The sequence below is a fragment of the Chelonoidis abingdonii genome, chromosome 1 (genome assembly GCF_003597395.2).
Source record: "Chelonoidis abingdonii isolate Lonesome George chromosome 1, CheloAbing_2.0, whole genome shotgun sequence".
In the NCBI taxonomy this organism is placed as follows: Eukaryota; Metazoa; Chordata; order Testudines; family Testudinidae; genus Chelonoidis; species Chelonoidis abingdonii.
Window position 1 is genome coordinate 229,367,810 of NC_133769.1, and position 130,506 is coordinate 229,498,315.

Here is a 130,506-nt window from a genome sequence, read left to right on the forward strand (position 1 = left end):
AATATGAGTGGTTTCCGTTATATACAGCAGGCCTGCCATCATATCCCTCGACCCGTGCCGCTGGCCACAGCCCCCATTGACCTTAAACAGCAAACCGCAGCAGTGGGAGCTGCGACTAGCCAAACCTGCAGACGCGGCAGGTAAACAAACCAGCACAGCCCCTGCCAAAGGTTGCTGATCCCTAATATACAGGGTTTACAGTTTGGTTCAATGGCTATCAGCACCCCCCCAATACAAATTGTTCCAGCACTCCTGTCAGAGCTCCTCTCACCCAGAGCTCCTCTCACCCAGTATGAAGGGAAGGGACAGGACTGGAGTTTTTTTTCCCCTCTCATCAGCAGCACCTTTGCTTATCCAGGGAAGGGGCTCAGGGCAATATTGCCTGTGACTGAGCATGAGGTGATTGATTAGCTCTCCATTCTCCTCCTACCTCAAAGTCCTCCTGTTGAGTGGCAGGAAGCTCCCTTGCATAGCAAGCTTCTCTGGGAAACTGCTAGGAACCCTAAAGGGGCTGAAGGGTAACATGTACCACCTCCAGCCGGCTGACCGAGAACACTTTTTCTAGAGTGTGCTTCCCCAGTATTGTACCTGCTTATTTTCTTCCACAATGGGCAGTATGCTTTGTCTCCACCCCCTAGCCCTGACCCTTATCACTCCATGGGAAGATGCTCCTCTGACTTTTGAGCACAAGCTATTTTTAAGCCAACCCCAGCTTCCACGGGCAGAATTTTTAACCACCATAGTGGCAATGTTTAGGGCTAGCACTGATCAGAAAAACCTTGAGGGAACCATTTTCCCATCAAAAAATGCAGTTCTTTTGAAAAGCATTGTGAAATCGTGGCAATTCCACCAACGTGGCATTTAGGAGAAAATATGAAAAAGTTCCAACAATGACAAAACGTGGCGGGAATGAAACATTTGATGTTTTTGTTTTTGAAATTACTTTGGACAATTTGTATTACAATACAAATTGTCCAAAGTCAACATTGAAATAAAAAAAGCAATATTCAGAAATTCTCCTAAGGAGAATGTCTACGTTTTCAGGTTTTGTTCCAATCTGAAATGAAGCCAAATTTCAAAATCCTTCAGGCAATGGAATTGCCTTTACCTAGCTGTCTCTGGGGACTATTTGGGGGGATGGGCACATGTAAGAACTTCTCCTGCTCCCAACTTGACACTTTTATCCATATTTGGCATCAAACTAACCCAGTTCGAGCATCTGAAATGTACAGAACCCCACCCCCACCCCCACACTCCTTTTATTCTTTATCTGCCTTTGAACCCTCATATTCCAGTGATGGGTGCAGCATAACAACAGACTGACATGCCCAAATGCTATGAGTGAAGTGTGAATGCTCATTCCTTTTGTTGCAAAACATCCAGTCACTTCAGGGAACCAACTGTCAAGCAGGAATACTGGTTAAAGTTGCTTACATTTCTGTGTGCTACATACCTGCCATTTAATTATTTTAAATGGAAGCCTGTTGTGACTCCTGAGTGACAGCCCATTTTTTTCCATAGACAGGGTCATTTATTAGTGTACTGCAACCTTTTGGACAAATTCCTATTAATTACAGTGTGACAGTTTGATACCACAGAGTTGGGACTTTAGTTCCACACCCACTTATACAGAAGAGGTATGTACAGCATCACAGACATATGCCACTGTCTTAAAAATCTTTTGCATGCTATATAGGCATGATATAAAGAAACTACAGAACATAGAATTCGAACTTTGGAAAGCAAAGTCATTGACATCTGCACATAAGGCAGCACCCTACACAGTTGGGATTATTTAGAAATCTGCCTGAATTTCATAAGTTGTCACACAACAAAGTGTTCCTTGTAGTTAGGTACTGCATTTCTGCACCCAAAAGAGAAGAACGTATGGAACAAAAAAATGCAGCTCCCACGATTGACATTCACGATATTTGCTCTTAACAGCCTAAAACAATGCAGCTGAAAGGGCCAAGGAATAGACTGTCACTGGAGCATACTTTAAGTTTATTTCCAAATTCTTGTCAAGCAACTAGGGACTTTGGCCTGATTATGAGGTATGTACCTTTCTAGAAGTGTGAGTATTCGTTTAGTTATTACAAAAGTAAATGTGCAGAGAACTTTTAAATAAATGCAGTTTAAATGAACATTATCTAAATAAGCTTCCCTAAATCCTGAAGTGCCATGAGGCACAACAGTATCCTAAGAAAATAAAGGTAATGAAAAATTGGAGGTATGTTACGAGAGCTCAAGTCTCGGTTCTCCCCTCTTGTCTGCTCACATAGGGCTTGAACCAAAGCCTATGGAAGTAAAGCAGGCCCATATGCTGCACTATTTCACATACAGCCACATATATTATATCTACTACATTCCCTTCAGCCACTAATTTTAATTCCCCCATCCCCCTCCCCCAAGTTAATTGGGTAGGATTTGTTCTTTATCTACCTGTTGCTCATAGTTACCATGTAGACTCATGCTGTGCTTAATTTTTGCCAGGGCTGAGCCCCAGCACCTCAAGGCTTGGCAATTCATAGCCACGGCTCCTCTTTCATTACAAAATAAGCAGTGAACTCATGGAACAGGTTACCGTATCTCCCTGATGTCAGGTCATGTCAGTTGCCCCATCTTTGACTGGAGGACTGCAATATTGCCCGGTAAATTGTTGCTTTGGTGCAGGTCTCCTCCCTGGAGTCCTTTCACATCTAGCTGTGTCAGGTTGTGAACAGATTACTTCCTTTTGGGGTTTCTGCCCCATCACAGGCTTTCACTACAGCTCCTCTCTGGACTGCTTCCCCAGCTTTCTTCACAGACCTGAATGCCGGGTCAGCTTTTTCCCCACTCCTTATAAAGCAGCTCATGCCATATATGTATAGTCCTGCAGTCATCTGAGCTTGGTCACATGTTCCTTTAGTCACATGATCCTGCAACCCCTCACTCCATTTTAGGGCTAGAGCTCCCAGAATGCCATTGTTAAGGCTGAACCAGGACTGGCGTATGCTTGCTTATAATTTCCCTTAAAAGGCCAGTGCACATCCCATTATGGGCCTCATCCTGCAGCTGAGCTCCATGGTTGGATGTCTGAATCCACGAAGGACCCCAAATGTTATTCTGTGCAGACAGTGCCAGAGCCATAGATGCTTAGGAACTCTTTTCTCTTAAAAATTCAATTATTTTAACAGGGCATGAAGATTAATTCACGTGTCAGTCAGTACCAAGCTCAAGGCACAGGAAAGCAACCTAACTAGGAGTGCCAGCCTTTCAAACAAATCTCAGAGGTTAAAACATGACAAATTGTCAGTCATTAAAGCTGCAAAGCACAAAACAGGTGCCCTTCCTTCTCTTTAGCATCTTTTGTGTGCATGTTTTCAGCAGAAAATACCTAACAGCAAGGATAGTATGAATGTGTGTGGTATTTTTCAGTGATTTCTAATGCTACTAACTTTATGCCCCCCATGCTCTGGAAGTGTCTCAAACAACAGGATGTATATAATCCCAGGCCAGGTTCACACTACAAAGTTAAGTTGAATTCATGTAAGTCAACATCAAGCCTCCAATTTAAGGAAGCTGATCTTGCGTGTCCACACTACGCTCATTGTGTCGACAGCGTGCATTCTCGCTAGCAGGGATTGCATCGACGCACAGAGCGCTGCACTGGGGGTAGCTAGCCCACAGTGCATATAGCCGTGTGGAATTTTGGGACCAAAACATTGGTGCGGGTGGCTATGGGAACATAGTATTAGCCTCCCATGATGCGCTTACCTCCCTCACTCCCTGAAATCAACAGGAAACAAACCAAGCCTTTTTCACAGCTCTTTTTGTAAGTCTAGGTTACCCACGCAGATGCAATATAGCACAATAAGCATGGACCCCGCTCAGCTGTACACTTGTGAATGTAGCGCCCCTCTTCACTTGATTACCTCCTTTAATGGCAATCTGCTTACAGGTTTTGATGGACAGGTCTGAGTTCTTTTGGATCCCGCCACCCACTCAGCAGGGTGAATCTTTTTTCTTTTTTTGCTATGAAATTATTTGACGGTGCCTCCATCCCCCCTTGCTCCTTCCTGGTAGGGTCACCAGAGCAGCTTGGGTGGAAAATTCTAACTACAGAGTAATCCCACTTACTTGCCAGATAGTTGGAGACTTCCCAGAAATAACATAACACATAAAAATATATTCAACACAATAATTATATTAAACAGGGAACAAATACAACATAACAGGGTGAAACACTATTTTTAGGGTCACCGGTGCGCACACTGAAAATACCCATGACTTGATGTAACAAGTGTAAAATTAGTGTCCTGTTGGTACACGTACTTAGCTGGGACCCTTGATGACCTATAAAATTCTCTGCAGTGGTTTAGCAGTGTGGCTGACTGGGTTCAGTACAGCCCAAAGGACCCACAAGTGGGAGGAGGTGGTGAATCCCTCCACAGGTGTAATAAGCAGCAGGTTATAAAATCCTCAAACCTTTACTCCCTGGCTTGATGACACAGTTCAGAGAGTAGGGGGTCCCCAAAACAAATTCCCTGACTAACTAAAAGCTGGTGCATTCACAAACTCCATGAATGACCTTCAGGTTTGAAGATGATGCTGGACTCCTCAGTCACTGCAGATGGGCTGCTGTCTGCTGTCAGGGATCCTCTCCAAGCAGGATTCAGGCTGCGTTGGTCCCAGGATTTCCCCTCACCACAAAGGGGTGCAGGGCTCAAGGTGTAGGTTATACAACTACCCTAACATCCAAACTGTAGCCTCCAAGCCCAGCCTCCAGTCACACACTCAGCAGGCAGCTTCCCTGGACTAGCAGCGCAGACCATGTGGGGACTGGTCTCGCCAGGGGAGCTGGAGGGCGAACCCAGCCTGGCTGGGGAAATTTCTCAGCAAACATAACAATTGGGAATCATCCATGGGGAAGGAAAACCCAGCTGAGGAATCTGCGGTCAGGTCCCTAGAGGCCAGTTCGCAGAGGGAACCCTGCTTGCAGGCCTGGGACTCACAGCTTCCCACACAGCCAGTCTGGCCCTTGCCCTAGCTGGCTCCAGCCTCTACTGAAAATGGCTTCTTCCCTTTCCTGAACTCCCTGGGAGGGACACCTCACTCCCTATTGGTTGCTGGGCAGACTCTGAGTTTGCCTTGGCTCCTCCTCACTGAGCTGCCAGCAGACAGAGCTCCAGGAATCTATGTAATCTCCTTGGGGGTTACATGAGCATTACAAACACCTTACACCTTATCCTGCAGTATTTCCACAGCTGATACAGGAGCCGCCGCACAGAACAATGTGACGGCACGCAAGCAGCCCTGCTTGGAGCCATAAAGTGGAGCAATTCGCAGTTGCTGGCGACACACGGTTGAGTGCCATTTCTGGGCCCAGTAAACAAGCATTGACTGGAGGGACCGCAAAGTTATCCAGCTATGGGATGATGAGCAGTGGCTGCAGAACGTTTGAATGCCACTTTCCAGGAACTGTGTGAAGAGCTTTCCTCAGCCCTGAAGTGGAGCAATACTTAAATGAGAGCTTCTCTGACAATGGAGAAGCAAGTGGCGATAGCTCTGTAGAAGCTTGCAATGCCAGACTGCTACTGGTCAGTGGGGCATCATATTTGGAATAAGTAAATCTACTGTGGGATCTGTTGTGATCCAAGTATGCAGGGCCATCAATAGACATCTGCTAAAAAGAGAAGTGACTCTGGGCAACAGGCGGGACATAGTGGATGGTTTTGCCATGATGGAGTTCCCTAACTGCGGTGGGGCAATAGACAGGATGCATATCCCTATCTTGGCACCAGACTACCTTGCCAAAGAATACATAAACCAAAAGGTATACTTCTCGATGGTGTTGCAAGTGCTGATGGATCATAGTTTCACTGACATCAATGCGGGATGGTCGGGAAAGATGCATGACTTTTCAGAAAGCTCCAAGCAGGGATGTTCTTTCCAGACTGCAAAATAACCATTCCTGATGTTGAAATGCCAAACATGATTCTGGGAGACCCAGCCTACTCCTTCCTCCCATGGCTCCCGTGGAATGTGCCTTTGGACATTTAAAAGGTCACGGTTTGTTCACTTACTAGGTTAGACCTCAGTGAAAGCAATATCCCCATTGGTATCACTGCCTTCTGTGTGCTCCATTATATCTGTGAAACAAAGGGAGAAAAGTTTCTGGCAGGGTGGCGGGTAGAGGCAGACCTCTTGGCAGCCAATTTTGAGCAGCCAGACACCAAGGCAATAAGATGAGCACATTAAAGGCTTTGAAAACCCATTTCAGCAATGACCCGCAGTAATGTGACTCTTACATGTGTTGTTTGTTACCAAGCTGTCCCCTTCATTGCATGTACTCCCCTGGAAACTCTACCCCTATCAACAACTATGTATTCAATGAATAAGGAGCCTTTTCTCCTCAATCCGTTAAGTTTTATTATGCACACAGCCACTGGGAGACAGCAAAGAAAAGTAAGATAACCTTTTGCCCCAGGTTATCTGTTATACTGTGAGGGGAGAAACAAAGAAAGCTTGCTTACAGATGCACTGCAATAACAGTCAAAGGTGTGGGAATGGGAGCCTTCTGGTCCTTGTACCCTCCCCTGCTGTTGAGTGCAAGGGATGCTGAACTTTCCTGCCCAACCTCATAGGACATTTGGTGAAGGAGGATGTAGAAGTGTACGATGATGTAAGCAGGTTCAGCCTAGGCCGCAGAGGGACTCTAGCATTCAGCTGCCTTTCTTGAAGCTCAACCAGACGCCTCAACATGTCTGTCTGCTCCCTCATAATCCGTACCATCTCTTTCTGCATGGCACGCTCATGTTCTTTGCATGCTCTCCTGTCCTCCCTGTCCATGTCCAGGTTCTCAGACAGTGTCATCCTCCATGCTCACAGCTCCGTGGAGGCACGCATTGACTCACATTGAACATGTCCTCCTGAGTCGTCTTTTTCTGCCCTCTAATCTGGGAAAGTCTCTGTCCCGATGTGGAGAATCCGCCAAAGGACAAGGTCTCACCTCCAAAGAATGCAAAGCACAAAGGTCGCATTGACAGGGTATACATTGTTTCTGGTGCAAGAATAATTTTTTTTATTAAAAAAACAGCCCACAATACACTACACTTCAAGCCACAATGTAATCACAACCACTGGCTATTGCAAGAATCGGTTTGCTGCTCCAGCCATGGTGTGTAAGGCCACGAGGTATGGGCAAGAGGTCTTGTGAGGCTGCTTTTGTGAAGACATCCTTGGGATCACAGGTTGGAACTTAAGAAAAGCCCCTTTTCCCCCAGCAACCTGGATAGTGCTTGAGGGCAGGCACCAGCGTAAAGCCCCCAAATAATTTGTTTGTTTTTTTTACAAAAGTGGCACCGGGTTGCGGGGGGGAGGCGGGGGAGAGACAAACAAGAAGTTGCCACCCACCCCTTTTTTTCCCCAGTACTGCTTGCAATACATGGTGATGCCTTCCAGCCACAGCCATTGCATGCTCAGGAAAGCGTGGTTCCATGACCCAGATTTCACCAAACAGGATGGATTATGTGTTGAATTGTTTGCGGTTTAAGGGTTAGCATTCAAAACGTCCCCCCGTTTCCCCTAGGTGACCCTATGAAATATCACTCTCCTGAGGGTAACAGAGGCAGCAAGGGAGCAGATGCTGTAAGTGTCTGGATACAGACCTGGTCCTTATGCTGCAATGCTGTTTGCTGCAATGATGCCAGAAGAGTTAATACTGGAGCGGCATGGGAAAGTGTCCTACTGTGATGGACAAAATAAGGCAGTTCTTCCCAGAAACCTTCTGCAAAGGATTGCAAAGTACCTCCATGAAAGCTTCCTAGAGATCTCCATGGATGATTTGCAGGCCACCCCTGGGCACATTAACAGTCTTTTTCAGAGAGCACCCTCTATGTAGCTGGAGTGGCCACCGATACCCACTACACCTACTTTTTTGTTCCGATGAAACACAAAAAATAATAGCATGTAACCCCTACAGTTTGATTGGAAATGTGTACTCACCAGACGTGCCTTCCCCGATATTACGCTCCACCGCCAACTGGTCCTGTGAGGGGATGGACTCCAGGGTTAAAAACAGTTCTTGGTTGTGGAGGAGAATGTATCCTCCACTTGCCTGCCTCACATTCTCCTCCTCCTCAACAATGTTCTCTTAGTTGGTGCTCGAGTTCTCCCAGGGCTCCGGGGAAGTATCCACAGAACATTTTGGGATAGTGGTGGGATCACCACTGAGAATCGCATGCAGCTTCTCATAAAAGCAGCATGTCTGTGGGGCAGAACCAGAAAAACAGTACGCCTTCCTTGTCTTCTAGTACACTTGCCAAAGCTCCTTTATTTTCATGTGGTACTTCTGTGTGTCCCTGGTGTGGCCCTTCTCCCCCATGCCCTGCACAATCTTGGCATAGATGTTAGCGTTTCTTCTGACTGGACCTCTGCCTGCACAGACCCTTCTCCCCACCCAGTAATAAGATCCACCACCTCCTATGTGCTCCATGCTTGAGCACGTTTGCAGCTTTGAGCATCCATGATCAGCTGTGCTGACGAGCTCGCCACACCAATCAAACAAGAAATGAACATTCAAAAGTTCCTTGGGCTTTAGCAGGGGAGTGGCTGTTTCCTGTGTACTTGGCTGACGTGCAGTGGAATTGAAAGTGTTCTCCACAGCAGTCACAGCGGACCACTGTGAGACACCTTCAAATTACACAACACAGTGTCTATGCTATCCCCATGTTGACCTATGGATGTCGAATCAAACACTGCACCTCTCATGGAGGTGGAGAACAGAAGTCGACTTTACAGGCCAGTTAGGTCGGCAGAAGTAGCTCGGTAGTGTAGACACATACACATTATTAGATCGACTTAATGCGGCTTATGTCGGCCTAAGTTTGTAGTGTAGACCAGGCCCCAGTTTAAAAGCAAGAACTGATGCTAAATTCCAGATTTTGCTTTCTTCTGGAAGGAGACTGGAGAGTATCATTTTCTTTACAGTACTTGTAAGTCACCTGTAGTACACGCACCAGGACTTCCCAGCTTGGAGATCATGTTAACATTAAGGTGGCCTGTTGTATATTTCTAACTTTCCAAGTTAGAATGGTATATACACGGAAGAAAAGAAAAATAATGCATTATCAAAAGCATCTTCATTCTCTATAAAGCAGAATCTTCTAAAGACACACTGCAACAATAGTCAAAGTAATTCTGCTATTCTCCAAAAGCCACACACATTTCTATCTGGGATTGTCACTTTTTTTTTTTTTTTTTAATTTTGAAAGCCATTTTTTTTTTCAATAAAATGCACCTTCTTATATTTCTTACAAGTGAGTTTGTAAGGAGTCGTCAATTTTTAACAGTTTCAAAAAAGAAAAGAGCTCAATTTATCTACTATATTTATATCAGCACTGTAGCAAAGTGCTGACTCACCAGCACGGTGGCTCCTGCTGGTTGTCCGGGAATTATCTCAATTCCAACCTTGGAGCGCCTCCTGCTGTCCAGTGTCTTCCTACCCATACATGCTCTCTGTAAATCTCCACCCACTTATAGCACTTCAGGTCCTGCATCCATCCCAGACGCCGGTGCCCCTTATCTTGGGGTGCTGCCCCACAGCAGTGTCCCCACACTCTGGGTCTCCCCTCCCAGGGGAACCCCAACCCTGTATACCCACTTTGCCTCAGTGTCTACTGCCAATCATCATCTAGCCCCTTCTCTCAGGGGCATACTGCAGTCCGTAATAGCCACTCATCACTGGCAAGGCGATTTGGCCCTGCTGCCTTTCTACCCCCAGCTGCCTCCTTGCAGCCCTAATACCTCCCCTGGCCTTTAGCAAGGCCCCAGCCTGGGGACTCACCAGGCCAGAGCTCCTCAGCTCTGCCTGCCTTTCCCCAGCCCTGTTCTGCCTCAGGTACCCTGCTTGCTCACCCAGGCAGCCTGGTCCTCTCTGCTCCCCCACTGGAGCAGGAGTCTCTCTCCCACTCTCTCAGCTTGGCTTTTTATCAGGGCCAGCTGTGCCCTATTTGGATCAGCTACACCTGTGGCTGACTACCCATGCTGCTTTTAACCCCCTTCTGACTGGAGCGGGGTGACCGCCCGCCTACAAGCACTAAGCACCAAAGTATCTAAACACTATAGGCATGACACAAAGTTTGCTGAAGTCAATTAAAAACAAAACACCTAGATCCTGTACTTCTGTCTCAAGCAAAATTCCCATGACAAATAATAAATAATGGGAGTTTTGCTTGGATAAAGAGTACTGTTTTAGGCCTAGAATAGCACTAGTCTATTCATGTGAGTAGACAATTCAAAGTGTGAATTGTCAAATCACCTAAAACAGTCAAAATATATAAATGCAAATCTACAGCACAAGCATATTTTACCCCAATTACAACTGAAAAGTAAGGAAGATATCTGGAAGATCATTTCCCTCCCATTCTGTTTTCGAGTGCTGTACCACCCTTATTTTTTCCAGTCCTGTGGTACCTTCCTTGTTCTCCATGCCTGAAAAATAATTGGAATGATTCAAGTAAACTCATGAGTTCACTGCCTTCAAACCTCAGACAAGTGTCATCCAAACGTGCTTCTTACCAACACCTCTTCATGCAATACTCACAAGGTCTTCAGTGCTTCTAACTGGCGCTGATCCTTCCAATGAAGTCAATGGAAAAATGTTCTTAGACTTCAGTGAGAGTGGGATTAGGCCAATGGCCAGAACATTTTGTTGTTAAAGTAAGACTTGACAAGCTCACTTATAGGCCTTTATTACTCCACTTATCCCCTTTGTATCACACTAGTTGATTCTGCTTTTCTGCAAGCTAATTCTCTGCACATACAAATACTATTTCTTCTGTTAACCTTAATATCACTAAGCAGTCCCTTCTAGAGTCACACTGGCCACCTATTATTCTTTCTTTCTTTTATTCTCTTTCAGAGGAAGTATCATTTGTTGCAGTTTATGATGGCACAGAATGTTCCAGTATTGTTCCAAACATACATTGAAATACTTCCTCCCACTGCACCAAGCTCAGTCATTTTCTTAATATCTCACACGTTGCTTTCTTGGAATCTAAACCTCTTGTATTGCTGTGTTCCATGACCCCATTCCATATGATGTTCAAATCCAAGAATTTTTTCTTTGCTATGTTGAAGCATCTCATGCTCAGTGCCACCAAGCTTCCTTATTACCATCATTTTCTTAATCAATTCCTCTTTAATAAAATACTCAAGTTATTTATGAAGGAAATCAACATTCTACTGTGTGAACCATATAATACCAAGAGCAGTGAAGCAGGATAATATATCGCATTTCTAATTGCTTTGAAAGCTAAGATTTTTATTCTGTTATTGACCACATATTTATGCCCATTCAAGACAGTAACGTTCTTTGAGTTTAAACTTAATGGATCTCCATTCTTATCATATGAGACCTATTCAGAAAAAACACATAAGGGCAGGCTTTTCAAAAGAATGTTTATTAACTACCCTAGTGTACATGGGAATCAGTAACAAGAGCAAGCACTTTCTGTATTTAAATAATAGGCTATGTATGTAAACAATAGTAAAAGAGGTAGTAGTGAGCTGAAATTATTAATTTATTATCTTCATGCAAAATACTAGTTTAAATGTAGAATAATTTCTGTAAATGGGTGTTTCTCCTCTCAGTTTTCAATCATAGGATAGCTGGTCCGAAGGATCTCTCTACTTTTCCCTATCAGAAAGGACTTCCTTTAGAGTACATCAATTCTTCTAATCTGTGAGGACTGTTGTTGAGCCACACAAAGAAGTTCATCTTAACTTCCCACAGGGTTAAAGGAGCTACACTGGCAGTGATCAAGTTCCCAATGGTCAGGTGATAAAGAAACAAGGACTGGAATCAAACAAGTTGCTAATATGGCAGTGTTCTGCTCTACCATCAGGCGACTACTTCATAAGAAGCATGTTAAAGTTTTTCGTCTCTTCTCTCTCATCATTAATATTCTCCAGTCTAGCAGCTGTCCACAGTTTACAACTGGCTAAGAAATGACTTCCCCAAACAGCACCATGCTTCTGGTTCTCCACCTCATATGTTTACCATGCAGTCCCTTCTTTCTCAGACAGGCATTACATTTCTCAGTGCAGCATATCATCATTGGCAGATAGTGAAGCTCTGAACAAGAACTTCTGAAATTAATTCTGGTTCTACTTGTTTTCAAATTTATTAACTACATGAAAGGCCTCTAAAAATTCATTGAAGTCAATGTTGCCATCTTTGTTGAAGTCAATGCTGCGGGCTAGGTTGTCAATGGATTCATCATCTATGTCGATTTTGAGATGAGAATTGAAGAGTTTCCACGTCTGGCGAAATTCCTCAATGGAAATCAGACCTAAAGGAGACAGAAGAGAGAAGCAGTGCACTGTTCAACTCACCTGCCTCCTTTCAAAAAGGCTATCTGCCACCTACCACCATTTGAATTTATTTGCTATGTAAGGGCTGCCTCAGACACACATCACTTACACACAATAACAACAAATATATGCTTCATAGATGTGTAGTTGTAAGCAGAAATTACCCTCATGTACCTGAATGATCTTTGTCAATGATGTTAAAGATTATCTCCAGGTCAGTTCTGTATCTGTACAGGGTTTCCACCAAAGCTGGTTGAACCTAAAAAGATTTTCAAATTACATACCATGGGCAGATCGTACCTCAATCTGATTTAGACTAACAAACATGACAGACATTGTGCCAATCTAAAAAACAAAACAAATACACAAAGCATACATTTTCAAATATTAAAAAGATTCCTTCAGTACAGCTTCCAAGCAGGGATTTCTCCTCGGCCCTGAAAAGACAGCAGTAGATAGTACCTGTCTGTCTTTCAATTGCCAGATACATTGCCACGAAATGGATAAGAGAATTGTTACTGGGATAAGGAGCCTTTCACATCTATGATCAGTGCTTATTAATGAAAGTGAAAATAACCTGTTGGGGGTGCTGCATATTATGCACTCAAAGACACACAACTTAGAGGTGCATATGGAAAGTGACCTGACTTTTCTTACTTTGAAAAAAATGGAAACTTCAACTACAGACCAGACTTGCAAAAGGGCTCAGCACCCAAGTGCTCCTATTTAGGTGTCCATGGAACTGAAGTGGGTTTTTACCCACAAAAGCTTATGCCCAAATAAATCTTAGTCTTTAAAATGCCACCAGACTTCTCTTTGTTTCTGTTTAGGTAAATTCACACTGCAAGTGAAATCATGACTGAAGCACAGTAGCATACCCATAGCAGTTTTAATCTAGCTAGCACAACTAACATCAGAAATGGAAGCACAGGCTTCAGCACAGCCTTGCAACCTGCGCATGTACCCAGAGTCCCCAGCAGACTTGCACTTAGGTGGCTAGCCCAAGTACAAGCTCATGCCACCATGTGTTCACTGCCACTGTTACTCATGCTAGATAAATTAAAGGTATGCCTATCCAGACAACAATCAGGCTTTCACTTAACAGTGTAGAAAAACCCTTAAGTCACTTTAATAAATGGAGAGATGTTAAAAGAGCTCACATCCTATTTAGCACTTTTTGAAAATATGACCATTTTATTTAGCTTCCTCTATGGAAATTGAGCGTTTTGAAAATCTGGCCTCAATTGTGAGTGCTGAACGTTTCTGAAAATCTGGCCCTTAGCAGCCAGCCTCCAAGAAAATGTTCCTCTAAGATTTGGATATGACTCTTTTTCCTCTTACCTCTTTTATGGGTGGCTCTATTTCTAAATCATTAAAACATGAAAGATACTCGACACTTCCATCTGGAGCAAGCTGCACCAACCGAGAACGCAGAGTCCTCCACGGGAGATCCAGATGTAAAACAGATTCCATTGCTGAGGCCCATTCAGTGGCAGAAATTTTTCCTGTCAAAATGGATCATTTCATGGTTATAAATTATGCATGCCAAATAACACACTCTTACTAACTGCTAGCCATTTTTGTTGCTGTTTTTTTTAACAAGTTGCAGAATAGTCTAATGCAGATATTCTTTAACACAGAAAAACTAGACAATATTTGAAGTGTTTCCGTACTTTTGAAATAACTGTATACTGAGCAATTACTTTATTCAAAAGGAATGTTACAGATTTGAGGTCCTGCAAACATATACTGTAGCTATATTACCATGTACAGCTGACAGGCCAACATAAGACCTAGAAAATGTGACTTGACTGTTTAGCTCTGAAATGGTGTTTATGACCTTAACATTTGGGTTATCATCTTTAAAGGACATTGGGTGAGGTACTGTCATGAGGAAAAGATTTTCAGTGCCCCAAGATTTCAATCCCTATTCCTATGCAAATAGTCCATCCAATGTCAAAACCACAGATTTACCTTCACTTGATACCTCAGTGTTTATGTTCTCTAGTGCACTGCCTGACAGCTTCACCCATTCTACGGACTTGTCAGACTATCTGGCGGAGGTGCTCACTCTCTCTTTTTACCCTTGACCTCAGTTTCACACCGACATAGCTTTCTGAAGATGACTAGCAACAGAGGAGTTTGGAAATGCTCCCGAAGCAGAGACTGCCTTAGCACTGCTGGACTTGTGCCCGCTCAAACCCTCACTCTCATAGTTGGGGCATTTTCTATCTGTGAATTTCTTCAGCTGCCCACTTCTTTCTTAGTTGGATTCCTCTTCCAGTATGATGCGTAAGGACCTGAGGCCTGGATTTCAATACCAACCCCTTCACTTATTTCACCTGGAAAGAAGCATGCGTCTGACGAAGTGGGAATTCACCCACGAAAGCTTATGCTCCAATATGTCTTTTAGTCTATAAGGTGCCACAGGACTCTATCACTTTTTACAGATCCAGACTAACACAGCTACCCCTCTGATCATTGACTAGCTGTCACAACTAAACCCCACCTCCCGGTTTCCCATGGTTTCCCATACAAAGAGTAATTGGAGAATCCCCGACCACTGAGGCAGCAAATCAGGCTGGATAATCAAACAATTCCATACTTCAAAGCTCTCCTATAACAGAACTACACAAGATCCAACAGAATCTATCAGACTCCTATATGAATAAGTGAACTGGTCAAGTTTCTCCCCACCTCCATCCCCCGTTTTCAGAAACCTTGTGCTGCAATACAGCGAGAGGCAGCTCTGGACACTGCTGACTTGGAAGAAGCTTTTGTGCAGTTCCTAATTCTCAGGAACAAGAAACTCGCTGGGCCTAAATGGGGTAGTACAAAGTGTTACGTGTTATGTGGTGGAAGATGGCAGATTGACACTCAAAGGTATGGAATCTAACTGCGCAGCATATTCTTTGGACAGAGAATGGAGAGGCTGATGCTTGAGCCAGGGACATTCTTCAGACTGTCACCTCACTTATGGGGAGCTCTAGGAGCTCGTGAAACTTACACCCACCCGGCATGACTTGGGTCCGTTCGCCAAGCCTCACAAATGCAAAACCCTGAAATTCTTCACAAGACCTCCAACCAGCAGTGCACTATGATGCGTCCTTGATTCCCTGGCATATTCTTCTACTCTGCCTTGTACTTACATAAGCACTGGCAAAGATCCAGTGATGAAGGGCAAAGCAAGAGACCGCTTTCTAGACCTACTCCAATGGCATCCAACAGCAACCTTTTCACAAACATATTTAAGGCCTGATCCCTTTGAAGTGTTGAGCACCTCGTGTAAGGTGCTGAGGGCCCTTAACTCCTACTGACTTCATTGGGAATTGGGGACACTCAGTCTCACAGAAATAGATTCTTCTTTTGTTTAATCATGTATTTTACAGATTACAGTTGCCTCAGTGGGTGTCATTCATGTGAAAAATATGTTGTGTTCCTGATACATATCAAATATTAACACCAACGGTACTCTTGATGCACTCCAGTTTGGGGGAAGTTTGTTCTATGCAGTGTTTGTATGCCTTTACACAAGAAACTATCCTACTACACAGAAGAAATAATGTTATATTAATAATATAATAAAATAATAATACAAATCCAGATATTTAATAGCTGTTGACTACATTGTAGAGAGCGTGGATTTTTAGTCCTATTCAATGACAATGCAGGCAACTTAATTTTAAGAGCTCAATACTTTCATTTGCAAATGAAAGGAGAAGTGTGGTTGGTTTCATTACCTGTGTAATTTGGGTCATACTGTCTGAAAGCTGCAATGAGTTCTGATCTCCGGGAGTAAAGTTTCTCTCGTAATGACTTTAATGCAGACCATTCAACTACGCTCACCCTATGAAGAAAATAATTAGAGTGGACAATTAAAGGGTTGAAATTCTCTAGCTCTTCAAATTTTTCCATATGCAGTATTTATTGTGTACCAATCCTCTGTAACAAACAATCTCAGTTTAGGAGCCCTGCAATAAGCCCTCCTAAAACAGTGACATTAAAAAACCAAAAAGAATTGTCTGAGCTTATCTGGTGGCTCAGTTATTTATGGCAGACATTACACAGTCAAGTTATAAGTCCTTTACATTAGCAAAGCTGACTCTAGTGCCAGGCATGGCGGAATTGTGCTGACAAAATTCTTGGGCCTGATTCACACCAGTATTCCTCCAGTTTCATGCCATGGCATTACACCAGTGTGAAAATGCTGTCATACAATGGCGAATCAGGCCCTACACATATCCTATACATTTGCCCTTGAATCTCTTTATATCACTGCAAATAACTCAGAACAATCAAATTAGAGCTGCTGGAACCCCTGTTATCTGTTATCACATTTGTTTTAAACCCATTAAAAAAAAAGAAAACCAAGTAACAAAGAGCTGTGCAAATACAATTAAACCTCTCATGTAACTTCTACTGTGAAAAATTCATACATTCTGGGTTCGTATTGATACACTGTACATGTATCCACAGGTGCAGGCTTCTAATTTTCCCTGGGGGTGCTCAATCCCCACTTAGCCCCATGCCTTACCCCCACTCCACCCCTTCCCTCAAGGCCCCATCACCACCCCACCTCTTCCCATCCCTGCTCCACCCCTACCCCACCTTTTTCATCCGCTCCTCCGAGCACTCCTCATCACTCCATCCCAGTGCCTCTGGCCCGCTGCAGAACAGCTGTTCAGGAGGCGCTGGGAAGAACAGGAGGAGCTGATTGGCAGGGGCCACTGGCGGATGGGCGGGGTGCGTGGGGTGAGCTTGGCTGGAGCACCCACAGGGTCAGCACCTATGCATGTATTCATTAGATGTGTTGTCCTTACTGTACCTCTGGTGAAGAGTCTGTTTGTGTGTCCATTTGCTGACTTGATACTGCACAAAGCGAGGTATCAAATCAGGACTCAGTTTTAGATAAGCACCACGATTGCTGCCATCTTCATAGTAGTTAGAGGCAGAAAAAATAGTGATAACCTGATAAAAGAAAAAAAGAAATCAATGAGATTGATTAAAGCTGCCCCTTTTTTGGACTGAAGTTTAAAACTGGCTTTAGAAAACTGAGAGGTTACAAAATGAATTAAATCCAGTGTAAAACCCTAATAAATCTATAAGTCTGCCAATGGCTGCTCTGCTAAACAAAATATCAACTCTAGTCCTGCTTCAGGACTATATTTTTTATTTGTTCCATGAGGACTTCACTTTATAAGACAAACAACACATAACTAAACTTGCCACAAAGGCAACAGTTCCCTGGAGTCTAAACGGTTTTGAATCTCCTTCCCTTCCTTCTAGCCATGCGTGTGAGAGAGACAGGCCAAAAAGATGAAGGAAATTACTTGGAGGAATTAAAGTAACATGTACACTGACATACATAAAATAAAGTGGGCCTTGACCTTTCCCTCACTGGAACTCACCTCTCATCTAGCAACACGAGAAGGACAGGGGGGTCATGACCTAAGTTCCCTCTAAGCTGCAAGGCTGCGCACCATGCTATCAAGGGCCACGCAGATGGGGAGAGGTGCCCCGCCCCTCCCGTAGCCTTGGAGCTGCTGCTGCGAGGTGCCTCTCCCCTGGCCCCAGCCTCAGAGCTTCTGCAGCCAGGAAGAGACGCCCCGACCCTGGCCCTGGCCTCAGAGCTGCCACGGCTGCAAAGAGGCATCCTGGCCATGGCCCTGGGCTTGGAGCTGCAGCAGTTGGGGAGATGTGCCTCTCCCGTGGCTCCGGGCTGCTGCAGTGAGAGAGGGCTTGGGGGGAGTCCTCTTTCCCTGCTGCAGCCCCAGGGTACTCCAAACCCCTCCTCTCTGGCCCAACCCCAGAGCCCACACCCCCAGCCAGAGCCCTCACCCCTCTGCACCCTAATTCTCTGCCTCAGCCCTGAGCCCACTGTCACATCCTGAACCCCCCATCCCTGGTCCCACCCCAGAGCCCGCACCTTCAGCCAGAGACCTCACCTCCCTGCACTCCAACCCTCTGGCCCTGAGTCTCCTCCCGTATCCCAAACCCCTCATCCATGGCCCCACCCCAGAGCCTGCAAACCAGGGCAGAGACCTCACCCCCCTGCACTCCAACCCTGTGCCCCAGCCCTGAGCCCCCTCCCACACTCCAAACCCCTTGGCCCCACCCCCACCACACATCACCTCCATATTGGTGCACATAACAAAATTCATTCTGCACATGGCTGTAAAAAATCAGAGGGAAAATTCGTTATGACCCTCAGTTCGCAAACCCATGTAATAATGAATGAAATTCATAATAATGGACTAGCATAGATACAAAAAGATTATTGGAATTTTAGGCTTAAGCAACAGGAAATGACCAAGAAACATCTTCCCTAACAATTTCCCAGTCCTAGAATTTACCCAAGGTAAGATTTCAGGCATAAAAATGTAGCTCAGATTCTTTCCCTACCTTCAGTGGTGCAGCTCTAACTAGCTTTTGTGCTGACAAATTTCCAGTGTGCAAAAAAAAAAGTTGCAGAAGCATTTGCAGTAAGCTCTATAGTGTTTCTATTACAAAGTGCTGGTCCTCACATTCAGTGAGCCTTTAAGTGAGCCTTTTGCAGAGACACAAAGACAAGCTTTTTTTAAAAAAATGCACTTTCCTAAGGAGGAGATGGTGCAACTTGAGCAGAGGTTTGTAGCAACTTCAAAGCACAGATTGCTATGGTGCCATCTTGCAGTCATTAACAAATCTCCCCTTAAAGGCAAGGAGAGTTTTGCCTAAAAAAGAACTTCATGATTCAACCTCACATGAGTACTGTGAATATTCCCAATATCTATTTTATAGAACTCACTCTTTTTCGCCAATCATTTTAGTTGATAAGTTTGAAGTTACTCCTACAGGGTTTTCTGGGAAGTTCACAGCAGCATTTTATTTGATAAGTGACGATCTTACCTGCCCATCATGGCTGATCTCATAACCTTCTTGTTTACATTCATGAGACCTGATCAGCATCTTCAGATTATACCGTTTAAGCAGCCTGGCGGTAACATCAGGCCCAAAGTAGCAACCACCTCCTCGAACTTTGTTTGGTGTGCAGCCATTTTGGTTTTTTGGGTCACTCCAAAGAATATCAACCACCTTTGAACAGGAAACCAACGCACATGATTACTGACAATTAGTAAACATCAGCAACAACCTGGGAGATTATTTAGAATTGATGGCCATTACAGGGTCCCCAAGCACAATAAGATACAGCTAAGTGTCAGTATAGTCTTCTCAGGTTTTCTTTATTTCCTTAAATTAGTACATTCCTTTTGCTTGGAAAACCTCTCTTTTTATTTGCCTTTATTAAAATAAAGCTATCTGAGTTGAGCTTTTAAATGTCAATCACTAGGTAGATTTTATCCTGTATTTCCAAACTATTTCAGGAACTAATACTCTCAAGAAAGAACAAAACACTTGCTTTTTGTTTTCTGTTGTCTTTGGAAGACACACATTTCAAAAGAATGGTCTAAGTTCTACGCTAAAGTTTTATCAGTCTCCACTGTATTGGTATAAGGACCTGCCTTCCTAAGTCACATGGGTCAGTGGCAGGAGACAGGTTTCCTATTTTAGAAGAGAGTTGCTTACAGAGAAGCCAATATAACTATCCACTTCTGCCTAAAGGAGCTGACCAAAGAGAAATTTAGAAAATATACTCCTGCCTAACAATTATATTTTCAGATTATAAGCAGCTCTGTGAATTAAAATCACAGAGTTGTCACAATTTATTAAATTACTATAAACTGAGGTCTTAATCTTGTTCTTTGGTAAACAAGGTAAACGTGGAGGGAAGATGACAAAGGTAAATCCCTTCTCCCCAGACAAACAGCAGGCCCTGCATACCAGAAATCCGAAGAGTTGGGATTTGTTGGGCAGGTCAGCGTCCAGCTCCCCAAGCCTGCTGGTGTGTGAATTGCAACCACAAAATAGGTGCAGTTTTTGACTGATGACTGGGAAATTATAGCCCATATAAACTAAAAGTACCTTTTGTACTATCAGATCCTACCACACGAGGACACTCAACTTCATCAGATCCTACTGAAATGGATTGAAATGTTTGCTATTGAGACATTTTGAACACTGAGGAAATATAATACATAAAACATATTTATTTGAAGAACAGAATGACATGTCTTTAAATGCATCTGAATGACCAGAGGCAGAAGGTAGATTCAGCTATAATGAAATCGCCTTGACTGCCCAGAATGATGTCTGAAGTTAAAAGTTTTCTCTATACATCTGAGAATCAAAACATGCTGTTTACACAAATTAAATTCCATGTGTCTACACAGATAGGGTTTTTTTTTAAGAAGCCTATATTTGGTTTCACATACTTGTTTCCATTCCTTTGCTGTTAATTCTGAAGGCATGCTTGGCATACAAACACTGGACTCTAGATACGGTGCCTCTAGGAGTGGGCCAGAGTTCACACCATCATGAAGTAGACACATGTGCTTCCCAACATCCAACAGATCACTGGTGTATTGTCTTCTATGGCTAGATGATGATGAAGGCCTGGTCATTCCTTTGACAGCAATATCCTGCCTTGGTGGTCTCAGCACAGACTTCATCTAAAAGACAGACTCATCAGTGCATATTTACTGATGCTTATATAAATAAAAAAAGTCAAAGATGCACCATATTTCATCATATGCTTCATATATCAAAACAACTGCTTTAAGGAAATATTAACACAGCACAACTCTGGATTCAAACTCTGGGTTTTAACTTTTCACCAAATACACTTCTTGAACTCAGGGTAGAAACTTTGGTACCTAATTCCATTGGAAGTTAGATACCTATGTTGAAAATCTGACCCTTTATCAATAATATTGGGGATGAAATGGTATTCTCTGAGAAACATGGACCTGATTCCCCACTTTTTACTGTAGCATTACTCTGGTTTAACTCAATTGAAATCAATGGACTAACACCAGGATAAAACTGGAGTAATCCAGTAGTCAATCAGACGTTATATCCTTAAATAAACCTAAGCTCCTTGATTGTTCACCAGAGCTAGTGCTCTTCTGGAGCTGCATAGGTTGGCTATGGCAATTTATTTTAAAACAAACCTTTTCTTGAAAGAGTTAGGCTGCTTCTTCCACTCTCTTTTGAGAGTCACTTGCACTAGCTCATTTTTTTAGCCAAAAAAGTATGTGTATTAAACAATTTATTAAAAAAAAAGAAAATTGATTCTACTACTACCATAATTTTCTTCCCCAGAGTCTGAGCAGAAGCTGTCTTTTCCCATTATCTTGACCAACACCCAAACAGTTATTATCTACCTAAGGCACTGACTCAAAAATATGAGCTGGCCCCAGTGGGGATTGTGTAGAATGCAAAAAAAAAAAAAAAAATAATAGCTAGATATCAGAAACTGCTTCTGGCAGTAGATTGTGCCAGGGATCAATTTGGAATAGCACGAATGCCAGCACATAGCCTGGAATCCAGCCCATAAATGTCTGACTCTCACTGAAGTATTTCAATACTCTCCTGTGGAGGTGATTTCACATGTTAATTATGAGTTGTGTAGAAGCTGCATTAATTTCTGCAAATAACAGACCAAGCATAGACTTGAGGTTAGTAACTTCCACTGTTTTCAGCAGGAGTTGCACCTGCTTAATCTCAGGGCTGAATTTGACCTCTTGTCTTCTGAGTTTGTTCCAATTATGAAAAGTGGAATTTTGGCTGCCTCTGGGCCTGATCCTGAAACAGGATCCAAATAGGCAGAGACCCTTGACTTCTGTGGGATTTCACCCAGGTGTGAAGTAGCTCCATGCAGGCTGAGGGGCTCTGCTTGCACAGATCAGATTGTAGGGCTGGGGCACCAGTGCACAACTATCACTAAAGGAAAGTTGAACTGTACTGAAAAGGAAGAAATTCACACACTGATGGATTTCCTAGTTCTCTGAAACTTCCTTGAGTTGTTAAAATAAGGTAATTTTCATATTTTCTAGGCAAACATATGGTCTTACTATATAGTGGGTCAGATGCTCAGGTGGTGTAAATTGGTGTAGTTCCACTGATCTCAATGGACCTACACTCATTTACACCAGCTCAAAATATCCATTGGCACCATTCACCACAAATGTTTCCTTCTGAAGAAGTCATTGTCTCTATTTTGCTGTATTTTCTTTAGGTTATATCTACTGTCTTCTCTAAATCTATAAAATGCTTAGATAACTTTACTTAATATTTTTACTAATAAACACTTTCAGAGATAACAAACAGAATAAAAAGCAACAAAGAGTCCTGTGGCACCTTATAGACTAACAGACTTATTGGAGCATAAGCTTTTGTGGGTGAATACCCACTTCGTCAGATGCATGTAATGGAAATTTCCAGGGGCAGGTATAAATATGCAGGCAAGAATCAGTCTAGAGATTACGAGGTTAGTTCGTCAGTGAGGATGAGGCCCTCTTCTAGCAGTTGAGGTAGAACACAAGGGAGGAGAAACTGCTTTTGTATGTGCAGCCATTCACAGTCTTTGTTTAATCCTGAACTGATGGTGTCAATTTGCAAATAAACTGAAGCTCAGCGTTTCTTTCTGAAGTCCTGGTCCTGAAGTTTTTGCTGTAGATGGCTACCTTTAAATCTGCTATGTGTGTCCGGAGGTGAAGTGTCTACCGGTTTTTGTTATATGCCATTCCTATATCTGACTTGTGTCATTTTTATCCTTTACATAGGCACTCTCCAGTTTGGCCGATGTACTAGCAGAGGGGCACTGCTGGTACATTGATGCATATATAACATGTGGACCTGCAGGTGAATGAACCAGTGATGTTGTAGCTGATCTGGTTAGGTCCGTGATGGTGTACTGTAGATATGTGGCAGAGTGGCTCGAGTTGTTGCATGGATTGGTTCCTGAGTTAGTGTTACTATGGTGCGGTGGTGGTTGCGGTGTGGATATGCTTAAGGTTGGCAGTTGTCTGCGGGCGAGGACTGGCCTGCCACTCAAGGCCTGTGAAAGTGCGGGATCATTGTCAGGATGGTCATAGATCCCTGATGTGTGTTGGAGAGTTTAAGCTGAGGACTGTAGGTGATGGCCAGTGGTTCTGTTGGTTCTTTCTTGGACCTCTCTTGCAGCAGGGCTTCTGGGTACACATCTGGCTCTGTTGATTTGTTTCCTTATTTCTTGTGTATTGTGTTTTGAGATGCTTGGTGAGATCTTGTAGGTGTTGGTCCTGTCTGAGGGTTGGAGCAAATGCGGTTGTACCTCAGCGCTTGGCTGTAGACGATGGATGTGTGGTGTGTCTGGATGGAAGCTGGAGGGATAGCGGTGGATGGGTTTTCGGTATAGGGTGTTAATGGTGACTGTCATATTTGTACTGTGTTGTCTAGGAAGTGGACCTCCATGTAGATTGGTCCATGCTGAGGTTGATGGTGGGGTGGAAGCTGTTGAAATCGTGGGATTATGAATTACAGGATTAAACAAAGCCTATGAATGGCTAGCCAACTACAAAAGCAGTTTCTCCTCCTTTGGTTTTCACACCTCGACTGCTAGAAGAGCGCCTCATCCTCCCTGATTGAACTAAACTTGTTATCTCTAGACTGATTCTTGTCTACATATTTATACCTGCCTCTGGAAATTTCCTTTACATGCATCTGATGAAGTGGGTATTCACTCACGAAAGTTCATGCTCCAATACATCTGTTAGTCTTTAAGGTGCCATAGGACTCGCTGTTGCTTTTTACAGATCCAGACTAACATGGTTACCCCTCTGATACTAAACAGAATAAAGGTAACAGTATAGAAGCATGGTCTCTTACCTTATTTCTCTTAAATGAATTCAGGAAATCCAAGTCAGTGGTGTCTGATATTCCTCCATGTACGATTAGTACTTTGCTGTCAATTACAGTGGCAAGGGGAAGCCAGCTGTAAACATCTTGCAGAAGATTTAAAAATTTTTTGCCATGGGACTGTAAAATGTATTATTTTATTAGATATCATTCTAGAAAGCCTTTGGTGCTAATCACAACAAGTAAATATTGTAGAAGTTTATTTTGACCTCACTGTTTTGCTCGGACTTCAATAATCTGTATGAACAACTCTGTCCATTGGTTTAACCCAGAAATATAGCATGAATATATACATTCCACAATTTCCTTCAGGAATACTTGATTATGCCTTGATCATTTCGTTGCTCTTTTAGCTTCCTTTTTTTTCTGATGTTTACAGTTTGGCTTCATAAACTTTTCCTATTTCATCTCATACATCTCTGGACATAAATAAAACTAACAGTTCAAATTCTAATCTCACAATTACACTTGTGTAAATGCAAAATAATTCCATTGATCTTGAAGGAATTATTCTGTATTTACACTACATTCCTGAGAGCAAACCTTCTTGTTGACACACACTTCAGTTAGCACATGTTGGAAACAAATAAGGGGGGGAGAAAGGATATCTTACCCGGTACTTCTTCATAACTTCTTTTGTGAAACCATATCTGAAAAAACAGAGGCAGCATCACAAACTGGCTTTTTGCATGATCACTTTTCACTATAACCCTGCAATAGTTTCTATGATTCAACACATCTGCCATTATAGCCAGTGCACACACTGTAAATCTTTAACAATAATCATTACAAAAAGTGAGGACTACAGTAACTTCTAGGAATTCTCCATTCCCTCTTTTCCTTTTCCATCCCTCATAACTTTTCCAGACATTTTCCTGATCTAACCATGTGCACAAATGCCTTTCCTCTACTCTCCGATTCATTTAGTTGAGGATGAGTTTTGACCAGTTAATAGATGTCTGAATGTTAATGGAGCAAGAACTTTCTGGGCAGAAACAGAACCCAGAGCAAAAGGAATTGGTGGGCTCTTGCCCATTAGCAAAAGAGAAGCTTCATGCAATTCAAAGGCACCTAAGTGACTTCAGAGCACAAGTCCCTGTGAAAGTCAATGGGAACTGTCCTCTTACGTCATTTACATTCTTTCCAAAACCTCACCCACCATGTCTATGTTTCACAAAAGGCAGGATTCTGATCTTCCATTGGTTTTATATGATTGTCACTCCACTGATTTCAGTGGAATGAAGTCCCCACACCTCTCAGCCTTCAAATTAACCAATGTGATACAACCACTCAAAATATGTGAGAAATGACCTTAATATGGAACACTTTAGCTTTCTTGCATGTCACACCATAATTGACAGATTTATGTTTTTTCACTATAAACCCCATTTTTAAGGATATTGTCTCACTGTGTGAATTAAACAAACCAGTTTTTAAAAAAACAATACTGGGAAAATAAATGTCATTATCTGCAACCATAAGGATCCTCTCCCATGGAACATCAACATGGTTTGAATTCCGAACCTGAGCTCCCCTGCATAGCTCTCTAGCACTTGAGCTAATAGAGCAATTTATCCTATGTGTAATGATCACAAGAGGGGGACACAACTATTTGGTCAGGCAACTATTTGCTAGACAGTGGTAGAATGTTGAGGATCAGGATTTCTGGATTCTCTTCCTGTGCCTGGGAGAAGTGCTGTCCAGTGGTAAGACCCGTGGGTACAATCAGGATAGCTAATAACGTTGCTTTAGCACATCTTTTTCTGAGATGCAGTGTGGCTGAATGGATGAGACTTGGGTCTGCCCACATCCGTAGCTTTTCCCGAGATCACTTTGTGCAGCCTCTCAATTATCTTATTTGTACAATGAAGGAAGTCTGATGCTAACCTGTCTCCTAAGGCTGGAGTAGGACTCCTTGGTCAATAATAAACACTGAGAAACAGCACTCAGTAGAGGTGGGATTTTAGCTCATGGTCTCCTGGCTACTATCTTAGTGCATTTCTTCTGGTTTTACAACGTATTTGGACAGGGAGTGTCCCTTCTTTGCTGATGGAACACCACCTGCCTTATCAGTGCTGTGGAACAGGCAACCCGATTCAAACAAAATATGGATTGTGCCTCAAAATCTCGTACACTTGAAAGCTCTGCAAAGTCAATTGACTTCAGTGGGCTTTGAATTGGGCCCTGAGTGAGAAATGAATCAGATCCATGTTTAAGGTGGTTAGTAGAAATATCCCTTCCCCCTGCTAGATTAAGATGCATCATTAACATCTGAGTGCCCAATAAAACATTGGTTTCTGTATGAGACAAGCCTGTGGCAACTAGATTCATCATAACCTTAGCAAAAGGATCAAAAAGGCATTCACCTCTGTGACATTTGCATGGAAAAAGAACAGAAGAAAATGTTACCTCAGATTCACAATATGGTCTTCATGGTTCCCTCTGTTCAAGTGTAAATGGTTGGGGTAGACAAGAAGAAAGGCAAACAAGATAATAAGTATTTCTATGGAATTTTCTCCCCTATCCACAAAATCTCCATTAAAAAGGTAAGGGTTTTCTTCTGAAGGCAGGCCATTCTGCCGGAGAAAACAAAAACAAAGTTGGTGAGGCAATGTACTTAATAGGCATAGCTTGACATCAATTTCCAAAAACAAAGGCTAGAGGTTTTCAGATTGTATGTCATGTTATGGATGTTTTTATAACATGATAAAAGTGGAGCTGCAAGCAACACAGGTTATATTGCTAGATCATCTACATAATACGTGGATTCAGAGAGACAGCACTGTCACATTGTTCTCTCCTTTTTAGGACGGAGGTGCCCACACTGTGATCTTTGGACTACTGGAGGTTTGCAAAGCACTTGCTGGTAATGACTCATGGAAATCTGACTCCTCACGTGGTGCTAACTCTAAACCTTGCTTCCGCCTGCTAAATTATATTAAAAAGGAGCAATCAAATCATTACTCTGCTAATGTAATATTATTTTCCCATAAATGCCATTGCTGCGAGGAAGTGATACAATTGCAAATGGTAGGGAGGAGGTCTGTTCATCGTGAATGGGAGGCGAGGTGCCCATGAGACACTTTACAGTTAAGAGTGAAAGTCTGAGAAGCCCGGAGTTAGCATACTCAAGCAGAAAGCTATGATCTGAAAAGTTCTCAGACTCAGGGGACAAGAGATCTGGGATTTGTAGGCATAGTAATAATCCACACTTTGTAGTTCAGAAAATATAAGGTAATTCATTTTTATGAATGACAATTTAGAGATATACCTTAGCGAATCTATTGTACTATGTTTTACCTGCATTGGTTGTCAACATACCAGTGGGTACTGTCAGCTTACAGGAAGCATGACAGCAATGTTTGTATCTCCATCATTTCTAAGGGATAGGAATGTTAGAACTGTTTATTCCACTTCTGACTTGCTATAGAGATTACCCTGCCAGAAAGAAACTCACTAGACATTGGCATACAGATGTATTACTGGCAGATTATCACCATACACCTTAACACAGTACAACTCCAATACTGTGAAGTCAGCCAAAGCATTACATCCCCAGGGCACAGCACAGGTTATTCAGCATTCCTTGACAAAGTGCCTCCCAATTGACTTCATTCTGGGGAGTGAAATGGGACACTGATGGGGCCCACCATTGTATGCAAATTGGTGGCCTAAGGCCTGATACAAAGCCTGATGAAGTGACATCTTTCCATTGATTTCAGTGGGTTTGGATCAGGCGCCTGACGATTGGTGTTCGCCCTGCTATTCAGAGAGAGCAGTATTTGATTTCTGATCCTGGTCTCTCAATTCTCTGGAGAGCACAGACTGGGAATGTTGCAAAAGCAGCATGCTCATCCCCTGCAGCAACTTCCCTCTGATCAGGCAGTTTCTGAATTAAAGGTCACAAAAAGGACTATAACTATGAGAGTCTGAAGATGAAGTGAGTTAAATTAAAAAAAGAAGAGAGGAAGGAAGGAATCCTTGAGGCTTCAGAAAGGGCAGGGACATCCACAGAGGAGGAAAAGGCAAGGAACTGGTATTAGTATGTGGAAAGTTGGATTGATTGGAGTAACATCAACTGGTAGTTTTAAGCTCTAACAATTCTCTCTTGGAAAAGCTTGTGACAGCCCTACTTTTTAAAAACAAGTTTAGATTCTGCATTCAAACCATAATTATACCTGGATTCCAAATTCAAAGTGGTATTTTATCTCTTCAGTGTTCTCTTGCCAAGTTTTAAAGTGATTTCCATTTCTCCAATGTTCACTGACAGCCATAGTTCCAGAGCAAAACAAAATTAAAATCTATAGAAGCTTGAGATACTTCAGAGATGAGAACAAAAAATAGCTCTCTAATGATTTGCAGACTAGTTCTGTGAGGCTGTTTGTTTCTCGGCATCATTATTGTCTCTTTTGTGTTAGTGGTTAATTAGCTTCTCTTTCTTATCTGCATTCTATTCAGCTTCAGGGTATCTCTACACACCAATTTAACAGAGTCTAATTTAGCAATAAACAATTTAAAATTTCAAGGCTCTGGGTGAATGACTGGAAACACTGTAATTTAACAAAGACTCATGCCCGGAATGAAGCATCTAAAAATTGGACACTTCGGTTAAAAAAAAAGGTGAGATAATCTTTTTTAAAAAATGAAAGCAAAAAGTATCAGGCATAATATTATGTAAAATACTTCAACTGATCATCAAATTTTTCCTTTAAACCTATGTAACTCCTATCCTTTTTTAATTCATGAATGGTTCAGAGATGTGTATACATTGTGGCAAAAACTATACGGATAGTAAACCAATGAGTGTATAGTAAGCCACATCTGTAACTGAAAAGGGGGTTAGCAGCCACGTCCAATCCACCAAGCTCAGTAGACAGCTGAGTTAATGGAATTCTTCAGCTGGGTGTTTAGACAATTGTATCACTTTGTCCCTCTAATGGGAAGCTAATAGCACTTGTTATCTCAAAGGAAGAAATTCCTTTTAAGTTTAAAAATGTGGTGCTGATAGAGTTGCAAATGGATCCCAGATGTAGTACTGGCCAGATCCCCAGCTGATGTAAACTGCAGCTCCATCTCCCTCAACTGAACTATGCTTTACACAAGTTGACGAAGAGCTGGAGCTTGTAGGATTGGGCAGGGGGAGGAAGGAAAATTCATTCCTGATCTGCGGCCCTTTTCTGCAGACTATGCCCATGAAAAGTGGCCACAAAAGAGCCCTGGCCTATAAGCCACCTTCCCCCCCAAGAACATGCCTGACATATGATGCATCCCTGGGATGTGCAGAGCCAGTATAGACCATTGCATATACATAAGGCCCTACCAAATTTACTGCCATGAAAAACACATCACGGATCACGAAATCTGTTCTTCCCCTCTGAAATCTGGTCTTTTGTGTGTTTTAACCCTATACTATATAGATTTTTCAGCGGAGACCAGCATTTCTCAAATAGGGGGTCCTGACCCAAAAGGGAGTTACAGGGGGGTTGCAAGATTATTTTAGGCAGCAGTACTGAAGTAAGGGTGGCAATAACATACCACGTCATCCTTACTTCAGCGCTGCTGCTGGCAGTAGCTCTGCTTTCAGAGCTGCACTTCTGGCCAGCAGCTGCTGCTCTCCAGCTGCCCAGCTCCAAAGGCAGCGCCGCTGCCAGCTGGAGCACAGAAGTAAGGTTAGCAGTACCGCAACCCTCCCTATAACTTCCCTATAACAATAATCTTGCGACTGCTCCCCCATCCCCCTACTGTTTTTTGGGTCAGGCCCGTTACAATTACAACACTGTGAAATTTCAGATTTAAATAGCTGAAATCATGAAACTGCTTATTTTAAAAATCCTGTGACCATGAAATTGACCAAAATGGACTGTGAATTTGGTAGGGCCCTGTACATACACCTCCCCATGCAGGAGTCCCTGGGGCTTGGTGGCACATCACACACATGTCAGGAGAGTGTCACTGGGAAATTCCTAAGCCTAAAGGCTATGTAAATCTATGTTGAGGACTGAGCTTTCCCTATCTGCATCAATTAATTACTCTGCACATAAATAAGGTTCTCAACCCTGAATTCCCTGATCACTCAGAAGTCATGACAAAATGTTTGCTTTTTTTAATGTAGTTTGATTGAAGGATCCTGTCAATAATATCCTAACCATGAATGGCTTTGGGTAAAGTCCTGGCCCCATTGACGTCAAAGTTTGGTCACTGATTCCAGCAGAGTCATGATTTCATCTCACACTGAGGGCTGTTTTCATTATTTCATCCTGATTAAGAGAGAAACCCTGCTCTCCAATGTCATATTTTAAAAGGGTACGTCATATCCAGGGCTGTTTGCAGCTATAAACATTCCAGTATTCACTCCCAAAATAGAGTGTTTTACCATGCCATGTGTTTTGAGTATTGAAAGTATGCTGAATCCAGCCGTTCTATTATGCTGGTCTAATATGCAATTTGGAAATGGAAAAGTTGTCTCATTGAACTATCAGCTAAAAGGCAGGGAAGCAAAGAAGTAGCTAAAATTGGTAACTTAATAACATGGGAAGTTGACCCCTGCATAGGTAAGTATTGTACTAAATTTTTTTAATTAGGTTTCTGCTTGGACAAAATATTCAAGTTTTCAGCTGACAGATGAGTGGAAAGTGTAACTGAGCCAATTAAACAAAGAGGGATTACATCATTCAAGGACCTGGATTAACTCATGCCAGCCTTGGTTCAATGCAGATGAATAAAGAATAATCAGTCACAAAAAGAAATCAGAGGGAGTATCTGTTAAACTGGAAGGTGGTGAATCATACTAAAAAGAAAAGAAATTTGGAACTTATTGTAGGAAATTCTTATGCTTTCAGCTAAATATACAACTGCAGAGAAGACAGCCTGGAGCTTTATTTCTTCCATGTTAGCAAATCATAATTATGTTTTATTTAACATGAAACACATGAACAGCTGCTGCAGGCTAAATGGAGGATGCTCAAGATATTTTCATTTTGTGCAAAATTGCATGACTGCTTGCAAAAAAAGGAAAGCCTTTAAGCAGATAGAAGCGCTCTGAACTTCACTTCCTCTAAATAATTTTTTTAAAAAGCACTTTTGTAGATATTGATGGGAAGTGTAAATGAGTTTGGAGAGGTTGGAGAAAACTGCCGCATTCTTCATGATGGCTAAAACCAACCAGGATGTAGGGTTACACCAGAGATGAATTTGGCTCCTTCTCTTGAAGAACTGAGCCTTTACAAAATATTAGAGTAGCACCAGGACTTACCAGAAGCTCTCTCTCATTTTGGTTTATCACACTAGTCCAGGGGTGGGCAAACTTTTTGGCCTGAGGGCCGCATGGGGTTTCGCAAATTGTACGGAGGGCTGGTTAGGGGAGGGGGTCATGGGCCAGCCCCCCCCAGGACTCCTGCCCCATCCAAGCCCCCCGTTCCTTGACGGCCCTCTGAGACCCCTGCCCCATCCATACACACCCCCACTCCCTGTCCCTTGACTGGCCCTGGACCCCCCACCGCCCCATCCAACCCCTTCTCTCATTCCTCATGCCCTGCCCCCCATCGGGACCAAGGCCCCATCAAACCGCCCCTTCTCCCTGTACCCTGACTGTCCCCAGAACTCCTGCCCCTGACTGCCCAGTGCCACCCCATCCAACCCTCGCCCTTCCTGACTGCCCCCCCCCAGGACCTCTGTCCCCATTCAACCCCCTTTTTCCCTGCTGACCACCATCTACACCCCTGACCACCACCCCTAACTCCCCTGCCCTCTATCCAACCTGCTCCCTGCCCCCTTACCATGCTGCCTGGCGCACTAGTGGCTGGCGGCACTACAGCTGGCCCATGCTCCGGCTGCTGTCATCACCACTGCACAGCACAGAGACCAGGTCAGGCCAGGCTCTGCAGCTGCGCTGCTTCAGGAGCTCACAACCCCGCCACCCAGAGCACTATGCCGGTGGCACAGCGAGCTGAGGCTGTGGGCGAGGGGAAACAGTGGGGGAGGGTCCAAGGGTTCGGGGGCCAGGCGGGACAGTCCCGCAGGCTGGATGTGACCCATGGGCCGTAGTTTGCCCGCCCCTGCACTAATCTGTGCCCTCTGCTTGGCATTCAGTCAAAGACAGCCAGATTTCTCTCTTCAAAATGGCCATTTGGTTCCTGAGGTGGAAAGACAGCAGTAGCTAAAGAACTAGCACAACCTACTGTTCAGTGAATATATATCACATACACAATACCTAACAATACCTGTGTGGCATGCAGTTGCTTTCCTAGCGCCACCCTAAAGAGTGAAAATGCTCAGGAATAAAGCATCTAATTACCTTGTAGAATATCAGCAAAAGATCATCCAGTTTTCCATGCAAATCACCTACAGAGAACAAGATATTCAAAGTTTTGTGACAGTCTGTTATACCACTCTGATTAAATGAGGTGTCAAGATGATTTTAATCACATTTTCCCTTGTAGAACTGTCCTTGCACTTGGATTATACAGACGAAATTTTCAAAACGGTGTGCCTGAGCTGCACATCTAAATCTGGCAATCGCGCACTACAGTGAGCCTACAATAGCCTTGCACAAAGCTTTAATCTTTTTATGTGGGCGTGTTGGAGGGTAGAAGATCATTTGCACCCTTGAAAAGAGTTAGGTACTTGAAGAGCTGGGTACACTATGGACAAACCTATTATGAATCTTAATTCTTATATCTGTGCTTTGTTATCAGTGAAGGGTGCCCTAGAAATACTTATGAGAGAAAGACAGGAACTTAGAAATAAATAAGTGTTTAGCATACCTATCATAGAATATCAGGGTTGGAAGGGACCTCAGGAGGTCATCTAGTCCAATCCCCTGCTCAAAGCAGGACAAATTCCTGACTAAATCACCCCAGCCAGGGCTTTGTCAAGCCTGACCTTAAAAACCTCTAAGGAAGGAGATTCTACCACCTCCCTAGGTAACCCATTCCAGTGCTTCACCACTCTCCTAGTGAGAAAGTTTTTCCTAATACCCAACCTTAAGTACATGCTGGCACTTAAGCAAATGGCCATGCTTAATTGGGCAACTAAATTAATGGTATGTTCACATGTAAATTATTGGGATTTTAAAATACTATTTTTTAAAAAAAAATCATCTTGTTATCTGACATATATTACATAGCATCTGTTCTATTTGTCTAATTCGGGACCGGAGTTTGGCTGTAATGGGTGGGGATGGGCAGAGAGAGTATAAATAATCTTTCCAAGAACAAGATGCACCAATAATCCCAGTTTTAGCTCTGCCAGAGGGGGTTCTCGTGGAATAGTATACAGTACTATTCAGCAGAAGGAATTCATCCCTCCGTAAAGGGATCCTGTACTACTTTAAGTCTTCAAAGTAGACTAAGTTGAATTTAACTGGTGCATAGGTCCCCTCTGCATAAGAGTGAATTTCACGTGGATGAGAAGGGGAGCCAGAACTGGGCTCTTAACTTGTATCTTGTCATCCAAATAAACATAAAAAAAAGTCTTCCAAATTTACATAAATATACTCAATGATTTCATCCTTTCACCATTAGTATTAAAAATGGGGTGAGCGGAGGCATTTTTATTCTGTTCATAGGACATATATGCAACTATGTCAGAGCCTGAATTAAGGCCAATTTTAGTCAATTCAAACACTTCCCGTAGACTTTGATGGGCTATGGGGTTCAGATAGGAACATATTTCAGAATAATACTTAATCCTCAGTTTCTGTATGGAGTTCAAAGGGGATCTGGAGGCAGGAAATCTTATTTTAAGTTAATATTTTGGTCTCATCATCAGTAAAAATTAGGCTTTCATCTGCTACAAAACATCTTTTTGGTCTCAAAGGCCATTATTTATTTGAATGGCAGGAAGGGACATCTTTTATGCTGCTTAAATAGTGCAAATGAGGCTACAGATAGGAGGATACATGTATACTGATTAGCAAGAGAGAACTAACTGATCAGTCACCAATGTGAACATACATGTATTTGGTTCAGATTTTTGTGTTTTGTTTTTTTTAAGTCTAGTGAACAATAGTTTACCCAAAAGACCTCATCTAGGTGCACAGTTGTGCATATAAAATCCCGTGTTTGCAATTGCATTACATGCTCAACCAACTCTTATGAAAATTGTACACTTCATAGCAACTTATTATTGTAAGTAACTTTGGACAAGTTATAGTTGTCATTTACTATAGCCATTACTATTCTGGTTTGCAGCTAAAACTCCCTACCCAGGCTCGATTGTCCTTTTATCTATAATCTATGACAGCATAATCAAAATGGATGGCTGGTAGGCACTTTTCATTCTGAAACTTCTTCCCTGTGTCACACTACATCACTGTGTGAAGATTAACTAACTTCTTGTGTAGAGAAAGATTAAGTCCTATAATGACATTAATCGCTTTAGAAGGCAGAAGGTTTAATAGGCTATTACACATGTTGTTACATACAATATAATCTATTCCAGAGGCAGGCACGTTGTCAATCAAGGGCCTCATTCTACCATCCCCATCAATGGCAGCAGTCACAGAGTGAGGTACGACTAAACATAAAGATGGATGAACTTGGCTTGAAACATGGTGAATTTCCGTGTACTGACTACACTCATGGCAGGATGTTTCTATCATATACTCCATAACTCTAATCTTCTTAATTGGGAAATATAGGGGCACCATTTGCTACCTCAAAGTAGCACCCTGGAACCTCCATATTCACCATGGTGATATAATTATGATAGTTTTGTACAAAGTATGCCTTGTGAGGTATCATTTTAAAAGTCTTGATCTGTTGAACATTAATATCCTGTTGGATTGTATGTGCTGTCATTGTATGTGGAGTTATGAAGTATTGCTATATGTGTGTATTACTGAAATATGTTGTGAGGTTGGAAACACCCATAATCAACCTTTCAGTTACAACAAAAGAGTAGCCCTCAATAGCCAGACAGTATTAATGGCTCATCAACACCCAAAAAGAAAGAACCCACTATCCCAGAGATTCCTTAGACAAGGCACATATGTAAGGGAAACTGCCTGGTCCCCACATCACAGCAAAGATCTTTCCAGCAAGCTGGAAGAAAGTAGAGAGACAGTAACATCATCACTTGGCCTCTGTCTCCTCTCCCCCAATCTCAGCACCTGGAAGTATGTCTGGGAGACAAAGTTTTTGAACAGGGGATGTTTGATCTCAGGCTGGAAAGGGAGTCCAGTCTGTGTTTTGGGGAACTGTAACCTGCTTGTACCATCTGTCGGGGGGAAAAAAGATGTTAATCTACTCTTGCTTAGAGTAAAAGTTTTGGATTTAGAATGTGTGTTTCTATTTTTATTTTCTTAAGTTAACTATCTCTGACCTTTATGCCAACCACTTATAATCACTTAAATTCTAGTTTCTGTACATTTTATATTTACCAGTGAGTTTGTCTAAAGTGCTTGGGAAATCTGTTCAGATTACAAAGGCTGTGCATGTCCACTTTCCGCATCTAGCCAGTGTAAAACGGTACAGTTCTGGGGTGCAAGGTTGGGAAGCTGTTGGAATGTATATGTGCAGTGCTTATTAGAGATTGGTAGCTTGACATCAGCATCACAGTGTGAGAGACATCCCAGGCCGGTGGATTTTGGAGAGCTCAGCAGTCCCATGGTCCAGTTTGCACCCTGGGAACCCCATCACAACGAGTTTCATAACATTTCTACCCTTCAGCCCTATTAGGAAATTTTACATCAGCTATCAGAGGGGCAGCCATGTTAGTCTGGATCTGTAAAAGCAGCAAAGAATCTTGTGGCACCTTATAGACTAACAGACATTTTGGAGCATGAACTTTCGTGGGTGAGTACCCACTTCGTCGGATGCATCAACTATGAAATTCTAGGAAGTTCCTCATGATTTACTGAACATAGAGTTTTAGTCTCTTCGTTTATTTGATACAAAGCATAGACCAAGAAGGAGCACAACTTAAGCATCACCCCTTAACTCAGGGAAATTCTTACTGAAATTATTGTTGAGCAAGACGTGATGGAAAGTTGCCTTTCTCAAGGACATGAAAGTCAAGCAGTGATGCAGAAAGTAAATGTTGACAACACTAGGTGGCATTTTATATATTGTTGTGCAATTTTCAAAAAAAACAACAACCAAAAACCCACCACAATCCCTACTATACTGCAGGTTCTGTGTTTTAACACTGACTCACCAAGCAACATCTGACACGGGAAAAAAAAAGAGAGGAGGTTTATGGCTTTCTTAAAATATACCAGTGGTGACTCAACAGCACGAGTTGTAGTAGTTTGGGGAGATTTTCCCTTTTCTAAAACCATCTACAAAATTACAGTTATGGCTGCAGTCAGGAATATCCATATCATACTGTGGCCAAAACCAGCTATATGTGCGATCATCTTACCACAGATGGTTATCTCCTTGGAGTAGGAGGTTGACAGATGAATGATGTTAGGCATCTGTTTAAGCAGTTTTTTGGTTTCGTGTAGCAGCTGTAGGACATAGCGGGCATGAAGATGCTGTGAAAGGAATGCGGTGAGACAAAGGAGGCATATTATAAATATACATAGACCATACTACTCCATAAAAGTTCTGCCAACACAGAGACCCACCCACTACCAACAAGTTTGCAATAGGTACCTGCCATTTAAAGATTGTTTATAGTAGACATTTACTTTCTAAACACAATTACAGGCAGCATGGTCTAGGATGAAGAATTAGGAACTCAGAAGGATGGCCATACTGGGACAGACCAACGGTTTATCTAGCCCAGTATCCTGTCTTTCAACAGTGGCTGGTGCCAGATGCTTCAAAGGGAATTAACAGAACAGGGCAATTTTTTGAGTGCTTTGTTCCCTGCTGTCCAGTCCCAGCTTCTGGCAGTCAGAGATTTAAGGATACCCAGAGCATGGAGTCTTAGAACTCCCAAATTCTAAACCTAGCTTTCCCAGTAAATTGCTTTGGAGAAATCACTTCACCTGTGTGCCTCAGTTTTCCCACTTGTACAATGAGGTTAATAGGTACTTATTATAGCTCTTTGAATAGGTAAAGCTTATACAAATGCTAAGTATTGTTAAACAACAAAACAGGCTTCCTTTTAGCTGTGAAAGTTTAATATAATGAGTAGTAAAGTACAAAAGAAAGGAAAAAAAACATGAGAGAGAAAACTAAAGTCAGGGCTGTAAAGTTACTAGTTAATCTGCCTTTTTCTATATAAGCTACTCCTGACAGGATTCTGAGCACCTGCATGCATGCAGAATTCTTATGGTCTGCAGATTTCCGCACAGAAAAAATTTGAGTGAGACACATGCTTCTTCCTCATTAACCCAGGTGGTACGTCTGTTCCAGCACCTGGAGCAGCCCTCAGAGATACAAATCATGGGGGGGAGGGGCGAAAAGGAGAGGAGGGGTTGGGCATACATGCCAGCCTGGGAGACATTAATCACCATCATGGGCTGGGCATGCCTGCCTGTAAACAAGCAAGAGAGACTCTGTCCTTCACCCTTGCTACTGTGGAGCACCCGGTGTGGAGGTGTAGGACTTTGGGTTGTTAGGCACGAGGCAGGCTCTGTCCGCTGAGGCAGAAATATAGCAGCCTGCCTGCCTACATTCCTTCATTGCAACAAAGCAAGCAGCTGTTTTGCCAGTGTTGGAATCAGCCAGTGCTATCCCTTAAATTGCCTGGCAGCTCATTTTATAGCAGATAACAAGCATTGGATTGATAGAAAATTCAGTCAGTTTTTGCTTGAGAGGGGATAAGGTGTGGAAGAATAAGAGTCTGCTCTCTGCAGTCCTACACAACTGTTTCAATGTTTGAAATAAAACACAGTTCTTGATGTGAAAAAAAAACATTGTTAATGTTGCTATTGATAGTTAATTGATTTCCTTCTCTGAGGCAGAAATGTAGCAGCCTGCCTGCTAGTGACATTATTAATGTTCCTATTGTTAGTTAACTGTTCCCATTCTCAGTAAATTTCGCCAGGAGCATAAAATCTGTAAAAGTTTTAAGGCTCCTTTACATTGCCAGGGTGATATAAAGGAGCCTTTATTACAAAAGACAGTAAGGGAATCCTCAGTTAGGAAGACTATGTGCTTTCTCACTTTTTTTCCTGTGCCAAAGTGGCACAATGGTGTTAGATTACAGGTCAGGATTTATTTTACTTACCCATTAAAAAAAGACTGAGGGCAAATAAAACATTTACCAAGCAGTCAATAAAATGTCAGGACAATCAGAACTAAGCACTTCCCAAAGTACCCAGCCAGGTCCAGATGAAGTTACCAAAGGGCAAAGGGATATTTGTTCTTTTGCACGATGTGAACAGTCTTCACATCATGCATCAAAAATGACTCCACCAGCTTCTCATGCTGGAGAATTCTCTACAAAACTGCATGCAGATGGTATCATAAGCCTCTTTCCCAAATCTGGACCTTAGCGTCCAAAATCTGGGTGCCTAGCATGAACCTCCAAGCTTAATTACCAGCTTGGATTTTATCTCGCTGCCACCAGACAGGAATTACAGCGCCTGCCTCGCTTTGGTCCCTCAAACTTTCCCTGGAGGGACCCCAAGACCCAGAAGCTCTGAGTCTTACCGGCAAGGGAAATAACCCACTTCCCTTCCCCCTCTTTCTCCCACCCAGACTTTCCTCTCTGGGCTAACCTGAGAGTACTGATGCAATCTTTTTACATACACAAAGAAGACATCACTCTATTCCACAAAGAGACAAACCCCAAATACAAGGAAACAGAAATGATCGCTTCTTCCCCCACCAATCCCTGGTGCTTCAGACGAGCTTACCTCCTAGATCTAACACAAAGAGATTCCCCTCCCTTCGTTCCTTAGCCTACTCAGAGAGAAAAACTCAAACAGTCTTAAAATGAGCTTATATAAAAAAAAGAAAGAAAAAAGACATCAAAATTCTCTGTATCAAGATGACATAAAATACAGGGCTATTGCTTACAGAAAAAATATGAATAAACAGTCTGATTCAAAAGATCCAATTTGAAACATTCCAGCAAGCTGCACACATGTAAATACAACAAACAACATAAGCCTATATTGTTTTCTACCTGACTTACAATTTGGAAACAGAAGATAGAGATAGAAAGAACCTTCTCATAGCTGAGAGACAGACAAAAGACTCAGATCCCAAAAATTCCCTCCCTGACTTTGAAAAATCCAGTTTTTTGATTGGTCCTCTGGTCAGGTGTTTGGTTCCCTTTGTTACCCTTTACAGGTGAAAGAAACATTAACCCTTAGCTATCTATTTATGACAGATGGGGACAAATTATTCTGCACATTCTGGAATGTTGTTCTCAATCATGATTGATGGTCTGTAATTGTGGATCATTTTGCATAAAAAACCCACATTATTTTGACAAAATATGCAGAATTTTAAAATATTGTGCAAAGAATTTTTAATTTTTTGGTACAGAATTCCCCCAGAAGTAAGCAAGCATGAGAACGAACGTCTCAATCTTTAAAACTCGTCCATTCTATCTCTTTGTTCCTCTCAGCTACAAAAATACTTTCCCACTGAGATTCCTTTTCTTGTACTTCCTGCTCTGTTAATAGTGTCTAGGATGATCCCATCATCCAATGATTGTAGGTCTTTTCATTTAAAAATAGCCATCTCAATGTACCATCCACCTGAAATTCTACTGAGACTTTCAACCACTTCCGCTATGGAAGGTGGTACGGGGAGAGGCAAATTCACAGAGGCTAATTACCCCATCTCCAAAAAGTTTTGATCAAAGAATGAGCCTTAACTCCCACTTGGGAACAAGAACACCGGTGTTCAAGGGTGAAGCCTGTGTTTGCTCATTTACTCTTCTATTTACCACAGCTCCTCTTTCTAGAGCCATCACTCGAGATATATATTGGAAGCCCCATTTACTCAATAAATTTAAAACTAAACTGGACTATTAATAGATAGCACTGAAACTGCAGTTCAAAGTTTCAAATTAATCGCTCTCCATAACACCCAACAATGTAAATATTAGCATCATTTTACAGATGGGGAAACAGAGGCAAACAGGCAAAGAATTTGCCCAAGAGCACATACAAGGGAGTCAGTAGCAGAGCCAACTTCAGCTTTCCTAGCTCCTTGACTCATGCTCAATACTTTAGATCATAACAAATAATCAGTAAATGAACAGCAGAGAATAATCCTGCATTGGCAGAAAGAGTAGAAAGATGTATTAGGTCACCTAGTTCACTTAATTTCTATGACCTTATAATTTAGTCTCCGTAACAATTTTTGACATTACTTAAGTTTATTCATGATAGTCACAGGGCCGGTGCAACCACTAGGAGAACTAGGTGGCCCGCTCAGGTGAAGAGGTGGAGTGGAGGTGAGTTGGAGCAGAGGGGCATGGGGAAGGCCGCCCACAGTAACGGGAGAGGGGGGGACACAGGGGAACCGCTCCCTGCCCCAGATCACTTCCACTCTGCCTGCTCCGCTGAGCACACAGCCTTCGCAAGCCTGGGAGGGGAGGAGAATTAGAGCGGCGCCAGCATGCTCAGCGGAGGAGGCGGAGTGGAAGTGTGCTGGGGTGGGCTCCTTGGGCAGGGTTAGCTGCCGTGGAGGGGGCTCCCCGGGCCAGGTTAGCTGCCGCAGAGTATTGGGGAGCTCCCTGAATGGTGTTAGCTGCCATGGAGGGGGCTCCCCAGGTGGGGTTAGCTGCAGGGGGGGCTCCCCAGGTGGAGGGGTAGGGGGGCATGGTTAGCTGCTGCGGGGGGTGGGGGGACTCCTCTGGTGGGAGGGGCAGATGGGCGTGGTTAGCTGCTGCGGGGGAGGGCGACGGGCAGAGTTAGCTGGGTGCGGGGGTGGTGCAAGGTGGAAGTTTCACACCCTAGGCGCCAATACAGTCCCAACCCCTAACTTGCCTGTTGATCCTTGAAAGCATGAAGAAGTGAATTAGTGTCCGCAACAGTCAGGGGAAATGACAGCTGAGGTCCATGGTAGGAGTCTGGGATCTCTATCATCCGCTCATATTCTAGTAATTGTACATCCGAACCTGTGGTATTAAAATCACTGGGACTATTGAAAAATGATAAATCAAATCTAGAAAGGGAGGGAGGAAGACAATGTAGAAAGTCTCATCTTGGAAGGCAACACAAATTCTGAACGTACCAATAATCACTGGTATTTACACTGCTATAATAAAATGGTTAATTAGTTTCTGCCATTAGTTTGTGGATCAACTACAACTTTCCAATAATTATCTCTGATTTATAAAATAAAAAAAATACAGTGTCTAAAGTCAGATTGAACATTACTGCAAAATATTTTTCAACCACAGCCTGTAATTCTAGATTAGGAGAAATTTAGCTATCCAATCCGCCCTCCCTTCCCCCAAAATAGGTTTGAGTTATTGCTAATGATCGATAGCTCCTTCTTTATTGTTAATCATCAATAGCTCTTTCACCTGTTTACAACAATGTACTGTTAAACTTTTAATGGGGTTTAAAGCCAATTAGTTTTGTTGTAGTTACTTTGCTATATATGAGAAATGCCAAAAGCTCACTGAAGATTTAGGGCTTGTCTCCACTCAAAATACTACAGCAGCACAATTTGCGACCCTGCAGCGCTTCAGCACAGACGCCACCTACACCGATGGGAGGGGTTCTCCCACAGACACAGGTAATCCATCTCCCTGGAAGGCAGTAGTTAGGTCGACGGACGAATGCTTACATCAACCTAGTGCTGTCTACCAGGGTCGGCTTCAGAGATTTTGCCACCCCAAGCAGCCAAAAAAAAAAAAAAAAGCCACAATCGCGATCTGCCTCAATTCAGCAGGAGGTCGTTCGCTCCTAGCAGGAGTGAGGGACCCTCCGCCAAATTGCCACCGAATAGCTGAAAGTGTCGTCCCTCTCCAGAGTTGCCGCCCCAAGCACCTGCTTGATAAGCTGGTGCCTGGAGCCGGCCCTGCTGTCTACATGGGCAGTTAGGCTGGCTTAACTATGCAGCTCAGAGGTACGGATTTTTCCAGACCGATGTAGTTAAATTGACCTGTTTTTCTAGTGTAGCCCAAGCCTCAACCAAACAAACACTATTCTCTCACAGCTGTGTGCCAACAATGGTGTTTCAATATCACCATTTTCACTAGAGCTGAGACACAATGTCCCCATGTGGCCAGCTGTCATAAAACTATGCCTGAACTGCAGCAAGTATAAGTATGGCAGGAGAAAGAAACAGTCCGTTCTTCTGTTCTTCATGGAGTGTGGAGAAGGTGGAAATATTTCTAATTGCTTCAATTCAGGGTTCTTTTTATATACACTCGTCTATACATGAGCATGTAGGGCACTGAAGTGTTTGCTTTTGCACATCATTGGTCTGCCTCATTCCTTGGGCAGATCGAGAACCAACTAGCAGCAGGATCCTTATTAAAAACATTCTAGTGGTTGCTCAGGTCAACCTGCGGTGTTGCTCTTGTGAGGTTCCAGTTCATAAACAGCTTTTGTTTTCTTGTAGTTGAGCTTAATGTTTTTCATAACCCTCATTAGACTTGATCTGAAATTCATAAAAAAGGGTTTATTTATTATTTATCATCATGGCTGAAGAACTGGATGCAAAATAAAACTCGCAGCAGCTGAATCCTTGCATTCACATACATATTTTATATGATTCATAATGTATACAATGCCATCATACAGATAGAAGTTCAACTCGGCCAGCAACTGAAGAAAGTTCAAAATAAGAAGTGTTATCTGAAGAAACAGAAAGGAACAGTTTCCTTCTTAAATGTTTACCCCATTCAAATCCTGCATCTGCATCAATCTAACTGGAGCAAAGCATCAAGCAGCAACGCTAAGGGCTTTAGCCTACAAGGTGCTGAGCACTCCCAATTTCCACTGACTGTCCCTGATAGCTGAGTGCACGTCACCATCTTGCAGAAAGATCCATAACTGACTGACTAGTCAATACCTTATGAGTGCCTTCCTCTTTACAGGGTAATAATCAGATCTAGGTTAAACGGACTCTAGGCGCCTACCTACATGGAATCAATTTTGCCATGAAAAGCACAGTGACCTGAACATCCCAAACAGTGTGCACACCAGTTCTCACGGACAAGCCCAAGGAGAATAGCTCAGGCTATAGTTACTATCAAGTTACCAGGGAGTATCTTGAAGATATGACACTGAAATAGGTTCTCCAGTCTCTTGCTTCTATGCTCTGATTGGTTCCTGTCCTCACAGCTCCTCATCCAGGGCTCTGATAAACCTAGTCATTCCATCTTCTTACCACTATGCCCACTCTGACTCCATGCTTAATCTCAGGCTTTGCAATGTCTCCTTCTAAAGGGCTGGCTTACCCCAGCCCCTACCCTCACTTTAGAGCAATTCCATTTTAAAATTAATTTTTATTGATTTGCTGGAGATTGCATGGGGTGACAGGCAAGGAATTATGTCAGAAATTGAGGTATCTATGTTTGCTGTGGGCATATGGAAGAGGAATTCTAAGAACAGCAACCAATCAGAGCAGGGATTTATAGGAGCTAGAGTAGGGAGATTTGCATAATTACTGAGCTTATACTGAGAAATAAGCATTCTTAATTACATAAATCAGAGCCCTACCCCAAGCCAGCATGCAGGGATTTGCCACATTGAAAGATACACGTATAGCCGTGGATTAATAATTGCATAGTATCCTGTGTTCTCAACTAGTAGGGAGGACTCTCTTTCAAGGTGACATGAAATAAAGAATAGTTCTTCATATACTGTACCAAATAAATCAGTTCCCCACTGCATGTAACCAAAAGATTAAGACAAAACACAAAGGCGATCTATGTTTTGTGTGTTCCCATACAGTACAATCTGTTACTTTTTTATTTAAATGATGGAAATTACCAAGAATATGTGCTATGTCAATTGCTTAAAATTAATTTTCTTTTCTCCTGGTAGAGATCCTGGGGGTGGATTGAAAGGCTGGGCAGGTACATTCACAAACCCCCTCCCCCCCCGCCCCTTTTTTTTTAATACTGCTGAAAGGGCTTTTACAGCTCCCTCCCACAGACCTCTTTGAAAATCACCTCCAAACACCACCAGAATATCAAGACTGCTAAGTGAACGATTTATACAGTTATGAAGCATCTTGCTCATGACGCTGAAACTACACTGACATCAGGAAGAGGCAGAGGAGATGAGAAATAGCTGTGGGCAAAACAAATCGAAAGGACAATTGCATTAAGTGGAAAGTGATCACAATTTTTTTAAAACATTAAAAAAAAAACAGGAAAGTAAACTTACATTGTGATGAGCCAGGAAGATTTCTTAGGGGCTTAATTATAGTACATCTCTACCCCGATAGAACGCTGTCCTCGGGAGCCAAAAAATCTTACTGCATTATAGGTGAAAACACGTCATATTGAACTTGCTTTGATCCGCCGGAGTGCGCAGCCCCACCCCCTCAGAGTGCTGCTTTAGGGCATTATATCCGAATTCGTGTTATATCGGGGTCTATAAGACCTTCAGAGATCCCCATCCCTCTCTTCTTTCCTGCACACAGAACTACTGAACAGGACAGGCAATCTCTGCTTTTACTGAGGCTCGCACAAGGGTCCAAGACAGAAGTTCTTGGGGAGGAACTTGGCTAGAGTGGAGTGAATAAGCCATGTTTCAGTTCAAGGTTCGACCAGAAAAACCCAGAAGAAACATTAGTTAGATTCAAATAAAAAGATTTTAAAGAAAAATTGTCAAATTGAAAAACTTGACAAAACTGTGTGAGTTGACAGAAATGTTTCAGATTGGACCCAAACTAATTTTTTTTTCCAGTTTTTCATTTCAAATTGATATGGTTTGATCAACTTGAATAGATTTTTTTTATATTTTTTCATTTTGATTCAGTCTTTTTCAGGTGTTTTTCATTCTGTTTTTTTTTTTCCTGGTCAAATTTCAGAACAGAGCGCTGTTTCAATATAAAAAGTTGAAACAAAGTGTTTCAACGTGGCAGAAACAAAAACATTTTATGTAATATATATATATTTTTTTTTACGGAAATTATTTGTCAAATTGACTTAAACTGCAAATAGTGTTGAAGCCCTGAAAAATGCAAAGGTCATCTAAAATGTTTTTGCTTAGCTCTATTCAGGACTTTTTAGCCCTGTTTCTATTACTCTAAGTTAAAGGAACATGTGTTGCGGAAAGCAGCAGCAGAATTCTGTTTATCGGATCCTGGGCTTCCTAAAACATTTGGACAATTGGCCAGGCTGATTTGCAGCTTCTTTTGTTGACTATGCTCACATTCACAGTCGGTCAGTTCCGAAATGCCTTGAATCAGCAAGAACTTAAGCACCTGCTTAAGAATAGCCCTGTCCAGAAAAGCATTTTAAATACCTGCTTAAGTCCCAGTAAAGTCAGGTTCTTAAATGCTTTGCTAAATAGAGATGGACTTAGGTTTATGTTTCAAGCTAAGCACATGCCTAAATGCTTTGCTGAATCAGAGCCTAAGGGCTTGTCTACGCTTAAAATGCTAAAGCAGCACAGCTGCAGCATTACAGCTGCACTGCTGTAGTGCTTCAGTGCAGACACCATCTACACTGATGGGAGAATCCTTGGTGGTAGCTATGTCAATAGAAGAATTCTTCTGTCAGCCTAGCACTGTCTACACCGGTGCATAGGTTGCCCTAATTACGCTGTTCGGGGTATGGATTTTTCACACCCCTGAGCGATGGAGCTGGGTCGACCTAACTTTTTAGTACAGCCCAGGCCTAAACATTGATTTGACAAGCTTAGTGTTTAAAAAAAACCAAACCAACCCTCTACTGCACATTTTCACTATGTAAGCACTTATAACATGCAAATAGTTAAACCAATTCCCTTTGGTCAAGGCCTTGTGCTGCCTCTCAGTGAGAACTATTTCCATGCCATTCTTGAAACTTTCAGTCCTTATTTTTTTCAGCTGTAGGTCTGAAAAGATTTTTTTGACGGGAAGCTTGTATTTTTTAGCCTCTTCTATTGTAAGAGTGGTAGACCTTTTTACACTCAAAAAAACAACAAGAAAGAGAGTTATCTTTGGGCAGACACCAAGTCTCAAACATTTAACCCCAAAGATACAACTTTCTGAAAACTATATGACAGTGAAAATTGAGCTTTATCACGAAAGCTTTTTGTTTTTTGACCAAGAATCACAGAACCGTAGGGTTAGAAGAGATTGCAAGGGTCATCTAGTCTAACCCCCTGGCAATATGCAGGATTTGTTGCATCTAAACCATTCAAGACACATGGCTATCCAGACTCCTTTTGAAAACCTCCAGCGAAGGAGCTTCCACAACCTCCCAAGGCAGTCTTTAACTATAACTAATATTTGTTCTTAATGCAGGCAGACCACACAGGGGAAAAAGGGGCAATTTACACCCCTTACTCTTCAGTGTGGGCACAAGAAGTGAGCCATGACTTCACCCTATATAGTTAAAGTGTTTATCAGACCTTTACCTAAGAAAGGTCAATATATATAGATTTATCTAGGCTGGTTAGGGGAGACATCTCGGACATGATTTACAAGCAACTGAATAGCCAAGCTAACCCATCATCCTAAAAACTTTGGATTCAGCTGGGTTCAGAAGGTGAAGTGAAATATACCATTAGAGCAGACAACTAGGTAGATGATATGAATTTCATTAGATCTTCTTTGAGTTAGCCACTTTATTCTTATAAAACCCCGCAAGAAAAGCAATCATTTGCAGACCGCACTTATCTGTCTTAGTGCACTGTGTAGAAAAATCAATTGCAGGACTACCTTATTCTCCGTCTTGGCCCTGGAGCACAGATGTACTTTCTTCTTCAAGAAGAGTGCACTGTACATTAGGCATTCCAGACAGTTTAAGAGAGAAGAACTGTGGTTTCTAATTGTTGCCATTAGAACACTGAACCACTTATAGTTTTTGATGGTTTTATTCTGCTATCAAAGTGCCTTGTATGCATTTTAAATGAAGTAATCAATGGCTGGCCCAGATGAAAGAGAAGTGATATTTCATATTCTTTTATGACTCAATAAGGTAAGGACTGCCTCCTTCTTAACACAGCTAGGTTCAGATTTGCTTATCTCTCTTCAGACCTCCTAAACAAATTGCTGTTTGTTTAACAGAAGTCAGTTTCAAGCTGTAGCTCTGTGTGGAATTTGCACTTCAAAGGCTACTTTTATCCAAGGATCTCAAAACACTTTAAAGATCAAAGGCTAGTCTTTCGTTGCCTTATTAGAGCTGGTTGCAAAACATTGTAACATAGCCTAATATAAAACTTAATTTGATCATTGAAATTGTTCACATTCTGAATGGTTTTGGTATTCCTTGAATCCTGTGCACTATTCACTTCAGTCATATAGGATGAAATTCAATAAGGACAAATGCAAATACTCCACTTAGGAAGGAACAATCAGTTGCACACATACAAAATGGGAAATGACCGCCTAGGAAGGAGTACTGCAGAAAGGGATCTGGGGGTCACAGTGGATCACAAGCTAAATATGAGTCAACAGTGTAACACTATTGCAAAAAAAGCAAACATCATTCAGGAGGGATGTATTAGCAGGAGTGTTGTAAGCAAGACACAAGAACTAATTCTCCTGCTCTACTCTGCGCTGATTAGGTCTCAACTGGAGTATTATGTTCAGTTCTGGATGCCACATTTCAGGAAAGATGTGTACAAACTGGAGAAAGTCCAGAGAAGAGCATCAAAAATGATTAAAAGTCTAGAAAACATGACCAATGAGGGAAGATGGGAAAAAATGGGTTTGTTTAGTCTGGAGAAGAGAAGACAGAGTGGGCATGATAATAGTTTTCAAGTACATAAAAGGTTGTTACAAAGAGGAGGGTTAACAATCATTTTCCTTAACCTCTGATGATGGGACCAAGAAGCAATGGACTGGAATTGCAGAAAGAACAGTTTAGGCTGGACATTAGGAAAAACTTCCTGTCAGGGTGATTAAGCACTGGAATAAATTGCCTAGGGAGGTTATGGGATCTCAATCACTGGAGATTTTTAAGAGCAGGTTAACCCAACCATCTGTCAGGGATGATCTAGATAATACTTAGTCCTGCCATGAGGGCAGGGGACTGGACTAGATGACCTCTTGAGGTCCCTTCCAATTCCATAATTCTACTAAAATGAAATTACAGTATGTTCCTGTTGTGGTCTTTCCTCATGAATCTTCTCTGGCTTCCAACCCTCTGCTTCTACAACTTCTTCCTTCGTTGGCTGCTCCCCTTAATTTTCAGAATATCTCATTCCTACAGGGATCAGAGAAGTAGAATGGCAAAGGGATCCAAGGTATCCCTGGCAAGTCTGTTCCAGCTGAGTTCAGCGATTACAACTATTTTTAAGAAGATTATTTTATTTATAAGCATCTGTCCCAAATTTTTAAAATTTATGACTAAACATAATCCAGTCATTGTTTTATTAAACCAAAGCATTCCCCCTGGAGTGTCAAAAATCCATGTCATATCCACAAGGACTGGATTTTGCATCTGCAGCTCTGGTTAGCTAAAAAATGTGGGAAAACTCATGTAAGCAGACAACTTCCTACTGGCCCAACATAAAATGCTCTGCAGTAAAAGTGCAGAATAAATTACACTAAAAAATGCTCCATATTTGCCTTTTTCAGATGATGTCATAGAGAACACCTCTGTGCTTTGTCACATCTGCTCAGTATTGGTCAATGCATATTCCTTTTTGAGACTTTTCCATTACAAATTAAAAAAATACATAGTTCCACCCCCAATCTCTGGGAGGGTTGCAAGCAGTAAGAACACAAGAACAATTTACTAGCTCTTCAAAGAGACAATACAGCATAAAACACTGTATACATTTTGGGGTCTACTTATATGTTTGACTGGAATCTCACACAGTTCAATGTACTGTATGTATATATTCAACAGAATCAGCATCTATAGGATCAAGTTTTCACTACAGTGCATGGGAAGCTCCAAGCTAAGCTTCAGTCATGTGCATGTAGCTAGGCATCACACAGACAACTCACCGGCTAATGTCTGCTTTTAAACTGGAATTTCCATATTAAACTTTTTTTATCCTTACCTGTATCAGTCTCGTTGAGATGAGTAAAGTGATCCAGCATGAATGTAAAAAAACTGGACAGCTGAATAAGAAAAGAAAAGTATCAGAGGGGTAGCCGTGTTAGTCTGGATCTGTAAAAGCAGCAGAGAATCCTGTGGCACCTTATAGACACAGACGCAGGTGGTGGAAATTTCCAGGGGTAGGTATATATATGCTACCCTGCATCTGACGAAGTGGGTATTCACCCACGAAAGCTCACGCTCCAAAACATCTGTTAGTCTATAAGGTGCCACAGGATTCTCTGCTGCTTTTAAGAAAAAAAAATACACTGATCAATTCAATTCAATTCAATTCAGGAGATCATACAAACATTAATGGTCTCTCATTTTTCTTTACTCTTTTCCCTCTAATTAGGACATTCAGCTAGAAAGATACAGAGGCACCTTGGATCTGTATCACTCATTTATGATAACAATGCAACCTTGTCCTCTTGTAGGAGTTGCAACTTTCTCCCTCCTCCTTACTGCAGGCTAGTGGGCTCACGCTGATTCATAAGCATCACTAATTGAATTCAACAAACTCCTTTAAAGCTAGCTGATACTGTTCATTTTCAGAATAGAATGAACATTAACTGAGCTTCATTAAACCATGTAAAACAATAACAAAAAACAGCAGTGCAAGTAGCGCGGTACAGTCCGTTATGCCGTACTAGCAAAATATCTATAGCTGGTACGGCATACCGGAAAGGAGCAGCAGAACGTGTGGCCACTGGGCAGCCCCACACTAGCAATTCCTCCAATGCAGCTGTACTGCCCCCAGCCCTTCCATGCACGGTCTTCTCCAGATGTACAGCAACCCCGACAGAGGGCAATGCTGCGGGCAGGGATGGGAGCGGTAGAGCCGCGCTGGAGGAGCTGCAGGCGTAAGGCCATCCGGTGGCCCCATGTTCTGCTCTTTTCCTCACTGCGGTTCCCAGGTCCCGGGTGAGCTGCGAGCATAAGGCAGTGGCCCCACATTCTGCGGTTCCAAAGGTGCAGCGGGAGGAGGACAGAACCCCCACCTCCCCAGGTAAGGGGGGTGAATCATGGGGAGGGGACAGGGAAAACATGGGGGCCCTGGACTGGGGGCAGGGAGGAGTCACATGGAGGGTCATGTGAGCAGGTCACATGCCCCCCATCCAGTAAGAGATGGATTCCACTTGCACCACTGACAAAAAGGGACCAAATTTTGAAGTCCAGCACTGTCTGTTGAAATATAATATTGACTGAAGTCATTTATAATGTTTTGTAAGAATTCATTTAAAAACACACACTGTTAGAAAATGTAAAATGCTTTCCAAAAAATTAAACTGTATTTTTAAAGAAAAGTGTAAGAAACGTAGAAAAATGTGTGGCAAAGAATTTTCCACCTTGCTCTTGCCGTTAGGCCAGTGAACACCCCAGAGGTGGCTTAAGGTCTCCTGGGGCCCTGAGCCAAAGCAAGTGAGGAGGCCACCATGATGGAACGGTGGCCTCACCCCACCCTTTCTGCCTGCAGCCTCACCCCCATTCCACACACTCCCGTGACCCCTCCTCCTGTTCGTTCCTTTCTGCCACCACCACACTACTGTGGCCCCAAGACTGGAGAAGCTCTGTCCCCCCCACCTCAGCCCTGCAGCGGGGACTGAAAGTTACTCCAGCCCTGAGGCCATGGCAGGGAGAGAGAGCTACTCCAGTCCCAGGGCTTCAGCTGAGGCTTCCCCTGACCGCCCCACGGTTTCTGCTAGGGCTCTGGGCTTCTGCTGCCCCATGGCGGATTTCTACTGGGATGCCCATTTTTCTGGGGGACCCCAGGTACAGGCCTCTGTGTTCAGGCCCCATGGGCCCATTGGATAATCCACCACTACCACCACTCTCTTTAAAATGTTGATGAGGATGATTGTTTGTATTACAGTAGCCCTATTGGGCTAGATGCTGTACAAATAGTGAGAGAGAGTATCTGCCCTGAAGCACTGACAAATTAAAGTGTGAGAAAGGAAATATTTTACATTAGTTTACTGCTATTTTAATTTTTGATTTGCCCAAGATCACACAGGAAATCTGTGGCAGAGCCAGGAACAAAATCCAGATCTCCTTAGTCACAGTTCAGAGCCTTAATTACAAAACCATCCTCCTTCCTTAGTTTAACAAACAAACCGATTACAGGCAAAAAGCTAAATAAACTGAACTTTTTGGTAAGCATCCAAAACATCCACAGGATTAGATGTTTTGTAAACATACAAGTAATATAATCCCTCCTGCTTCAGGGGATAAAGTAACCTCTAACTCGTGGAGGGTTAGGAAGAAACTTCCTCTATAAGCATGTTATTCCATAATTTTAATTACAGGGGTCATGCACCTTCTTTTGAAGCTTCTGATACTGGCCTCTGTCAGAGACAGGTTACTGCACTGGATGGAACAGTGATCCAGTCTGGTATGGCCATTTCCACGTTCCTATTTTTAAGTAAATCAGGGAATTGGATACCCAAAAAATTCAGGTGGGCATGCAGCTCAGAAGTTGCAACCCATACCTGCAGTTATCCATTTGGTTTGTGCAGCTTAGGGATACATTTCTGGACAGTGTGGCCTTCATATTTCACCATAACAACCCAGGAGAACAGACCTGTAACTGAGCTTGTTCTTCAGCATATTCAATTGACTGAAAGATACTAAGAGCATACTGCCGCCTCATCTTCAGCCGGGCCATGTAACACCGATACCACCTCTGAATGAGGATAGCTGCTTTTATTGCTGCCAAAATACAAAGCCACAAAAATACAACAAAACAAAGTTACTGTGCAGTTTCTCTGAAAACAGAAAGGCGTTCAGTTTCCACACTCCCTCCTCTCCAGAATCCCGTCCAGATATCCACACCCCTCTCCCCGCAGAGCACAGCTGTGAGGTCCCCTGTAGCCCAGATACCCGCACCCCTCTCCCCCAGAATCCAGTCATGCCCCCACCACCAGCCTAGACACCAAGCCCTCTATCCCCCAGGGCCCAGGGATCCAGAGGGAGAACAGCCTGATGCTCAGTCCCAGCCAGGCTTGCATGGTGGAGTTTCCTGCGCACTGCACAGTTGCCAACCTTCACACGGTAAATAAGCACTCGACTTTCACAATAAGTCAAAAATCAAGCCAACCCTATTTCAAAACAAGGCCAAAACAAGCCAGTCCCTGAGAACCCCAACACGCAATGTGCCTAGATCCCCCCCAGCGTGCAGTCTGGGACTGTGGTGGGCCCGCTGTGCACCCCTGACACTCTCTCTCCCTCTTGCCCCTGCTTGTCTGGAGCCAATCAAAAAAAGAAGCAACAAGCTATAAGTAAAAAACTAGCCAAGAAGCAACTCGCAAGCCAATTAAGCCAAAAACAAGCCCAGATTCTGCATTTTTTCCATGGGGTTGCCATGTCTGGCACACCGCACTCTCCTTCCCTCAAGGCATGCGAGAAACTGCAGCTGCTGGAAACCCTCCAGCTCCTCCTCCTCCTTTCCCGCCTCCCTGGCAGTGTCTTCCATGTGCGAGTTGGGTTCAGCAGGGTCCAGCAGCCCCTAGTGGCAGCCCACTGCAGCCCATTTTTGTGGGAGAAAGGAAATTTTGCACAAAAAACATTAATGTCTGAAAAAATCTGCACTGCGCAATAGCACAGAATTCCCTCAGGAGTACTAGTGGAGACACATAAGAGTCCTTGCCAGTATAGTTTATACCAGTTCCCTGAACAAAATAAGATAGACCAGCAAAATGACTTCTTTGCTGGAATAACTGCATCTACACTAAGACTATGTACATACTGCAGCTTAGGTTGGCATAAATTGTGTCGCTCAGGGGTGTGACTAAGCCACCGCCCTGAGTGACATAAGTTACACTGACCTAAGCACCAGTGTGGATAGTGCTCTGTTGGCAGGAGACTTTCTCCTGCTGATGTAGCTAGCGCCACTTGTGGGGAGCTGGAGAAATGAAGTCGAAGGGAGAGCTGTCTCCCATCAGCTTAGACCATCTGCACTAGCAGCGGTACAGCTGCTCTGATGCCACTGCGCTGATGTAAGCTCTGTAGCATAGCCATAGCCTAGAACTTCTGCCGGCATACCTATGTTGGCTGGGCAGTGACTTTTTTCACATACTTAACTGAGGGATGTCTTCACAATCAATAGCTTTTCCCCTTCTCCTCTCCCCATCCCCACCCCTGATCATTAAAGGGACTGCATCAAGTAGTTAGAATTATTTGTATTACCATAACACCTAAAAGCCCCAGTCATGGACCATGATCCCTTTACGCACTGCACAAATACAAAAGGCAGTCCTGTCCCAGAGAGCTTACTGCCTAGGTAATGGTTAAAGATACTGTTACTCTAAGTTCTGGTTAAAATGTAACCCTATTACTAATGGGCTAATCCCATTCAGCACCAGACACTGAGTGTTACAAGTATTCAGTGCAGAGTATTAAACTGGTGAGCAAAAGAGGGAGAGCATGTCATTTAAAATCTGCGACCCTGTTCCTCATCTGTAATGAGCAGAAAAATCCACCCCCCTGCATCATGCTTATTCTGTTTTGCAGACTGCAAGCTCTTCAGGGTAGGGATTGTTTCTTACTACGTGTATGTACAGCACCAAGCACCATGAAGCTTTGCTTCCTGATTGAGTCTTTAAGCACTATTATAATGCAAATAATAATAAAGCTTGTGCAAGGCATGTGAGGGGAAATGGAGCCATCCCCAGGAGCCCTGTGCAAAGGCTAGGTACATTCTAGCTCTATGCCAAACACCACTGGCACATAACACTGCGTGACATATTTTTTGAACAAGGAAATTGCCGGCATTAACTTTTAACAGAATTTTTACCCAAGTACAGAAGCGATTTGTCAACCAACAGACTAACTGACATTAAGCAAGAAATAAAACAAAACACTGTTTTGCAGACTAATCATTCTGTAGTGCAATTATTGAATTTGACCATCACTGAGGTAGCTCTGTTTGATTTCAGTTTCTTTGTAACTAACAGAGTCATTCTGCCTTAACCAACATTTAAAAGTCAGACATCCTCTAAAAGAGAACATTTAAAACAGAATTTAGTCTAAACTATTACTTGACAACAGGATTGGGGACGGGGAGCAAGTGCAACCCTTGAATTGTTAACAGAGGATAACAAGGCTAACAAATGACACAGGTGCAGCACCTACCTCTCTCTGACTTTTTTGCCCGACTCCCAGTCACAGAAGTGCCACATCCCATGGCTCTAGTACAGACTGTCCATCAATGTATTTTCTCTTCCTAGGCAATGGGTTTTTCCTCATCCAACTGTGTTACAAGCATTTCCTTTATGTTCCACTTATGATGCAATGAACCACCCCAAGCTGATTCACTCCTGTTATTAGCTCTTATGAGGAAGAGGAGCAGGGGAGGTAATAAAAAAGAATGTGATTAATAGCATAGAATCTACTGTGCAACTCAGCAGAGATCATTAAAGCTCATTATGAAATACTGTATGTCATGTGATGTGGAAACTGAACCTAACAAACAGCGTAGGGTTATTTTCCAGAACTCAGCAGTGCTAGCCTCCTATTGCTGTTGCCTGCATTAGGGTCAGATGAACATCTATGAATAAAGTTTCCTCTTCTGAATAAAATGCAACATACTGGCTGAAAAGTAATATGTACCAGTGAGCTATTGAAAGTTTTATTACTAGTGACAGGAAACTACAGAGAAATTACTTTTGTTAATGTGATTTGAAAAGTAGTGCATCAGAACTTAAAGAATTTAAAATTAAATGGAAATGATACTACAACTATTCAACCAACAAAATACATTTTAAGATGACTCACCCTACCATTTACCAGTACACTGCACTTAATGTCTCATCACACCATAATGCTGTTCACCAGTTCTTCTGAGTACAGAAGAAGCTCTTTAATGTACACTTAGTTAATATCAAATCTCAAATACACTTGAACACAATATAAGGTGACCCCTTGCAAAGTTTTAGTAGCAGATACGATGCTGTAGTGAGGTGTCTCATAATAAGAATTCACTTATTTTTACTAAATGTACTACAGCACATTTAGTATGAATCATGATAACAAAACTAAGCTAATTTTGTCAAATAAATGAACAAAGTAAATTTTATAATGCAGCCTTCCGGGTTTTTCTTCGTGTTTGTTCATACATTCACTAATTCACATCATTCACAAATTTGCAACGTGTCTCCTAGTCAATGAGTTCAAATTAGTGAATTTCACTGTAAAATAAATTTGGTGAAATTTTTGAGCACTACACAATTCTATAGAGTTTTAAGATTGTTGGGGGTTATTTTAGCCTGAATACCTTATCTGATCATACTTTTACTTCTCTTTCCTGTGGTTATGTATGAGTCTGTAGCACAGACTGCATGGCTAAATTATTGTGCCCATTATATTTAATATCCTTTCAAAAGGTTTCAAAACAAAAAGCAAAGCACTCTCTCCAGCCAATCTAAATGTGACTACATAAATAATACAACAAATGCTTGACTAGTGCTCTTTTGCTTCTATTTTACTGTTATGATAAACAAGATGAAAGGCATGAAGAGGCAGATAAAGGCAAAAATGTTATAACAACTAGTGCAGTCTATAAAGTTACTGTATTTGCAAGACCATAAACTAGGACACTGCTGTTGCAACATTTTTTGTAGTCACAAAATACTCCTACAAAAGACAAAAGTACGCTTTAAAAATCTACGCCGGTCTTGCGACTGCCCAGCTTCTGAAGTCAGTGACATAGAGCATACTTCACAGAGAGGAGGGTTTTTTCTAGTAACTCCAGTGTTCTGAATGAGTTTATCGTGAAACACAGAACAAGCGATGTTAACATTCACTTTGAAGAAAACAGCAGCTTTAATGTCTGCACTCATTCAGTTTCTCTCTTTGCTCCATGCAGCGTTCACTGCACTGCACACCATCTCCTAACTTGTCTCCCTAGGATGTTCACAGGCCATTATGGGTCCAGCTGGCACAGCCAATCACCTACCCTGCGCCTGGGGTGGTAGACTCCCCCTCTCCCTGGCCTGACAAGGCCAGAGCCTGTTATTACTGCTCAGCCCTGCCTGAGGGCCTGAGCACCCTGACTCAGCGTTTGTTGCCCCACCTGAGCCAGGGCCAGACTAACTGCATTTCGGCCAGCTACAGCAGGGGCTACCGAGAGAGACCCCCCCGGCTGGACTAATCCCCTGGAACCATCGGTGTGTAGTGAGATGGTGTGGTCCCCTACTGCCCCGGAGAAGATCGAGCCCCAGTGAACTCGTGTACACTCCTCTTGACTAGACTACACAGTGCAATATTCCAGGGAATGAATCCTTCATCACTTACAAAACCCCAGCTAATACAGAACACTGAAGCACTTCTCAGCAACAAAGGCTACCGTAAGCACATCTAATCTGTGCTCCATTCTCTACTGTGGATTCCCATCGAATATCAATTCGAGATCAAGATTTCGATCCTTATTTTCAAGGTGCTCAATAGTCTGGGTATCTAGAAGATCGCTTAATGTTCCAAAATGAAGACTGGTCAACAACTCCCCTCCTCTGGCACAATGGAACACTCTACAATAAGGGTAAAGTTTGTTTGTGCAGGAGACAGCTTTCTCTGAAACCAGTCTGGGAGCGAGTTCCCCTAGGAACTAAGGATTGTCAAAAACCTTACCACCTTCCACTCTGAAGAAGTGCACCTGGCACTTGATCTGCCTTCTTTAATAACCACAGAGCAGTGAGTATATTAAAAAAACAACCCAAAACACAAAATCTTACCAACACTGTACATATAATTATCCCCTAGGGGTAAAAATGACAGAGAACAAGCCACATACGACACATTAGTCACAACACTTTACAGGCCGCTGGTAGGTGCTCAGATACCAGGGTGATGAAGTAGCAACCTATTTAGAACAGAAAAGGAGTTCCACTGGACTGTCTACTCCTGATAAATACTGAGCAAATATTACCCAGTGTAGCAATATGTCTTAAACAAAGAAACAAAAAAAAACCCAAACCCCTAACAATTTGACTGATGAAATGAAAAACTAGGGCTTTCCTGGTGTTTCCAAAGAAGTTTCTAGGATACCAGTAAATCATATGAAAAAGCAGGACACGGGGTAGTTAGCATACTAGCTGCTGTTTTTAAAGAAAACATGCTTCCATAAGGCAGATGATAGAACAACTTTTGGGACAATAAGGGTAAGCAGATACTGCAATCTCTGGGGAGCAGTTAATGCAACACAACCCCAATTATGCAGAACCCCAGATATTTCAAGCTTCACCCTGAGGAAAGGGCCACTGACTGGTGATTACCTATTCCCAGAGCTGGAGATTCTTTATAGAGCCAGGCCTAGAGTGTAACAGCTGAACTGTCCAGTCGGGATGTGGAAAGACTGACACCTACCGAAGTCCTATGTTGGAGTTAGTGTAGCCTCTAGTAAGCATCTAACATCAAATCGGTTCTTTTATTGTTTTTTATGTTGTCTCTGTAATTGTTTTACCCTAAGAATAAATGCAGTTTGCTTTGTGGCGGCTGGTTGGTAACTGGCATACACTGTTGTAGTGTATACACCAAAATTGAAGCACCCAAATTAGTGGACGCATTTGAAAACTCATGTTTGACTTTTAATGAAATTAGATGGCAAGGCTTTTAGGGCAGGGAGTGCACCTGTTTTGTAAAACGCAACATATATTCGCAGCACTACATTAGTTATGCTATAAGCCGATGAGCCCAAGGGCTGTCAGATATGACAGAGCAGGCCTGAGGATCCAATGGCCATACAAATGAAAGGCACTAGCCTCTTATCTCTCATTCTTTCCCTATCACTAGGGCTTAATTTTTGCCAGAGCTTGGCAGTTCATAGTCTCGGCACCTCAGGGCTTGATGTGTCAGTTACGAAAATAAAAAAAAATTGCTCCAGCCCCAGCACTAATTGCTTGAGCCTGAGCAGCTTTCATTACAAATTAAGCACTGCCTATTACTGTTGCCCTGTTTGTTCCTTCTGCTTCTTCATCGTTTTCATAAATGAAGATTGAAGAGTTGTATTCGTTTTTCTCAGGACAGGATCCCTGCTGGGATGCAGCTGAATTTATGCTACATTGCACTTTCCCTGCAGGTTGTTTCAGTGGGCATTTCCCATTGTGCAAGTTCTCTATTCTCTCTCTCCTATTCCTATCTGTATTTCTATTACAGGGCATTTATGATGTCCTTCAGTAACATTGGTCAGAAAAATATTTGTGGTTTGATGAATTATGACAGGGAGATGGATTTTCTAGGAGCTTTTGAGGATGTACATTTCTCATTAGAGGTCTGGCTTTGGCACCTCTCACTGCTTATATTTTGATTTATTAAACATTCCATCAGTGCTTGTGGAAGACTACTTCAGTTAAAGTTTTTTCCATGGAATTATGTACACATAAATGAGAGGCTTGATCTTGATAGGATAACATTTATAACATCTGGAAACCTTTCCTGAAATCTGTTCTAAGAGAGGCTAAATAAGACAATGGAGATTAAGGATGTTATCTGTCTAGGTACTTACAGTATATGGCCCTCATAACTGTTGTACCTTAACCCCTGAAAAATACCTGTTTATCAAGGAAATTATACCACGTCCAACACTGTGGTATTTGACCACTTCCGTGCAGTACAACAGCTTTTGTTGAGACCCTTGTAGAATGATATTATTTATGGACATATTGTTCATTATCAAACTATACTTACTAAGTAATATTTCCCAGAGCCTGGTGGGACAGACGTGATGAAATTAGGAGCATTTTATTATATTTTTCTTTAGAATTGGAATAAAATGAAATCCTAGTGGTTCACTGAAAGAAAACTATCACTATCATCATTTGTGTTGCACAGCGTTAATTTACTCAGTTTTTTCTGTGTAACTATGATTAAGCCTTCTGGCTCTGAAACGTTACCTTTTTTATTGTTTTGTATAGCGTTTGCATCCACTATACTAGTCAGTGGCTAAGATTCGTCTAGTGGTATGCAGTTCCAAAACCTGGGATTAGACCAACTATGAACTTCAGGAGCATCTGAATCCAAACTTGAGGCTCCAGGATCTATCTCTTGCACATTTTATGCATGTAACCCACGTGTTATGAACAAGTAATTTTAAAAAGCATTTAACGTTTTTCAAACAGGACTTTTAAAAATAGTTAAGAATATGGGATATTCATAACAGAAACCTCTCATGTGTCCACTATACATGCTATTGCCCTTGGAGAAACCGAAACATATTGCCATAGTTTAAGAGAAGAATGCTGTAATTAGGGCCCTACCCGATTCATCGTCCATTTTGATCAATTTCACAGTCATAGGATTTTCAAAATTGTAAATTTCATGATTGCAGCTATTTAAACCTGAAATTTCATAGTGTTGTAACTGTAGGGGTCCTGACCCAAAAAGGATTTTTTGGGGGCGGGGGGTCACAAGGTTATTGTAGGGGGGGTTGCGGTACTGCTACTCTTATTTCTGTGTTGCTGCTGGAGGCAGCGCTGCCTGCAGAGCTGGGCCCTCAATCAGCTGCCGCCACTCTTTGGACACCCAGCTCTGAAGGCAGCAGCGCAAGAGTAAGGGTGGTATGGTACTGCCATCCTTCTGCGCTGCTGCTGGTAGAGTGCTGCCTTCAGAGCTGGGTGCCCGGCCAACAGCTACTGCTCTCTGACTGCCCAGCTCTGAAGGCAGCACAGAAGTAAGGGTGGCAATACCACCCCATGAAACTCCCTTTTGGGTCAGGGCAGCCAATTTGAGAAACGTATACAGAGGGAGACCAGATTTCCCTGTCCGTGGCACGTTTTTCATGGTCTTGAATTTGGTAGGGCCCTATCTACAATCAGGATTGAAGAAAACCTGCAATAAGTCATTTATGGCTGCATGTTGTTAAACACACTCAAATTCCCTTTGGTTTAACGGAAGTTGAGGGTGCTCAGAACCTCATAAGATTACATCCTTAAAATCAACAGTGATGGACCTGAGAAAGATAACAACTTTTAAGCTAAGAAGAAGATGTAAACTTATGAAGAGCAATATGTTTTTTATCTACTGATTCTTTATCTGATAAGGCCTACTACACAAGGCATGATTAGCATCTCTAAGTGATTTGCAGTGACTATATATGTGAATGGAAGAAATCAAATACTTTCTGTTTCAATACGTTATAAATAAAATAAATATTGTATGTAACAACCAGTTAATTTCTTGAGCCTGTTTAGGGACAGGAAGCTAGGATCAATATTGAATTGACTGAACTATTTCTGTGCATTGCTATGGGTGATGCCTCTGAAAGACCACGCCACAAATCAGTAGGGAACAAATGTAGTAAGCTATCTGAAAGCCAATAAAGTCAACTCCAAATTCCTATGGATCATGGAAAGTATAGTATTTTTGTTAGCAAAAACACAAAGTGTAATATGTTCCAAAATGTCAGATCACAAAGCACTCTGTTCTCATCTACTCAGAACTTCTGGATAGCTGGTCCAATCAATGTTAAACTTTTTAAGGTGAACCATTCTGATTTTTATCACAACAGTAAGCAAAATAATCTATATTACCATACATATCCTGTCATTCGCTGCACAAAGCTCTGATGCAATTCATTTGCTTTTCTTAAAAGTGAATTAAAAGTGATTTTAACCCCTCCCCCGCAAAGAAATTACCTGTTTTCTTCTGCTGCAGCAATGCAGAGGGCTTCCACAAAAGTGTCTTTAGGAGAAAAAAAAAGCAGTCTCTTTTTGGAACTAGACGACATGACAGGGGTGCAGATCTGAAGAACAGGTACTCTGGTTCTCTTTAGGGCTCTGAGGCTCATAGACTGCAATTCTGGTGCCCTCCTTTCAACTTACACAGCTTCCTGTGAGGAAATCTTTTAAGCCCTGCTTCAAAAATGAATATAATAACCCAAAGAGCTGCTTTCCATCTTCCAGCTTATTGTGGGATCACAGGGCTGCAGACACAGAGCTAAACTGTGTGGATGCTGTTGCTGGAGCTATATGTCACTATGCTCCCTGAATCTCAAACACAGAAAGGATGTGCGGAAGTTATCTGCTGCAGATCTGAAGTCACATGATCACTTTCAAGAACAGCCATTGCACAGTGACTATGAAACAACAATTTGCGTCTGAGCAGCACTAGTATACAAAATATAACAGGGAGCTTAGGTAAGATCCCAGCTGGAGACACAGACTGCTAACTGCATTTAGGAATATAGCACTGTGTCTATCAGTCAGTGCTGGAATATTTTAGAAAACAATTCTACTTTGTTATTGTGAGACACTCAATGACTATGCTGAGGAACTTCATAGAAATGCCTATAAACTAAATACATTCAGTAAACTAAATACATGCACTGCTTAGAGAGGACCAGTGCATGGTTTCCCCAACTCAGGCAGAGGGTGGGGAGTCAGGTGCTCCATAGGGTTAGAGATTCATATGTGGGGCAAGTGGGGACATGGTAGGACACACCATCCCCAATTCTACATGAACTTACTACAAGCTGAGGCTTTATTAACAGCCTCAGGTTTATTAATTCCTAAGCTGAGCAAATCTTGACTGCAAAAATCCACCTTTAAAAAGTGTGGGAAGGTATGCTGGGAGATTCCAGAAACAGCTGCACCAAAAGAAGCCCTTTCAGCCTAGAGAATTGCAGGAGGCTAGGAAGGAGCACACTGCATTCGGTAGATCCTCAAGGTCTGCCAGGATTTCAGGAGGCCAAATCCAGAAAAGGGTGTCCAACCCTCTTCTCTGTTCTGAATAAGGAATTCAGAGGAAACTGTTCAGGTTTCTTGGCCCCCACACAGGTTTTCCTGTGTAGGCCATGATCTGACTTACATGTACATTGGTGTAAATCCAGACTGACTTCAGTGAAGTTACACTGGCATAAATTTGGAGTAATTGAAGACTGAATTAGGCTCAAAGATCTATATTCTGCTCTCCCTTGTGGTATGTTACACACGATTTGGAATATGGTCTAGAAATGCTGCTTCTGTGGGGGCTAATTCAGATCCTAAGCACCATGCAATTTGCATGCCATGATTCTTTATGAATTGAAAATTATTCTGCTTTTGTTTAACCATAGCATGGTGTCACGGATAAGGACATCAGAGCTTTACATGCTGCTAAAAGCAGGGTGTAAATTACTCAGTGAATATCATATCTCTGATGCCGGAGTGTCCTAGCACAATTTAATACAGGCTTTGGGCTAATGAGCCTAATCCACACATACCCAGACCTATTAACAAACTTTATATCTCTAGGGCAGGGGTGGGCAAACTACGGCCCAGGGGCCGCATCCAGCCCTCTAGATGTTTTAATCTGGCCCTCAAGCTCCTGCCAGGGAGCGGGGTCCAGGGCTTGCCCTGCTCTGCAAGGCTCCCAGAAGCAGCACCATGTCCTCACTTCTGCTCCTATGCATAGGGGCAGCCACGAAACTCCACATGCTGCCCCCGCCTCAAGTGCCACCCCTGCAGCTCCTATTGGCCGGGAACCACGGCCAATGGGAGCTACAGAGGTGGTGCCTGCGGACATGGCAGTGCACAGAGCTGCCTGGCTGTGCCTCCACATAGGAGCTGGAGGGGGAACATGCTACTGCTTCTGGGAGCTTCTTGAGGTAAGCACCCTCCAAAGCCTACACTGCTGACCCCCTCCTGTGCCCCAACCCCCTGCACCCCCCCTGACCCCCCTCCAAACTCCTCGGTCCCAGCCTGGAGCACCCTTCTGCACCTCCAACCCCGCATCCTCAGCCTCACCCCAGAGCCCACACACCTAGCCAGAACCCTCACTCCAACACCCAATTTATTGGCATGCCATACATTTTCCATACCCAGATGTGGCCCTCGGGACAAAAACTTTGCCCAACTCCTCTCAAAGCTCTCAGCTAGTCCCACAGGGTAAAGCAAGGTATGTACAGTACTACTTCACTCTCCTGGATAAGAAAAATGATCATCAACAGCACTTTTCCCAATACCCACAATTTGGTCATGCCACTGCTCAGGAATCTAAACTCTTATTTTTTTTAAAGGGAACCAAATGGTAGAAAAAACTTCTAAAGATTTTACAAAAAACACTATTAAAATCTTTTCAGATGAGATGCGAAACCAAGGTCCTGGCCACTTGTGGTCGTTAAAGACCTATATGACACTTTTCCCTACGAATAGCAGTGTTCAAACCCAAGATCTTAAACAAATTTCTATTTGGATAGCAACATTCTGCCTACTTAAAATTTCTCACAGGGCTGTTTTTCCCCCAAGTCTAAAAAAATAAAATAAATTCTGCCTTTCCTAACGCCATGGCTTTACTGAGCTCAATCTTGATCTCCTTCCTGACTCTCAAAACTCCCTTTGATTTCAGTAAGACTTTTGTCTGAAAAAGGAATTCACTATCAGGCCCCAAAACTCTAAATTAAACTAGGTTTATACATCAAAATGTGCCTAAATCAGTTAATTTAGTTTTTTAGCCAATCTGTAGATTCACTGAGTTTAAGGCCAGAAGGGACCACTAGATCATCTAGTCCAGGGATCGGCAACCTTTGGCACGCGGCTTGCCAGGGTAAGCCCCGTGGCAGGCTGGGCCAGTTTGTTTACCTGCCGCATCCACGGGTTCAGCCGATCACGGCTCCCACTGGCTGCGGTTCACCGTCCCAGGCCAACGGAGGCTGCTGGAAGTGGCACGAGCTGAGGGACGTACTGGCTGCTGCTTCCCGGCATCCCCATTGGCCTGGAGCAGCAAACTGCGGCCACTGGGAGCTGCGATCGGCCGAACCTGCGGACGCGGCAGGTAAACAAACCGACCCGGCCTGCCAGGGTGCTTACCCTGGCAAGCTGCATGCCAAAGGTTGCTGATCCCTGATCTAGTCTGACTTCCTATATGACATAGGCCATAGTATTTCATCTAGTTATCCCTGTATTGAGCCCAATAACTTGTGTTTCCAGAAAGGCAACCAGTCTTGATCTGAGAATGGAGAATCTACTACTTCCCTTGGTATTTTCTCCCCAGGAAGTTTCTCGTACACTGTAACAAGCCACCTCTTGAGACCAGCCCCGTCCCTATCAATTACAGTGCTCTACGCAGCCTGAGCACCTGCTCCCCATCGCGAAGGGTCTGTCCTGCGCTCAAGGCCTGCGGGGCTGAAGAGGCAGGAGCTGTGGGGGGGGCCCCTCACAGACCCAGAGCAGCCCGGGGGATTAATGGGCAGCCTGGCACCGGCAGCAGGAAGTGGAATGACTCAGTCCCAGCCTGCTCTGCTCCCCCCACACCAGCTGGGGTAGGGGGCTTTTGGGAACAGGTATCCCTCCCCCCCCCACTGGTGGCAGGAAACAGAGCAACACAGCGGGGAGCCAGAGGAGTGGAGCGGGCTGGATTGCTCTGCTTCCTGCCACCACCAGTGAGTGTGGGAGTAGGCCTGACCCCTGCTGCCAGCACTAGGCCCCCCTGCTAATCCCCTGGGCTGCATCCATCGCTGGGGGAGGGGGCTTCGGAGAAGAAGTGGAAAATGGGGGTGAGGTGGGAGCAGCAATAGGCGGGGCAGGGGAGTTGTCCCCTGCCCCAGACCCCCCTAGGAAAGCACAGGAGAGCCAACTGGGGCATGGGGCTGGCTGACGGTCCTGCCACATACCAAGCATGCAGCTGCGTAGGACACCATGAAATTTGGGGCAACTTGATGCTCCAAATTTCGTGGTGCCCGACGCAGCTGCATATTTTGCATATGCCTAAAGACAGCCCTGCTTGAGACCTATGTACAAGACCCTACAACGTAAAGTGAAATCCTAGTGGTAGAATGGATATATTTTTAAAGTGTAAAATTATTTTGTGGCAGAACACTGAAACAAATTATATCGTAAATTTATTAGTTTACATCTTAATTTTCTGAGCTGATTTTTTGTGGCTTTTCTGATGTCCTGTGCACACACGTCTGTTTTCTAAATCTGTTTTATGTTACTGTCCCTGTCATAATAAAGTTTGGGTAATAAATAAACACAGACACACACCCTGAGATGATTTTATGTCATCCTAAAAAGTTTTAATTTTTTTTTTGACAGTATACACTTTCCCTCAGAGTTACAGTATCTAATCCTTTATGTATGATCATTCTGTTCCAAAATACATGCAAATAAAAATACATTACAACCTCTTTTCACTACACTTTGGTGGTATATGTTATTTATCAAATATTTACTCTATGTGATATATTCATGCATGTGAGCAATTTCTAATATTTCAAAATAAGAAGATATAGGGCTTAGTCAAACTTTCACTGAAATCTTTAGACAGGTTTCCTTTGATTTCAATGGGAGTGGGATCGAATCCTTAATTGTTAGCTTCCATAGGATACAAACATCCATTGTGTGTTCACTTTCTATTCTATTCCTGAGGGAATTCTGTGCCAAAATATTAAAAATTCTGTGCCAAAGCATTAAAAATTATGCACACAATATTTTTAAATTATGCAAATTGTATTTATTTATTAATAAGTGTAGTTCCAGCATGGCAGTGGGGAGCACAGGCCACTGGCTGCATGAGGTGGGCGATCACTCTGAAGCACCCACCTCCCTGGATACAGGGACTTGGCAGTGAGGCTGCACCAGGACGGATGTTAGGCTGATTCCCCTAAATTGGGCACCACGCCTACGAGGGCCCTACGCCCTAAAGAAGAGCGCCTAACTTATTTTTAGTCACCCAGCGGCGGTCCAGGTCTTCGGCGGGGGGTCCTTCAGTGCCATGGAAGACCCAGAGTGAGTGAAGGACCCGGCCCTGAAGTGCCGCCGAAGAACCAGACCACCGCTGGGTATTCGGCCCTGGGCTGCACCTGACCCTGACATAGTGCAGGGTTGGGCCTTCCCCAGAAACACCCCAGGGCCCTGCTCCTCTGCATCATGTGCACCAGGTGTGGGTGGGCAGGCTCAGCCCATCAGGATCCAAGTGTGGAAGAGCTTAGTATGGGGGGATCCAGGTGTGGGGTGAGAGGTTTCTGTGTGGGGCAATCTGGGTGCAGGCAGCTCATTGGGAGATCTGGATGCACAGGAGCTCATGGTGGGGTGCTGGGTGCAAGGACAATGGGACTCTGCAGGGGATCCATGTGAACGTGGTTGGGGCTCAGCGGGGGTGGGGCTATAGGTGTGGGTATATGGGGTTCAGCGAGGGGTGTCTGGGTATGAGGGGCTCTGGGTGCAGGGGAGTGGGGTTTGATGGGTTGGGTGGTCCAGGTGCAGCTGCTTGGGGATCAGTGGGGGTGGGGCTCTGGGTGTTGGGGGCTCGTTGGAGGGGTCCAGGTGTAGGGGAGTAGGACTTGTCAGGGTGAGGGTTCGATGTGCGTGCTTGACAGGGGAGCACCAGCTGCTGCCAAGGTAATGCTGTATGCTGGGCTCCCGCTTCCCCACAAAATTCCACTATTCCCTTTTCTTCTCCATTCCCCTGATTCACACATTCCCCTCCCTGTACCCTGTTCCACTCCCTTCCTTCCCCATCGCCTCTTCTCAGTGGCAGAAGATGACAGTATGAGGAGTAATGGCCTCAAGTTGCAGCGGGGAGGTTTAGGTTGGATATTTGGAAAAACTTTTTCACTCGGAGAGTGGTGAAGCACTGGAATGTGTTACTTAGGGAGATGGTGGAATCTCCATCCTTAGAGGTTTTTAAGGTCAAGCTTGACAAAGCTCTGGCTGGGATGATTTAGTTGGTGACTGGTCCTGCTTTGAGGTTGGACTAGATGACCTCCAGAGATCCCTTCCAACCCTGATATTCTATGATCAGCTTGTCTCTGAGAAACTGGTTTACATGTCTGGTAAAACACATTTCAGACCTAATTTCAGCTTATGTTTATAACTTCACATATAATTGTGCCACGTACATTTCATCATGTTATTGACCAGTGATTTGTGCCTTTTGAAGTATCATCTGAAAACTAACATTTTGTACAAAGATTATTACAATGGTGTGTAGGATGTAGTGGTTGTCACATCTGCTTTACATGCAGAGTCCTGGGTTCATGCCCCAATGAAACCAAAACCTCTGATTTTATTTTTAATAGGCAGCAGGTTTAAAACAAACAAATGGAGGTATTTCTTCACACAATGCACAGTCAACGTAGGAAACTCTTTGCCAGAGGATGCTGTGAAGGTCAAGACTGTAACAGGGTTTAAAACCAAACCAAACCCCTATATAATTTCATGGAAGATAGGTCCATCAATAGCTATTAGCCAGGACAGGCAGGGATGGTGACCTTAGCCTCTGTTTGTCAGAAGCTGGGAATGGTGACAGGGGATGGATCACTTGATGATTACCTGTTCTGTTCATTCCCTCCGAAACACCTGGCATTGGCCACTGTTGGAAGACAGGATACTGGGCTAGATGGACCTTTGGTCTCACCCAGTATGGCTGTTTTTAAGTTCTTATGGATGTGAATACAGGGGTGCATTCAGTCACAAGGGTGTTGGGCTTTTAAATTGGAAAGAAACTGGGCCAAAACATGTAAGCCATCAGAATGTCTTCAGTAAAAAAGCAAAATATTATCTCCAAACTACAGACAGAGACCCAAAGGTACAATTTTGTAACCCTGAAACACCCACTTTACTTATAATGTCCCATAATAGGTTTCTTAGGTACTTGGTGCTTTTTGTATCTTGAAAATATGTAGCTTTTAGAGAGATTAAGAGATCTAACAATGATTTTACACAATAATTCACTTTCAAAAACAGTTACTGAGGGAGATGGTAGATACTCATTCATATCTCTAATATAAACTCCCTCTTCACTTGAAAGGTACATACTATTGTGATAATAATCTAAAGAAAAAAAATCAAAGTATTCCTCTGACTTTTCAGTGTAAACTTACACTAGAAAGATGAAATCCACCAAAGTCTGAAGATCACGTGACACTGCCAAGATAATACCAAACATAGCAATTTGCATTCAAGTTTTTAAAAATGGAAACTAAAAAAAAAAAAAAGAGAGAGACAAATTAAACTAATGTTGAGGTTCAGACACCCACACACAGACCTACCCACACACAGACATTGAGTACATGCCTCCCTGAGTATATTAAACTCAGATTTCCTCTGCCTTAAATTTGGAACCACATTTGGTAACCAAAAAACAAACCAAAAAAAATAAAAAATGGCGAGGAGATATCTTCAAAGGGTCCCATGTTAAAAGCCTCTGGGAAAATACTTATTTCAGTACTTTGATGTTTCCCCTCATAAGATACCTTGAATCTAACTTTAAGTCTAATCCTATTTAAGTACCTTTTCCTTGAATGTACGATGAGGTAGTATAATGCATTAGATAGTACACTGAACTGGGAGTCAGAGATGTGGATTCTGGTCCCACCTCACCCATTCATCTCCCATGTGACCACAGGCAAGTCACTTCAACTATCTTTGTGCCTCAGTCTCCCCTCCCAACTTTTGTCTGTCTTGTCTATTTAGATTGTAAACTGTTCAGGGTAGGGGGGGGTAAGAGAAACAATCCTTCATCCCTACTGAGGCCTCCAGGAACTAATGAATATTTTTTAAAGTGTATTTAAGGTACTGAAGGTACTTATTATGAGAGTTAATCACTAAAGCAGCGGTTCTCAAACTGTGGGTCGGGACCCCAAAGTGGGTCTTCCCCCTGTTTTAATGGGGTTGCCAGGACTGGCTTAGGCTTGATGGGGTCTGGGGCCAAGGCCCGAGCCCCATCACATAGGGCTGAAGCCCAAGCCCATATATTATGGGAAGAAGCCCCAGCACGTACAAATGTTTACAGGATCATGTTCTTACTGAGGTGTGTTAACTAGCACTAAAAAATGTTGCAAGGGTGCAAGGTTGCAAAGGGTATTTCAGAATACCTACAGACTATGTTTCACTGTACCTACCCAAACGTATGTTATACCATAAAGATCAGGAACAGTTAGTTGGGTAAGGAGAGCATCAGGAACTATAGGGAATGAGCAACTCATCAAAGTGAGCACTGAGAGCCCTCTACTGACAGAACACATATCCTCAAAGCTACACTGTAAGAAAATGGCACCTCCAAAGCTCGTCTGTCTTTCAAGTATTGTTTGTGTTCACTGAAAACACACCCACATTAAAGTAAAAGTAACGATTTAGTTAAAAAACAGATGCCTCACAGTTAAGGCAATAACTTATCCTTTAGATACCCAAGCACCAGTGTCCTGGGTATGGCAGATCTGATGTGCTAGAACAAGAGGCAAAATGGGGTGGGTTAAAGACCACAGTTTTAGGCTTCTCTTTACATTTTTTTACTTCTGTCATTTCAAGGAAAATGCTTAATATTTTTATGCAGATTTTAGAAAGCAAATGTCTCTGGTTTGTTTTCTTAATGCTCGCAAATTCAATCACTAATACATACTACATAATTATTGTTAGGATATATCATAATAACCACTACTTTGGATCCATTCTGGACTATGTCACAACTTCTTAAAGGGGCACTATACAAGAGCAACAAATTCCACCCATTTCCTTATTACTCTTTAAAAACAAAAAAACAAAAAAAAACACAAAAAAAACCCCTATCTTCTATGCCAAAGAAAATATATCACTGCTGTTTTTCTCCCAGTGAAAAAGTGGTTAAAAAAAGCTGCAATATATTATTCCATTAATATGCTCCCATAACTGATTTATAACAAATCCACACAGCCAGGCTCCCCAGAAACAGCAGAGGCATGTATGCATCTCACTATGCTCATCCTGCCCCTTAAACATTCTGTCAGCATTCTGGGTATTGAAATGAAATATATCAATTTAAGAATGTATTCTCTTCTTGTTCTCAAGAATAGAGCAACTAAGCAAAGCAGGGGACTGACACCATATATACAACTATGGCTGCAAATAAAAACAAAGTTGTCAGTCCCGATAGTGTCATTTTTAAAAAGACAAAGTTTGATTCCCCCACCCACCTACTTACTGTTACTGCCCCTTCAAAGCCTTTATAGTCCAGGGCTGAAAAAATTATTAAAACATTAAAATGTGTTAATTAAAAATGTTAAATACTTCTTAACTGCTCTTTCAGACACATCATGAAAATCTGCATTGAGGCACAAACAATATAGGCCCTCAATGCTACAAAGAGTCATACACATGCAGGTGAGAAATCTTGTTGACTTCCATTACAATTAATGTCACATGTAACTCTTTGCAGGACCCTCAGCACTCATGCACAATACTACTGTGGCTTTGTTCATACTAGAGAACTGAGCTAAATTATTCATGTTTAAATACAATACTGCTACTCCCCAGGTCAACAGCCATCTCCTTGGTTAGTGTGAATAGGGGAGTTTCATCCTGCTACTCATGCTGTCCCAATAGTGTAGGTAATTATATTATAGTTTTATAAAATGGTTGGAGGATCAAGTGCTCCCCACGTTCCCCCAAAAAAGTGTGTTCAAGAAAAGCATTTCATTGCCTGTGAAAAATATGGCTCATAGGGGTCTACCACTTTCCCTCATCAGCATGGATAAAAGGGAGTTTGGTCTTTGAACCACATTACAAAACAGCGCTAAATTTACTAAGTGCTTTGGGGATTGACTCCAGCATGATTCTCAGAAAATAACATCTACCCAGTTGTGCAGATTCCAGACCAGAACCGTGTTGAAAAACAGCTATAGCTAGAACAGCCAGCACAGTACCCAGTGTGGACATGACCCCTTTGGTTGCTAGAAATTCCATTTGAATTGCAAACGTTCTAAATACTAAATAGAGATTTATTTTTGTTCAGCTACTGGCTTGAGGCAGCCATTACACCTCTGTGGGCCTCAGTTTCCTCATCTATAAACCCAGAGATAGCCACAGCCATCTTTCTAAATGCGTTTACAGAGATCCTTGGATGAAGAGCTTTATCTAAGTGCAAGTTGTAGTAAGATTATTGTCATTTCAGACTGTATGCTCCTTGAAGCAGGAAGAGTCAGTCTCTGCACCTGGAGCACGCTATGGGTACTACATGATTACTACAAAATATCTTGCCTGATATTTTCTTTTTTCCTTGAACCTTCTAGTTCACATCCCTGGGCCAATCGCCTAAGAAACTCCAATCATCTTGAGCCACACACTCACCTTTTAGATGCTACAGGGGAGAAGAAATTAAAACCCCGTGTCTATTCCTGTTGTGCTCTACCCAGACCCAAGGTAAGTTACAGGCATGAACTGGAGAGTTTCTGTTCCACTCAGAAACTCAACCACATCCTTCTGCACATGCTCTGTGCTGGCTTCCAGAGCAGGGCGCCGCTCACTGTCTGCACCTGTGGCACGGGGGCAGGCGAGGGGTGCCACTAGTTCCATGCCTGGCCGCTTCCTTAGCTAGGAGCTGCACGGGCCGGCCAGGAGCAAGCCGCGCGCTCCCAGGTCTGCGGGGGGCGGCAGCAGCAGCCGCCGGGACAAGGGGGCGGGACACGCTCTGCACAGGCGCTGCCCCGCGCGCGTGAGGCTCCTGCGTCTGCTCCGCGGAGGCGCCACGCGCTGGGGGCCTCGAGCCGCCGGGGCCAGCAGCCGCTCGTTCTCGCGGGGTGGGCGGGGAGCGGGAGGCGTGCGGTAGCGTCATGCATAAGGAAGGCGATAGCAGTCGCTCGTCATGTGGCGGTTCCATAGTGTAGTGGTTATCACGTCTGCTTTACACGCAGAAGGTCCTGGGTTCGAGCCCCAGTGGAACCAAAGCCTGTGGTTTTGTTTTGGGTTAGGTTTCTTTCTGGGGAAGGGGATAGTTAGATTCTTCCCGTTTTTCCAGTCGGGGTTTTGTTAAGGTGAATTTATAGTCACGTTTCTAAATAAATAAACCAGATTGAGGTCTGTGACCGGTGACACTGCTGCAGCATGCACCCAAAGGGGGCAGCGTCTGCGGCTTGCATCCAGGGACGTGCAAGGCAAGCTCCTGTTCCTGCCTTGAAAAGGTAACTAAGATGACTCGCAGGTTCACCACCCTGCAGGGGTTCTCTAGCTTTGCTATCTCACCGGAGACACTGTGCCATGCAGAGAGCTTGCCAAAAAAAATCAACAGGCATGCAGGGGACTGGCCAAGATGATCTCTCGAGGTCTCTTCTAGTTTTATCATTCTATTGAATACACTTTGTGTAAATTAATAGCACTTCTTTTCCGGTTTTGTTCCAAACGGTTTGAAATTGACTCATTTTTCCTTTAAAACAATATTTGCAAGACATTTGTAATAAAAAAATTGAAACCAAATTGTTTAGTTGATCAAAAAGGGGGTTTCTGGGAAAGGAAATAGTTTGACAACATTTTTAAGAATGTTTTAGATAAAAAAAATTGGATTAAAAAGTCTCTTTTCAAAAGGCAAATTTATAATAATGAAAAAAGTAATTGCTACAATGCCAGTTATTGTTCAGAAAAAATGGCTTTTTAAAAAAAGATACTTTCAATAAACAATTCAAAAAATGTTGGCCAGCTGTAGTACTGACTCACATCTCCTCCTATTTGACTTCCTTTTGTAAATTTCCTACATACAGCGAGGGTTTATATGTCAAAGAAATATGAGGAAAGCATTTAAGGCATTTTATTTTCTGTTAGTGTAGTTTCGCACCTGGTAATATGGAGGAGAACCAGCATCATATGACCAATTAGCCCATGGCATAAGTGCTTTGTGGACAACTGCTGATCTACAGATCACAGATTATGTTCTGTGTCATAAGGAGCAATCCTAGCACTGGAAAATATACCAGTGAACCATTCTTCCCTGGAGAATATACCAGAGGGAATTATTCCAAACTGAGGAATATACTATGGGAACAAGTCTAGCATGAGAGGAAGCGAGATCTTGGGCCTGATTCTCCTCTGTCTTGTACCTTGTGTGTCATTTACACCTATGCCAAGTGTATATAAGACACAACCATTCTGATCTGGTAGCACTTTAAACCCTCTTTGCACAGGTATAAATATCTATACAAAGGATAGCACAATGGCATGGGAGTCAGGCAGTCTGGGTTCTACTCCCAGCTTTTCTACAGACATTCACTGAGTATTACTTCTGGTAGGGTTGTAAGGCCAAAAGTGCTTACGGATTCTGGGTGGCCAGCTGAAGACACATAAGCTTTGCTTTTTAATAGTGCTTAGGACCGATAGCTTCAACACAGGACCAGATTCTGATAATATCAGTCACACTAAGTACCACCTCATTTCTTGAGTGGTCCCCATTGAGGTCAACAGGAATATTTGTGGATTAAAGTGCTACTCAGTATGAATAAGGTAGGCAGACTCAACCAAAATAAACAGAAGTTACAAGTGATCAGCACCTTTGAAAAATCAGTTCCAAAGCAACTCAAATTGGGCACCCAAAGTCAGTGCCAGCTTATAAATTTTTGGGCTTTAACCTCTGTACATTTTAGTTTCCCTATCTGTAAACTGGGGTAATAATACTTTCAGTAATGTAGTCAAGGCTGAACTCAGGCAAACTGAGGTTACCCACTTCTCAGTTGGGGACTATGGAATTTATCTTCTCATTTGGGGAATCTGAAGTTGACTTTAGGTTAGTTTACCCTTTTCTTTTTTTTTTAAACACCACTGAACACTTCCCTCAAGGGGGTGTCATAAAACTAAATTCGTTTACATTTGTAAGGTGCGAAGATACTGTGATGGTGAGCACTCTATGTGGATAAATAAACATAGGAGAACAGATCAGAGAGTGCAATCTTCAACTGTTCCTTCCTCCTGGAGTGGAATGGCTGGAGTAGCTCAGTCTAATCCTCGTTTTACGGTGTAAATCTGGAGTGGATTCAATGGAATTTGCAGCGTGAGTGTAAATCAGGCCCGATGTGTCCTAAGAGGTCTTTTCCGTCTCTGGTTTCTATGTACCATCCTCTTTTGTCCTTATCTGAGCAAAACTTAATGGACTGCAGTGAGAGTTTTGCTCACTAAAGAACCACAAAACGTGTCTCCTATGATTCAGACCTCTACAAAGTTAACGTATACTGGTGAGTACAGAACTGACGAGAGATTCCCAGTTTCACGGAGTATATTTTGATTCCATAACCCAGGAGACAATAGTGAATAGAAACACTGATGCATGCAGCATGGGGAGTGTGCAGCATTATCAGGCAGCGAGGGAAAGAGACAGAGGGAGTAGCATCTGAAGAGGGATGAGTGTTTACAAGTACTGATAGCTGCTGTGATAATAACAGTTCTGCTGCTGCTTCCGCCACCCACGCACAGACTTCTGCTGCTGAATGCAAATAGCCTCATTGTGACGCATGGCAGGCAACACTGAGGTCAGCACAGTAGGTAATTGGTGATATCATCACTGATGTGAAGAAGGCTTCATCCCACCTGCATTATCTAACATAGGTCTCTGCGAGAGAACTGCAGGGCAGTGTTCATGCTCCTGTGCTTGTGTCACTTCAGCTAAGTGTCAGCATATTTTATCCAAGACATAAAGCTAGTTTGTACAGCTTTAAACACCTTTGATTTTATATCCATGTCAATTCACTTGTTCTCAAATATTTCATTGTTTGAATGCTTGGGAAAAATGCAATTCCCGTTGTATGTTGTGTCCATTTTTCTTTGTGTGTATGTAATTGTTTTTACCCTTGATTTTACCTGCGTACAACAAAATCAATACAATATTAAATAAGAGAAACGGAGCGGCCCATGGAGTGAGCAGAGCCGAGCAGTTTGCGGGGACAGATGGAGGAGCTGAGTGGAGTGGCTGGTAGAGCGGAGCAGTTTGTGGAGAAGGCGGAAGCAGAATCCCATGGAGAAGCAGGGCAGTTGGCCCCGGGACTACGTAAGGTGCCCCTTTCTACCCAGGCTGGGGGGGGACCTCTGCAGATAGACTCTCGAACTCTGGGGCTGCACTGACCCAGGACAGAGACTTTTGAATTGTGGGACTTTTGGGACTGTGGGTGATTTGGGGGTTGCTGGACTCAAGAGCCCAGGGAAAAAGACACCGCCCAATTTCCTGGGGTGGGTCGTTTCTCACTTTTTAGTCTCTGAACTCATTGAGTGTTTTCCCCAATTTAATGCTTGTTTGTTTATCATCATGTAAATTAACTTTTCTGCTAAACACCGAGACTCTGTGTTGTGAGAGGGGAAGTAATTGCCTCTTCAAGGGCCAGGGTGTGTGTAAGATTTTCCAAGGTCATGGGTGGGGGCTAGAGGTGGTTTTGCATTGTGTTTTGTCATAAAACGATGGTAAGGGTTTAATGTTATTTTAACTGTAAAGGTTATAGAAGCTCAGTGAACCTGGCTGACACCTGACCAGAGGACCAATGGGGGGACAAGATACTTTCAAATCTTGGTGGAGGGAAGTCTTTGTTTGTGCTGTTTGTTTTGTTCGTTGTTCACTCTTGGGGCTAAGAGGGACCGGACATACACCCAGGTTTTCTCCAATCCTTCTGAATCAGTCTCTCATGTTTCAAAATAGTATGTAATAGCCAGGAAAGGCGGATTAGTCTTATGTTTGTTTTCTTAACTTGTAAATGTGTCTTTTGCTGGAAAGATTTTTACCTCTGTTTGCTGTAACTTTGATTCTCAGGCTAAGGAGTGGGGGGAGGTCCCTCTAGGCTATATGAATCTGAATACCCTGTAAAGTATTTTCCATCCTGATTTTACAGAGATAATTTTTACCTTTTCTTTCTTTAATTAAAAGCTTTTTTTTTTAAGAACCTGATTGATTTTTTTCCTTGTTTTAAGATCCAAGGGGATTGGGTCTGAACTCACCAGGGATTGGTGGGGGGGGAGAGGGGGAAGGGTAATTCCTCTTTGTTTTAAGATCCAAGAAGTTTGGATCTGTGTAGCCTCTCAGGGTAACCAGGGAGGGGAAAGTCTGGGGGGAAAAAAGGGGGGGGAAGGCTAATTTCTCCTTGTGTTCAGATCCAAGGGGTTTGGGTCTTGGGTTCCCCAGAGAAGGTTTTGGGGGAACAGGAAGTGTGCCAAACACTATATTTTGGCTGGTGGCAGCGCTATCAGATCTAAGCTAGGAATTAAGCTTAAAAGTGATCATGCAGGTCCCCACTTTTTGGACACTAAAGTTCAAAGTGGGGAAAAAAAGCTTGACAGTGTTATTGAAACGGAACCCCTGGATACTGAACCTGGCCCTTGTTGCTGCCAACTCAGAGGGGCAGAAGGGTTACATCTGTACAAGTTGATGGAGTTACACCCAGGATGAATTTGCCCCATTATGGTTACATTTAGGCACGGTTACCACAGAAGCTGCACAGTTCTAGTGATGTGAAGTGGAAAAAGAAAGATTATTTGGGGTTGGCAAGAGTGTCCAGGATATTTGACTTTTTAAGTTATATTTATGTGACTTTTTTTCACTCCAGCCACTCAATGACTTTTTCTTTAAAATGCTGTGCTAAATCAACATCCCTGGTTACGTAACATTTTCTTAATCAATAAGAAGCAAAGGGCAGAAAGCAGCAGTGGCTTAATCTAGCAGCAACACATTTGACCTATGCAGTGATTTATCTGATGGCTACCTGTAAAATCTTAGATCTCCTGAATCTCTTTTTCAGTAGAAACACCAATACTATCCTTCCACTAAAGTCCCCGACAATCATACCTAGTTAATAGGGCTTTAGGCTCTGAGCCAAAGTGACAGTCTTTCCACTGACTTCAATAGACTTTAGAGAAGGCTCTCACTGTCTTCAGTTTAAAACTGTTATTACAATGGTCTGCAATTTAAATTCTCTGATAGTGACTTTTAATGGAAGGATACTATGAGGTAGAACTTTTAGCAAAGGAAGGCTTCTTGTGGTGGTTTATTTTTTGGTTCAAGATTTTACAAGTAGTCAGCAGATAAATAGCTGCATAGATCAAATGTGCTGCTTCTCCTAGATTAAATCATTGCTGCTTTCAATCCTTTGCTCTTTGTGGGCTGAGAAAACATTATAACCAGCGCTGTTTTCTAAGCATGACAGTTTTTAGAAAAACAAATATCACCAAGTGGTTATGGTGGGAAAAAATGAAGGGGGAAATATAATATGTACATACTATACACGTCGTACCTTTTAAATATTGTTCCTCTTGATATCTTCTCTAGGATGGAGCTTTGATGACTGCAGTAGTGTGTGTCTGGCTTGACTGTATTTGGTAAAACCATGAGAGCTAAGGAGGGTAAGGTGCTTAATGAGGCATTACTTAAATTAATCTCACTCCTCAGAAAGCTGTGCAGAGCGCTGGGTACCCATTCTGCAAAGACAAAAGAAGAGATGCAGTTCAAGATGGAGAACATCCTGCTATCTCTTCTTTTCTGCTACAAAGGTATGCACTGTACCTACTTGTAGGCACTTTTGGCTGTTTTTGTTTATATTTCTTGTTTCACTCACTCCTCTTTATTCTGCCTCTGGCTGTGGGATAGAGAGTGAGCTCTTCTGAAATGTTATTGGAGGCACAATAATTTGTGTAAAGGAAAAATTCTAGAGCAGACATAATTTATGTACACTTGCATTTGAGAGAGAGTGTGCAAGAGAAATGATTTCTCATAGTTCTCTGAATACCAAATAATTGCCCTTTTAAAAAATTGACATATAATTTGCCAAAATATAAATTTGGACAGGAGACTGTAATTATTCTTAATCAGGGAGTAAATAATAGTTGTTTGAAAAATGAGGTACTGTAGAATATGAAGGAGCTGGTCTCTCATGAATCAAACCTCTTGATTAAGTGAAGGTTGGTTGTGACCCTTGACAGCATAACATTGCATTTCTGATTATGCAGATCCTTAGTTTCCAAAGATTTTTCAGAGGTTTCCAGAACTGGAAAATCAGAATTGTAGTGGAAAGGTTTCAAAAGAACTCCTATACTGTATAAAAAATAGATATCTGTAGAAAATTTGAAAAGTATTTACTGATTTTGAAGCTATCCAAAATTTAAGTTTAAGGAAAGCATCAGTAATAGGCGTTTAATATGAGTTGTCAAAATCCAGAAAATGTAGGGGTCACAGCTACCCTCCATCCTTAATTAACCCCATTGTGCCTAGGTATTACCAGTATTAGCTACAAGTAGATACATTTATAGACTTGTTTGAAATTCTGACCCCATTCGAATCAAAGGCAAAACTCCCATTAATGTCAATGGGCAGGATTTCACCCCTTAATATCTAACCATATTAAGGATCACAGAATTTCACAAGTCAGAGAATATAGATAATCCAATTCATTCTTCTGAGAATGCAAAATTGTTCCTTACAGTATATTTTTTATTGTTTTGTCTAGTCTAGTTGTTAAAGTCCCAAACCTATTCATATCTATGTCCACTATTTTAGCGTAATGTTTCTTGTGATCAGGCCAGTTTTCCCAAATTAGTCCTGTCTTAATTTCATCCTGTGATTCCTTGTTGTAGCTCAGAGTATCTCACACAATAATTTAGCTCCTTTCAGATATTTGTACACTGTTATAATATCCCATATCTCTCTGTCTTAGTTTGCATGTAGCTGACTTGTCAGTGTTCTACCAGGAACTTATGGGTTTAAGCCAAACCTTTAGCATTACTTGACTGGGTGTGGAGGGGCTTTATTGTGACGTGTTTCTATTTTCCTATGAATCTCAGCACTGCTTCGTTTTGATTGGGCACCCACATTTCTGCAAAAAATTACTTGCGCCATCACTTTCCAAACTTTGCTTTCTGTATTTCATGTTTTTCTCTCCTTCCTCACTGAAGTGCCATCTATACTGCACATTTACCTCCTGTACATTAAAATGACTGTGGTCCAGTCTTTCATCGCAATCCCTTAGAATTCCATCAGCTTCTCCCTATAGCTTAAACCATCAAGAAGGTACCACCAGGTCAGTCACGTAAGCTCTGAGCAGTTATCCTGTACTAACCAATTTAGTTGTTCTCTTCAGTTTGACATGCACCTTTTGGCTGGTTCTTATATTTGCAATGGGCCCTACCAAAGCTGCAGCAGATGGTGCTAAGGCAAGCTCTTGTGACTAGTGCCTGAGCAGTTGTTGGTCCCAAATCCATATGGAAATAAAGTGCACACCGAGCTTTCTATTGACACAAATATGTTTTAACGCATTAAATGTGACATGTTTATTCTGCATTCTTCTGTCAGTGTCTGTATATGCATGGAAAAATGAACTTATCCCTAAATTTAAAAAAAAAATGAGCCTCTTCTGTATTAGCTTCGGGTTTAACAAGACATTCAAATCACATTAAGGGCCACCTTAAGTTACACCCAGGCTACCCCCATACATCTAATGGCAGCAATATACCTTATGCCCATCAATACTAAAGAAGAATGGTGTGAATCTCAAAATCAGAGCTGCTCAACGTTACTCAGATGAAAAATAATTAAAAAGGGCCTTTTTCAAAAGCAAAAAAACCCATTTTGAAAAACTGTTTCTGAAATTATTTGGTTTTTGAAAATACTTTTCACAATACCTTTTTATTGAAAAATGTATCAAAAACATTACTGAAAACATCAAAAACATTATCAAAATGGTTGTTGCAATTGTTTCCATTTACCAAAACATTGTAATAATCATTTTGTTAGTGGTTTTTGATAACATTTTTGATTAAAAAATAATTGACTTTTCACACAAAAAATAAAGAAACTAGAACTCTGAAGTGGATCCATTTTGAGTGTTGTGAAACAGAAACATTTTGAAAACTTGGAAGTCTTCATAATTTTTCTTTGTTGATCATCTGTAATTAAGATGCCTGAGGTGAAATCCTTGTCCCCCTGAATTCAATTGAAGTTTTTGACTTCAGTGGGGCCGGGATTTCAATCCAGATGCCTAAATTTTGAAATACATATTTATGTCCTGCCTATCCCAGGTCACAAAACATGATGTTTATATCATTATTTTCTACTTTGTATTAAAGGGAAAGGATATGGAACATTACTGGCAGGTTTAAAGAGCAGAGAGAAGTTTAAAACAAAATAGCATCTGTCTCTTCTTGGGAAGTAGCTGGTTCAGGAGATGGCTAATGAGATACTAACCTTTCACCATTTATGTCTCTGGCTCAAATCCTGCCCTGATTGGTAGTCCCTGAAATGAACTGGTGCCTCAGCCCAGGAGACACACAGAGCTGCATCACAACTGGCTCCCTGTTGGCTGTGGAGAAAACACATGAATAAAGTTAGAGTGGGGACCAGGAGTGAAACTGCGCAAGACTGGCAACGCACTGAGGGGGACACATCAACAGGATAGCAGATAGGAGATCAGGTCCCCCTTATGCCCCACAGCAGCTCTGTTGATGTCTATTGACAATCTTTGTAGACCAGCCAAGGGATGCATTGGTGTGAAGACTTGAGGTCAAATTTTGAAAGGGGCCTTGAAATTTAAGGGCTGAAGTCCCATTTTCAAAAGCAAGCTAGGCCCTTAGGGACAGATTCTCTAAGGTATTTAGGTGGTTTAAGATGCCGATAGGCACCTAGTAGGATCTTCAAAAGCACCTATGGAGGAACAGCCAAAGACCTCTGCTTCACTTAAGTTCCAGTAAAGCCCTATTTAAAGGTTTTAAGTGGCAATGGTAAGTTTGCTGGGTCCCTCTAACAGGGGGTAAAATCCAGGCCTGACTGACCACCAAGTGCCTAAGTTCCTTTTGGAAAAAAAAAATGGGACACAAGCTAATAAATCACTTTGGCAGTTTGAAACTTTTGTCCTGAGTTACTATATCGCAAGCATTTGAACCCTGCAGCTCAGGGCTAAGGCACACGAAACGTACGTTGTTGGTGTGTGTGCTACTTTTCTAACATCCAAGAAATAAGCTCTGGAAAAACAGGAGACCCTGACTGAATCTGGTTGTTAAACCTGAACAGAAGGGTCCTTGTAACACAATTCATCACAAGAGCAGATTACTAGCTAGTGTAAATCACTATCGTTTCACTGACTAAATGAAATCAGTGGAGTGTGTCCAATTTACACAAGCTGAGCATCTGGCCCAAAGAGCACATTTTACAGCTGAAACATCGAAGGGCTGAAATATTTGACAAATGGTTGACAGAGGAGTATAATCTGTGCAGAGGGTAAGCAATAGGCCTATGCACCACTTAAATGCAATTTAAATACTATGGGTGAAATCCTGGCCCCAGTGAAGTCAATGGCAAAACTATGGATTTCAACGGACCCAGGATTTCACTCCCAGCACATTTGCCCTCAGCCACTTATGTCCTCTAAAAAGGGCTTATTAGCTCGGGCTGGTCCTCTGCACAGGGATGAATTACACTGAATGTGTATCAGTATGATGTTATATATTTATATAGCATCACTTATCCCCAGAGATCCTAAGGTGTTCATTAGATTTCTACAGCACCAATGGAATGAATTCACCTTTGGTAGAGAGGTCAGCAGGTAACCAGCACTGTAAGATATGAGGGGAGGGGAAATTATAAAGAATTCCATTTACTACTGTAATTACAGCAGAGAGATTTGAATTTTTATAGTATTACTTATTCCACAGAGACCAAATTAGTCTTAAATTTTGGATTATATCTTATTTATGACATTCATGTATAAACTACTACATATATATATTATACGTTTCTATTTTTTAAAACCCAGATATTCCCTCATCTTGTTGAAAAGGACACTGACAAGTGGTTTAGGACCAAAATTTGATGTACATGTCAATGGTTTTATAATTTCGGGAACTCATTTGTAAGTCGAACACTGCCAAGCATGTGTGAACATCTCAAATATTATAATTTAAGGACCGGAGACATCAAAAGTATGGAAAATATACAGATGCCTTAAGCCCAATTCTGCTTTCATTTGTTCCTGTGCTACCCCTCTGATGTCAGTAGGGTTACATGGATGCTGAGTATATAGTTTACTGCGCGCAAAAATCAAACAGACCCAAAGTTGTGTTTTCTTTTCAATAAACACAAACAGCAGAATACGAAGGAATAAGTTTGGATGGACTTTTGCCCATCTGCATAATTATGACTTCTACTAACTTCTCTATAAAAAGGTAGTATGGGCTGGCATAATAAGCACTGAGTTGGGGAAGTCTCAGTTCTAATCTTGCCTCTGCCACTGATGCTTTGTGTAGCTTTGGGTAATTCACTTCAGCTTTCTATTCCAGTTTCCCTACCTACAAACTGGGTATGATAGTACTTATTTGCAGTGCGTGTACCTCAGAGTGGGGCTTAAGAGGATAAAAATAAATATCTGTGCAGTGTCTTAACCCTTTCAAGTGCTAAGTGTTGTAGTATAAAACTCCATTTAATAATTTTATATATATTGAGACATTAAAGAGACTATCATTTTGAAACCAAGTCAGATTCAGAAAATGAATTAGAAGTAGTTTTAGGTACATCACCTATTTCTTTAGTTTTCCTGTCAGGTTTTTGTAGTTTGTGTCATATTTTTTCATGTTAACATATTTTTCTTTGTCTTGTTATTGCGTGAAATGACTCACAGAAACAAGAGGTGTAACTGGCTGACTTACTTGATTATACTGGTGTGAAACAATTACATTGATTGTGCCCTGTAAACTATAAAAATAGAAAATACGATTTACTAGTTTCTCTCTTTATGGTATACTTAGCTGTTATCTACACAAATAATAGGCAAAATATTTCCAAGCAGAAGTGTGATTTTTAGTTTGACAACGTTCATTTAAAGAAGCAAATAAACAAAAATAAACATTCTCCGCATGTCTGTGTTTACAATATTTTGATTTACTTGAGTTTATTTGGTCATATAACATGATCTATTTTAATCATGTGTTGTATAATCTAAAAAGAGTTCACTGTTTCATAAATAGATCTCTCATATGTTATCACATCTGTCATAAAACATAATCACTCTTGAAAATATGCTCTAGCATCCTTTCAGTGTCGTATATCTAATATGCACTGCCACATGTGATCTTAGTAGTATTCATGCTCTTTAAATGTTGTCAATTCTGTTCTTTTCTTTGACTGAAAATTTGCTTCCTCTTAACAGTATCATTTTAGACCACAGTAAGCTGTATGCCTTCCTTTCCCAATTAACTCTTTTTTTCCCCTAATAACTATTAGAAATTTTAAAAGAGGCTGCAACTTCCTGCTCCTTTCATTATGTGCTGGGGTTTTTTATATACCCATGGCAGTTTACCTCTCTTGTACCTGACCTAACCCGACTTGGCTTGATCTCCAGTTAATTGCTTTCAGTCATGTGACAATCGTCAATGTAAATTTTTTTAAGAAGCTAGATGTTGGGTCTACAGTGTAACTGCTGCCACCAAATTAACCGTACTTGTCAAAGATCCACTCATTGTGATTTCCCCAATTACAAAAGAAAGCTATTCAGAACATTCAGGGCAGATAAGGTAAGGTGCAAAAGGGGTGATATGAGGCCCCACTTGGAGCTGAGCCAACAGTTTTTGCAGAGTCTCAGCTATGGTGCACAGAAGATTATGAGTTTGTAATGATTAAGTCTCAGATGGTCATGGTGCTTTACAGAACATAGAATAAGACATCGTTCTTGCCTTGAAGACTGTACAATCTAGACCTAAACCAGACAAGACGCAGGACACCTGTACAGAAAAGGGAAGGGGTGGAGGTGGAGAGCAGGGATCAGTGAGTCTAGCCTAAGCTGAAAGCTAAACGTGTGGGGAGAGCAAAACTGCTCAATCAGAGGGACAGTGCCCAAAGCGGGCTACCCAGTGCTATCAACAACTCACAACAAAATGCATGGGCACTGGGAGCCAGCAGGAATGAGGACAGGGACAGAGAAACTCTCCTTCCTGAGGCTGCTCCTTTTGTGCCTCACTCCCTCTTAGCCCCAATCCAAGCCTAGTGCTGCTCCTCATGCCTACTCCTCCCATTCGCTCAGTGTTCAGCCCTGGGGCAACAGCTCTTCAAGAGGCCATGGCACAAAATGGCCCCACAAGCAACTGACCATAAGCCACCAGCACCCCAAAATAGAGCCAGTATAGACATAGAAAACTGGCGGTGGTTCTTCTTTTCACAAGAATTCATATGAAGTGAAATATGACACCAGCATCACTTCTTTTTTGTTTCTAATTCCAGAGTAAATTTTAGAGCTGGTAACAAACAAGAAAATTTTTCACAACAAAATTATCCCCTTTTCCAAGAAAATTGCTGGACTTCAACATTTTTCAGCAAGTTCTATAGCTGGTCAAAAAACAGTGACAATTTTTTTTGCAAACTAATTCCTTTTTGCCACTGAAAAATTTTAGAATTAGATTTTTTTTGGCAAATATTTTGGCAAAAAAATTGTCCCATTTTGGTAGAAAACTTTTGAATTTTGAAAATTTCCAACCAGCTTGAATAAATTCCTAACTTCTTCTTATTGTGCTCTCGCTTTTACGGTCCTTGAATTACCTGTGAACTGATCAACCACTCACCACAGGCTAAACCTTGTTCTCACTGAATCTCACTTTGACTTCAAAGGGCTCAAGATTTTCCCCATAATAATAGAAAGATTGTATACTAATCCATTTGTATAAGGTGTTAGAGAATTATAAAGTCAGAAGATACTCAACACTATATTATTTAGACAGGGCCAAAGCCACCAACTTTATATCTGGATCTAAACACCCCCAATATTAGGAGTTCTTAACTCTGGCAGGGGGGTTGGTTTGGCCCATTCTAGAGCTTGGCCAGTGAGGCATCGAATGCAGACATCCTCAGTGCTTGTGGATGTTCAGATCTAGGGTTTTGATTTAGGCCCAGCTCTAGAATTAATAGAAAGTAGGCATGCCTCATTGCTTAGCAAAATGGACATCATATGCAGCAGAAAGGACTGAGCCTTTTTCTCCTTACTGAGGCAAAGCAACTCATTCTAATCAATGATATTTTGTACTGAGTTAGGAGTAAGAACTCTGGGATTTACCCAAATGCATAAACCACCAAATGAAATACAAACTAAAATCACTGTGTGGTCTGTTTGCTGACAGAATTTAGTGTCTCTGGTTCTATTTCTGTAATTCAGTGATCCAAAGTGCACCAAACTGAATACAGCTGCTCAGCATTTGCGTAAACATGTTCTTTGCTGCTAATGACCTGATCTGAACATTTATTTTCACGGTATTAAAGGCAGTAAAGTACAGTACAAAATGGATACGAAACACACTGTATCATTAGAACCAAAATATGAAGGGACTTCGATGTTCGATTCTTACCTTGATCATATTACTTACATTTCAGTCATTTGTGCTGAAAGAAGTTAAAGCACTTGAATTGCATAATTAAGCTTTTTTATCATGAATTTATTCTTTACAAAGGGCCAAAATCCAGAGGTCTGTACTTTATATTTATATTTAGTCATTTTTTCTTAGTCTGCGCTCATCCAAATTCCAGTTATAGTCAGTTTAAGTTGTGCCATTGAATTCAGTGGAAGCAGGGTAGGGCCTGTGGCCCACACACCCCTCAGCTGTACCTGATTGTAAGATGCATCATTCATTTTAGACCCAAATTTACCTCTATTCCACATAAATCTGGTGTTATTGCCGTTTATTGTTGTAAATTGCGGACATCAGAAATGCCGACTCAGGGGACTGAGGTTAAAACAAATGTTGCCTTTTTTAAAAAAAATCCATCACATAGTTTTCAAGTTCTCACCTCTGTCGTGTACTTTATTGTGTTCTTCATTTGAGAGTGTTGATGCATACCTGCAAAGCCATTGCCACATGTGAGAGGAGTCTACGTTTCAGCAGTGGATAAATTGCTCCTTGTCAATACATCACTACCTCAATATAACGCCACCTGATATAACACGAATTTGGATATAACGTGATAAAGCAGTGCTTGGGGGGGGCGGGGCTGCGCACTCCGGTGGATCAAAGCAAGTTCAATATAACATGGTTTCACCAATAACGCGCAAAGATTTTTTGGCTCCCATGGACAGCGTTATATCGAGGTAGAGGTGTAGTTTGTATTTCAATTGATCATGACTGTGAAGCATTTTGGGAATATTATGCAATGAAAGTTGCTATATACATGTAAGACATTATTAACTATTAGCATTATTTAAACCTTGCCAGGTTCAGCTATGGCCCAGTGTAGGAATGAAAACCTGTAACTGGAGTTCAGTGAACAATTCACAGACAGTAATTTATTCGATAGGAAGAGCCTCTTTTATTGCTCACAGAACATGTAGATTGCAAATTTCTAGTTCCTCATTCAAATTTATTCACTTTTTTTCTACTCTATGGCTCGATCATCAGTAGTTTGCCGGTTCACTGCAGGTATTGGACACTGGACATTTGACATTGAAGTTGTGTTGTTTGGTTTTCAGCAGTTACATGTTTTTTCTATTTCTTATTGGACGAGCAAATCTGATAGGGCCTTATTGAACTCCCATTAAAGTCAATAGACACAGTCCTATTGATTTCAGTGGGAGATGGAGCAGGCCTATAATCAGGAAGAGTGCTTGAAGAAGCCACAGTTTAGGGGGGGCAGAAGATAAACAAGGTCAGAGAATTTTAGAGAACTGTAAATTTTCCCTTTATTGGCCACTGTGGTCTTGTCTGAGGTACCACTGATAGAAAACAATTACTCTGCTGTATAATATTGATTGGTGGGGTTCAGTTTCAATTTAATTTTCTTTCATTCTAGTCACACAAAATGGTTGTGATATAAATACTTAGGGTAAAATCCTGACTTCACTGAAGTCAGTTGGAGTTTTGTCATTGACTTCAGTGAGACAGGGATTTCACCCATATATTAGTGTGTTTTTCCTGCCCAGTAGTCCATGTCCTTCTGCTAGCACATGGAAGTCAGCTTGTGTGAAATATATTTAACTCTTCAGAACAGCAGGATTTATCTGCAGCACCTTTGATTCTTAACTTTCTTTTTATTCTTTCTACCATGCTTGATTATCTCGTCTACATAGCCACGTTGGCATTGTCGCCTGGTGAGGTAAGTCCATTAAGCTTATCTGAATGTTATCTAAGTACTCTCTGGGACCAATTCTGCATTGTGCTTAGCCAGTGAACTCCCACTGCAGTTAGTGGGAGCTGAGGGTGCTCAGCACGTTGCAGGATTACTCCCAGTGTTTGTGGCTTATTCTGCATAAATATGAATTATGGGTGAAGGTCTTCTGCACTTGTTTGTTAGTTACCAGATCATCTGAATGCAACCTCCTGGTAAAAGTACAAGACTGAGGGCATGTCGAGAATGGAGATATTTGCACCAGTGTAACCACATTGATGCAGTTCCACTGGTACAAACCCCTAATGTAGACTCATGCTGCACAAGTGCAAAACACAGCTTGCATCTTTGTGACTTACTCCACTAGGTTACCAGAGTAAGACACATTGGTGAAGGCTCAGTCTTGCACCCATGTGCACATTTATACTGGGGGATTAAAAATCCCCAGTAGAGGCAGGTTTTCAGAGTGGGAGAGCACAAAACTAGCTTTGTAAATATCATACAGAGCTACAATATCCCAAATTATTTGTGCTCTAACAAGAATGGAAGGGGCGTTAATTACAGTTCATTCTGTCCAGTCATTCTTACCATATGTTCTCTAAAAAACACAATTTTCTGATCTCACCCAGGCTTGGAGAAGACATTAACACAATTTTGAGGCACTGACTTACAAATCCCCATGCAATAATGCCATAATAGATCATCCAATTTTGAGAATTGGTCCTAATGTATACTCTGTTAGGGCTAGATTCAGATCTCAATGGCACCACTGTATCAAAACAGTATAACTCCACAGATGTCAGTTGAGTTACTCTGAATTTATACCAATTTAATAAAGAGCACAATCTGGCCCTGAGTTTCAGAATACTGGTTCCTTAGCAGAGATGATTGTTTGGAAGGTTTTCTTAAATATTCATGATGCATAAAAAATATGTAAATTTGGGTTACATTAATAGAAGTCTCATGAACCCCAAGAGTAATACTTTGCAGCATTAGATGGCATTGTTTATTTAGGGTGAAATTCACACCTACAGAATAAAACTTAAGTTTGGTGCATGAGTCTTCTCTGGCTCTTTGTAATGGGATGAATTTCATCCTCAGCTCCTGTGACTTCCTCATTTAGGGACCATTTCTGTTTCCATTGAATGATAAAACTCTTATTCAGTGGAAGCAGGGTCAAGCCTTTGTAGCATACTAAAAGCTTTACATGTACTGTGAACAGACCCTAGGACAAACGTTTCCTGGCAAATCTCTATAAATACAGTGGGTCTGATTTTTCCACTGCCTTGTGCCATCTTTTACACCCGTGCAAAGTAAGTGCAAAGCAGGAGTGAAGAGCTTCCCAGCACAATGGTAGTGTTCTGCACTCACACGGGAGAGAGATAACTGACTACACAAAGTGCAAGGCTTTGAAGAATAAGGCCCAGTCTCCTCTCACCGCATATGACAGCTATGTTGGTCTCTTTTGTATTACATTAGGATGACCAATTGGAGCACTGGCACAGTAAAGCTTGCAAATGTGATTGTCAAGGAAGTGCCAACTCAGTATGGGCCACTGGAACCAACAGCTTAGTGTGCATGCCAGGTAAGGGATTATTTCTCTCTAAGTTATGAACTACGTACTTCACTGCCTTTCTCTCTGGAGCTTCTTACAGCACTAGTTTCACTTGTTCTGACATCCTAAAATGCTGCCCTAGACTGTCGGTCTCTATGTTTTGAAATGAACTTAGCACACAATGGGTCCTGTCTGATTCTGGGTGATCAGCTCAGCCCCAACGTACTGGATCAATGATGGGACTGGTCAGAGAGTATTAGATCTCAGCTGGCTGTGTTACTAACTGCTGTGGGTGCTATTGTGGTTAGTGTCATAGGGCGGCACTCATGCTAAACCTCTGAGGGTTTGCCTACATTGCAGTCACGGGGGTGACTGCAGCAGGTGCAGCCATACCTGACCTAGCTTAGATTTAGCTAGCATGAGTACCAGTGGCAGTGAAGCCACGGCAGCATGGACTTCAGCCCAATCTAGCCACTGGAGAACAGAGCTAGTCCTGGGTAGCTTTGTACAGCCCATGTGGAAGCCTGTGCTGCCCTGCTTCACTGCTATTGGTGCTCGCAGCTGCTAGGTTAAAGCTAGCTCAGGATGTCTATGGGGCATCAGAGCCAGAATTTCTCCTTAGGGGCTGGCACTGGTGACATCACCCAAGCTGCCAGCAGCTCTCAATGCTGGAATTGAGGCAAATTGCCTGTGTAGATGAGGTCTAAGATATCCCACCTGAAGAATTAGAATTCTTCAAGCTCACCTTTTTTCAGCCAGTGTCTCCACAGGGCAATGATGTTGAGGACTAGCTCTGTAAAGCAGTTAAGAATGGAAATTAAAGGGTATATGAAGGAAAAGGCCTGTAGCTGAAGTTGCGTAACTTAGATCGATCCCCCCCACGCCCACGTAGTGTAGACAAGGCCTAACATGTCTTCCGACGTGCATCAAAGGCACCCAGGCTTGATTTGAAGATCTCAAGAACTGGAAAATCCACCACTCTCCTTGGTAGTTTGTTCCAGTGGACGGCGGTTGATCACCCTCACTGTAAAAAAAATTGGGCCTTATTTCTAATTCAAATTTATCTGCTACAGTTACTAACCACTGGTTCTTGTTATGCCTTTCTCTGCTAGGTTATCATTAATCCTTTAGTACCCTCTATTTTCTCCCCCGTCATCAAGTCACCTCTTAGTCTTGTTTTTGACAAGCGTAACAGATTGAGCGCGTTAAGTCTCTCACTGTAAGGCATTTTTTCCAGCCCTCCAAGTTTTGTGGCTCTTTCCCACACCCTCTCTAATTTTTCAACATCCTTTTTATACTGTGGACATCAGAACTGTACACAGTACTTCAGTACTGATCTCACCAATGCTGTATACAGAGGTAAAATCACTTTCCTATGGCTGCTCCAATTCCCTGTTCCCCTGTTTATGCATTCAAGGATTTCATTAGCCTTTTCTGCTGCAGCATTGCTCTGGGAGATCATGTTGAGTTGCTTGTCCACTTCAACCCCCATTCGGGTATGGCCTGTATTGCTTAGATGTATAACGTTTCATAGGTTCCAAGGCCAGACGGGACCAATGTAGTTATGTAGTCTGACCTCCTGTGGAACATGGGCCAAAGAACTTTCTCAGAATATTTCCTGGAGCAGATCTTTTAGATAAACATCCAATCGTGATTTAAAATTGTCAGTGATGGAGAATCCACTATGACCACAGGTAAATTGTTCTAATGATTAAATATTCTCACTGTTAAAATTTACACCTTATTTCCAATCTGAGTGTGTAGCTTCAACTTTCAGCCTTTGGATTGTGTTATACCTTGCTCTGCTTGACTGAAGAGCCCATTTTTAAATATTTGTTCCCCATGTCGGTACTTATACACTGTAATCAAGTCACTCCTTAAACTTCTCCTGGTTAAGCTAAATAGACTGAGCTCTTTGAGTCCATCACTATAAGGCAGGTTTTCTCTGAATCCTTTCCAGTTTATCAACAACCTTCTTGAATTGCGGGCATCAGAACTGGACACAATATTCCAGCAATAGTTGCAGTCGTGCCAAAGTCAGAGGTAAAATAATGCCTCTACTCCTACCCAAATTTCCCCTGTTTATGCATCCCAGGATCGCATTAACTCCTTTGGCCACAGCATCAAACTGGGAGTTCATGTTCAGCTGATTATCTACCACAACCCCCAAATTGTTTTCAGAGTCACTGCTGCTCAGGATGGAGTCCCCACTCTGTAAGTATGGCCTACACTCTTTATTCCTAGATTTGTACAGTCACACGTTGCTCTATTAAAATGCATATTGTTTGCTTGTGCCTAGTTAACCAAATGATCCAGACTGAGCTGAATCAGCGTCCTATCTTCTTCATTATTTACCAATGCCCCAATTTTTGTTTCATCTGCAAACTTGATCAGTGATAATTTAATGTTTTCTTTCAAGTCCGTAATAAGATGTTAAATAGGCCAAGAACCAATCATTGTGAAATGCCACTGGAAACACACATGCTCAATGACGATTCCCTGTTTATATATATATTTTGATACTTATCAGTTAGCTAGTTTTAAATCCATGTAATGTGTGCCACGTTAATTTTATATCATTCTATACTTTTAATCAAAATGTTGCATAGTACCAAGTCAAACACATTACAGAAATCTAAGTATATTACATCAACTGAATTACCTTTTTCAAACTTGTAATCTCATCTAAAAAATATGAAGCAGTTTGACAGGATCTGTTTTCCATAAACCCATGTTGATTTGCATTAATTACATCATTTTCCTTTAATTCTTTATTAATCGAGTCCTGTATCAACCACTCCATTATCTTGCCTGGGATTGATGTCAGGCTGACAGACCTATAATTATTGTGGTCATCTCACTTACCCTGGTTAAAAATTGGCACAGCTTTAGCTTTCTTCCAAGCTTCTGGAATTTCCCCAGTGCTCCAAGACTTGTTGAAAATTAACATTAATGATTCAGTAACCTCCTCAGCCAACTCTTTGATGCAAATTATCTGGATTTGCTGATTTAAAAATGTGTAATGTTAGTAGCTGCTCTTTAACAGCCTCCAGAGATACTAGTGGAATGGAAAGAGTGTTATCATCACCATATAATGAGGCAATAGCATCTGTTTTTTCCCCCAATACAGAACACAAATATTTATTGGACACATCTGCCTTTTCTGCATTATTACTGATAATTCTACAATTCCCATCTAGTAACGGACCAATAGTGGGGTCAGGGCTCTTTTTTGTACTTAATATATTTCAAAAACTTCTTTTTGGCCTTAACTCTGCTAGCCATAGATTTCTCCTTGTGCCTCCTTGCCTAACAATTCCTAACTTCTGATTTATATTCATTACTATCAAGTTTCCCATTCTTCTATTTGTTGCAGTTTTTTCACAGGTGACTTCCCTTCCCTTCTAAACCAGGGTGATGGTGTTTTTTAACCAGTATGGCCTTCTTCCTCAATTGTGGAATTGTTTTCTGGGACTCTAGTAGGATGTTCTTAAATGATTCCAAATTATCATTCACATTTTTCTGATTAAATTCTTCCTCCCAGATAATTTGCCTCATAATTGTTTTCAGCTTTGTGAAACTGGTCCTATTAAAGCACCAAGTACCAGGGTCAGGCAGAGGATTCAGGGGACCTGGGGCAAAGTGAAGGAGCTGCAGTGCTTGTACTCACCCGGCGGTGGTCCAGGTCTTCAGTGGCGTTTTGGCAGCGGGGGCCCCTTCAGTTGCTCCACATCTTTAACAGCATTGAAGGGCTCCCCCGCCACCGAAATGCCACTGAAGACTTGGACCGCCACCGGGCCAGGGCTCTCAGGGGCCCTGTGGGGCCTGGGGCAAATTGCCACACGTGTCCCCCCCCCCCCCCCCCGGCAGCCCTGCCAAGTACATATATTACTGGTCTGGACTTTATTTGGCTGTATTCAAATGTATTATGTTTCAATGATCCCCCAGTCAGTCCTGCTTAGAATATGGGGCAAGTGTACTAGAGAACCAGTGTATCAGAGAGCATAGCTGCTCCATATCAGATCCTGCAGAAATGATGAGCTACATGCCATTCCCGGGGGGATCCCCTGCAACAACCCCACCCGTTGCTTCCCTCCTCCCCCAACCTTCCTGGGCTACCATGGCAGTGTCCCCCCCATTTGTGTTATGAAGTTATAAAGAATGCAGGAATAAGAAACAGTGACTTGTTAGTGAGATAAAATGAGGGGGAGGCAGCCTCCCGGTGCATGACAGTCCAGGCAGGACATTAAGCGGTGTGGGGGAGAGGAGCCCAGCATCCCACTGCTATGATAGTCCAGGCAGTACAGAATCTTTTCTTTACACAGGAAAAGAGAGGGGGCTGATTGAAGCTCAGCCCCCAGTTACTATGATGAAGACGGTTACCAGCTGTTCTGTCCCATCTACTGGGGTGACCAGGAATCATTCCTATTTTTACCCAGGCGCCCCCCCTGGCCTGCCTCACCTCAGGCCAGGCAAAGGTATTCAGCAGTTATCAAGCAACGGGCTGATAAGGACCGTTACCAGTCCTATTTGCACCATCTGCCACCGGACAGGGGAGAGGAATGGATACTGGCTCTTCACTGCTGCAGCATCGCGTCTACCAGCAGCATTCAGTAGACACAGGGTGACATTGAAAGAAGTCAAGAAACGATTTCTTTCTCTTTTCTTTCACGTGGTGGTGGGGGAGTAAATTGAGGAGCTATTCCCTGAACCACGCTGGACAATGTGTTTGAACCTACAGGCATTGGGAGCTCAGCCAAGAATGCAAATACTTTTCGGAGACTGCTGTGGACTGTGGGATAGCTGGAGTCCTCAGTACCCCCTCCCTCCATGAGCGTCCATTTGAGTGTCTGGTGTCCCGTTACGCTTGTCACGCAGCACTGTGTAGCCTGGAGATTTTTTCAAACGCTTTGGCATTTCGTCTTCTGTAACGGAGCTTTGATTGAACAGATTTGTCTCCCCATACAGCGATCAGATCCAGTATCTCCCGTACGGTCCATGCTGGAGCTCTTTTTGGATTTGGGACTGCATCGCCACCTGTGCTAATCAGAGCTCCATGCTGGGCAGACAGGAAATGAAAATCTAAATTTCGCGGGGCTTTTCCTGTCTACCTGGCCACTGCATCCGAGTTCAGATTGCTGTTCAGAGCGGTCACAGTGGAGCACTGTGGAATACCGCCTGGAGGCCAATACCGTCGATTTCTGGCCATACTAACCCTAATCCGATATGGTAATACCGATTTTAGCGCTACTCCTCTCGTTGGGAAGGAGTACAGAAACCGATTTAAAGAGCCCTTTATATCGATATAAAGAGCATTGTAGTGTGGATGGGTACAGAGTTAAATCGGTTTAATGCTGCTAAAATCGGTTTAAACACGTAGTGTAGACCAGGCCTGAGACACTTAGTCTTTCCCATTCTCTCAAATGTATTGGATAAGGTGATTTTTGACCCCTGCTGCAGAAGTTGTCACAGCTATCCATCCCATGCCCAGCAATTAATCCTGTCCCTCAGGTCACTCCACCCCCCACCTCCATCCACCCCAACCTCAGTTCAGTGCAGCCATCAGTCCACCCACCCCCACATCAGCCCCCCTCAGTTCAGTCCCCACATCAATTCAGCCCCCACCCACAGCTTCACCTCTGCTTCTCCTGGGGTTCTTCACTGCCCTTTCCCAGGCTTAAGAGGAGGCAGAACTTCAGGGGATCTTCACACCTCTACCTCTTCCCAGGCCAGATGGTGCAGAGAGGTGGGGCGGAGCAGGGGCACTGTCCTGTCCGTATTTTTCACCGGACGGTGAGGGAGAGAAACTGTGCTGAGATGCTGCGCTCTTTGCTCCCTCCTCTGCAAAAGGCAAGTGCAGGGAGAGACTCTGCTGGCTTCTGGCAGGGGTGCTGGTGCCTCTCATGCCATCTGGGACAGTCTCCAGAACCCCTGAAATCCTGTCACTTGCAAGAGCTGGTAATATGGAGAATGTTGTGTGGTAATAATACTTATAAAAGCCTAGGTATCGACACAGATACCTTTATCACCCAAACTTGCGATCTCAAAGAATGAAATCAGGGCTGTTTGACGGCTATAGGGGAGGGTATAATGGGAATTAAGTACTGTAGTTAGGCGGTGCTCTTATGAAGAACATACTTACATGTCTGAGGAGAACAGAATAATAAAAGATTACATCATTTTACCCAGAAGGCTCTTTCACTATAAACGAGAGTCTCCCTGGTAGAAATAACAAAATTGTGTTCAGGTGCAAACGAACAAACACAGAATTTGCATAATGTAACTGCAAAGAATTTATAACGAGCCTAATTCTCCATGCGCTGCACTTCACGGAGCCATTCACACCTGCGCAAAAGGTGCTCAACATGAGTGGAACATGTGACTCTCTCCTCTCAGACAGCAGAGCTTTAGCCTCACTTTACCCAGATCTAAATGACCACAAAATGTGCAAGGCAATGGAGAATCGGGACTATGAGGGCTAGCATTCAAGGGAGAAATAGTGATACACAGTGGTCCCCATTAAAGTCTTTACAAACAATTCTGCAAGTAATTAATATTACTACAGTATTCCCTAGCTATATCATATCTATTTGCAAAAGCAAAATTTAAAGGTTTTAATGGCAACCACTTAGCTTGTGCCAGTTTGTACACACAACAAACTCAAATAGCAGTAGAGCTGTCACGCTGCTAGCCCAGTCGGTCTCTTTATGCCTTTGCAATGTTGCCTCTCTCAAGCTTAGCTATCGTGGGAGTAGCCATTCTAATAACTACTTTAAGAGTTTTCTTAAGGTCAGTGATAACAGCATTAAATAAATTAACTAGTTGGTCCTGGCAGCCTCCAGACATCTGTTGAGTAGTTCTCTGTCTGTGACAGTCTTCCAGAACCGAAGGTGACCCCTTAATTGTATTATGGCTGGGTGATCTATGGATTAGTGTTACTAAAAGTAAAATTGTTCTGGCTTCCATCCATCATGTTCAAGATAAGCTTGCCAAGTAGTAAATGTCTGGGGCCACTTAAGTCCAAGCTCAGTTTGCGGTTTCTTACACATAGGGAACAACTTATTTTAATGCTGTGGAAAAGCTGGTTATGTTGTGTACTAATCACAAGAGGACAGACTGATATAAATCCATTGGATGGTTTAACTCCTGCCAGTGGATCACATCAGCCCTGAAGGGAAATTAAAGCTAATTTCCATTTTCTTTTGATTTTTTTTTCTGTTGATGTCATAAAAAAGGCAAAGTTTGTGCAACTCATAGAGAAGGGAAGGGAGGGGAGGGGAAGGACTATTAATCCCCCACCCCAGTGGGGGGCAGGGGAGGGGAGACAGGGGCTTTTGTTTCCCACACACAGCCAAGCTGAATTTCTTCTCCTCGCCCCCCACCCCCACCCCGAGACCATCAAGCAGTCAGACACTGTGGTAAGAAGCTCCCCCCACTTCCTGGCTTTGTCATCTCCCAAGCAGCTGTCATAGACTTTACTTGGACATTGCACTGCAGCTGCCTCAGTGTCCCTGTTTTGGCTGGAGACCCTGCCATCCCCAGCCTCTGGATCCTTGGTAAGGGTAGGCAGAGAGTTTATTTCCCTGACCAGGGCTTTTAAGCTGGGAGAATGTCCCATAAAACACTGGTTCTTGTCACTCCCCTGCAGTATATGGCTATCTCACCCTCCTTCTCCTCAGGTATTTCTCTGCCTACACTGGGAAGGTAACTTGATTCCTATTGGATACTGGCAGAGGCCTTCTCACTGTCAGCTTCCCCATTTACATTTTGGCTAACATAGTCCTTTGCAGGTCTGGAGTTAACTGGGGGCAGGGGAGGGTGATTTTACCCCTTCTGCCTTCAAAGCCAGAATATCATGCCCCAAAGTAAAGAATATGGAGTATCTGACAACAGCCATATAGCCAGCACCCTGACGCTTTCCAGGTCTCTATACAAATCTGTGCTGTAGGCAGAGCAAAGGCTTTTAAAGCAGGAACTGTAACCTGCTTTTCATACCCTGGGAGCATTTGATGGGGTATCACCACATGGGGCTTAACTATAGTTTTAGCAACCCCAGTGTCGTTCCATCCAACAAATGTGTCCCCGTTAACTACCCCTTTTTGCTCCCACTGGTGTTCAGATGGATCTTCATTTCCCAGAGGGTGACACAGAACACACAGGCAGTGGTCTGGGGAGTGACTGGCTCAGCATGAACACTATACGCCTCTACCTTGATCTAACGCGACCAGATATAACACGAATTCGGCTATAACACGGTAAAGCAGTGCTCCGGGGCGACAGGGCTGCGCACTCCGGCAGATCAAAGAAAGTTTGATATAACGCGGTTTCACCTATAACACAGCAAGATTTTTTGACTCCTGAGGACAGCGTTATATCGGGGTAGAGGTGTATGTTATTGGCAGATGGGCTGTGTGATTCCCTCCCTCTGAAGAGTCAGTCCCACAGTTAACTCTGTGAGGTTGGGCTGCACCCGGCCTTTCCAACCCTGCCCTGGGCCTCTTCGGGCAGAGTGGGCAATCTCTGGCAAAGTGACCCGGCACACCACACCACTTCTCCCCACCCAGCCCAGGGTTCCTTGGAGGAGGGTTCCCTCCCTCCTTAACATGGGCTTTGGGTTGGGCCTGCTTCCTGTCCTCTGATCCCGTTCCATCCCTATTAGGTTTCCTATCAAACCCAGGCCGACTATCCACATATTGGTCTGCCAGTTGCCCCGCTCAAGTAACATCTCTAGGATCTTTGCCTGTTTTAGCTCTGATTTGAGCTCAGGGTGGCAGAGTTTATGGATTTGTTCTAAACCCATTAATTGTAAGCCTCACTGACCATGGAAATCACCCAACCAGTTCCCCCTTTAAATGAAATTGGGCTCAGTTCTCCTGTTCCAGTCCACATGCTCCCATTTGGCCCATTAAGAGGGCAGGACAGTACCTGGGAGTTATAAGGATATGTTTACACTGCAGTGTAGTCACTCAGGCTCAAGCCTAATTCACCTTCCATCTGCACACACATTGCGCTAACTTAGAGCTCACATCCAGGCTTCCAGCACCCCACAGGGTAGAGATTCCGAGCCTGAGTCAAGCCAGAACCCTGGGTTCAAGCCCCATTGCTTTGCAGTGTAGATGCAGCCCCACTAGACTCGTGCTCTGGGAGTCCACCAAAAGTATCCCACAGTCCCACAGGTGACTTTCTTTGTGCTCCAGACAGGCAAGTTTGTGGGCCAGTCAAGTTTTCCCACATTGCACCAAAGGCTAAGGGCTACAGTGGCTGCATTTTGGGAGGATGCTTGGAAGTCTGGGATATGGATGGTTGGACTAGGACCCACAGTGTAGTCGCAGGAGCAGCAGGTTGAGATTCAGAGTTCAATAATTCCTCACTTCGGGTTACAAACGAGTGTAGATGCTCAAGTCCTAGGTTAACAAACCTAGGGTCTGTGAGCTCAAGTTCTACTAAGCCTCGGCTTGCATTGAAGTATGAGACATCCCCTAAGAGGTTTGGTGATCCAGAGCAGACTGAGTCAATCAGGAGAAGAGAGTTGCCAGAGTGAAAGGGGTGTTGGTTCCTGAGAGAAGGCTGAAGGCAGGAGAGCAGCGAGAGAGGTTCTCTGGCTGGCATCCCTAAGCCAGAGAGCCAGAGCAGGAGGGCTGGAGAAGGCTAAAGGCAGGAAGAGCAGAAATAGCAGAGGAGATGCCTGCTGGATCTAAGCTAGAGAGCTGGAGCCAAGGGCCAGGCAGGGAAGTCACAGAGGGGCTCACCCGCTGACCTCTCCAGGGCCAGACAGCTGGGCCCAGAGTAACCACGAGAGGGCCGGGGGAGTGTGGGACTGCTCTCTGGGTAAAGATTATCTCCCAGCAGAGATGCTGTGGAGGATTGCACTCTTGCTGGGATGGCTGTCCTGGCAGGGGGACAGAGGCGTGGCAGAAGACACTGGGTATGGTGAGAATGAAGCTAAATCATCAAAATTACATGCAGTGGGGTGATATGGACTATGTTTTGCTACAGACTGTTTGCACTACGTTTAGTTAATACATTATGTTGATGGACTAGAAGATAAATTTGTATCAGTTACTGGGGACTCAAAAGGGAAACTGAGGTGAGGGGCCACTGGCAGCACTTCCCTGAGGCTAGGAGGAGGTGCCCAGGAAGGAGCCATGTGGTTACAACCCCTAATTTGAGTTGAAAACTCAGCATAGTTCATATCCCCTTTTTTCTGAACTCCCTGAAATTGTCTTCTATACACGTCAGGGGTTTCTTTAAACTTTCGCAATAATCTCTAGAGACTCCTCTGTCCATAAGGCTGAAAATGTCCAAAGCCCTTGTCCCTGGCAGTAGTGGAGCCAGATACCATACCATGGCCTCCTGCCCCACCCCCTGTTCAACTCACACCCCATTTCAAAAGTATCTGAGGGGGTTGAGCTATTGGCCAGCTAAGCCCAGGGTTGTGAGTTAAATCCTTGAGGGGGCCATTTAGGGATCTGGGGCAAAAATCTGGCAGGGAATGGTCCTGCTTTGAGCAGGGGGTTGGACTAGATGACCTCCTGAAGTCCCCTTCAACCCTGATATTCTATGATCTTCTAGAAACACATCCATGTCACCCCTTTCCCCTAAAGTAATTCAGAGTCTGTGCCACCTACCAGGCCAGGTACATGGGGTCTGGCTTCACCTATCAGATTAGGGTTTCACTGGCATAGCCTTCATCTTCAGCAGATGTTGATACTTTCCCTCTCCTCACTCCTCTTATGTTGGCACTGGTGCTTCTTCTATTCTTCCTAGTGCTGCGACTGTTGCTGCTGGTCCCTCTCCAGCTGTATCCTCTCTCGGTCCACCTGTGGACCTGTCCAAATTCCCAGTTGTGGTGAGGCAAGCTTCTTCCCAGCTTCCCTCCAGGGAGTTGGGTCCAAGATCTCCAAGGCCTGCTGGCCAGATGTTCCCTGAAAATCTGGACCTTCATTCCTCTTCTGAGCTTGAGAATCCAGCAAGTCGACTAGCTGTGTCTTTGTCTGCATCTCAGTGCTGAGCTGCCTTTCTCTGCAGAGCTCAAGCAGCTGACCTTTCTTCAGCTGTTCATAACTTATTTTCAGCTCTCTCTATTTTTTTGCTATTCTTTCCCTGGGAAGACTATAAAACTTTACTCTGTGCTTTCCCCTTCTGTGCTACTTGCTTTCACTGCACTTGGCACTAATGGCAATTTACGCTGCCATAGAGCTCACACATGCTGCCATCAGATATATATCATAGGTCAGGGCAACTGCATACATATTCCCCCTCAGTTCTCCCTGAGGGCACCCACTCTAGGCTCCCAGCTCCTCAGCCATCACCTCTGTTCAGTAGAGACCCGCATCTCTGTCTCCTGAGCAGGATTTTTCCAGGCTGCATAGCTCCCTGCCTACACTGTAATATCCCCAGCAAGCCAGAATGACTATATAGGCCAGCGTCTGCACTTGGCTTTCTCGCCAAAGGCTATAAATAGTGTAATTGTCAGCAGTTACATATTACCACAGCTCTTCCCATGTACACACAGTCATTCTTATGGTGAAATCAGTACAGAGAAAACATATTGAAAACAATTAAAGAACTTACACATCTGCTAAAAAGCTTACCAGAGATCACCCCAGCTCCAGCCTCAGGCTCTGGTGCCTGTCAGTCCTTCAAAACCCACAACTGGGTTTCCCCCAAGTTCATAACTGTCTCAGATTCAGAACCAGAACACCCGTGAATAGTTCAGCCTTTTCTTTATACAGTTTGGGCCTTTAATCTTGGCTTCATGATGTGACTTCTCACTCAGGACACCCAGAACTGTGAGCCACTGTTACACTCTGCCTTAGCAGGAGTGAGGTTCGCTGCTAAACTATGTGTCAATCCCATGACACACCCGCCTGTTTCCTTTTCCAGCAAACTCCTCAGGATTCAGCCAGTCCACACCTTGCCTGGCAGGTAATAATCAGTGAACTGGAGTTCCCCAGAGACGTCTCCCAGCAGTGACCAGTCCCTCTCGCTGGACACACACAGAAGTTATTAAGTTTGCTGCCTCCAAAAGGACAGCGTATGCATCAGCCTGTTAGATTAGCTGAGGCCTCACTCGCTACCACTAAAATACAGTATTGAGATGGGTTTTATAATAAAACAAACGAAGAACGGAGACTTAAGTGATACTAAGCATGAATGAAAGACAGGTATGGTTACAAATAAAACAACACCCTTTCTAGTGACAAACTCCAGGAGATTGGAATCGCAAAAGGGAAGTCGCATGTTCCACCAGCAATAAACTGTGACACACGTTTGAAATTAAAGTTTTAATAATAAATGTGCATTGCTGCTCTTAGTGGCTCTGGCAGCCAGCTGGATTCTTGTTGAATCATCCCGAGATCATTCCTATATTATATTTAAACAACATGTCCAGCTGTTACATATTACTTTACTTGTATCATTGTTAATCCCATATGGAAGCAGACTGAAAACCGGTTCACATTCTCATGTGGGATTGCCCGCGGCCCTACCATTAGCTCAGATGGTGTCACATGGGGTGTTTACAAAATGGCCACACCGAGCAGAAGACTCAGAAACATCAATGATGAGTAAAAGCTTAATGGCGCTCTCCTATTGACACTAGCTGAGGATCTGGCCTTTTCGTTTTAAAAACATGTCCATCATGCCCCAGTTTTCCAGATTTATCATGGCAGGACCAAATACTGTCTAGACCATCCAGCATAGACATTTGTCTAACCTACTCTTAAATATCTCCAGAGAAGGAGATTCTACAACCTCCCTAGGCAATTTATTCCAGTGATTAAACACCCTGACAGTTAGGAACCTTTTCCTAATGTCCAACCTAAACCTCCCTTGCTGCAGTTTAAGCCCATTGCTTCTTGTTCTATCCTTGGGGGCTAAGATGAACAAGTTTTCTCCCTCCTCCTGATGACACGCTTTTAGATACCTGAAAACTGCTATCATGTCCCCTCTCAGTCTTCTCTTTTCCAAACTAAATAAACCCAATTCTTTCAGCCTTCCTTCATAGGTCATGTTCTCAAGACCTTTAATCATTCTTGTTGCTCTTCTCTGGACCCTCTCCAATTTCTCCACATCTTTCTTGAAATGCGGTGCCCAGAACTGGACACAATACTCCAGTTGAGGCCTAACCAGCGCAGAGTAGAGCGGAAGAATGACTTCTCGTGTCTTGTTTACAACACACCTGTTAATGCATCCCAGAATCACGTTTGCTTTTTTTGCAACAGTATCACACTGTTGACTCATATTTAGCTTGTGGTCCACTATGACCCCTAGATCTCTTTCTGCCATACTCCTTCCTAGACAGTCTCTTCCCATTCTGTATGTGTGAAACTGATTGTTCCTTCCTAAGTGGAGCACTTTGCATTTGTCTTTGTTAAACTTCATCCTGTTTACCTCAGACCATTTCTCCAATTTGTCCAGATCATTTTGAATTTTGACCCTGTCCTCCAAAGCAGTTGCAATCCCTCCCAGTTTGGTATCATTTGCAAACCTAATAAACATACTTTCTATGCCAATATCTGTGTCGTTGATGAAGATATTGAATAGACCCAGTCCCAGAACAGATCCCGGAAGAACCCCACTCGTTATACCTGGTGTAATCCATTCCTGGAGGATAGTGCTGCTGCCCACAGTAAATGGGCTGATCTAATGCCTTGTGATGTGAGCTCTGCTGGCACCTGGGAGAGCCAGGTTTGAGTTCTAATAGCAGCCCTTTGCTCCCAGAGGGTCAGATTGGGACCTCCTAGCACCTACTTACACAAATAGTCCCATTGCCCTCAACATGGCAGGGGGACTGAGGCAGCCCAAGCAGGTCAGCTCGCACCTGGCCTCACTAAAGCCCTTCCGGCAGCTGGGAGTAGCCCTTACTGGTCCCAAAGAGACTTTAATTTTAGCCAGAAGGATGATATCCTGCAGTGTAGAAATGAAGGCAACCTGTGGGGGATCCTCAGGGCAGCTGTAGAGAAGCAGCAAGAGGGGCAAAGGGGAAAGGATTTTTATACATAGCTCAAAACTGGAGGCCTTGCAAACAGCCCACAAGCTCAGAGGAAGAATCTCCTGAAAGCTCAACCCCACAAATACACCTTAGGTGTGGCTCACAAATCCTGCAGCAGCGAATCTCAGAGCCTGGGTCAACTGACTCAGGCTTATGCTACGAGGCTAAAAATAGCAGCATAGGTGTTCTGGCCTGGGCTGGAGCAAGGGCTGCGAAACCCAGTGCGGGGAAGGAGCTCAGAGCCCAGGCTCCAGCCTGAGCAGGAAGCCCCATAGCGCAAGCCCTGGGAGCCCCAGTCAGTTGAGCCCAGGCTCTGAGTCTTGCTGCGGCAGGTCTTCTTTTGCAGTGTAAACATACCCCTCTCCCAAAGGGGATGTGGTGTGCAATGTCTGTACAAAGCTAAGAAAGAGCTGTTAAAATAAATCAGTGCGTCAGAGAGTTGAAATAAAGAGAAGGAACCTCCCCTCCCCCCGTGAGTTCTGAAGTGCATCTTTTATGGTTACTGAGACTCCTCAGCGGTGGAATGAAATGAAGCCTGTAGCGCCACAGGTGTCCATGCCGCGCATTGCTGTTTATGGTCTGTCCTAACAGTGTGAAAACACAGCTTGAATTCACATGCCACAAACATGCTGAGCAAACAAAACCAGTCAATAAAAGCAGCCGCCTTTCCTTGGATTAACCTGCTTGTTTCTCTTGCAGAGTGTCCCTATCATAAACCCCTTGGGTTTGAGTCAGGAGCGCTTCCTTCCGACCAGATAAGCTGCTCCAATTCCGAGCAGTACACCGGCTGGTATACTTCATGGACTGCAAACAAGGCCCGACTTAATGGCCAGGGTTTTGGGTAAGCCTAACATCCCTGCAAGTGCATTACAATGATGAGTGTGGTGCAGCGATTCAACCAAGCAGGATGCAGAGTTGTAGGAGTCTTGATACTGATGTAACAAAGCAAAAAAGAGGGGGAAATGAAGTAAAGTGGGAGGAAAAAACTGTGCCTTAAATATTCAGTGGCATTTTCAGCTGTTTACACCAAGGCTGAATCTGGTTCAGAGAATGTTGTATCCCCAAGTATATTCCTAGTTAATTTTCCAGTAAAAAGCTGGAGTCTTAGGGCCAGACTATGGTACCACTGAAGTCACTGCAGTTCTGCCATGGATCAAAATATATGGGCTAAGATTTTCAAACATGACCAGTGATTGGGCTCCTCAGTTTCTGGCTGCCTAACCTGAGACACTTTATTTTCAGAAAGGGCTGAGCACCTGCCCACTTTCAGTTGGGCATTTAAATATGGAGGCACCACAGATCACTATCACTTTTAAAAATTCTTGTCCTTGACCCTTAACAGATCAGTTCCTTTACGTTCCTTCCTTTCCTGGCTGATTCCCCCGGGACTAACACTCGTACTGCTTTCTTTGATTTGCCTCTTTCTGACAGGTGTGCATGGCTCTCCAAATTTCAAGACAATGGGCAGTGGCTGCAGATTGACATGAAAGAGGTCAAAGTTATCTCAGGGATACTCACACAGGGGCGCTGTGATGCGGATGAGTGGATGACAAAATACAGCGTGCAGTACAGGACTGATGAGAATCTGAATTGGATTTACTACAAGGACCAGACAGGAAACAACCGGGTCAGTGGGAGGAGCATTTTGGTGAAAATGGTTTTAAGCCAAATGCAGATTTTGGCTCACAACGGGTGATAGCCTATGCAGAACACCAGCACAAAGCCTTTGTGCCATTCAATCAAATTAAGTTTAAGAGAGAATATGGGTCAGGTTTCCTTTACCTGCGCTCTGCTCCAAGCAGGAAGGAAGGGTATCAGCTAGTAGCTTGCATTCCTTGATCCCAGTGACTGGTTTGTAACACCCCAGACCTCAGCAATACTTAAAGAAGCTGCCAGGAAGCTCTGGTGTGACGTATCTTAATGAACCCCTACCAGTGGAGGATGTAGAGTAGCAGAGCTCTGCTTTACTACATTCGGATATGTCCTTTCCCAACCCATCTACCAGCCTACCACAGGGGTGGGCAGATAGTGCAGGACCCAGATCTGTCACATCTATGCCAGCAGGGAGTTCTCCTCCTAGAGTGCAATTCTCTGCTGGCCTTATGCATCCATTTCCTTTGCACTGCTATAGAGAATCCAGCCTGAGAAATCCAACTCATCTATTGCTGGGTAAGGAAAGACTGGGATTATGCTGACTCTTGTCATGAGCTCTACAAATTTGCCCCCTAACCAATTTCTGTTGAGCAAAGCCTTAGCTATAAATATGCAAACTGACCCAATATAAATAAAGAAGCACAAGAAAACACAGAGGGACACCCAAAACAGAGTAAAAAGAAGGGAAATATAAAGGCATGTATCCCTCAAGGGTAGGAACCCCTTGCAGCAGATCTTACTTTAATTACAACAAAAGGAAACCACACAGTGATCCCTTACTACTGGATTGAGAGACACTACCAGTTCCCTGGGTATTCCCTGTTTTAAGTGCAGAGACTAGTTTGCAAACTGGTAGAAGCTTTGGCACTGTGAGGAACTTTTCAAGCACAGCCACAGTCTCTTTTCGAAATCCGACAGCAACATTATGCTCTTCAGGAGGACGTATATCATTTAGTAATACTTGGTCAGCATTAGATAAGGGCAATACCGTTAGATAAAGCTGGTGGATTGCAAGTGACTGCACTTCAGCAAATAACATCTGAGAGTTTTTGTCAGAGTGACTCCCATAATATAACCATAGTCAGACATAATAACAGCTGGGGATCGAAAGGAGTCTGAATGGGTCTTGTGTGAACCAGGTGTACACAGGATGATCTCTCTGTAGGGAGTGAAGATCAGGATTTTCACAGAAGCCTGAGGTTGTGCTTTCCCCATTAACATCTTGGGATTTGTGAGAAAACTACTGCAATCTGGTACAATTATAGAAGACCAAACAGTTTTCTTTTAACGGCAGGACTGGATTCCAAAATTAAGTACAGCAGGACAGGGAAGCCGGCACAATCTTCAAAAGTTGTTGTGTCGCTGTGTTAACCCTGATGCCAGTTGGACCCCCCCCACAAGCACCACAGAAGCTAACCTCATTCCCTGTTCAGCTTGCTGCTAGCAGCAGAGCGTGTAGAGTGCTGCGCAGATCAGCGCTCATTCAAAACACTGCCTTTGAGAAAAACGTGGCGCTCAGACCTGTCATTGTTTAAATACACAGTCAGTGACACCACTCACTGGAGCTGGCACTTTGACAAAGCCAGGCCAAATTACAAAGGGGAACCTGCCCAGTGTGCTGCAGTAGCTGGACAACAAAGCACAGACTGTGACCTACACCCCGAGTCTGATGAGGAGATGTCTCACATTCTCCCACAATACAGAGGTGGCCTGACTCTCATTGACACTATGTCAACATTACTGTGCCAGAGGGATGGCAAAGAACCTTAGTACAAATGAGAGTCGGGCCATTTGAATTAAAAATGACAAATCTTGTTGCAATTCTCTCCTGCCCTTCTTGGGTCACTTTTCTTTTAAAACAGTGTGGTTTTTTGCAGGGGGGGACAGGAACAACTAAATCTGAATCTCCCTGGACTTACACTCATTTTACAATGTTGTAACTCCAGTCCTGATGCTTTACGCTGACTTGGTGCTAGAGTAACTTTAAGCCAGTAGGCAGAATTGCACCATTCACTGTCCAAATGGAAGAAGTTTGTTGCAAATGACCAGTACCGTCATCAGCACTGCCTGGTGCAGACTTCACATCACATCATTTAGCAATTCACATTCTTGGCTTGCAAACTGGTGCGCGTGAAAATGGATTGTCACATGATCTGGGGAAGAGGGAGATCTAGCCCTTAACCCACTCTGCTCTGTGCTAACCTGCCTTTCTGTCTCTCTTGGTGTTGTGTAGGTTTTCTATGGAAACTCAGACAGATCATCCATTGTCCAGAATCTCCTGCGCCCTCCGATTGTTTCCCGCTACATCCGATTAATACCTCTAGGCTGGCATGTGCGCATTGCCATCAGGATGGAGCTGCTGGAGTGCATGAGTAAATGTGCTTAAAGTCCAGTCATGCGTGGCTTTCAGAGGGTTGCGAGGAAAGTCCCTAGCAAAACGTAGAAAGACAATAAACACAATGACAAGGGTAGCAAAGATGCACTCGATTCTGCCATAACAACTTGCAGCCTGCACAATGGGGCTGCCCAAGGATGGAAGTCAGAGCAGAATCTGGCCCCAGTTAGTTTTCTTGAAACTGATCTTTGGAGCTGAGCTGTGTGGAAATCCCTGGTTTTGTTTCTTGAAATTGTCACAATGAAAACACAGATTTGGGGCAATTTCATCTGCTCTCAGCAAAATGTTGAACCTGCTGCTCTTGTTCCAGAGGCCAGAAGAAAACATTTACCAAAAAATCTCCCACTCAAGACCAATGTTTTTTCACAAGGGCTGCAGTGTGTCCTCACTTTCCACTGATGCCAATGAGACTTGCCTATGAGAACTAAAGTCCAGCAAAGACTTAATTAGATTTTTAAAGAACCTTTGCATATGATTTCACACAGCTCCAGTTTCTGATTATATTATAGTTTAGTTGCCAATCTCCTCTTGTGTAACATTAAAAGAAATTCTACTCTATGTTTACTAAAAATGTGTTAAAGATTTAGGAAGAGTTTAGAGGCTTGCTTAAAATTATATTTGGTGAATTGTAAATGTGACTTGAACATCTAGGCGCTTATGAGTAAATAATGAAACCAAACTTCATTATATATGTGTATTGCTCCCACAAATATACAATGTAAATGCTCATCTTGTAAATTAAAGGGCTTTCTGGATTTGAAATGGATTTTAACAGCACATAAAATAATAAAGCCAAAACTATTATAGAAGTTTATTGATTTTTGAGGGAGAAACATTAGCAAAATAAGCAAAACTGGCTATGCCATTTTTATCAGGCTGGGGATCTGCTGTTTCTCAGCCTAGATGGATGGCTTCTTCCCTTGATGCCTATTCTTACCTTATTGTACAGGACTTGCTAAAGTAGATCAACCTATAATTCCTTCAGGTCCAGGATCCTGTCTCTACCAATGGACAACCAGTGCTGCTGTACATGGTGGGGGTGAGCGGCACAGGGAGAAGGAATTCTTTCCAGATTCCTGTCATGATCAGATTATGTGGGACTTGAACCCACCAGCACATCACTCAAAATGTTGTTCCAGACTTAACAAATAAAGCAAATGCTTTTCATACAAAATCTTTGGGTGAACAGCACTATCTACATGCAAAGTACTTCAAGTACTTTGACAAGCATTCAACAAATCTCACACTATACCTGTGATGTAGGTAAGTAGTTTTAGACTTGTTATACACAGACTTGCTTGTGCTCACACAGCAAGCAAGGGTAGCACTGGCAGCCCAACTTAGGCCTATACACCCCGTGAAGTTGCACAAGGTCTTGTTCCACATGCAGGCATCAGATCAAGCAATCAATTCCACCTCCGCAGCCTGTTGGATTCTGGTGCTACTGGGTTGTGCAGATATTAACTGTAGGTGGTGATCTTTGTTTCTAGTGGAATGCACTGGTGCGTGAATGGACAAATAGGGAACTTTCTAATGAACTCATCAGTGTGTTACACTAGTCCCTGGCTTCCCAGTCCCTCAGGGGGAATCACCAGAGGCCAGTGTGTGTTTTAGGTCAGCCAGAAGGAGTCGTACATGTGGTTGTTGGGGAGGCAGAGAATGTGGAGAAAGCGGGATGGGACCCGTAGTATCAATATGCTTTATACAGGGCCAAGTAAACCTATGGCTGAACTAGAGCTCTACTGCACTAAACACACTCCCCTTTTTGAGATGGATTTTACCTCCCATAGGAGGGGAGGGCTAGCTCGGTGGTTTGAGCATTGGCCTACTAAACCCAGGGTTGTGAGTTCAGCCCTTGAGGGGGCCACTTAGAGATTGCGGGCAAAATCAGTACTTGGTCCTGCTAGTGAAGGCAGGGGACTGGACTCAATGACCTTTCAAGGTCCCTCCTAGTTCTAGGACATAGGTATATCTCCAATTTTTTTTTATACCATCTCCAAGCCCACTTCTATCAGGTCACTCATAGTTCTTATGAACTGAAAGAACTCTCTTGTCAGCCAGCATCACCAGCTCCCCATCATTTCCTCCTGCAGATCAGTAACAAGTGTGTTCAGTAAGCGGCAACTCAATGAGTAACCTCTCACCACTGTGGGGTGCAACCATTCACTCCAGTTGTTTCCAATTTATTTTAATACAACCTTGCATTACCCATGTCAGGTCAGGACACCCAAACCTTCCAGCTGAAGATAAACCTGTGATAGCAGCTGGGGCGCTGCACCTCAGCATTTCTGAAAGAGTTACCCTGTACCAAAGTGCACTGAAAGATTCCTACTTCATCACTGCACTTTGACCTCTTATTAAGACTGGTAAAGAAACACAACTGAAATAGTTCATCCGTTCTGGAGAAGCCTCTGCAGTATGACACATTGGACGGGCCCCTCAGCAAAGATTGAGTGTTTGGTTTTTTTCATTTGCTTAAAAAAAATCCCTCTCTCTATCTTGGTATGCTGCTTACTCTCATTGAGCCAATTGCAAGGCTCTCTGCCTCCTCTTGCTACGGGCTCAATCCTGCCTCCTTGTATGCAGCCACATATCATGCTGTATGATCTGATGGTATCATGCAACTGTTCTGTGGGTTTCCCAAGTAGTTGACTGCAGAAATCAGTCAGCAGTGAAGGACCAATTTGCTGGAGAGGTTTATGCCCAGAACACTTACATAGATCCACCAGTGAGAATTTCCTTAATGTAGACAGGGACTTAGGTTACTATGGCGATTGTAATCATTACCCAACCAGCTTCATGTCTAAAGTGGGATTATGACAGCTACTTAGGGCTAATAGTTTTTTACAGCTTCTATATCAGTCTCAAAGGACTCAAGGGAAATTGAACACAAATGGGGAACAAAGAGAAAGAACAGCAACAAAGGCCAGGCTGACAACTCACCAGTGATGACAGCTTTACAAGTCTGCATCTATTCAGGATATTAATACTTAAGGGGGGGAAGGGGGAGTGAGATGTGGAGCACACCTTTTGCTGCAGGTAATTCATCAAGTTTTATTCATTCGGGGTGGCAGAGGGGGTGTGGTTCATGATTTATTTGAGGCCCCTGACAATAAATCAGAAATGTAAGAAATATCTGCTCCTCTGGCAGGTTTGCAGACTTCTGCTCTTTTGCAACAATAGGCTAATGGCTGCAGTGCTATAGGAAACACCTTTCATCAGCTGCTTGGGGTGTTTCGTATAATGCTGTCGTTGGTCTCTTGCCTCTCACGTACAACTTCCTTTAAATAAAAATAAAAGTTTCCCCAACATATGGACAAATCCGATTCTTTAGCAGCAGGTTAGAAAGTCTTGTTTTGTCATCCCTTGGGTTAAAGGAGGTTTCTAAAGTACCACACTAGCTGCACAGAGACAGTCCTTCCCAGAACTCTCCCTGAAGCCCAAGGGAATTCCACATGCACAACACTTACAGGACTGGTTTCTGAGGCAATGAAATGCCACTGGATACATTGAAAATAAAACAACATGATGGGGTTTCTCTGTTTGAAATAACCATAGACCACCTATAAAACGGAATTAGCAGATTACACCCTCACCTTATGATCATGTAGAAGTGTTTTTTTCCTCATACTGTTAGCTACTATTCCCCAATGGTCCTATCCCATGTCCACAGCAAACATGTCCTCCTCAGCATCTGATCACCAGCCCTCAAACTCAAACCTCTCCCTTCCTCTGTTCCTACTTGCATCTCAGGAAAGCTGGGCTCTCTTTTCCCCAGAAAGTGTAATTCCTTTTTAATTTAAATTCTAGTCAAGCTCCATGGGTTACTAAGGAGGCTGAGTGGGATGGAGAGCAGAAGTTGGGGCAGCAGTTTCTGTTGTGGGCATGTGAATAGGAAGTTCTGAAGGAAACAGCCAATTGGCATAGGGGAATTCATATGATTAATGAGCAAGATGTGTATAACCTCGTAACAGGTGAGACAAATATATACAGTCTGAGCTCTGATTGCCTGAAGGCCATTATTAACCAGAGTACAGTGCTTTGTATGCTATTTGGTTACTGATTAAAAACCTGGAGTTATTATACAAGTCACACACCTGTAGCAAGCAAAGGGAGCACCATAATGTTATTGGAAAATAAATGAACCGTGCTCTTAGCAGATTAGATCATTGTCATCATTAGAGCCTAATAGCACATTGACATTTAATTGATTCTTGCTCTACGATATAATAGAGTGAAAGCTGTGCAGAGGTACTGTCTGGGGAGGGAGTCCCTATGTTAAATCTCTCCTCAAAACACATCTATGGACATCACTGTTTCCTTCCCTTCATATAAAATGATAAATAAAGTAGAATGAATAAGCACATGCTAAATTTCCCAGCTGCACCTCATCCTTTGCCTACATGTTTTCTCTTTAGCTTGGACATTTTATGGGCCTGGGAACAGGCTTACTTATTTAAATGTAAATAGCAGCACCCCAATTACTACTAGAGGAGGAAACTGTTTTGATCCTACCTCTGCTGCTGACTTGCTACATAACCTTGAGGAAGTCACCTAATCCCTGTAGTGCATCTGTAAAATAGGGATAATTAAGGCTAATTAAGGATTTTGTCACGGATATTTTTAGTAAAAAAGTCAGGGACAGGTCATGGGCAATAACGAAAAATTCACGGAAGCTGTGACCTGCCCATGACTTTTACTACAAATATCCATGACAAAATGAGAAGCTCTGGGCAGCTGTAGGGATGGGCTCGGAGCGCTGGGGGCCCTCATCACCCATGGGGGCTCTGAGTTTCAGGGTCCCCCCTCCACCGCAGCTTGGAGCTACAGGGATCTCCCTGCAGCTCCCAGCCACTATGACTTCAGCCCATGGAGGTCTTTGGAAGTGATGGATTCTGTGATTTCCACGATCTCCGTGACAAAATCGTACCCTTAAGGATAATACCTCACTGGTGGTTGAGAGGCCTAATTAATTAAAGTGTCAGAAAGTACTTTGAGAACTGCATTTTTGTTGCTCCACCTCAACATGAGGGCAAAGCATTAAAGTAAGAGTGTGACTGAATGTGATGAAAGCACAGTAAAATGAACCAAAATATAATTATGAAAATCCAAAGCTATTCCTAATACAGCCTTTTATTAGCATATCAGTGTCTCTCTTACTCACTGACACAAGTGCCTCCAAGCACAATCAAACCGAATGGCGGCAGGAAAGACAGGGAGAAAAGGAGTGAGGTAGTGCTGAAAAAGGAATTTGCTAGGAATGGAAATTCAGCTGGTAAGCATTGGTGACAACTTTAAAAACTCTGTCAATCATAATGACTTTGAAATAGAAGCAATGAGAGCATGACCTTGAAACGGCTTGCAATTTAATTAGATCTGTTTTTAGCCTGGAGGGACTATAAAGTGATAAGCAAGGTCATTGTGTTGAGTGGTCAAACCAGCCCAGATGTTGAGTTGCCAACTGTAAATTAGGCAATAAGCATCTGCCCAAGGCCTTCCTATCGAACTGCTGTACACCACTTTTCTGAGCCAATGACCCTTCCCTCCTAATGGGTACAGGATAGAATTTTCCTTTCTGGTTGTGGGAGAGGATTGAGACCACTTCACTCTCTGTCTTACCTGCTGGGAGGGAGACATCACCTCCTTACCTAGCTCCCAGGAGAGAGGGAGAGCCTATATTTCCAACCTCTTCAAGGAGTGTTAGCGCCACTCTTTCCAAGTCCTTTATGGTTGCCAGGAGGACACACACAGCTGAGCTGGAGAGAGAAGTCAGTCAGCAGGAGAAAAAGAAATGAACCCAAGCAGTTTACTTATGATAAAAGGTTGTTTCTTGATCTGTAGGGGGTATAGGAAAAGGAAATGAGCAGATAAACAGCTGAACATCAAGAACATTGGGGTCACGGCTGTGAGGTCGATAAATGAGGAACACAGCAAGGAAAGGCTGTAAGAATAAAGCTAAACAAGAGAACTAGAGGAAATAGAAATTTCAAATAGATTTCTGGCCACTGGTAATTATGTGGGAGTTCTGGATGTTAGGCCTGTGGTACTGGATGAAATGAAAGCTACCAAAGCAGTGGTTTGCCTGCTTAAAAAAGTGAACCAAGCCTAGTTAAACGAAGACATCAGCCAGTTTGGTGGTTTGTTACCATGGCAGCAGCACTTATCATTTGGGGGCAGTACTGAGGGTAACTCACACCAGCCCATCGGGATGTGACAACATTGCAGAAACAGCACACTCCATTTCCCGGAGGTCACAGAATGAGGCCGACGGCTGAGAGACGTCTCCATTCCTCCATAGAGCTGCATCGGACCATCCTTGGTGAGAACGACGGCACAGGGTCTTTGGCAAGGGCAGAGGAGGGAGAGGCTAGAGGGCTCAGACACCTCTCCCCAAGGTAGATGGAAACCAAAATTCTTTAAATTTACTGAGCATCAATAGCCTGCTCAGTGCTGGATTAATAAAGAGGATACTAACCCAGCTACAAGTAGCTAACAAGTTACTGTAGACCATGTGGTGACTGAATCCGTGATCTAAGGAATCTTGCAGAGTTCATTGTGCCTTTGTGGAAGAGACATATTGCAGGGAAGGATTTAAAATCCTAGAGAGGTGATTTGGTATGTATATAAGCATTCAAGCACTGAGGGCAACATGATTGTGAGCAGCTAGAAAGGGGGCACATGAGGAAGATGTGGGAAGATATGAAGGGAAGAGAGATGGGGAAGAAATGAGAGGAGAAATATAGACAAGAAAGCAAGGCCTTTTAGGAAAGGGCAAAACAGCAGGAGGAAGCCAATGAAGCAATATGAAGAGAGGAGTGACATGGCCAGAGGCATGGAAGTGGATGTGATGGGCAAAACTAAGCATGAAGAGGACAGGCAAAAGGTAAGACATAATCTGGAAAGAGAAAGACACTCCAGTGATATTCTGGTTTTCATGCTATCAATGTAACGTATCTGTGGCGTGGCAGAAAATTAACCTTGGTTAAAAATTGATCTGGAGTATGAAGGCTCACGGGCCAGATGTAATATTTAGGTGCCTAAAGATGCAGATAGGCACCTAGTGGGATTTAAAGCATCTAGGCCCCTAATTCCCATTAATTCCAATGGAAGTTAGACACCTAGGCACTTCTGAAATTCCCATTAAGTACCTATCTGCATCTTTAGACACCTAAACACCTCAAAAATCTGGCCCCCATACACCCACCTGGAATGTGATGCAAGGTTCACATCTCAAATGCGCAGAAATTGCAGAGACGATTTTGATGAGGAAGCATGGAGAGCTAATCTACTGAAATGGATGCCATCAGTTTCTAAGGGTCAGGGAATGTGGAGACCCCAACAAGCCATCCAGCCTTTAACTCTCTTCCCCCAGCTTAGCAAGCTTCCTGAGCCTGGTGCATTCATGGTAGAGTTCTTCTTCTGTGGCTTCTGAGCAGGTCTCCTTCAAGATGGAGCACCCTTTGGCCTTTTTTTGTAACAAGTGGTGAGCAGGCAACAAATGGAGACAATATGACTGGGGTGGATACGCTTCAAGGGGCAAAGCCCTAGAAATTTTGGCCGCTTGAGGAGGGAGAGGGAAAGATTTTGGTTTCCCTGCTGCAAAATAAGAAACACAAGCTAGGATATTAATGGATAAGACATGGCCCAAAAAGAATAGTACGTCAGCACCCATCACAGAAAACTTTGGCATAAAGGTGGAAAGAGTGTGTTCAAGTTCTGAACACCTAGCCAAGAATTTTCAGGGAGACTGGTGCAAGCCAAACATCTCAAACTGGGAAGAGGTCAAGATCCAGGAACAAACGTGTCTACTGAGGCACATTTCTAAATTCCGATCATCTGGATTCACACCTCCAGCATATAGCGACACAATGAAAGGTTAGAAATAAGCTAATATGTCAAAAGAAACTCCATACCTGTGGTGTGAAATGCCTTCTGAGTAACATTAGCCATGAGAACCTCAGTTTTCTAGTGCAAAACCTGCATTTTATTAAAGACATAGTTGGGAAGGCCCAGTCAAAAATACATTGTGCTCAGTAAAAATTAACCATTTCCATGCTGATAATTAAGGTTACCACAAGATATCTTTTTCTCTTTTATAATATTTACAGCAACAATAGAAATTGTACAGAAGTTAAGAATGGAATACATGCCCCAAAGTAATTGATACGGTGTACCAACGACATGATACAAAGAGTCGTATATAAACACTTTACACGTGGTTTATTAACTTGTGTAAAGTCTTCTTTACATATCCAACACATTTTAAAATCAGTTTGTATTCAAGGATTAAAAAGGTTAATACAATATCACATCCCTTCCACAACAGAAAGCATGGTAGATTTAAAAGTCTGTGCATTTTAGAATTTCTAATAGCTGCTAATGGAAGTGGGTAATTCTTTACCAATAAATTTGGAAGTTTGGAAAAATTACCTCCACAATCTCATACTTTTGGCACAGCCCTTTCTGCCAGGTGGTGAAAAATACTATCATCAAGTTCTCCAAGCCTTGTTCTTTTGCCATCCCTCTTCCTTTGAGACCATATAATTCAGTATTTGACTGTGGAGATCTATGCAGTCCTGAATGGTTTTCTTAACAAATTAACCAGATTTACAAATGCTTCAGTGCACTTTCCAATAACATTACAGTTTCAGGGAGGATTTCATTTCATGATCATTGTTCCACATAATCCAAATTTATAGGTCAGAAATTACTCCTTTTGATGAGACATATCCTTTTGTATGATGCACCTAAAGTAGGAGTACAGAAACACCTTGCTGAGGAGACAGCAAGCTGAGGACACAATCTATACTTTGGACTTAGCCTTTTACTAAACCATGATACACTCTCTGTCATCTGATTTATATCTCAAGAGCTTACACAAAGCGCTTCAGATTCAATAGATTTGCAGAAATTCACATTCTGTGCTGCAGACCGGCTTTGGCAACTGGAGATTTAATGGAATCAGTTACTGTGAGCTGCCATATCCAGTCCTGTATGTTTATGATGCCCCCCTCTATTTCCGAGGCTTTCCTCAGAATGCACATAGACAAGCAAGGCCATGTGAAAGCTTAGTCCAGGTGCTTTTTTTTTTTTTTTTTTAAACTGTGTTCTAACTCATCATAGAGGTTGATTTTTTTTTTTTCCTGGATGGAGGGCGAGGGGGAAAATGGGACAATGAGATAAGATTTCTTCCTTGGATGAAGTGAAAAATTAAACTGAAGAAAATCCTGAGCAAGTCTAAGGATAGCTGTCTCTGCACAGAGCAGCAAACCAGGGTGGAGTAATAGATAAGGCCTCTATCTCCCTGATAATCTGCACTAGAGCAATAGCAAAGAACAAGGCAACTTCAATATTTGACAACTACATGGAATTAAATGGAGGGCACAAAGGGAAGACTGAAAAGCAGTGCAAAGATGACATTAAGATTCTATGAGGGTAGCTGAGCTGGCTTAGAGGTTTTTAGAAGCACATCCAGATGAAGGCCAACTTAAGCTCTGCTATTAGGCTCCTAAGAGCGCATAATTCTCTTATGTTAAAGTGTAAGATGGAATAATTTATAGATCTTTTCCTGTAAAAATTATAACATTTTATAAGTCAATGGTAAACTGAGGACCAACGAGGCAAACCCTGACCACATTCTGTAAGAGTGAGGAGGTAGATCAACTCCTAGAGAGGACAGGAAAGGTCCAGAGCTACATTCCTGATCTCTTAGCCTTTAAGCCATCAACTCCATATTTGATCTCTTGGGCTGAGACACCAAAAATCCTGTGCATCTGGCTATGCGTTTTGAATTACATTCTCCAGAAGGGCTGGGATAGTAACACAGTACATTGTTTTAATGGAGGGAGAGCATCCAAGTGGACAACACAGAGATGGCTACCTCTACAACTGATCTTGTGCATCTTACATTTAGTCATGGTCTCCAAGAGGTCCTCTTGCTCCAACCAATTGCCTGAACACCAAGATACCCTTGATCATGAACAACAGCCATGCAGAACTAAGTGCAGGTAAACTATAATCTAAATCTATCAAACTTGTATCTTATACATTCAGAAAGTGTTAAAGCAGGCCACTCAGCTAAGGAATTTTTCCATCAAGAGATGGTCTCTCCCCACCCCCAAGATTGTTCCTGCGATTTGGGGGCTGATTGGTGAGAGAAAAACTTTGCAGTTCTCTCGTAACATCTGACCCAAAAGACGATGCTCCATTACTGGAACCAGCTTTTCCTAGAAACACCAAACTATGTATAAAAGTTTATTCAAATTGCTCCTTAAATATCCCAAAGGCTAGAAGTTAAATGGCTTTTCTCCTCATTCACTGCAAACCTCAGTTTATGAAGTGGTCAACATTATGACACAGACAGAAAAGGGAAGTTGCATAGGGAAAGGCACCTGTTCCCAGAATAGTATCCTGATTTGAAGGATATTTTAGAAATGGTTAAATATGGCACTCTACCTTTCTTAACATCTCCTGTGCCATACTCCCTTCACTGCACACACTGGGCCTACATACATCAATTCTACAACAGCAGAGCTGAGTGGTACACAGCATGGTCCCCTTTTTGGATGTCTGCTGTCTGCCAAGAGACACAGAAGAAATTAAACAAATGCTCACAACCAACGCAAATTATGCAATACATCATTATGGCTATTCAGAATATTCCTTGTGGGACTGACTGGGACTCTAATGTTTCTCATAACTCTACTCACACACACACAGTTACAGTTCTTATATTAATTTGATGTATAAAAATTTAAAACCTGCCTGATTCCCAAATAGCTTTAGGATCATGAACAACTGTAACCAGAATAGGAGCCCAACTGACTTTCTGGCTGGTGGTCACCCTTGAAAGATTGCCAATTTTACTTTAGATAAACAACAATTTCATCTCCAACATTAGCTAAACTACATTGCTCCTATTAGGAGAAATGTCTAAAATGCCTTAAATAATCTGCAGTAAGTCGCAAGTTTTTAAGGATGACCACTGCACTATAGTATACTCTCACCTGTAAGGACTTGTGGGGAAAATAAAAATCTAGTCTTTATTTTGTGGCTTTTCAAACTTCCTTGATCAGATGATCTTGCATAGATCCTCAACTGGAATTCTTAATAGTGGCCAAAAAATATCAAGCCTCTGCAATAATATCAGCCCACCTTTAAAGGCATAACCCACCTTTGCTCCCAGAAACCTATGTGAAAGAGGAAGGTAACAGGTCTGTAAATTATCTGAGGATGAATCAATTTGAGGCCTGTCTTTACATTAATCTAAGAGAATGGTAGTTTGTAAACATGCATTAAAATGCAGAGACATTAGAACCTATACATCCAGTTCATAAGCCTGGATACGATCTGGCAGCAGAACTCAGAGTTTGAGGTTGGTCCTGAGCTCTGTGGGTTGGGAGAATTCATAGAGGCAACAGGTTGACTTCCTGAAGCAGAGTGCTACCCACTGTTCTTCTCAGACTATGACCTCTACTAGAACTTAGAGCAGTGATGGTGCTCCAGAGGGAACAGTGAACCTCTGAATGTGCTGGTGGAGCAAAGTGTCTAACAATTTCAACCAGCCTTGCACAACTCCCTTTGCTAAGAATATGTACCTCCCCCCCCAGCCTGGTGAGTACCATATAGTTAGTTTTTTCATTATCATCGTCAAAAGGGCAAAAAAATCTGTTTCTAGGTTAGCAAATTTTCATGACAATTGTGAAAGGCTAGTTTAAGTCCATGTAGAGAGTATACATTTTAATTAAAAAAAGATTGAAGTGCCTATTTTTCAGTTTACAAGAGCCAAATTCATAGACAAGTTTAGACAGCTCGAGTTATATAAATGACCCTAATTAATTCCTGCAAACTTGTTTCTTTTATGTTCTCATTAGTGACACCATCATAAGGCAAAACAAATTGGCAAAGAATGGAAATGTAAACCCTAATTTAGCTGCTTTATTCTTAGTAAATCCACTGAACATATAATATAGCGAAGTTAGACCCAGAGACCAATAATCTCAGTGAAAAGCAAAACTCACACTTGACAAATTGTTTGCTCTGTAATAGGCTTTTCTCTACTCAAGGGTTAGCAAATCTCAATCATCCTAAGAAGATTCCTTTGGGAGCCTTAGCCAAATTGTATTAGCAATACACTAAATGTTGGGAATTTAGGCAGGGTTAAATATATGGGAACATTTAAACCAACACCAGTTTGCAAAATGAGAATTTCACTCTCTTTCAAACAGAAGGAAGAGAATTACACACATTAAACAAACAGTTTACTGATCGGTTTTAATTTTTCAAAGTTTGTAGAAGTTTCTAAAGAGGAAATTGTGGTACAGGATAGAGAGAGATCTCCTCAGTTTGGACCACCAAATATTCTGTATGTTTTCTGAATCACACTTGAAGCTGCAATAAGGATGTTAAAGGACTGACAGCACAATTAGTAATCTCTCCTATTTAGCTTATTGCATACTGAGGGGAAATCCACTGGAGGCTTCTGTTCTTCCTATAAATCTGCATAATGGCCCAATGTGATTATGCAAGTGTGACGGCCTTAACAGCAAGGTAAGACGACTTAGAGGCAAAATGAAAGTGATGTATTATTTAATGAAAAAAGAAGTTCTTATAAGACTAACGAGCCAGATGCAGACACTACCAGTCTTGCAGACATTCACACAATACTGCTTAGAGCCTCATTCTCAAACTAGAAACTGCATTATTGTCTACTGAGCTTATCAAGACATAAAAAGCACTGTTTTACACACACTACATGTATATTATATATAATATATAGTGTTTATATATTACATATATCAGATGAAATCTCAAAAAACAACACATGCACATTTCTTTCAGGCAGCTGAGAAATCAAGAATTCCTGCTTTATAGTCTGCCAAACTTGTTACTTTTTTTTGTTCTGTGCAAACCTGAAACAACATACTGTACCCTATAGCCAGCTTTTGCAAGTGTTGGTGTCAATTTTGTTTAATGTTCTTAAATGCATTATTTTGGACTTTACCTCCTTTTGCAGTGAAATAGGAACTTCAAATGTTACTAAATGGCTATTTTTACATCTATATCTGTGGCTAAATTATGACCTTCATGCTCATCTTGACTTTTTTGGAAAGGACAGAATATCTGTAAGTACAACTGATATATGAAGATAACAGGCAGAAAGTGAGCTACACTGCAGACTGATGCGAGAGTTGAACAAATTAGTTTAAATGTAGGAAAGATTGTATTGTTCTGACACTACAGTCTGATGCTCCTCTCACCTACACCACGTTTATATCAGTGTATACCAGTGTAACTCATTTGACTTCAGTGGACTTCCTCTTAATTTACACTAGTATGAGAGGGGAAATCAGGCCCTACACTTAAAATCCATTGTTATAAAGGCAATCTCTTTTATTTTCGTAATATTCTACAGAAGATGAAACCTCACATCTACTATTTTGTAGAAACTGGAAACTGACTGTGAATGGGAATATTCTGATAGCGAGTTACAAGGAGAAATTAAGCTGCCGGACACCATTCCCACCTCTATCTGAATATCATTATTTTAGTACATCCTGAAACAGGAAGGAAAAAAAGTGCAAGAGCATTTTAAACTTAAATACACAAGATTTATCTTTCTAGTTAGTAGACTTTTAAATCAAATGTAAAATACATATATGCATAAAAGCTTATACCATGATTTGCAGTGCCATGCTATGTGTAAGTGTCACTACTTTGACATGTCACTTGCAACTCATGCTATATTTCTTTGGTCTTCACCCTATTATTAAGTGGAAGAGCATCTGCTTCAGCTTGTGGCAAACGGGCACTTTCTTCCTTTAGAGAAAAGATAAGCGATACCAAGTTTCTATTCTCTTGATGCAGATGCATAACTCCCATTGACGCTAATGGGAAAGCTAAGTGCACATTTAGGGGAGAATATACCACATTCAGATTATTGTACAGTTCCATATAATCTCTTACATTCAGCCAATACCTCCAACAAAATAGCCAATATAAAGTTTTGAAATGAATATACTTTTGTTTGCTATCAATAGTAATGCCTATAGCACTGCGCTCTCATAGCTGAGCAAGATTCATACTGTTACAGTCACACATATCCACATTCAACTCCCTTTTATTATAAGTATAATACTGCACTTTATATCACAAATGTATAAAAATATGGCAGATAGTGTCATAACAATACTTTTCTTTTAAATGAGCATATTTTAAAAAAATCAGACAGTTATTTACCATTTATATATATATTTTTATATATATATATATATATATAGAGCGAGAGAATAAAATACTCCTGATGCAATATATAAATGTTACTGTTAGTTTTTATAGAAACTACGGTAGCTGTTGCACTGCTTCACAATGTTTCAAACAGCTCAAAATAACTTTACATTGTAACAGAAGAGATATGATTATAACAGTACGATATTAGTTCATCATAAATAAATATTACAAATCCTATCAAATGTGGAAGTTTAAAAAACAAATTTAAGACATACAATTCAACTTTAACCCTTAACAGGGATACTTGTATCACATAAACCCCACTGTTTTAAACTAGTCAGCAAAATATGTAGTAAGGGCATAAGTCTAGACATTAATTGTTTTCACCCCTCGAAGTGCCAGTACATACTTAAACTCTCCCGGCTTTCAGACAGAGATGTGCATTGAGCTGGAATGTAAAGGAGAAAAAATGGCAACACATTTCTTCTCCCTGAATTGCACACACTATCAGCCAATGAGATTTCTGATGACTGGTAATTAATAAGTCATCTTGTTTTACTGGATGATCCCTGACTATCAGTGTGGTGCCAAATAATATAGCCCCACAGGTACATATTGCACACTTTCATAAAGCTCAAAATACAGTCTTACTATCACCAGCAACACCATCAAACCCTCGACTCAAATTCCCATGTTAATTGGTGTGCAATCGGGAGTGCCATTACAAGGCCGTCTCCTTTAAATCATTCAGATTTGGCATTCGGGAACGGTTTGTTCGGTTATACGTGGGTCCATTCTGTCCACTCTTGGAAGGCAGTTGATCAGAGTAGGAAGTCCCGTCACTAGCACTCCTGTTCACCGGAGACACATGCCAACTCGGTTCTATCTGGCTTGGTATCTGAAGTGTTGGCCTGCCTTTTGATTGGGGCTCCTGACGCACATTGCTGCTGCTGCTGCTACTGGAAGTTTGACTTATGGGGTGAATTCGCACTTCAGAAAAAGAAGCTTTGGCTGGCTGACTTGGTAACGGCTGGAAGCGGGATTCAGAAGGGATAGAATGATTTGAGGAGGAGGACAGATGTAACAGCTTCCGAAGGGATTTTAAAGGTTGGCTCTGGAAGACAATGAATCAGGGAAACATTTGGTCTTATGCCCGGCAGTTACACTAGCATGCCAGCCTTTCTGTATGAAAACTGTCTTGGGCATGTCTTAAACGGAGTGAGCTTAACTTTAAAAAATGTCAGGACTTAGTTCCTTTTACTGTTTACTAATTCTGAATATTTAATTTCAATCCACTGACTAGGACCCACTGTACAGGAATACGGCAATACATAAAGTGCTTGGTGGTTATGATCAGTATCTACTATTGGTGCCTGAACAGTTGAGATAGCTACAGTAGAAACACTTTGTTCCACCAATTATTTTTTGAAACCACGGCAGATGCAACGAAGTTCTCCTGTCTGGTTTTGAAGCTCGGGGGGTGAGGGGGGAAGATGTCTACATGAGCACTTAGTTCACAGCAAGCTGGGATGTAAGCTTACCCCGCACACTAAGTGTCCACATGGATGCTGCTGTGCACTAAAATTTCTGTAGCGTGCTTTGATCTGCTCCTGTTTCAAAGTGGAGTGGATCAAAGTGCACTAGAGAACTTGTAGTGCCCAGCAAGCAGCATGGTCCATACAGACACATAGTGCATGGCAGAGTAGAGGGGGTAGATTTACAGCGCAGCTTGCCTCAAAGTAAGTGGCCAAATATTCTGTTTTTTTGAAAGCGCCTCTAATGCAAAAACATAATCAAAGCTTTTGCAGCCTAAAAGGTGGACACAGGGACTATTATGGCTTCCATTCTGGATTTTTTGCCACTCCAATAGTCCTATCGGTACTGTCCCGAATCCAAGGCTGGGGAGGGGAAAGGAGGAAGGTTTGTGATGCCCTTCCAGCAGGTGATATGTACTGTATGGATTGTAATACACTGTTTTTCTCTCTGTCTCATATCCCTTACTTCTCAATTATGCAGAATGGTAGCCACAGGACTGAGAAGTAAGCAGAGGATAAAGGCAAATGCAATTTTTCTGTTCACTGTCAAGACACCACAGTGAGAGAGTGTGGGGAATGGAAAATGACACTTACATGAGTTTGAATTTCTGTCATCTTCTCAGGATGCCAATCCTTCTGCCTGCTGCTCTGGAGATTGGAAGAGTGAATGGCTTTCTGTAATGCCAAAAGATCCTGACCATCACTGCCGGGCATCTGCAACATAATAATAAACAGGGGATTTCAGTAAGTCCTTAAGATTAGGTGTAGGAATCATCCCCGACTCCTATTATACAATGCAGGTGAAGCCCACTACTGCAGCTGAGTTGCAATGTCCTCTAAATATCTCCCCCCATATTATTGTGGATATCATGCAGATTTGTTACAACCTCAACTCTTAAAGCATTCCCATGCTGTTAGTTGCTAGAAGAGAGAGCATTTTAAAAAGCCTACAAAAAGCCCTGCGGTGCCTTAGCCTCATTTCAATAGCATTCCATATTGCAGTTAAGACCGGGGGCCAGTTCTGTAAAGCCAAATTTTGCCCTGAATGAAAACAGATCAACACTGTTTTTAATTGGATATTTTGCTGAGTCTTGCTGCTACAAATGCAGGGGAACCGTATCCTCAAGTTCAACATATTTGTGTCTCTGTAAAACCTGAGGCGAGGATGAAGAAAATGTAAAGCTTTTTAATATATAGGGGATTTACCTCATATCACCATTCCATGGAACAACAGACAAAAACAAAACAACCAAAATTTGCTCTCACTAAAAAAAGGTCACCAGTAACAATTAGGACAAAGAAAAATCCAGCAGCAGCACAAACTAATAAAAATTGATCTTTCATTGAGCCTGCAGTTACAATAGTTGATTAATTCAATTTGGACATAAGAGAACAATCTGTAAACAAAATATAAATACAATTTATAAACCAAATTATTTTCAAGTTTATTTGTACTGGTCAAACAAAAGGGGAAAGTCACTCTGTTTTACAGTGTAACTGATTTCAGGAGAATTTGCTTTCATTACTCTTAGTCCCAGGCTCTTCCTCTCTTAGCAACTGGATACATTTTGAGTATATCTTGGATGACTCAATTATGAATCTTTTTTATTACATTTATTTTGATAGGACTGCTGAGTGTATTTGAATTTATGGAACTGGTCCAAGATACTTAACTGGCTTAAAGAGAACGTGATCCCATGAAAATAGAATACATGCTGCTGTAGTCAGTAAAATAAGTTTACTGGAGCATTTTTCCGTGCTACTGTACTTAAAAATAATACCATGGGTAGAGTGACTACAGGAAGCTTTTTCAAAGAAGAACTATGCTTTAAATGATTCTTTGAATTAAAAAGAGGAAAGAGGGATTTCTTGATGCTTGGATTCTCCCCGTTGGTTGATTCTATCTGCAATATAAGATATAAAAACTAAATGCATAAATAGTGCTTCAATGAAGTGATCTGTCCTTCACATATTCATGCATAAATGGTACTTTTAAATAGGAAAAATAACTAACAGATCCCATACTTCCTGGAAAAGTTCAGATTGACTGCTATTCTGAAGAAAAGGATGCCTATGAAAGGAATCCCAGGTATCACTAAACCGCTTTCTATATATAAAGAATGTACAAATAATAATGAATGTGTGTCTACGTTCAGGTTGCTCCTTCATTGGATCTACAGAGCCTGATTCAAATCTTGTTGAAATCAATGGAAATCAATCAATCATTAACTTCAATGGACTTCCCATAATTAACTTCCCATAATTGTGGCGATATTTTACTAACAGAAATATTACTAGAGAAGTCTGCATGTTCTGTGAAATGAAGTAATATTTATTTTCCAGATGTATGATTAATAATCATATTATGTTTTAAACTATTGTAAAATAAACAAAAGCATTAGTATTTCCAATTTGGCTGAAAAAAGTTTGGGGCCTCAGATATAGGTCTGAATAAAGCACCTTTGAAAAAGGCATTTACAGTTGCATGATTACTGGCTGACATTTTGTTTCTTAGTGTATGAGAATACAACCAGAAGTCATGGCACTGGGTGCAAGTATACAAACAAACAAACAAATATCCACTGTCAAAATCACAAATGGGATACACTTCCCTCTCAATGGAAATTTATAAAATATGTGCGTATTATTTTGTCTATAAAGGAAAACTTGACAGTATTTTAGACTCTATAACATTAATTAACAGAAAGACAGGCATATTGGTGAAATTCAAGGTTTTTAAAACAGCTCAGCTTCTAGTTTCTAGCTAGAAATTGTATAAATTAAGGACAAGAGATTCATTAGGTGGCTTAGCTCCTTTAAAATCTTATGGCCTGAAGATTCACGCTATTTGTAACTCAGCAAATTTTGACGAAAACAAATGACCACCATGAAGGGTGCTCGCAATGTTCTCTAAGAAAGCCAATTACATGTTTCTTCAGAGCCACACCACTGAGTATGTGCCATAATGCTACAAGATCTGGGTCCATGCGGAAAGTGGTGACTGTTGAGACTGCACACAATCCCTCATGTGGATCAAAATGTTTGATTCTAGGTTATGAAAAGAGTCACAGAGGCTTTAATTATCCTCAGTTCCTTTATGCTACATCAGGAAGGACTCCAAGCAAACGGGAAAGGAGAGTGGATGGGAATGGCTCTGTGGAGGCACTACCTCTGTGAGAACTCCAGTAATAGGCAAGTAACCTTCCTTACTCCTTCAAGAATTGCCTCTGGAAACCCCTACTCTTGGGAGAACAATCATCAGGAATAACTCTCTGCAGGAGAAAGGGTCAGGATTAGGACTGGAGATCTTTGGCAAAACAAAACTTGCCAAAAGACACAGCCAGTCCGGTAGTACCCAGCAGGCCAGAATGCATGCTGAAGCACCATCAGCTCGCTGAGGCACTGCTTGCACACTGATTTCTCAGACTACAATTTTACATCAGTACCTCATATGGGGCTTCAAAGCCCTGATCTGCATTTGGCTGCAATGGGTTTGTTCTGAAGGAGACAATGTGCATTTATGTACTTGCCAGGGTCTATGAGACCTAAGAATCTCAGAAACGACTTGATTTGCCATGAGACTGTATATCCTTATGAGCAATGTGTATTTGAATGTCAATGAATTTTTCTTGTAGTAGAAAAGCAGTTAACACTGTGTTGTTGAGAGTTTCTGCTACAGAAGCCAATCTCTGCATGGAAGTGAAAGCAGCCTTTCTAGGTTATCCCAAGACCTAGACTGTCAAAGCAGGAAGAAGATAATATGCAGAGAAGACGACACTGGGCCTTGAGAAGCTAGTCATCCAAATATGAGTAAAAAGAACATCCTGATGCTTTAGGTGGGCTGCCTCAAGTACCTAGTATTTGGTGAAAATTCAAGGAACTGTATCTAAACTGAACAGGAGCACCTCACACTGAGTACTGTCCACACATAACCTGAGAATCTCTGTGAACAGTCCTGTTAGAGATACAGAAGCAGGAACTGGAAGAGATCCTGGTCTGCTCAGACTCAGATGATTTACCACTGCCTTAAAACAAACAGAGTGGCACACTGGTCACTGACTCCTTCAGTTCACTGTCAGAACAGATAGAATACACAGATACAAGCGAGCCAACAATGCCAAGAGGTCAAGGCTACTGACACTGGTACTGATGTAGCCTCAGTGTTTACTTGTTGGATCCAAAGACCCCGTTGGAGTCAACAGGTCCCCAGACCAGGTTTTATGGTTCTTATCAGACTCTGGCTCCAAATCTGGCCACTTCTTGTTAAGAATGGAAAAGAGCAGGAGTAAGCACTCTGTATAACACTTGTAGACCCATGTACATCCACTATTTTGGTGCTCTTAGATCAAAGTGCTTGTTTCAATTTTTTTGAATGCTTTGTGTGCAGTATAATCTAATCCACACTGTATGAACTCCTGCACAGAGCTTGGTCTGGAAAAGGTGGACTCAGTGTTTAACTGCTAGGTTTTCAAGGTCTCTTATCAACATGAGACTGAGACACCACTTCCTTGATGGGCTGAACCAGAGTAGGGTAGAACCTGTGTAAATTTAGGAAATACCCTTCTCACTAATCACCACTTGCATCCAGTGTGCTCATCTGTCATTAACATTTTACGACCACATAATCACATTTTTTAGATCTAGTTATTTTACCTGGGTCTGTCATGCAACAGACCAATTTTTAGCTGGGCAACAGAGCAGAAATATTTTCAGATCCATGCAACAGCATGTACAAATAGCTTGGAAACACACATCAGCATAAATCTAACTAGCCTTTGTCAATACTAACATTCATTTATAAAAGTGGGATTAAACTCTTAATTTTTGTCTTGAAACTACTGCTAACATATAAACTAGATAAACAGATAAAAGAGACTTGAACCACGATCCTAAGAAGTGTATGCTGCACACAGCCCCAAGGGTCACTTATGTTCTCTGAGGAGTGCGCGGTCAAGAGTTGTGATCTGCTGAACCAGAGTTAAATGGAGGAATTATGTGGTGCCAGCTGATATATTGCTGCTAAAATCATGGGAGCTTCCCTTTCTCCCACATGATATCATCTGGAACTGTGCCCATTTTGTGATGATGATGACAGGCCTGTTTCTCTAGTCGTTACAACGTAAACCAGGACGGTTCCACCGAAGGCAGTAGTACTAAACAACTATAAATACTGATGTGCATGAGAGAAAAATCTAACCCAGAGCCTTTGTATTTCATTAGCTCAGTTCAAAAGGTTTATTTATGCATCGCACTGCTGATTTTGCAACCAAAAGAGAGATGGAAAGAGGTTGTGGTGAGAAATACTCTGATATAAGATTACTGTAGCTGCGGCTATGAACCAGATTATTCTCCTCTCCCACAACTTTCCCAAACACAGAGTAAAATCAGTTCTGTCAGATACACATTTGGAATCCTGGGCTCTGGAAAGGATCTGAGGAGTGTTATAAGAGTGAAGATCTGATTTAAAAAAGGCGAGATCTCTGCTTCTGTATAGGACCTGCTCTAACTCCCACTGAAGTCAGCAGGAGTCTTTCCATTTCTTTTTGATGAGTTAGATCAGGCCTATCAGTAATATTGAAGGTGACAGAAGATTGATATGTTGCAAGTTGTGGCACTATTAAAGCACAGTTTCTAAATTCAGCTGCATCTGACGAAGTGGGTATTCACCCATGAAAGCTCATGCTCCAATACATCTGTTAGTCTATAAAGTGCCATAGGACTCTTTGTTGCTTTTTACAGATCCAGACTAACACGGCTACCCCTCTGATACAATATACCCACAAAACACTTGCAATGTGTTTTTATTTATAGACTTTTCTATCATGATTTAGCTCCTGTATCTGATCATTAAAATATTCATTGTTCCCATGTGCCTGTGAGGTAAGGACTCTCCCAGTTGGGTATACTCTCCCAATTTTTATGAAGGCAAATTGAGGCACAGAGAAATTAGTGACTTGCTTCGGTCAAACTGCAGGTCTCACCAGAGCTTGGAATCAAACTCAAATCCCAAATCTACTGCCTTAGCAGTGAAACCATCCTTCCTCTCAGACCAGCACAGCAGAAGATATTTCTAGATACATGATCATTCACACCATGCATCTGATACAGGGGTCGGCAACCTACAGCACGCACACCACCTTTGGCACGCAAGCTGATTTTGCCTGGCACGCAGCTGCCAGCCGGGGTCCCAGCTGCCGGCCCCGCTCAGCGTGCGGGTAGCTGAGTAAATGGAATCCCAGGACAGTAGAGGCCGAGCAGGGCCAGCGGCCAGGACCCCAGACCAGTGGCAGGCGCACCCCCTGGCTCCCTCCTCCCTGCGCTGGGGTTCTGTGGCTCCTGGGAGTGTGAGCTGCTGGGGCGTGGGGCCCTGAGCCTGCTGTGGGAGGGCTGGTGCTCATACTCCCGGGAGCCGCAGAGCCCGAGTGTGGCGAGGGGGGAGCAAAGGGGCATATAGGGACCATCGCTTGCATCCATTCGCTGCAGGTGTCCCCCCTTCCCCGGCTCCCCCCTCACCACGCTCGGGATCTGCAGCTCCTGGAAGTGTGAGCCACCGCCACCCCTGTCCTCCTGCAGCTCCCCGCTTCTGGCTGCCTCAGCACTCCATGTGGAGTCTTACCTTCATGTGGAGCCAGTGTCTGACTGGCATGGGCCTGGTAAGGGGAGTCCCGGGGGGGGCAGTCGGGGGGTGGGGGGGGGGGGCGGGGGGTGGGGGGGGCTGGATGGATCAGGAGTTCTGGGGGTCTTGTCAGAGGGCAGGCAGTGGTTGGATGGGGCGTGGGAGTCCCCAGGGGTCTGTCTGGGGGTGGGGGTGTGGATAAGGGTTGGGGCAGTCAGGGGACAAGTAGAGGATAGGGCCCTAGGGGTGCAGTTAGGGTTGTGGGGGTCTCAAAAGGAGGCAGTCAGGGGACAAGGAGCAGGGAGGGGGACGGGTTGGGCAGGGCCAGTGCAAGGGTGTTTTGCATCCTAGGTGAAACTTCCACCTTGTGCCCTCCCCCGTCCCCGAGCCCCTGCCCTGAGGCATCCGTCCCGACCCAGCTCACCCCTGCTCCACGCATGAGCACCCCGAGCACGTCATCGCTGCTTCACTTCTCCCACCTCCCAGGCTTGTGGCGCCTAAGCTGATTGGCACTGCAGGCCTGGGAGGCGGGAGAAGTGAAGCAGCCACGGCGTGATTGGGGAGGAAGTGGGGCAGGGAGTTCCCCTGCATCCCACCCCCGCCACTTGCTGCAGGCGGCCCTCCCTGCGCTCCCCTGCCCTAGCTCCCTCCGCCTAAATGCTGGCGGTGACCGGAGATCCGACCGCTGCAGTCGCTGCAGAAGAAAATGCTGCACCCCAAATCCTAGTGCCCTACGCGACCGCCTAGATCGCCTAAATGGTTGCACCAGCCCTGGGGTTGGGAGTTCTGACCAAGGCAATCAGGGTGGGAAGTGGCAGGGAGTGGATGGGGGCAGGGCTCTCCCCTCTTTTTTTGATTGTTCAAATATGGTAACCCTAGGCGAGGAGAGAGCCGGGGGGTACATGGGGGCTGGCGCCCGCATACATACACTGCAGCCTGGGCAGGAGGGGTGGGGGGGCACAGCTGCTTCCTGCCAGCAGCGCCACCGCCTTTCCAGGGCTGCTGTCCCCCACATCACACCAGCTCCTCCCCACATCACACCAGCTCCTCCATGTTTTGGGCTCACTGCTGCTGCCGTAAGCGGGACGCTCTGGTTCTCCAGTGCCTCTGGAAGACGGCTCCCTCCCTACTGAGCTGCTGCAGCAGCCCAAACCCAGCAAAGCCGGTGAGTGGACTCGAGGCAGGGGCCACCTGGTGGGGTGGGGAGGGCTCGCGGGGGGGCTGTGCACCCTCCAGGGAAGTACAGGGGTTGGGGAAGGAGGAACCTGGTCTGGGAGCAGCAGCTGGCCATGGCTAGCCCTTGGGGTCTATAAAGGCTCGTTGGGATTTGCCCCTCAAATGAACCGATGTGCAGGGGGGGACGGAGGGGCGCAAGTTTCACCTAGGGCGCAAAATATCCTTGCACTAGCCCTACCCCAGGGGGTGCGTGCACCCCAGGTTAAGAACCACTGAACAAAACTGATAAGATCCGCATTTTAAATGAAAGCAGCAGAGAATCCTGTGGCACCTTATAGACTAACAGAGGTTTTGGAGCATGAGCTTTCGTGGGTGAATACCCACTTCGTCAGACGCAGGTAGTGGAAATTTCCAGGGGCAGGTATACATATGCTAGCAAGCCTGAACACCAAG

At 42.9% G+C, this 130,506-nt stretch overlaps 3 protein-coding genes and 1 non-coding gene across 9 annotated transcripts in view; 2 read left to right on the top strand and 2 right to left on the bottom strand.

Moving 5' to 3' along the window:
* Positions 1–11,426: 11,426 nt before the first annotated feature.
* PPEF1 (protein phosphatase with EF-hand domain 1) lies at positions 11,427–71,373 on the bottom strand. Of its 3 annotated transcripts, none has more exons than XM_032763411.2 (17): positions 71,175–71,373; positions 54,295–54,491; positions 51,746–51,873; positions 49,127–49,187; positions 40,982–41,112; positions 36,499–36,613; positions 32,429–32,475; positions 26,545–26,711; positions 24,749–24,785; positions 24,106–24,255; positions 20,670–20,906; positions 19,246–19,431; positions 17,183–17,325; positions 16,098–16,204; positions 13,699–13,862; positions 12,532–12,616; positions 11,427–12,335 (listed from the first exon to the last, which is right to left on the bottom strand). In XM_032763411.2, the coding sequence occupies exons 2-17, from the start codon at positions 54,344–54,346 to the stop codon at positions 12,151–12,153; spliced, it is 1,995 nt and encodes a 664-aa protein (XP_032619302.1). In that variant the 5' UTR covers positions 54,347–54,491; positions 71,175–71,373; the 3' UTR covers positions 11,427–12,150. The 3 variants fall into 3 exon arrangements, with proteins under 3 accessions (XP_032619302.1, XP_032619298.1, XP_032619304.1); XM_032763407.2 differs by lacking the exon at positions 71,175–71,373 and adding an exon at positions 60,789–61,095; XM_032763413.2 differs by lacking the exons at positions 49,127–49,187; positions 51,746–51,873; positions 54,295–54,491; positions 71,175–71,373 and adding an exon at positions 44,345–44,497.
* Positions 71,374–71,695: 322 nt separating this feature from the next.
* On the top strand, positions 71,696–71,768 carry TRNAV-UAC (transfer RNA valine (anticodon UAC)). The gene has a single exon. It is a non-coding gene; the product is annotated as a tRNA-Val (tRNA).
* Positions 71,769–86,835: 15,067 nt separating this feature from the next.
* RS1 (retinoschisin 1) lies at positions 86,836–107,259 on the top strand. Its single transcript, XM_032763406.2, has 5 exons — positions 86,836–86,886; positions 88,378–88,483; positions 103,149–103,290; positions 103,881–104,076; positions 106,336–107,259. Exons 1-5 carry the CDS (start codon positions 86,836–86,838, stop codon positions 106,486–106,488), a joined length of 648 nt encoding a protein of 215 aa, XP_032619297.2. The 3' UTR covers positions 106,489–107,259.
* Positions 107,260–119,068: 11,809 nt separating this feature from the next.
* The window catches only part of CDKL5 (cyclin dependent kinase like 5), a 244,224-nt gene continuing 232,786 nt past the window's right edge, over positions 119,069–130,506 (bottom strand). For 3 of the 4 annotated variants that reach the window (XM_032763401.2, XM_032763399.2, XM_032763400.2), the window contains 3 exons: positions 124,043–124,165; positions 122,856–122,975; positions 119,069–121,840 (listed from right to left, as the gene is read on the bottom strand). In XM_032763401.2, the coding sequence (XP_032619292.1) occupies positions 121,448–121,840; positions 122,856–122,975; positions 124,043–124,165 (636 nt within the window). In that variant the 3' untranslated portion in view covers positions 119,069–121,447. The remainder of the gene's footprint in view (positions 121,841–122,855; positions 122,976–124,042; positions 124,166–130,506) is intronic. The other variant, XM_032763402.2, reaches the window with a different exon arrangement.

What these genes read in the sequence shown, in the direction of transcription:
- PPEF1 (XM_032763411.2), bottom strand. Translation starts at nt 54,346, where the DNA reads ATGGGATGTGGCACTTCTGTGACTGGGAGTCGGGCAAAAAAGTCAGAG. An exon ending in TTTTGCTGATATTCTACAAG is followed by an intron (nt 26,712 to 32,428) that starts GTAATTAGATGC and finishes TTTCTCCGGCAG; the next exon opens with AATGGCCTGCCTTCAGAAGA. An exon ending in ATTCATTTAAGAGAAATAAG is followed by an intron (nt 20,907 to 24,105) that starts GTAAGAGACCAT and finishes TCTGTCTTTTAG; the next exon opens with ATGAAGTCTGTGCTGAGACC.
- RS1 (XM_032763406.2), top strand. Translation starts at nt 86,836, where the DNA reads ATGCTTGATTATCTCGTCTACATAGCCACGTTGGCATTGTCGCCTGGT. An exon ending in TGGCATTGTCGCCTGGTGAG is followed by an intron (nt 86,887 to 88,377) that starts GTAAGTCCATTA and finishes GTATTACATTAG; the next exon opens with GATGACCAATTGGAGCACTG. An exon ending in ACCAGACAGGAAACAACCGG is followed by an intron (nt 104,077 to 106,335) that starts GTCAGTGGGAGG and finishes GGTGTTGTGTAG; the next exon opens with GTTTTCTATGGAAACTCAGA.